We start from the raw sequence: 144,179 nt of genomic DNA on the forward strand, positions 1-144,179 counted from the left end.
CCATAATTGTATATACCACCTAACCGTGGTTTTTTTTTCTTTCTTTATACATACATACTAGTTACGAGTATACTATCTCTTTATCAACCAGTCTATATATTAGCAGCAGACACAGTACAGTGCGGTAGTTCACGGCTGTGGCTACCTCTGTGTCGGCACTCGGCAGCCCGTCCATAATTGTATATACCACCTAACCGTGGTTTTTTTTTCTTTCTTTATACATACATACTAGTTACGAGTATACTATCTCTTTATCAACCAGTCTATATATTAGCAGCAGACACAGTACAGTGCGGTAGTTCACGGCTGTGGCTACCTCTGTGTCGGCACTCGGCAGCCCGTCCATAATTGTATATACCACCTAACCGTGGTTTTTTTTTCTTTCTTTATACATACATACTAGTTACGAGTATACTATCTCTTTATCAACCAGTCTATATATTAGCAGCAGACACAGTACAGTGCGGTAGTTCACGGCTGTGGCTACCTCTGTGTCGGCACTCGGCAGCCCGTCCATAATTGTATATACCACCTAACCGTGGTTTTTTTTTCTTTCTTTATACATACATACTAGTTACGAGTATACTATCTCTTTATCAACCAGTCTATATATTAGCAGCAGACACAGTACAGTGCGGTAGTTCACGGCTGTGGCTACCTCTGTGTCGGCACTCGGCAGCCCGTCCATAATTGTATATACCACCTAACCGTGGTTTTTTTTTCTTTCTTTATACATACATACTAGTTACGAGTATACTATCTCTTTATCAACCAGTCTATATATTAGCAGCAGACACAGTACAGTGCGGTAGTTCACGGCTGTGGCTACCTCTGTGTCGGCACTCGGCAGCCCGTCCATAATTGTATATACCACCTAACCGTGGTTTTTTTTTCTTTCTTTATACATACATACTAGTTACGAGTATACTATCTCTTTATCAACCAGTCTATATATTAGCAGCAGACACAGTACAGTGCGGTAGTTCACGGCTGTGGCTACCTCTGTGTCGGCACTCGGCAGCCCGTCCATAATTGTATACTAGTATCCAATCCATCCATCTCCATTGTTTACCAGAGGTGCCTTTTAGTTGTGCCTATTAAAATATGGAGAACAAAAATGTTGAGGTTCCAAAATTAGGGAAAGATCAAGATCCACTTCCACCTCGTGCTGAAGCTGCTGCCACTAGTCATGGCCGAGACGATGAAATGCCAGCAACGTCGTCTGCCAAGGCCGATGCCCAATGGCATAGTACAGAGCATGTCAAAACCAAAACACCAAATATCAGTAAAAAAAGGACTCCAAAACCTAAAATAAAATTGTCGGAGGAGAAGCGTAAACTTGCCAATATGCCATTTACCACACGGAGTGGCAAGGAACGGCTGAGGCCCTGGCCTATGTTCATGGCTAGTGGTTCAGCTTCACATGAGGATGGAAGCACTCAGCCTCTCGCTAGAAAACTGAAAAGACTCAAGCTGGCAAAAGCACCGCAAAGAACTGTGCGTTCTTTGAAATCCCAAATCCACAAGGAGAGTCCAATTGTGTCGGTTGCGATGCCTGACCTTCCCAACACTGGACGTGAAGAGCATGCGCCTTCCACCATTTGCACGCCCCCTGCAAGTGCTGGAAGGAGCACCCGCAGTCCAGTTCCTGATAGTCAGATTGAAGATGTCAGTGTTGAAGTACACCAGGATGAGGAGGATATGGGTGTTGCTGGCGCTGGGGAGGAAATTGACCAGGAGGATTCTGATGGTGAGGTGGTTTGTTTAAGTCAGGCACCCGGGGAGACACCTGTTGTCCGTGGGAGGAATATGGCCGTTGACATGCCAGGTGAAAATACCAAAAAAATCAGCTCTTCGGTGTGGAGGTATTTCACCAGAAATGCGGACAACAGGTGTCAAGACGTGTGTTCCCTTTGTCAAGCTGTAATAAGTAGGGGTAAGGACGTTAACCACCTCGGAACATCCTCCCTTATACGTCACCTGCAGCGCATTCATAATAAGTCAGTGACAAGTTCAAAAACTTTGGGTGACAGCGGAAGCAGTCCACTGACCAGTAAATCCCTTCCTCTTGTAACCAAGCTCACGCAAACCACCCCACCAGCTCCCTCAGTGTCAATTTCCTCCTTCCCCAGGAATGCCAATAGTCCTGCAGGCCATGTCACTGGCAATTCTGACGAGTCCTCTCCTGCCTGGGATTCCTCCGATGCATCCTTGCGTGTAACGCCTACTGCTGCTGGCGCTGCTGTTGTTGCCGCTGGGAGTCGATGGTCATCCCAGAGGGGAAGTCGTAAGCCCACTTGTACTACTTCCAGTAAGCAATTGACTGTTCAACAGTCCTTTGCGAGGAAGATGAAATATCACAGCAGTCATCCTACTGCAAAGCGGATAACTGAGTCCTTGACAACTATGTTGGTGTTAGACGTGCGTCCGGTATCCGCCGTTAGTTCACAGGGAACTAGACAATTTATTGAGGCAGTGTGCCCCCGTTACCAAATACCATCTAGGTTCCACTTCTCTAGGCAGGCGATACCGAGAATGTACACGGACGTCAGAAAAAGACTCACCAGTGTCCTAAAAAATGCAGTTGTACCCAATGTCCACTTAACCACGGACATGTGGACAAGTGGAGCAGGGCAGGGTCAGGACTATATGACTGTGACAGCCCACTGGGTAGATGTATGGACTCCCGCCGCAAGAACAGCAGCGGCGGCACCAGTAGCAGCATCTCGCAAACGCCAACTCTTTCCTAGGCAGGCTACGCTTTGTATCACCGCTTTCCAGAATACGCACACAGCTGAAAACCTCTTACGGCAACTGAGGAAGATCATCGCGGAATGGCTTACCCCAATTGGACTCTCCTGTGGATTTGTGGCATCGGACAACGCCAGCAATATTGTGTGTGCATTAAATATGGGCAAATTCCAGCACGTCCCATGTTTTGCACATACCTTGAATTTGGTGGTGCAGAATTTTTTAAAAAACAACAGGGGCGTGCAAGAGATGCTGTCGGTGGCCAGAAAAATTGCGGGACACTTTCGGCGTACAGGCACCACGTACAGAAGACTGGAGCACCACCAAAAACTACTGAACCTGCCCTGCCATCATCTGAAGCAAGAAGTGGTAACGAGGTGGAATTCAACCCTCTATATGCTTCAGAGGTTGGAGGAGCAGCAAAAGGCCATTCAAGCCTATACAATTGAGCACGATATAGTAGGTGGAATGCACCTGTCTCAAGTGCAGTGGAGAATGATTTCAACGTTGTGCAAGGTTCTGATGCCCTTTGAACTTGCCACACGTGAAGTCAGTTCAGACACTGCCAGCCTGAGTCAGGTCATTCCCCTCATCAGGCTTTTGCAGAAGAAGCTGGAGGCATTGAAGAAGGAGCTAAAAGGGAGCGATTCCGCTAGGCATGTGGGACTTGTGGATGCAGCCCTTAATTCGCTTAACAAGGATTCACGGGTGGTCAATCTGTTGAAATCAGAGCACTACATTTTGGCCACCGTGCTCGATCCCAGATTTAAAGCCTACCTTGGATCTCTCTTTCCGGCAGACACAGGTCTGCTGGGGTTGAAAGACCTGCTGGTGACAGAATTGTCAAGTCAAGCGGAACGCGACCTGTCAACATCTCCTCCTTCACATTCTCCCGCAACTGGGGGTGCGAGGAAAAGGCTCAGAATTCCGAGCCCACCCGCTGGCGGTGATGCAGGGCAGTCTGGAGCGACTGCTGATGCTGACATCTGGTCCGGACTGAAGGACCTGACAACGATTACGGACATGTCGTCTACTGTCACTGCATATGATTCTCTCAACATTGATAGAATGGTGGAGGATTATATGAGTGACCGCATCCAAGTAGGCACGTCACACAGTCCGTACTTATACTGGCAGGAAAAAGAGGCAATTTGGAGGCCCTTGCACAAACTGGCTTTATTCTACCTAAGTTGCCCTCCCACAAGTGTGTACTCCGAAAGAGTGTTTAGTGCCGCCGCTCACCTTGTCAGCAATCGGCGTACGAGGTTACATCCAGAAAATGTGGAGAAGATGATGTTCATTAAAATGAATTATAATCAATTCCTCCGCGGAGACATTGACCAGCAGCAATTGCCTCCACAAAGTACACAGGGAGCTGAGATGGTGGATTCCAGTGGGGACGAATTGATAATCTGTGAGGAGGGGGATGTACACGGTGATATATCGGAGGGTGAAGATGAGGTGGACATCTTGCCTCTGTAGAGCCAGTTTGTGCAAGGAGAGATTAATTGCTTCTTTTTTGGGGGGGGTCCAAACCAACCCGTCATATCAGTCACAGTCGTGTGGCAGACCCTGTCACTGAAATGATGGGTTGGTTAAAGTGTGCATGTCCTGTTTTGTTTATACAACATAAGGGTGGGTGGGAGGGCCCAAGGACAATTCCATCTTGCACCTCTTTTTTCTTTTCTTTATCTTTGCATCATGTGCTGATTGGGGAGGGTTTTTTGGAAGGGACATCCTGCGTGACACTGCAGTGCCACTCCTAGATGGGCCCGGTGTTTGTGTCGGCCACTAGGGTCGCTAATCTTACTCACACAGTCAGCTACCTCATTGCGCCTCTTTTTTTCTTTGCGTCATGTGCTGTTTGGGGAGGGTTTTTTGGAAGGGACATCCTGCGTGACACTGCAGTGCCACTCCTAGATGGGCCCGGTGTTTGTGTCGGCCACTAGGGTCGCTAATCTTACTCACACAGCTACCTCATTGCGCCTCTTTTTTTCTTTGCGTCATGTGCTGTTTGGGGAGGGTTTTTTGGAAGGGACATCCTGCGTGACACTGCAGTGCCACTCCTAGATGGGCCCGGTGTTTGTGTCGGCCACTAGGGTCGCTAATCTTACTCACACAGCTACCTCATTGCGCCTCTTTTTTTCTTTGCGTCATGTGCTGTTTGGGGAGGGTTTTTTGGAAGGGACATCCTGCGTGACACTGCAGTGCCACTCCTAGATGGGCCCGGTGTTTGTGTCGGCCACTAGGGTCGCTTATCTTACTCACACAGCGTCCTCGGTGCAAATTTTAGGACTAAAAATAATATTGTGAGGTGTGAGGTATTCAGAATAGACTGAAAATGAGTGTAAATTATGGTTTTTGAGGTTAATAATACTTTGGGATCAAAATGACCCCCAAATTCTATGATTTAAGCTGTTTTTTAGTGTTTTTTGAAAAAAACACCCGAATCCAAAACACACCCGAATCCGACAAAAAAAATTCGGTGAGGTTTTGCCAAAACGCGTTCGAACCCAAAACACGGCCGCGGAACCGAACCCAAAACCAAAACACAAAACCCGAAAAATTTCAGGCGCTCATCTCTACTAGTTACGAGTATACTATCTCTTTATCAACCAGTCTATATTAGCAGCAGACACAGTACAGTGCGGTAGTTCACGGCTGTGGCTACCTCTGTGTCGGCACTCGGCAGCCCGTCCATAATTGTATATACCACCTAACCGTGGTTTTTTTTTCTTTCTTTATACATACATACTAGTTACGAGTATACTATCTCTTTATCAACCAGTCTATATATTAGCAGCAGACACAGTACAGTGCGGTAGTTCACGGCTGTGGCTACCTCTGTGTCGGCACTCGGCAGCCCGTCCATAATTGTATATACCACCTAACCGTGGTTTTTTTTTCTTTCTTTATACATACATACTAGTTACGAGTATACTATCTCTTTATCAACCAGTCTATATATTAGCAGCAGACACAGTACAGTGCGGTAGTTCACGGCTGTGGCTACCTCTGTGTCGGCACTCGGCAGCCCGTCCATAATTGTATACTAGTATCCAATCCATCCATCTCCATTGTTTACCTGAGGTGCCTTTTAGTTGTGCCTATTAAAATATGGAGAACAAAAATGTTGAGGTTCCAAAATTAGGGAAAGATCAAGATCCACTTCCACCTCGTGCTGAAGCTGCTGCCACTAGTCATGGCCGAGACGATGAAATGCCAGCAACGTCGTCTGCCAAGGCCGATGCCCAATGTCATAGTACAGAGCATGTCAAATCCAAAACACCAAATATCAGTAAAAAAAGGACTCCAAAACCTAAAATAAAATTGTCGGAGGAGAAGCGTAAACTTGCCAATATGCCATTTACCACACGGAGTGGCAAGGAACGGCTGAGGCCCTGGCCTATGTTCATGGCTAGTGGTTCAGCTTCACATGAGGATGGAAGCACTCAGCCTCTCGCTAGAAAAATGAAAAGACTCAAGCTGGCAAAAGCAGCACAGCAAAGAACTGTGCATTCTTCGAAATCCCAAATCCACAAGGAGAGTCCAATTGTGTCGGTTGCGATGCCTGACCTTCCCAACACTGGACGTGAAGAGCATGCGCCTTCCACCATTTGCACGCCCCCTGCAAGTGCTGGAAGGAGCACCCGCAGTCCAGTTCCTGATAGTCAGATTGAAGATGTCAGTGTTGAAGTACACCAGGATGAGGAGGATATGGGTGTTGCTGGCGCTGGGGAGGAAATTGACCAGGAGGATTCTGATGGTGAGGTGGTTTGTTTAAGTCAGGCACCCGGGGAGACACCTGTTGTCCGTGGGAGGAATATGGCCGTTGACATGCCAGGTGAAAATACCAAAAAAATCAGCTCTTCGGTGTGGAGGTATTTCACCAGAAATGCGGACAACAGGTGTCAAGCCGTGTGTTCCCTTTGTCAAGCTGTAATAAGTAGGGGTAAGGACGTTAACCACCTCGGAACATCCTCCCTTATACGTCACCAGCAGCGCATTCATAATAAGTCAGTGACAAGTTCAAAAACTTTGGGTGACAGCGGAAGCAGTCCACTGACCAGTAAATCCCTTCCTCTTGTAACCAAGCTCACGCAAACCACCCCACCAACTCCCTCAGTGTCAATTTCCTCCTTCCCCAGGAATGCCAATAGTCCTGCAGGCCATGTCACTGGCAATTCTGACGAGTCCTCTCCTGCCTGGGATTCCTCCGATGCATCCTTGCGTGTAACGCCTACTGCTGCTGGCGCTGCTGTTGTTGCCGCTGGGAGTCGATGGTCATCCCAGAGGGGAAGTCGTAAGCCCACTTGTACTACTTCCAGTAAGCAATTGACTGTTCAACAGTCCTTTGCGAGGAAGATGAAATATCACAGCAGTCATCCTACTGCAAAGCGGATAACTGAGGCCTTGACAACTATGTTGGTGTTAGACGTGCGTCCGGTATCCGCCGTTAGTTCACAGGGAACTAGACAATTTATTGAGGCAGTGTGCCCCCGTTACCAAATACCATCTAGGTTCCACTTCTCTAGGCAGGCGATACCGAGAATGTACACGGACGTCAGAAAAAGACTCACCAGTGTCCTAAAAAATGCAGTTGTACCCAATGTCCACTTAACCACGGACATGTGGACAAGTGGAGCAGGGCAGGGTCAGGACTATATGACTGTGACAGCCCACTGGGTAGATGTATGGACTCCCGCCGCAAGAACAGCAGCGGCGGCACCAGTAGCAGCATCTCGCAAACGCCAACTCTTTCCTAGGCAGGCTACGCTTTGTATCACCGCTTTCCAGAATACGCACACAGCTGAAAACCTCTTACGGCAACTGAGGAAGATCATCGCGGAATGGCTTACCCCAATTGGACTCTCCTGTGGATTTGTGGCATCGGACAACGCCAGCAATATTGTGTGTGCATTAAATATGGGCAAATTCCAGCACGTCCCATGTTTTGCACATACCTTGAATTTGGTGGTGCAGAATTTTTTAAAAAACGACAGGGGCGTGCAAGAGATGCTGTCGGTGGCCAGAAAAATTGCGGGACACTTTCGGCGTACAGGCACCACGTACAGAAGACTGGAGCACCACCAAAAACTACTGAACCTGCCCTGCCATCATCTGAAGCAAGAAGTGGTAACGAGGTGGAATTCAACCCTCTATATGCTTCAGAGGTTGGAGGAGCAGCAAAAGGCCATTCAAGCCTATACAATTGAGCACGATATAGGAGGTGGAATGCACCTGTCTCAAGTGCAGTGGAGAATGATTTCAACGTTGTGCAAGGTTCTGATGCCCTTTGAACTTGCCACACGTGAAGTCAGTTCAGACACTGCCAGCCTGAGTCAGGTCATTCCCCTCATCAGGCTTTTGCAGAAGAAGCTGGAGGCATTGAAGAAGGAGCTAAAAGGGAGCGATTCCGCTAGGCATGTGGGACTTGTGGATGCAGCCCTTAATTCGCTTAACAAGGATTCACGGGTGGTCAATCTGTTGAAATCAGAGCACTACATTTTGGCCACCGTGCTCGATCCTAGATTTAAAGCCTACCTTGGATCTCTCTTTCCGGCAGACACAGGTCTGCTGGGGTTGAAAGACCTGCTGGTGACAAAATTGTCAAGTCAAGCGGAACGCGACCTGTCAACATCTCCTCCTTCACATTCTCCCGCAACTGGGGGTGCGAGGAAAAGGCTCAGAATTCCGAGCCCACCCGCTGGCGGTGATGCAGGGCAGTCTGGAGCGACTGCTGATGCTGACATCTGGTCCGGACTGAAGGACCTGACAACGATTACGGACATGTCGTCTACTGTCACTGCATATGATTCTCTCAACATTGATAGAATGGTGGAGGATTATATGAGTGACCGCATCCAAGTAGGCACGTCACACAGTCCGTACTTATACTGGCAGGAAAAAGAGGCAATTTGGAGGCCCTTGCACAAACTGGCTTTATTCTACCTAAGTTGCCCTCCCACAAGTGTGTACTCCGAAAGAGTGTTTAGTGCCGCCGCTCACCTTGTCAGCAATCGGCGTACGAGGTTACATCCAGAAAATGTGGAGAAGATGATGTTCATTAAAATGAATTATAATCAATTCCTCCGCGGAGACATTGACCAGCAGCAATTGCCTCCACAAAGTACACAGGGAGCTGAGATGGTGGATTCCAGTGGGGACGAATTGATAATCTGTGAGGAGGGGGATGTACACGGTGATATATCGGAGGGTGAAGATGAGGTGGACATCTTGCCTCTGTAGAGCCAGTTTGTGCAAGGAGAGATTAATTGCTTCTTTTTTGGGGGGGGTCCAAACCAACCCGTCATATCAGTCACAGTCGTGTGGCAGACCCTGTCACTGAAATGATGGGTTGGTTAAAGTGTGCATGTCCTGTTTTGTTTATACAACATAAGGGTGGGTGGGAGGGCCCAAGGACAATTCCATCTTGCACCTCTTTTTTCTTTTCTTTATCTTTGCATCATGTGCTGATTGGGGAGGGTTTTTTGGAAGGGACATCCTGCGTGACACTGCAGTGCCACTCCTAGATGGGCCCGGTGTTTGTGTCGGCCACTAGGGTCGCTAATCTTACTCACACAGTCAGCTACCTCATTGCGCCTCTTTTTTTCTTTGCGTCATGTGCTGTTTGGGGAGGGTTTTTTGGAAGGGACATCCTGCGTGACACTGCAGTGCCACTCCTAGATGGGCCCGGTGTTTGTGTCGGCCACTAGGGTCGCTAATCTTACTCACACAGCTACCTCATTGCGCCTCTTTTTTTCTTTGCGTCATGTGCTGTTTGGGGAGGGTTTTTTGGAAGGGACATCCTGCGTGACACTGCAGTGCCACTCCTAGATGGGCCCGGTGTTTGTGTCGGCCACTAGGGTCGCTAATCTTACTCACACAGCTACCTCATTGCGCCTCTTTTTTTCTTTGCGTCATGTGCTGTTTGGGGAGGGTTTTTTGGAAGGGACATCCTGCGTGACACTGCAGTGCCACTCCTAGATGGGCCCGGTGTTTGTGTCGGCCACTAGGGTCGCTTATCTTACTCACACAGCGACCTCGGTGCAAATTTTAGGACTAAAAATAATATTGTGAGGTGTGAGGTATTCAGAATAGACTGAAAATGAGTGTAAATTATGGTTTTTGAGGTTAATAATACTTTGGGATCAAAATGACCCCCAAATTCTATGATTTAAGCTGTTTTTTAGTGTTTTTTGAAAAAAACACCCGAATCCAAAACACACCCGAATCCGACAAAAAAAATTCGGTGAGGTTTTGCCAAAATGCGTTCGAACCCAAAACACGGCCGCGGAACCGAACCCAAAACCAAAACACAAAACCCGAAAAATTTCAGGCGCTCATCTCTAGCCACCAGTAGCAGCAATAGAAATCGTCATCAATGATTCCAAATCTTCAATACTTTACGGCAGATGGTGAATACTTTTGTCATCAATGGGGGAGAACCAGGATAGTTTCCCGCCAACACTGGTACAGGACCACTTGAGGGTTCTGGGGGGTTTTCTACAAGGTGCCAGGACACAGAGCATAGCTCAGCCCTCAAAGCCCTGCCTCCAGGTTCTGATTGGCTCACGGTCCATTCAGTGAAAAAACAAGGATGGCCATTGGTTGGTGAAACTATCGACGGTCATTCATTGCTATCCCTAGGCGGCAATGGGGGCAGTGGTGAGCCCTACAACCATATTACAAGGCTGATTTGTTTGTGAATTAAAGCCATTGTAGATACCACTTTATATAATTTAATATGTGGATTAAGGAGAACATATAATATTATTATATATATTATATATAATAGGAACAGCAAGCAAATACTATCTCTGCATGCAGTGGTAAGGAAAGGCTCAAGCCGCAGCCTTTATTTACGAGTGTTGGTTCTGCTACTGTCAGTAAGGTCTTTTTCTTCTGGCTCTCATAATGATACAAGACCTTTTCACTCAGTCAGCAGAACAAACTGTGTGTTCAGAAACAGACATGTCACAAATCTCTGAGGAAAGTCCAAGTGTGTTCATGAGTGCTATGAGTGATCCTGACCTTTCTGATACTGTACTAGTAGAGAAGCTTCCTTCCACCATGTCTGCACTCTCTGCAAATGTGGTGATGAGCAGCATAAGATAACATGCTGACATAGAAATTGAGAATGCTACCGTGGAAGTGCAAGAAAATGAGGAAAAAATTTGTGTAGCTGACGTCGGGGAAGGGCCCTCATTCCGAGTTGTTCGCTCGCTAGCTGCTTTTAGCAGCATTGCACACGCTAGGCTGCCGCCCTCTGGGAGTGTATCTTAGCTTAGCAGAATTGCGAACGAAAGAGTAGCAGAATTGCGAATAAATAATTCTTAGCAGTTTCTGAGTAGCTCTGGACTTACTCCTACACTGTGATCAGCTCAGCCCGTTTTGTTGCTGGTTTGACATCACAAACACGCCCTGCGTTCGGCCAGCCACGACCCCGTTTCTCCAGACACTCCCGCGTTTTATCCTGGCACGCCTGCGTTTTTCCGCACACTCCCAGAAAACGGTCAGTTTCCGCCCAGAAACACCCACTTCCTGTCAATCACACTCCGATCACTTCAACGATGAAAATTCTTCGTTCGGCCGTGAGTAAATCTACTACGTTTTGTGCTAAAATACTTAGCGCATGCGCATTTTTGCCTTAATCGCTCCGTTGCGAAAATCAGCAATGACCAAACAACTCGGAATGACCCCCAAAGAGGGATATTGAGGATGAGGATGTTCGTGTAATTTAGGCAGGCACTAGTGGAAGCAGTTTTTGACCATGATAAAAAGAAAGCCGTTGTCATGCCTCGGCATGAAATAAAAATGCCACCTATTGGGTGTGGGATTATTTTTACCCAAACCCTGACAATGTTTATGAAGGCATATGCTCCATTTGTGAGGCCAAAGATAGTAGAGACAGGGATGTAAATCATCTAGACACCTCACCATGTTATGTCATTTGCGTCGAGTTCATGAAATTTATTTAACAAAATTGTAATTATTTGCTGTAATTAACACCCTCATCATCAACCTTCTAATTAGTGCGGAGGTAGTCCTTCTAAAATATTGTTTTGTAGTGGCTAAAACAAACCAAGCACTTCAGCCACAAAAGTGGCACGCCCTGTCGTTGAAGTGCTTGGATTGTTAAACTGTGCATGCCCTTTTTCATATTCAACATAAGTGTGGGTAGGAAAGCACAAGGACAATTCCATCTTACACCAGTTTTCTTTTCTGTCACTGCTGTGTGGCAAGATTTCATAGATGTGCTATAAACTGTTGTGTGTTTGTGATGCTGTTCTGTTGCCTAGTTTCCAGCCTTTGGCCTAAACTAGATGAAAACAATAATGTGAGCTGTGAGGTGGTTATTGTGAGCTGTGAGGTGGTTAAAATTGACTGGAAAAGAATGTTGATGAGGTTAAGATACTGTAGGAACAAAAAAAACCAGCCCAAATTCTTTGATTTTCAAGGGTGGGGTTTTACATTTTTGAAAAAAATCAAAACAAAATGAGTGAGGCAGTTTTGGCAAAACCAAAATCCAACAGCGAATTAGAACCAAACCAATACCAGCAAAAATGGGTCTGTACACATCTTTAGTATAAGCTGGTTATCATTCGTGACAAGCGATAACAAAAATATCACTCATTGTTAAAACTGCCCCATTTATTTTAAAACTTAATAATTGTTGCCTGTTTGGTTAGAGTTTAATATCCACTGGCAGGATCATCAGGCTCCTTCGGATACTAAGATTAGCACCGACAAAGGAAGTTATAAGGATGGGAATCCTGAAGACATCTATTTTTTTATCAAAGACTGGAAAATATTAAAGAGACATTGTTTCTAGTGAGTCCCGTGACCACAGAGATCTGGTCCTCAGCTGTTGTGCTTCCCTTGGCCAGAAGATTCTCACTGCATCTGCTGCCTGAGGCTATAAATCTCTGGGCCTTACTGAGGGTCAATTGCCCCCTGTTGGAGGGAACTTGCCCTGTTTCTTGACCAAGCTGGGTACCAGCCTATGATCTCCAAAGTTCAAAAATTTTCAACAAATTCTCTGTTGAGGCTAAAAAACTATAAAACTGTTTAAAACTAGTCACGTGGGATGCGACTGCAGCCAGCTTGGCTTTTAAAGACGAAATGTGTTCTGCGCATGTGCAGAACTGATTTCCTCCTGCTCATCTACAGTATTCCCCCTGTAGTGATGTAGCAATCTGTGACTGCGGGTATCACTGCCAGAATTGCACCCCAAAATGCTGTGCAAACAGCATTCTTGAGTGCATGCAAGAGGGACAAAAGTGTGAGGACCCCTCACACCTCCCGTATTGTTTGGCTGATCAGCTGTAGCAGGGATAGGGGGTAAAACCTAATGGGGGTGGGGTAATACAAATGGGGTTTTTTTTTGGCACTGGGGGTGTAACGTCCCATGTAAAAAAATTTACACTGTAGCATGTAAGGATTTCAAAATACTTCCAAAATTACACTGGTCGCTGTGGTGGGGCGTGTGCACTGAGGGAACTTGTCCAAAATCAAGGATCTATTACATTAGGGGTAGGGGTTTGCACAAATGGGGATCTGTAACCACTGGAGGGGGTGGGTGTAATGCTATTGAAGAACAATTGCCGCTGGGGGGTCTCTTGCCAACGTAGGAGGTCTTTTTAAAAGAAGGTCCAATGGACATGGGGTGGAGCAAGACACCCTCTAATAAAATGTATTTCTCAATAAAATATTTTCATGTTTAAAATATATCAGTTAATTGGTTAAATAGCCGCACATTTCCCCCCCCCCCCCCACAATTTATAGTTTATCTTTTAACTAAAGATGTGCGCGGACCCCCGTGTTTTGGTTTTGATTTTGCCAAAAACGCCTCAGTGGTTTGTTTTCTGGTTCTGGCAAAACCACCCTCACATGTTTTGGTTTTGGATCTGGATTTTTTTTTAACTGATAAAAACAGCTAAACTCATGTAATTTGGGCATTTTTTTTGTTCCTGTAGTATTATTAACGTCAATAACACTCCTTTTTAGTCATTTCCAGTCAATTTTGACCACCTCACAGCTCACAGTATTTTTAACCAATATAGGCCAAAGGCTGGCCGGCTAAATGAAATGACAGAGCAGCAGCACAAACACACGGCAGTTACTTTGAGAATACAGCACATCTATGAAACATTGTTACACAGCAGTGGCAGACAGGATGGCAGTTTAATAAACTATACGACCCCATAGAAACCAAGAATGTTTTCATTAGTCAAGAATTAGATCAGAAGCCTGAGGCCAGTACATGGAAATGGAGGTGGAGTATGTAGTGGTAGGCAGGTCTGGCTCTAGCCATAGGCAAACTGGTCATATGCCTAGGGCATTTGGAATGCATAGGGTCCTGCATTCCAAGCCTTGGGCTGACTTAGCTCGACAGCGCCATTTTGCGGGGCACCTAACGGGTGGACAGTGCCGGTGGTTTGGGTGGCCCCTTCCTGCCTACCAGTGGACCTGCTCAGTGCCCTCTCTGGCTGTCCTGGTTTTAGTTACTCGCCGTGGCTGTCAGCAGAGGGTCCTGATGCCTCCAGCTATGAGTCTTCTTCTGCAATCTGCAACTTCCTGTGTGGCCTCGCCCCCAGCTCCCTGTTAACTCTGTGGATCCTGCCTGCGCTCTACCTGGCTGCCCGTCCTCTGCAGGGTCCCACTAAGTGTTCCTAGTATTATGGCTGGTGAGTGTGGCAGCGGCTGATGGCTTTCATATCTTATTTAGGAATGGCCATAGGTGGGTTATCCATCAATGATTACCATTGATTGATAACATCGATGGTGGGAATAGTCTGCAAGCAAACCATCAATGTTTTGCCCATCAATGGTCACCCTTACTTTAATACTGAGTGAGTTGTGGGCCAATCAGGGCCTGGGGGTGTGCCTTCCTGGGTGTCAGGGGGCAGAGCTATGATCCGTGTCCCTGACACCCTGGAGAAAAAACAAATATTTGATAGCTCTTATCATCACTGGTGGGAAAACATCTGGTTCTCCCCCATCGGTGTTAAAAAATAGTTACCATTGGTCATAGACCATCGATGGTTTTGAAATATTGATGGTCGATGGCCATCCCTAATCTTCTTCGTCTGTTATTCCCAGTGGACCCCGTATGCAGCAGTTCTTCTGGTCTGTGTGGGCGCCGGTTTCTGCTATTCTCTTCTGTGTGGGCTGCCCCAACCCCAAAGCAAATACGCCCTCTCCTCTTCTGACCTCTCCAGCAGCAGGGGCACCTGCACTTTCCCAGTGGCCGCAGACAGGGGTCTCTGCACAGGGGCATACCCCACCCATGCGACCAACGACTGACTGCAGCACTTTACTACCAGTGGCCGAACCCCCCCCCCTCTCCCTATGATCAACCGTCCCCCTCCACGCGATCAGCCCCCCCTTCTGCAATAGCACACCGGTATAGCAACTGAATATTCCCTTTTCCCCACCTCACCACCTATCCCTCCCCCGCAATCACCTTGGAAGAGGTATCTGCACATGGTGTCCCCTACTGCACACGGAGAGTGCTGGCTCTATGAGCTGGGGGTGACCACTGATGTATTTTGCTGCTGCACCATCAGCCCTGTAAAAATAAGATTTTAAACCTACCGGTAAATCTTTTTCTCCTAGTCCGTAGAGGATGCTGGGGACTCAGTAAGGACCATTGGGTATAGACGGGCTCCGCAGGAGACATGGGCACTCTAAAGACTTTAGAATGGGTGTGCACTGGCTCCTCCCTCTATGCCCCTCCTCCAGACCTCAGTTAGAGAAACTGTGCCCAGAGGAGACGGACAGTACGAGGAAAGGATTTTTGTTAATCTAAGGGCGAGATACATACCAGCCCACACCATCCACACCGTACAACATGGAATATACGAACCAGTTAACAGTATGAACAAAACAGTATCAGCCCGAGACTGATCAAAACTGTAACATAACCCTTATGTAAGCAAAAACTATATACAAGTCTTGCAGAATTTAGTCCGCACTGGGACGGGCGCCCAGCATCCTCTATGGACTAGGAGAAAAAGATTTACCGGTAGGTTTAAAATCTTATTTTCTCATACGTCCTAAAGGATGCTGGGGACTCTGTAAGGACCATGGGGATTATACCAAAGCTCCAGACCGGGCGGGAGAGTGCGGATGACTCTGCAGCACCGATTGAGCAAACATGAGGTCCTCCTCAGCCAAGGTATCAAACTTGTAGAATTTAGCAAAAGTGTTTGAACCCGACCAAGTAGCTGCTCGGCAAAGTTGTAATGCCGAGACACCTCGGGCAGCCGCCCAAGAAGAGCCCACCTTCCTAGTGGAATGGGCCTTTACCGAATTTGGTACCGGCAATCCAGCCGTAGAATGAGCCTGCTGAATCGTGTTACAGATCCAGCGGGCTATAGTCTGCTTAGAAGCAGGGGCGCCAACCTTGTTGGCTGCATAAAGGACAAACAGTGCCTCTGTTTTCCTAACCCGAGCCGTCCTGGCTACATAAACTTTTAAGGCCCTGACTACATCAAGAGACTTGGAATCATACTTGCCTACCCTCCCGCATTTCGCGGGAGACTCCCGGTTGTATGCTGAGTCTCCCGCTGCCCCGGGAAGTTACATAAACCTCCCGGATTCCCCACTGCCCAGAACTAAAGTTGTGACAACAAGACACAAGGGGCCGGCCACTGCGAAGCGCGGATGTATGGGTAGCAGTGGGCGGAAGTTGTAACTCGGCGGCTCCAGCACTGTGATGATCCTCCTCCCGGCATCTGCGCTGCAGCAACATTGAGTGGAAGCCAGCTGGAGCTGCAGCAGCTGATTATCGGGGTCATGATGCTGCGGCTGGAGTGACAGGGCTGCACAGGGGTGTCTGGCACACCAGTAGTGGAGCAGAGCTGTGACCGACCAAGAACGTCAGCAAGGAGGAAGCACACAGACAGACGACCAGGAAGGAGAAGGTAAGAGGTGCAGGTACTCGGGCTGGGAACTCAGCAGAGCTACGGACTTTCCCCCTCTTCTCCTACCTCACACTGATTAATGCTGCTGCTGTCAGCCTGAGTTTCACTTTCAACTCCTCCTGTCCTGCAGGGTTCCGGTATGAATGGTCGACCATGTTATGGTCGACAGTCATTAGGTAGACCACTATTGGTCGACATTGACATGGTCGACATGGACACATGGTCGACACATGAAAATTGTCGACACATGGAAGGTCGACACATGAAAAGGTCGACATGAGTTTTTTAACTTTTTTTGGTGTCGTTTTTTGCGTAAAGTGACTGGGAACCCCAATTAGTGCACCGCGTCCCCTCGCATGGCTCGCTTTGCTCGCCATGCTTCGGGCATGGTGCCTTCGCTTCGCACGGCACAGATTACCGTTCCAATCGTAGTCCACTTGGATCGTAAAGTATGGAAAAGTTCCCCAAAAGAAAAAAAAGTTAAAAAACTCATGTCGACCTTTTCATGTGTCGACCTTTCATGTGTCGACCATTTTCATGTGTCGACCATGTGTCCATGTCGACCATGTCAATGTCGACCAATAGTGGTCGACCTAATGACTGTCGACCATAACATGGTCGACCATGTGAACGGACACCGTCCTGCAGTACTCTCAGAGTCCCAGTCCTCCGAGCCCTTGGTGATCTCACTGGGCCCATTGGAAGCACCTCCTCCCCTCACAGTTTAACATCACAGGTAGGCTAAAACACTTAATTTAATAGACAGAGCAGGCTTGGTAAGGGGACCTCATGGGCATGTGCCACGGAACCCCTGTCTGAAAGGCTTCCCACCTGTTGCTGCTACTTAACTAGCTGATGGCAGTTTAGAAAAATTTAACATGGGCAGAATCCTCATAAGTAAACTCCCTGGTTATTGGTGTGTGCAATATCATTGACAGCCTAGTCCCTTCCAGGGATGTAGACATCTTACTGCATACAGCAGCTGTTTCCATTCCTCCCTACCCACCTCTGTGAGTCTGTGTCCCTGCCCCCTAACAGCAACACACTCTCCCCCTCCCTTCCCCCCACTCTCCCCCTCCCTTCCCCCCCCCCTCTCCCCCTCTCCCCCCCCCCCCCCCCTCTCCCCCCCTCTCCCTCTCCCCTCTCCCCTCCCATCCCACCTTCTCCCCCCTCTCTCCTCTCCTCCCTTCCCACCTTCTCCCCCCTCTCTCCTATCCCCCGTTCCCACCTTTTCCCTCCTCTTCTTTCCCATCTCACTCTCTCTCACACTTGTGTGGGAACTTGCACAAAAAGAATTGCACTGGGACGGTGAAAGGTTGACAGAATGGAGCCTAATCAAATCAAATTTAACAAATTGACCTTTTAAATAATAAATGAATAAAACACTACAACCTGCCATGCAGCGTCCTATATCTCAAAACCATCCCCACATGTAATTTATGGAACAGGTGTCTCATTAGTGATAAACCTGCAACCCAGTAATATTAAGCAACCTACACATTTAGAGTAAATACAATATTTGGAAAGTCAATTGAAGATATGTTTGCGTCTTTTTGGTTATATGCAGTACGTTCAAATAGAATGGTTGTGTAGGATGTTTGGTTATCATCTGTGTGGAGTTTGTATGTTCTCCACATATTCTAGGGGTTTCTTCCAGGTACTTCAGTTTCCTCACACACTCCAAAAACATACTGCAACATGTCCTCTCAATGTATTGGACAGAGAAGAGTCATTCCTCATTAGACAGAAACTACTCCATTTAACCAAAAAAGTAAGTTCTTTTTTATATACACAGATATTGCACACTGCCAATATAGTTAAAATCCCAATGGTGTCTGAGAATGAAAACTGGGCACCTATGGAATCACTCCTGCATTGCACATAGAGCCTAATTCTTACTTGATCGTAAAAGCAAAATCTTCCTCTAATGGGGAAAACCATGTGCACTGCAGGTGGGGGAGATGTAACATGTGCAGAGAGAGTTAGATTTGGGTGGGTTATATTGTTTCTGTGCAGGGTAAATACTGGTTGCTTTATTGTTACACTGCAATTACATTTCAGTTTGAACACACCCCACCCAAATCTAACTGTCTCTGCACATGTTACATCTCCCCCACCTACAGTGCACATGGTTTTCCCCATTAGAGGAAGATTTTGCTTTTGCGATCAACCTTGAATTAGGCCCTTGTGTGTTACCATTATGATGGCCACTGCAAGCTGCCTGTGGTATTGCTTCCACTGGGTCCATGTTTTCACACGGCACCTGCCGTAAATAGACACTACAGTGTGCTGCTGCTAGTGGACTGTCTAGAACCACTGGGTGGGGTGACAGCAGGCAGGGGCACAGAAAGTGGCCATCACAGGGCTTGCACATTGAGACAAACACTAGTACACAAGGGGTAGGGTGATACTAGCATTTTCATATCATCGCACCAGCAATTCCAGCAACAGGTACTTGAATGAATGTAGCAACGTCCATCAATAGGTCAAGCACAGAATGTTACTGAGCTCAGCCACAGCTATTTCCGGATAAATCACAGATTTTCTGATGTGGATGAGTTGTGGAATCTCATGTCTGGAGAGACACCCTTACACAAACCCCCTCTGGCAGCATGCTGCACATGAGGGTCTATTCATGAAGCAGTGGAGAAGTGAGCTAGTGGAGAAGTTGCCCATGGCAACCAATCAGCTGCTCTCTATAGTTTTATAGTATGCAAATTATAAATGTTACTTCAGTGCTGATTGGTTGCCATGGGCAACTTCTCCACTGGCTCACTTCTCCGCTCTTATCACTGCTTCACGATTAGATCTCTTAGTACTTTAGTTATTACTTGCCACTGCAGGACACACCCCTTAGGAATGATAGATACGCCCATAGGTGGAGTTAGACATGCCCTTTGGGCGGACCATGACGCGCCCACTCAGCAGCGCTGCACATTTTACTACCAGCTAAAATCTCCCTGAAACTAGTTTTCAAAAGTAGGCAAGTATGCTTGGAATCCTCCACGTCCCCCGTAGCTACAGGCACCACAATAGGTTGGTTCATATAAAACGATGAAACCACTTTTGGCAGAAATTGAGGATGAGTCCTCAACTCTGCTCTATCCACATGGAAAATGAGATAGGGGCTTTTGTGAGACAAAGTCGCCAATTCGGACACCCGCCTCGCAGATGCCAAGGCTAACAACCTGACCACTTTCCAAGTGAGAAATATCAACTCAACTGTTTGAAGAGGTTCAAACCAGTGTGACTTAAGGAACTGTAACACCACGTTAAGGTCCCATGGTGCCACTGGGGGCACAAAAGGAGGCTGGATGTGTAGCACTCCCTTTACAAAAGTCTGGACTTCTGGGAGAGAAGCCAATTCCTTCTGAAAGAATATAGATAGGGCTGAAATCTGTACCTTAATGGAGCCTAACTTCAGGCCCATATCCACTCCTGTCTGTAGAAAGTGGAGAAAACGGCCCAGGTGGAAATCTTCCGTAGGAGCATTCTTGGCTTCACACCAAGAAACATACTTCCTCCAGATACGGTGATAATGTTTCGCCGTCACCTCCTTCCTTGCCCTTATCAGAGTAGGGATGACTTCCTCCAGAATACCTTTCCCAGCTAGGATTCGATGTTCAACCGCCATGCCGTCAAACGTAACCACGGTAAGTCTCGGAACACGCAGGGCCCCTGCTGCAACAGGTCCTCACTGAGAGGAAGAGGCCATGGATCTTCTGTGAGCATCTCCTGAAGATCTGAATACCAGGCCCTTCGAGGCCAATCTGGAACAATGAGTATTGTCTGCACTCTTTTTCTTCTTATGATTCTCAATATTTTGGAGATGAGAGGAAGAGGAGGGAATACATAGACCGACTGAAACACCCATGGTGTCACCAGGGCGTCTTCCACTACTGCCTGAGGGTCCCTTGACCTGGCACAATACCTCCGAAGCTTCTTGTTGAGGCGTGACGCCATCATGTCTATTTGAGGAAGTCCCCAAAGACTTATCTCTGCAAAAACTACTTGATGAAGTCCCCACTCTCCTGGATGGAGATCGTGTCTGCTGAGGAAGTTTACTTCCCAGTTGTCCACTCCCGGAATGAAGACCGCTGACAGAGCGCTTACGTGATTTTCCGCCCAGCGCAGAATCCTTGTGGCTTCCGCCATTGCCACTCTGCTCCTTGTCCCGCCTTGGTGGTTTACATGAGCCATGGCTGTGACGTTGTCTGATTGAATCAGAACCGGTAGGTCGCGAAGAAGATTCTCCGCTTGTCGTAGGCCGTTGTATATGGCCCTTAATTCCAGTATGTTGATGTGTAGACAAGCCTCCTGGCTTGACTATGTTCCCTGAAAATTTCTTCCTTGTGTGACTGCTCCCCATCCTCGGAGGCTCGCGTCCGTGGTCACCAGAACCCAGTCTTGAATGCCGAACCTGCGACCCTCTATAAGGTGAGCACTCTGCAGCCACCACAGGAGAGACACCCTGGCCCTGGGGGACAGGCTTATTTTCTGATGAATTTGAAGATGGGACCCGGACCACTTGTCCAGAAGGTCCCACTGAAATGTCCTCACATGAAACCTGCCGAAGGGGATGGCCTCGGAGGTCGCCACCATTTTTCCCAGTACTCGAGTGCATTGATGGACTGACACTATTTTCGGTGTTAACAGGTCTCTGACCATGTTCTGGAGTTCCTGGGCTTTTTCCATCGGGAGAAAAACCCTCTTTTGTTCCGTGTCCAGAATCATGACTAAGAAAGATAGTTGAGTCGTTGGAACCAACTGTGACTTTGGTAGATTTAGAATCCAGCCATGTTGCTGCAGCACCCACAGGTAGCAGAGCCGCTTATACACACAATACCCACAGGTAGCAAGGCAGTTTATACACACAATGACCACAGGTAGTAGTGGTGCTTATACACACAATGGCCCCCGGCAGCAGTGCCACTTCTACACACAATTCCCATAGGTAACAGAGGCGCTTATACACACAGTGGCCACAGGTAGCTGAGACGCTTATACACACAATGGCCACAGGTAGCAGCACCACTTATACACACAATGGCCACTTTTAGCAGTGGCGCTTATACACACAATGGTCACAGCTAGCAGCACCACTTATAAACACAATGGCCACAGGTAGCAGTGGCGCTTATGCACACAATGGCCATAGGTAGCAGTGTCACTTATACACACAATGGCCACTGGTAGCAGAGCCGCGTATACACACAGTGCCCACAGGTAGCAGTGCCACTTATACACAATGGCCACAGGTAGCAGTGTCGCTTAGACACATAATGGCCACAGTGGGGTGCTGCAGGAGTGGGTGCTGCGGGTGGGGGAGGGGGCGGGAGTGATGTGGGTGGGGGAGGGGCGTGTGCCGCGGGTGGGGGAGGGGTGGGAGTGCCGCAGGTGGGGGAGGGGCGGTGGGTGCTGCAGGTGTGGGTGCAACGGGTGGGAGAGGGGGCAGGAGTGCGCGGGTGGGGGAGTGGCATCTGCCGCGGGTGGGGGAGGGGCGGGAGTGCTGCGGGTGGGGGAGGGGTCGGGGGTGCTGCAGATGTGGGTGCTATGGGTGGGGGATGGGGCGGGAGTCCCGCGGGTGGGGGAGGGGCGGGAGTGCCGCGGGTGGGGAAGAGGCGGTGGATGCTGCAGGTGTGGGTTCAACGGATGCGGGAGGGGGCGGGAATGCCGCGGGTGGGGGAGGCGTTTGCCGCGGGTGGGGGAGCGGCGGGAGTGCCGCGGGTGGGGGAGGGGTGCGGGGTGCTGCAGATGTGGGTGCTATGGGTGGGGGAGGGGGCGGGAGTGCCGCGGGTGGGGGAGGGGCGGTGGGTGCTGCAGGTGTGTGTGCAACGGGTGGGAGAGGGGGCAGGAGTGCGCGGGTGGGGGAGGGGCGGGAGTGCCGCGGGTGGGGGAGGGGTCGGGGGTGCTGCAGATGTGGGTGCTATGGGTGGGGGAGGGGGCGGGAGTGCCACGGGTGGGGGAGGGGCGGGAGTGCCGCGGGTGGGGAAGAGGCGGTGGGTGCTGCAGGTGTGGGTTCAACGGATGCGGGAGGGGGCGGGAATGCCGCAGGTGGGGGAGGGGCGTCTGTCGCGGGTGGGGGAGGGGCGGGAGTGCCGCGGGTGGGGGAGGGGTGGGTAGTGCTGCAGATGTGGGTGCTATGGATGGGGGAGGGGCGGGAGTGCCGCGGGTGGGGGAGGGGCGGGGGGGTGCTGCAGGTGTGAGGGCCGCGGGTGGGAAGGTGCGGGGAGGAGGGAGGCGTGTGCTGCGGGTGGGGGGGCGGATGTTGTGAAGGCTGTGGGTGCCGCGGGTGGGAGGGGGGCGGCAGTCAGTGGTCATCCATGGCATTCTCTTCCGGAGTGTACGGCAGCCGCAAGACTCACCGGCTGCAGTGTCACCAGGGTGCAGGGAGTGTACGGGGAGGGGGGAGAGAGGGGACTGGGCGGAGATGGGGAGGGGACTGGGTGGGGATGGGCGGACCGAGGGAGGGGACTGTTCCTGGCCTGCATGCAGCCACCCAGATCTGTGCCTGTGACTCCGCCCAGCGTTAGAGGGCCAGGCACAGAATCACAAGGCTAATATATAGGAGATATATATATATATATATATATATTATATATATATATATATATATACTAGGTGATTCATCGCGCCCAACGGGCGCTCTTCACACCGTAGTAAGGGGCTACGCCCCTGTGGGCTGAGGGATGGTGGAGGGGGCAAGAGGTGTTGGGCTTGTTGGAGTTGTGGGTGTGTGTGGCAGGGGGATTGGGGAGGGTATGTCCGAGGCTGCCATAGGTGGTGGAGTTCCACATGGGGTGTGTGGGTGGATGGTGAAGGGTATGGGAGGCTTTGTAGTGTTCATGGGAGGGGTGGGGAGTGGGGTAGGGGGAGGTTTATGGTTTTGTTGAGGTTTCGTGTGAGTTGCAGGGGTGGTGTATTTGCATAAGCTACAGTATGTGTCAAGTATTGTGCTACAGTGTTTGGTGGATGTTATTGTGAGGTGTTGGGCAGGTGTGTGTTGTGTGGATGTGGGGTAAAAGTGTACATGGTGTGTAGTTTGTATGTGAAAGGGGGTGGGTGTAGTGAGGTGGAGGCTTGTGTGTGTTGGCGTTGCCCTGTGATTGAGGTATTGACTGTTTGTGGGGAGGGTTGTTGTAGGTGGTGCGTGTGGTGGATGGTTGATTGTAAATAGGCTTGTGGATGGGGATGTTGGTGCAGAGGTGGTGGTGTAAATGGGGTATGTGGATGTGAGTGGTGGAGGGTTGGCAGTGGGGGGTATGGAATTTTTCAAGGGGGAACGGATGTGCTGTGTGTGAGGGAGGAACATGTGGTGTGTAGGTGGGTTGAGAGGGAGTGTTGCGTTTGGCAGGGTGTGCATAGGTGCTTGGGGGGGTTTTGTGGGTGTGGTGGGGAGGTTAGATGGGTTAGGGATTGAGGATGTATGTGTTAGGGAGTGTGAGGGTTGGCTTTGGATTGTTGATGGTGGTGAAGGTAATGTGTTTGGTGTGGTGGTGTGTGTGAGTGTTAGTAGGTTTGGCCTGTGGCCCTGTAAGATGCTGGGGAGGGTGAATGAGTGTGTATGGGCTGAACCGTGGATGGTGGCTGGTGACTGCATATGCAGGGGCAAGGGGTAAGGGATGGTGTAGGTGGTAGGAGGTGTAGTACTTGTTGGATTTGTGTTTGTGGGGTACACGGGGACAGGGGTTGGTGGGGGAGTTGCACATGGGGAGTTGCACATGGGGAGTGTGGTGGGATGATGGAGGGTATTTGGGGTGGGGTGCTGTAAGGAAGGGGGGGTGGGGAGTGGGTTAGGGGGATGGTGCATGGGGTAATGGTTGGCCGGTGGATGTGAGGAGGGTGGATGTTAGGTGTGGGGTTAGCTTGTTTGGGGGGATGTGCTTGTGAGGTGCAGCTGATGTGGTGGAGGTGGGTGAGGTGGAGTTGCGGGTGGGGTTGTGTTGAGGGGTAGGGGTTTTCGGGTGGTGGTTGTGTTTTATGATGTAGTAGCGATAGCATGCAGAGAGGGATGGTGTTGTGTGCGGTGCATGTGGAAGATGGTTTTATGTGAAAGGGTCGTGTGGATGGGGGTGATGTTTTAGAGTGGTGGGTGGAAATGTGGTGTGTACATGATGTGAGTGGTGGGGGGTTTGCTATGGGGGGGAGGGCAATCAGGGTGGGTGAAGACAAAGTGTGTGTATGAGGGAGGAAGGGCTGGTGGACAGGTAGGTTGAGAGGGGGTGCAGGGTGTGGCAAAGCCATGTGCAAGGTGGTGTTGGTGCGGGGGAGGGTGTAGGTGGTGGTGTATGTGGGTTAAGGTTAGGGGTAAAGTTTGTATATGATAGGTTTTGGGTGGCTTTGGGGTGCATTGTGGAGGGGGCTGAAGGGACTGTGGTTGGTGGAGTGTTTTGCGTTAAGGGGTACATGGATTGGGTGGGCTGTTCCGAAGAAACTGTAGTTGGTGGCTGAGCAGAGTAAGGCTGGATGGTGGATGTGGTCCAGTGACTGTATACTTAGGGGTGGGGGTTTGGGGAGGGGGCGTGCGATGTTGCATTTGGTGGAGTTGTAGGTGTGGGGATAAGGGGTACGGTGGCAGAGGGATGTCTGCATAGGGCGATTTGTGTAGGGTTGTGTGGTATGTTCATGGGAGGGTGGGTGGTGAGTAGGTTAGGGGGATGTGGAAGGGTGTGTTGAGGTGTAAGGTGCAGGGTTTTTCTGAAAGGTGGTTGTTCGCTATTGTGCTTGGGTGGTAGATGGATGTGTTTGTGAGGCGTTGTGGTGTAATTGTAGTGGCGGGTTTGTTGTCGTTGTGGGTGTGGGAGGGTTGTGTTCATAGCTGTGAGGGTTACTGTTTGCAAAGTTGTTGTTGGTGGGTGGGGGTTTAGGGAGTATGCTGAACTGTTGTTGTGGGATCTGGGGTGTGTTTGGAGGGTGCGTCTATTGTGTTTTTGTGGGAGTGGTGGGTGGATTGTTTATGTGTGTGGCAAGGTGAAGTGGATGTGGTGTTAGGGTGTTTGTTGGGGGTAGAGGTGTGTTGTGTTAGCAGATGTTGGAGTTGGAATTGGGGTATTAGTGGCTTTAGGCTATGGGGGTAGTGTTGTGGGGTAGCTGGTGTTTTGATGGTTTGACCAAATTAGTTGGGTGCAGAGGGAGGGTTGTGGGTGTGCGATAGGGTTATGGTGTTGTGTGGCTGGATTGTGGAGGGTGTTGAAGGAATGTGTGTGGTGGAGTGTTTTTTGTGAGGGGTACGTAGTTTTGCGTGTGGTTTTCTGAAATGCTGTGGATAATGATTTATGGTCCTTGGGCAAGTGTATGGAGAAGGGTCACTGCCTGTATATGTGTTTGCGTAGGGGGGAGGGATGGGGGTGGTGATAGGAGGTGTAGTGTGGGATGGAGTTGGGTGGCAGGGGGATGGCTGAGGGGGTTTGAAGTTGGCATGGGTGGAGGAGGTCCACATAGGATGGGTGGCTGGATGGTGGAGGGTTTTTGTGGGGTTTGTGGTGTGTGAATGGGAGGGGAGGGGAGGGGGTGGCAGGATTAGTCAGATGGGTAAGGTTGTGCTGTGGTTGTGGTGGTGTTGGATGGGTGTTGTATTTGTGGTGGCTGGGTGGGCGGTATGGGTGTATTTCGGTTGTGGGATGGGCTTGCGGTGTGCGCGATGGTGTTGGGCAGCTGTTTGCGTAGGTGTGGGTTTGTTTGTTAAATGTAGTGTTGTGTGTGTTAGGTTTGTTTTCCCTAGTGGTGTGAGGGTGATGGGGGCAGGGGTGGTTGTTGTTGGGTGGGGGTGTAGCAAAGATGGGTAAGGTGTTTTGTGTGTGTGTTGGGGGGAGGGGAAAGGGAAGTGGAGGGTGCGTGCATGTTGTTAGGAGTGTGGATGGTGAGTGTGTGTGTGTGTGGAGGGGGGTGTGAAAAAGGGGGGGGGGGGGAGGGGAAGAGGAGGGGAAGGGGAAAGGGCAGTGGAGGGTGCGTGCGTGTTGTTAGGAGTGTGGAGGGTGAGTGTGTGTGTGTGTGTGTGTGTGTGTGTGTGTGTGTGTGTGTAGGGGGGGAGGGGAAAGGGAAGTGGAGGGTGCGTGCGTGTTGTTAGGAGTGTGGAAGGTGTGTGTGTGGAAGGTAGAAGTGGTCGCAGTGTATGTGGTGATAGGTGATGGTATATGTGGGGACATGAGGCTGCTACTTGTTTCCCCCCTTGTGATGGGCGGGGTGCGAGTGGGGCTTGGTGCACCTGGTGGGATGGGTGATATGAGGGGCACGCCGTATGTGTGAGTGGGTGGGTAAGAGCGCTGTCTGCACAATACGGAGTAACAGTAACACTGGCCATAGCTGTACATGCGGCATCACCCTGACAGCACGCCGCACCTGACCTTGTACCAGCGTTATCTCTTTTGCTGCTGCTGCCTCGGACCCGACGACCCCGCTGGATGTTTGGAAACAGACAGATTCATCGGGTCAGTGGCTGCATGTGGGAACAGGCGACGGGCTGGTGCGGAGGGAGGGGAGTGGGGTGCAGGTGTCAGTGGGCTCCCTGGTAGTGTGTGCCGTCGGTGGCTGGATGTGGGTGCAGGGGCCCTGATTCCCGGGTCACAAAGCCGCAACCTGCTGTGCTCCCCCCACCGTCGGCCCTGATCCCCGGGGCACACATCCTCAGCGGGCTCTGCTCCCCCCACCACCGGCCCCGATTCCCGGGTCACACAGCCGCAGCGGGCTCTCCTCCCCCCACCGCCGGCCCCGGGTCACACAGCCGCAGCGGCCTCTGCTCCCCCCAGCGCCAGCCCTGTTCCCCGGGTCACACAGCCGCAGCAGGCTCTGCTCCCCCCCATAATATAAGGCATCCCCCTCCCCCCCACAATATCAGCCTTCCTCCCAAGGTGAGGAAGGGGGGATGTGGGTGCGCTGCTGCTGGCTCGTATATAAGCCACAGATATTATTGTGTGGCTGATGGTGGTGAGGGCTGCGGGTGGTTGGGGGGGTGTTGGTTGAAGGTTGCGCTGGGTGATGCGGGAGTGGCGAGAGCCCTGTCGCCCGCAGCCAGACAGGTGCGGGTGACGGGGCTGGTGAAGTGCAGAGGGAGCTGGCGTTGTCATGAGGGAGGCTGGCGGTCTGGTGTGAGGCGGCTCCTGCAGGCAGTGGGAAGCGGTCTGTGCGGCCCTGTCGCCCACCGGAAGACAGGTGCGGGTGACGAGCTGGCGAAGTGCAGAGGGAGCTGTCGTTGTCGTGAGGGAGGCTGGCGGGTCAGTGTCGGACGGCTGCTGCAGACAGTGTGAGCAGCGGTGTTGGGGAGCGCTGTGTGCGGGCGGGGTGTGGAGGGCGTTTAGCCGTGACTGTGTGTCCGCGGCGCGCCTGCACTCTTACAGATGGTAGGGGGGGCTAGCGGCGGCCTCGGTTGCGGCTGTGTGTGGCGCCGTGGTGGGGAAGGTGGGTCTGGTAGGTGGTGGTGGGTGTTTGCGGGGAGGGGTGGTGTGGGGTGAGGGTTTGCGGGTCTCCATGCTTACCTGACAGTCTGGGGCATCACTGCACTGGTGGCTTGTGGCTGGGAATGGTGTGTCTGGCTGGTGCTCCCTTCTGCTAGTGGTGTGCTGACAGTGGGACAGGCCAGGAGCTGCTAAGTACGCCCACGTCTGTGACTCCACCCAGCGTTAGAAATGCAGGCACAGAGTCACAGGGCTAATATATAGGAGAGATATATATATATATATATATATACATACATATATATATATATATATATATATATACAGTATTTGTATTCGGCACTCATGAAATAAACATCACAGTCAGCTTGCCCGGTGCCCTCTAAATCAACTTTGCAGGTTGAAGATATAAGCACAATGAAGCGGCACTCCAGGACTTAATTCAAATAAACGGGTCCAGTCTCCCGATTTTGATGTGCACATCAAAATCGGGAGACTGGACCCGTTTATTTGAAGTAAGTCCTGGGCCAGTATTTACTAAAAATCCGAGTTTTCCCGATTTGTGTTTTTTTTTTCTAAATCCTAATCCGGGAATTCACTAAGCACCAATCTCGGCAGTGTTTGGACTATTCGTAATGGTTTGAATGACAACGTTCACAAATACGAATGAATAGACCATCGGTCAAAGGCGGCTGTTATTTCATAGAATACGGGCATTCACTATTCATTCGTATTTGGGTGTTAGTTTCTGAGTGCTCAAGTGCGGGTCTGTTTTTTTCGATTCGTTAAAAAAAGCAGCAATAAAATAGACCTGCTTTTTCCAGTCGAGTTTGGATAACCATGCACGGATCAGTGAGATCTGTGCATGGTTATCTATGGGAAAGGGTCTGTTTAGTGTAAAGACGGGAAAAAAAATTGCGTGGGGTCCCCCCTCCTAAGCACAACCAGCCTCGGGCTCTTTGAGCCGGTCCTGGTTGAAAAAATAATAAGATTTTACTCACCAGTAAATCTATTTCTCGTAGTCCGTAGTGGATGCTGGGAACTCCGTAAGGACCATGGGGAATAGCGGCTCCGCAGGAGACTGGGCCCAACTAAAGAAAGCTTTAGGACTACCTGGTGTGCACTGGCTCCTCCCACTATGACCCTCCTCCAGACCTCAGTTAGGATACTGTGCCCGGAAGAGCTGACACAATAAGGAAGGATTTTGAATCCCGGGTAAGACTCATAACAGCCACACCAATCACACCGTATAACTCGTGATATTATACCCAGTTAACAGTATGAAATATAAATGAGCCTCACTAACAGATGGCTCTTAACAATAACCCTTTAGTTAGGCAATAACTATATACAAGTATTGCAGACAATCCGCACTTGGGATGGGCGCCCAGCATCCACTACGGACTACGAGAAATAGATTTACCGGTGAGTAAAATAATCTTATTTTCTCTGACGTCCTAGTGGATGCTGGGAACTCCGTAAGGACCATGGGGATTATACCAAAGCTCCCAAACGGGCGGGAGAGTGCGGATGACTCTGCAGCACCGAATGAGCAAACTCAAGGTCCTCCTCAGCCAGGGTATCAAACTTGCAGACTTTTTCAAAATTGTTTGAACCTGACCAAGTAACAGCTCGGCAAAGTTGTAAAGCCGAGACCCCTCGGGCAGCCGCCCAAGAAGAGCCCACTTTCCTTGTGGAATGGGCTTTTACAGATTTAGGGTGCGGCAGTCCAGCCGCAGAATGTGCAAGTTGAATCGTGCTACAGATCCAGCGAGCAATAGTTTGCTTGGAAGCAGGAGCACCCAGCTTGCAGGGTGCATACAGGATAAATAGCGAGTCAGTTTTCCTGACTCCAGCCGTCCTGGAAACATCTATTTTCAGGGCCCTGACTACGTCCACTAACTTGGAGTCCTCCAAGTCCCACATAGCCACAGGCACCACAATAGGTTGGTTCACATGAAAAGCTGATACCACCTTAGGAAGGAATTGGGAACGAGTCCTCAATTCCGCCCTATCCATATGAAAATCAGATAAGGGCTTTTGCATGACAAAACCGCCAATTCTGATACACGCCTGGCCGACGCCAAGGCCAATCGCATGACCACTTTCCACGTGAGGTATTTTAGCTCTACGGATTTAAGTGGCTCAACCCAATGCGACTTCAGGAAATCCAACACCACGTTGAGATCCCACGGTGCCACTAGAGGCCCAAACGGGGGCTGAATATGCAGCACTCCCTTAACAAAAGTCTGAACTTCAGGCAGTGAAGCCAGTTCTTTTTGGAAGAAAATGTACAGAGCCGAAATCTGGACCTTAACGTAACCCAATTTTAGGCCCGTAGTCCCTATTAACTGTAGGAAGTGCAGAAATCGACCCAGTTGAAATTCCTCCGTTGGGGCCTTCCTGGCCTCACACCAAGCAACATATTTTTGCCATATGCGGTGATAATCTTTTGCGATCACATCTTTCCTAGCCTTAATTTTTTCAGCGTAGGAATGACCTCCTCCGGAATGCCTTTTTCCTTTAGGATCCGGTGTTCAACCGCCATGCCGTCAAACACAGCCGTGGTAAGTCTTGGAACAGGCAGGGCCCCTGCTGCAGCAGGTCCTGTCTGAGCGGCAGAGGCCATTGGTCCTCTGAGATCATTTCTTGAAGTTCTGGGTACCAAGCTCTCCTTGGCCAATCCGGAACCACGAGTATAGTTCTTACTCCTCTCCTTCTTAGTATTCTCAATACCTTGGGTATGAGAGGCAAAGGAAGGAACACATACACCGACTGGTACACCCACGTTGTTACCAGAGCGTCCACAGCCATCGCCTGAGGGTCCCTTGACCTGGCGCAATATCTTTTTAGCTTTTTGTTGAGGCGTGACGCCATCACGTCACCTGTGGCCTTTCCCAACGGTGTACAATCATTTTGAAGACTTCTGGATGAAGTCCCCACTCTCCCGGGTGGAGGTCGTGCCTGCTGAGAAAGTCTGCTTCCCAGTTGTCCACTCCGGGAATGAACACTGCTGACAGTGCTAACACATGATTTTCCGCCCATCGGAAAATCCTTGTGGCTTCTGCCATCACCATCCTGCTTCTTGTGCCGCCCTGCTGGTTTACATGGGCGACCGCCGTGATGTTGTCTGACTGGATCAGCACCAGCTGGTGTTGAAGCAGGGGTCTAGCCTGACTTAGGGCATTGTGAATGGCCCTTAGTCCCAGAATATTTATGTGTAGGGAAGTCTCCTGACTTGACCATAGTCCTTGGAAGTTTCTTCCCTGTGTGACTGCCCCCCAGCCTCAAAGGCTGGCATCTGTGGTCACCAGGACCCAGTCCTGTATGCCGAATCTGCGGCCCTCTAGAAGATGAGCACTCTGCAGCCACCACAACAGCGACACCCTGGCCCTTGGAGACAGGGTTATCAGCCGATGCATCTGAAGATGCGACCCGGACCTCTTGTCCAACAGATCCCATTGCATGGAACCTACCGAATGGAATTTCTTCGTAAGAAGCTACCATCTTTCCCAGGACTCACGTGCATTGATGCACCGACCCTGTATTTGTATTAGGAGGTCTCTGACTAGAGATGACAACTCCTTGGCCTTCTCCTCCGGGAGAAACCCTTTTCCTGTTCTGTGTCCAGAACCATACCCAGGAACAGTAGACGCGTCGTAGGAACCAGCTGCGACTTTGGACTATTCAGAATCCAGCCGTGCTGTTGTAGCACTTTCCGATATAGTACTACTCCGACGAACAACTGCTCCCAGGACCTCGCCTTTATAAGGAGATCGTCCAAGTACGGATAATTATAACTCCCTTTTTTCGAAGGAGTATCATCATTTCGGCCATTACCTTGGTAAATACCCTCGGTGCCGGGGACAGACCAACGGCAACGTCTGGAATTGGTAATGACAGTCCTGTACCACAATTTTGAGGTACTCCTGGTGAGGAGGGTAATGGGGACATGCAGGTAAGCATCCTTGATGTCCAGTGATACCATGTAATCCCCTTCGTCCAGGCTTGCAATAACCGCCCCGAGCGATTCCATTTTGAACTTGAACCTTCGTATATAAGTGTTCAAGGATCTCAATTTTAGAATTGGTCTCACCGAACCGTCTGGTTTCGGTACCACAAACATTGTGGAATAGTAACCCCGGCCTTGTTGAAGGAGGGGTACCGTGATTATCACCTGCTGGAAGTACAGCTTGTGAATTGCCGCCAGTACTACCTCTCCTCGAGGGCAGTAGGTAAGACTGATTTGAGGTAACGGCGAGGGGGAGTCGCCCCGAAACTACAGCTTGTATCCCTGTGATACTACTTGCAGAACCAAGGGAACCACCTGTGAGCGAGCCCACTGGTCGCTGAAGTTCCCAAGACTCACCCCCACCGCACCTGGCTCCACCTGTGGAGCCCCAGCGTCATGCGGTGGACTCAGAGGAAGCGGGGGAAGATTTTTGATCCTGGGAACTGGCTGTCTGGTGCAGCTTTTTCCCTCTTCCCTTGTCTCTGTGCAGAAAGGAAGCGCCTTTGACCCGCTCGCTTTTCTGAAGCCGAAAGGACTGTACCTGATAATACGGTGCTTTCTTAGGCTGTGAGGAACCTTGTCACAACTGAGGGTTTAGGCTGACGGGAGGAAGCCTCAGTTGTAGGGGGTGAAATGAAATCAAACTTAGATGGTTTAATCAGACCCCTGGACATGTAAGTGTGGAAGGAAATCCGAAGGTGTGACCATGACAAGCAGGTTAAAAGTCAAATGAAAGTTTATTAAACAGACTCCGTATAATCACAACAGCGTTCACAGTCAGAATTAGCAGTGGCAGATAATACAGTTCCTGGATCACTAAACCATAAAAGGTATAACAGGGCACTGGTAGGTTGCAGAACGGATGTTATAGTCCTTGGGTAGAATAACCTTACCAGGCCAGGCTGTAGTAGTGGAGACAACCAAGGAACACGCCAGTAGGTGTATGAGATGATGCTGGTAACTGGAATGCACTGTAGGAGTCACTGGACGGAACCAGCCAGATGGTGGAGACACGGAGTTAAAACTGAAAGATGCTAGGGTGCGTGGAAACAGATGAAATGAAGAGTGGTTACCGGTGGTAGTGGATACTGCTGGTAAGTAGAAATCCGCTGGGAGAACACCGGCTCTTTAAGGAAGCTGAATTCTGTTGGAAGCAGGTTGCTGGAAACAGATGGGTTAATAGCTGTAAGCTTGGAAGCTGGAAGCAAACGAGGTAATAGCTGAAAGCTGGATCAGTCATAGAGGATTGCAAAGTCAGGCTGCACCGCAGGATGGAAAGCAGGTGCGGGTCTCTTTGTGGATGCTGGAGACAGGAGCTGGAACCTGGAGAAACAAGCCACAGGAGAGAGAGACTGGAACAAGGTATGACATTCAAAGCACTGACATCTATCTGGCCCAGACACAGGATACTTATACCTGCTGCTATGCAGGCATTGGCTGGGCAATTATGCAGATTCCAGAGATGGTGGATTGGAGGAATTGGAGCATGTGATCAAATCCAACATGGCTGCGCCCATGCTGGAACCTGGAGGGAAAACCTGGTTTGGAATGAAATGTGCAAACATAATGATAATGGCGGCGCCGGCCGCGGAGGACAGGAGACGCCAGATGACAGTTATATGCTGAGACACTTGGAGGGCAGCAGAGGCTGCAGCAGGCATGATACATGATTCTGAGAACCTGCAGCAATAACACAGTAACGGCGGCGGAGGCCGCGGAGGACGGGAGACGCCATGTTGGATTCAAACATGGCGCCGCTGTGGTAGTGTCTCAGAATGACAGAAGGGATGTGGAGAGTGTTGATACAGATGAGATCCGGATTTGGAACGCTGGGCCAGTCTCAGAAGACACCTAAACGGCAGTAATGGCGTCCAGATACCCAGATCGTGACAGCACCCCCCCCTTTAGGAGTGGCCCCAGGACACTTCTTAGGCTTTAAAGGAAACTTTGAGTGGAAATTTCGGACCAAGGCAGGAGCATGGACGTCTGAGGCATTGGTCCAAGAGCGTTCTTCAGGACCATAGCCTTTCCAGTCAATGAGATACTGTAGCTGACCGTAACGGAAACGTGAGTCCAAAATCTTGGCCACCTCGTACTCGACTCCCCGTTGAGTCTAAACTTTGGGAGCTGGAGGAAGTGCGGAATGAAACCGATTTAGGATCAGCGGTTTCAACAAGGAAACATGAAATGTCCTGGGTATTTTCAAGAAGGGTGGTAACTGTAATCTGTAGGCAACAGGATTGATGACTTGTTCAATCTAGAAGGGACCGATGTAGCGAGGTGCAAATTTCATGCTGGGAACTCTCAACCTCAAATTCTTCGTGGACAACCACACACGATCACCCACCTTGAGAGCAGGAACCGCTCTACGCTTCCTATCGGCAAACTTCTTATACCTGGATGAGGCTTTAAGCAGGGCTGCGTGGACGTTCCTCCAGTTATTTGAAAACTGACGCAAGGTGACATCCACTGCTGGAACAGAAGTTGCGGGAAGCGGTTGGAATTCTGGGACTTTAGGGTGGAATCCATAATTAATGAAGAATGGTGTAGAAGAAGATGAGGAATGGTATTGATTGTTGTGGCTGAACTCGGCCCAAGGAAGGAGTTGAACCCAGTCATCTTGAGAGGAAGACACATATATACGGAGGAAGGCCTCCAAGTCCTGATTCACCCTCTCGGTTTGACCATTGGTCTGAGGATGGTAAGCCGTGGAAAACTTTAACTTGACTTGGAGGGCTTGACACAAACTTCGCCAAAATTTGGCTACAAATTGTACTCCACGATCCGAGATGATCTCTTCAGGAAGACCGTGAAGTCGGAAGATCTCTTGTATAAATACTTGAGCCAACTTGGAAGCTGACGGAAGACCGGTGAGAGGGATGAAATGTGCCATCTTGGAGAACCGGTCAACTACCACCCAGATGGTATTAAACTTGTTGCAGATAGGTAGATCGGAAACAAAGTCCATCGACAAATGGGTCCATGGTCGACGGGGAACAGATAATGGAACCAGTTGCCCCGCAGGCGACTGGCGGGAGACTTTGTGTTGGGCACACTTTGGGCAGGAGGCAATAAATTCCATAACGTCCTTCTTCAGAGTTGGCCACCAGTAGGACCTAGAAATAAATTCAAGGGTTTTCTGAATGCCTGTATGTCCAGCAAAACGGGAAGCATGAGCCCAATGCATGAGCTTCTTCCTTAGAACTGGCTTAACAAAACTTTTCCCTGGTGGAGGCGTAGAGTCCATCCCTACCGTGGAGAATGCCAACGGATTAATAATAGGATGCATGTCTGCAGACTCGGACTCATTTTCTTGCTCCCATGAGCGGGAAAGGGCATCGGCCTTACGATTCTGAGAACCCGGACAGAACTGGAGTTTAAAGTCAAACCTAGAGAAGAAAAGGGCCCATCTGGCCTGACGAGGATTCAGACATTGGAGGTCATTCCGAGTTGTTCGCTCGCAAGGCGATTTTAGCAGAGTTGCTCACGCTAAGCCTACGCCTACTGGGAGTGAATCTTAGCATCTTTAAATTGCGAACGATGTATTCGCAATATTGCGATTACACACCTCGTAACAGTTTCTGAGTAGCTTCAGACTTACTCGGCATCTGCGATCAGTTCAGTGCTTGTCGTTCCTGGTTTGACGTCACAAACACTCCCAGCGTTCGCCCAGACACTCCTCCGTTTCTCCGGCCACTCCTGCGTTTTTTCCGGAAACGGTAGCGTTTTTTCCCACACGCCCATAAAACGGCCTGTTTCCGCCCAGTAACACCCATTTCCTGTCAATCACATTACGATCGCCAGACCGATGAAAAAGCCGTGAGTAAAATTACTAAGTGCATAGCAAATTTACTTGGCGCAGTCTCAGTGCGGACATTGCGCATGCGCATTAAGCGGAAAATCGCTGCGATGCGAAGATTTTTACAGAGCGATCAACTCGGAATGAGGGCCATTGTGCGCCTTTGAGATATAAAAGATTTTTGTGGTCGGTAAGTATGGTGATTGAGTGGGAAGCTCCCTCCAACAGGTATCTCCACTCCTCCAGAGCGAGCTTGATGGCCAGCAACTCCTGATCTCCAATGGCATAGTTGCGCTCAGCTGGGGAGAACTTCCGGGAGAAGAAACTGCAAGGATGTAGATGTCCATCTTTGGCCCTCTGGGATAACACTGCTCCTACTCCAACGGAGGAGGCATCTACCTCTAAGATAAAAGGAGAGTCGGTGTCGGGCTGTTTCAGAACTGGTGCAGAGATGAACCGTTGCTTCAGAAGGTGGAAGGCCTGCGTAGCTTCCTCGGACCACTTGGACGGATTAGCACCTTTCTTGGTTAATGCAGTGATAGGCGCCACAATGGTGGAAAAGTCTCGTATAAATTTTCTATAATAATTGGCGAACCCTAAGAACCTCTGGACCCCTTTGAGGGTTAAGGGTATAGGCCAATTCTGGATTGCTTGGAGTTTCTCAGGATCCATCTCTAGTCCGGAACCGGACACAATGTAACCTAGAAACGGAATGGTTTTAACTTCAAACATACACTTCTCCAATTTACAATAGAGGTGGTTGACACGGAGACGGGAAAGAACCTCCTTTACCCAGAAACGATGATCTTCTAGATTATTAGCAAAGATGAGGATGTCATCTAGATAAACCACGACATGGCGGTACAAGATGTCCCTGAAGATCTCATTCACGAAGTGCTGGAAGACTGCTGGAGCGTTGCTCAATCCGAAGGGCATGACGAGGTACTCATAATGTCCGTCACGGGTGTTAAAGGCGGTCTTCCACTCGTCACCCTCACGGATTCGGATGAGATTGTAGGCACCCCTCAAGTCCAGCTTAGTGAAAATGGTTGCACCACTAACTCTATCAAAGAGCTCGGTAATCAGGGGTAAAGGGTATCGGTTCTTGACGGTAATGTCGTTCAGACCTCTGTAGTCGATGCACGGACGCAGACCACCGTCTTTCTTCTTAACGAAGAAGAAGCCTGCGCCGGCTGGAGAAGAAGATGGTCGGATGAAACCCTTCGCCAGGTTCTCTTTGATGTACTCTTCCATGGAGTGTGTCTCAGGCAGAGACAACGGATAAGTTCGGCCTCGCGGTGGAACCTTCCCTGGAATGAGGTCGATTGGGCAGTCCCATTCTCTATGAGGAGGAAGGATATCAGCAGAGGCTTTACTGAACACGTCCGTGAAGTCTTGATATGGAGGAGGCGGAACATCAGATGACCTGGGGAAGGAAGAACAAACAGGAAGAACTTTGGCTAAACAAGTCTCAGCACAGGAGGGACCCCATGCCAGTATTTGCGTAGTCGTCCAGTCAATCGATGGGTTGTGGAGACGGAGCCATGGAAGGCCTAAAACCACTGGATGTGTGGCTCTTGGAATCACTAGAAAAGAAATATACTCAGAATGAAGAACTCCCACTCTCAGACGAACTGGAAGAGTCCTTAAGGAAATGACTGCGTCAAAAATCTTGCTGCCATCCACGGCAGTCAAAGAGATGGACGAGGACAGTCTCTCGGTGGGTAGGGACCACCGTTTAACATAAGCTTCGGTTATGAAATTCCCAGCTGCTCCGGAATCAAGGAGGGCAATGACTTTCCCGTAACGTTGAGCAATTTGGAGCGACACTGAGAGGTTACAATCATGAGGAGATGGAGAGGAGATCATTACTCCTAGCCGGCCCTCTCCTTGGCGAGCTAGGATCTGGAGTTTCCCGAACGTTTGGGACAGGCGTTGATAGTGTGCGACGGAGCTGCACAGTAGAGACATAGAGACTCGGAGAGGCGTCTTCGGCGCTCAGCGGGAGATAGACGGGAACGACCAAATTGCATAGGCTCATCCTTGGATGGAGATGGTTGACGAGGAGGAGAAGCAGAAGATTTAGGAACGGATGATCTTCCTCGCTCGGTTGCTCTCTCTCTGAACCGTAGATCAACCTTCGTGCATAATGAAATTAGCTCATCCAACTTAGAAGGCAAGTCTCTGGTAGCTAACTCATCTTTAATGCGTTCTGACAAGCCATGCCAGAATGCAGCATACAGGGCCTCGTCATTCCAGGCCAGTTCAGATGCCAGGATTTTGAACTGTATAAGATACTGTCCCACAGTACGTGTTCCCTGGCGTAGACGGAGAATCTCAGATGAAGCAGAGGAAACCCAGCCCGGCTCGTCGAAGATGCGCCTGAATGATGCTACAAAGTCAGTATAGGAGGACAGCAGGGGATCAGACTTCTCCCATAACGGTGATGCCCAATCAAGGGCTGAGCCACTGAGGAGAGAAATAATATAAGCAACTTTGGTACGGTCACTGGGGAAGTTGCCAGATTGAAGCTCAAAATATATTTCGCATTGGTTGAGAAATCCCCTGCAGAACCTTGGAGATCCGTCAAATTTTGCTGGCGTTGGAAGATGAAGACGTGGTATGGAAATGGGCAAGGTGGGTGGGGTTACAGCTGGAGTCACTGTGGTGGACGCACCAGACGTGCCAGGTCCACGGAGGGTCGTCTGAATCCCATCCAGCCGAGTAGAGAGATCCTGGAGACAGCGGATGATGTGACCTTGTGCAGCCTCCTGATGTTCGAGTCTGGCTGCCAGTTCTTGCATAGGTCTAGCCGCTTGATCCTGGTCTCCGGCTGGATTCATATGGTCAGTGCTTACTGTCACAACTGAGGGTTTAGGCTGACGGGAGGAAGCCTCAGTTGTAGGGGGTGAAATGAAATCAAACTTAGATGGTTTAATCAGACCCCTGGACATGTAAGTGTGGAAGGAAATCCGAAGGTGTGACCATGACAAGCAGGTTAAAAGTCAAATGAAAGTTTATTAAACAGACTCCGTATAATCACAACAGCGTTCACAGTCAGAATTAGCAGTGGCAGATAATACAGTTCCTGGATCACTAAACCATAAAAGGTATAACAGGGCACTGGTAGGTTGCAGAACGGATGTTATAGTCCTTGGGTAGAATAACCTTACCAGGCCAGGCTGTAGTAGTGGAGACAACCAAGGAACACGCCAGTAGGTGTATGAAATGATGCTGGTAACTGGAATGCACTGTAGGAGTCACTGGACGGAACCAGCCAGATGGTGGAGACACGGAGTTAAAACTGAAAGATGCTAGGGTGCGTGGAAACAGATGAAATGAAGAGTGGTTACCGGTGGTAGTGGATACTGCTGGTAAGTAGAAATCCGCTGGGAGAACACCGGCTCTTTAAGGAAGCTGAATTCTGTTGGAAGCAGGTTGCTGGAAACAGATGGGTTAATAGCTGCAAGCTTGGAAGCTGGAAGCAAACGAGGTAATAGCTGAAAGCTGGATCAGTCATAGAGGATTGCAAAGTCAGGCTGCACCGCAGGATGGAAAGCAGGTGCGGGTCTCTTTGTGGATGCTGGAAACACGAGCTGGAACCTGGAGAAACAAGCCACAGGAGAGAGAGACTGGAACAAGGTATGACATTCAAAGCACTGACATCTATCTGGCCCAGACACAGGATACTTATACCTGCTGCTATGCAGGCATTGGCTGGGCAATTATGCAGATTCCAGAGATGGTGGATTGGAGGAATTGGAGCATGTGATCAAATCCAACATGGCTGCGCCCATGCTGGAACCTGGAGGGAAAACCTGGTTTGGAATGAAATGTGCAAACATAATGATAATGGCGGCGCCGGCCGCGGAGGACAGGAGACGCCAGATGACAGTTATATGCTGAGACACTTGGAGGGCAGCAGAGGCCGCGGCAGGCATGATACATGATTCTGAGAACCTGCAGCAATAACACAGTAACGGCGGCGGAGGCCGCGGAGGACGGGAGACGCCATGTTGGATTCAAACATGGCGCCGCTGTGGTAGTGTCTCAGAATGACAGAAGGGATGTGCAGAGTGTTGACACAGATGAGATCCGGATTTGGAACGCTGGGCCAGTCTCAGAAGACACCTAAACGGCAGGTAATGGCGTCCAGATACCCGGATCGTGACAAACCTGAGGTAAAATATATTCTTCCCAGCTGTTGCTGTGGATACGAGGTCCCAGAGACCATCCCCAAACAATTCCTCACCTTCATAAGGCAGAATCTCCATGTGCCTTTTAAAGTCAGCATCACCTGTCCACTGCCGGGTCCCTAATACCCTCCTGGCAGAATGGACATTGCATTAACTTTGAATGCCAGCCGGCAAATATCCCTCTGTGCATCCCTCATATATAAGACGACGTCTTTAATATGCTCTATAGTTAGCAAAATAGTATCCCTGTCTAGGGTATCAGACCACGCTGCAGCAGCACTATCCATGCTGAGGCAATTGCAGGTCTCAGTATAGTACCTGAGTGTGTATATACAGACTTCAGGATAGCATCCTGCTTTTTATCAGCAGGTTCCTTCAAAGTGTCCGTATCCTAAGACGGCAGTGCCACCTTTTTTGACAAACGTGTGAGCACCTTATCCACCCTAGGGGATATCTCCCAACGTGACCTATCCTCTGGCGGGAAAGGGTACGCCATCAGTAACTTTTTAGAAATCACCAGTTTCTTATCGGGGGAACCCACGCTTCATTCACTCATCTGATGGGGGAGCAAAACACTGGCTGCTTTTTCTCCCCAAACATAAAACCCCTTTTTTTTTTTTTTTTTTGTGGTACTTGGGTTAATGTCAGAAATGTGTAACACATTTTTCATTGCCGAGTGCAACGGATGTTCCTGGTGGATTGTGTATATGTCTCAACCTCGTCGACACTGGAGACTCCGTGTCGACATCTGTATCTGCCATCTGAGGTAGCGGGCGTTTTTGAGCCCCTGATGGCCTTTGAGACGCCTGGGCAGGCGCGGGCTGAGAAGCCGGCTGTCCCATAGCTGTTACGTCCTCCAGCCCTTTACATAAGGAGTTGACACTGTCGGTTAATACCTTCCACTTATCCATCCACTCTGGTGTCGGCCCCACAGGGGGAGACATCACATTTATCGGCATCTGCTCCGCCTCCACGTAACCTTCCTCCTCAAACATGTCGACACAGCCGTACCGACACACCGCACACACACAGGGAATGCTCTGACTGAGGACAGGATCCCACAAAGTCCTTTGGGGAGACAGAGAGAGAGTATGCCAGCACACACCAGAGCGCTATATAATGCAGGGATTAACACTATAACTGAGTGATTTTTCCCCCCAATAGCTGCTTGTATACACAATATTGCGCCTAAATTTAGTGCCCCCCCCCCCCTCTCTTTTTAACCCTTTGAGCCTGAAAACTACAGGGGAGAGCCTGGGGAGCTGTCTTCCAGCTGCACTGTGAAGAAAAAATGGCGCCAGTGTGCTGAGGGAGATAGCCCCGCCCCTTTTTCGGCTGACTTTTCTCCCGGTTTTTTTATGGATTCTGGCAGGGGTATTTATCACATATATAGCCTCTGGGACTATATATTGTGATTTTTTGCCAGCCAAGGTATTCATATTGCTGCTCAGGGCGCCCCCCCCCCCCAGCGACCTGCACCCATCAGTGACCGGAGTGTGAGGTGTGCATGAGGAGCAATGGCGCACAGCTGCAGTGCTGTGCGCTACCTTGTTGAAGACCGAAGTCTTCTGCCGCCGATTTCCAGGACCATCTTCATGCTTCTGGCTCTGTAAGGGGGACGGCGGCGCGGCTCCGGGACCGAACGATCGAGGTCGGGTCCTGTGTTCGATCCCTCTGGAGCTAATGGTGTCCAGTAGCCTAAGAAGCCCAAACTATCTCCAGTCAGGTAGGTTCGCTTCTTCTCCCCTTAGTCCCTCGTAGCAGTGAGTCTGTTGCCAGCAGATCTCACTGAAAATAAAAAACCTAAAATATACTTTCTTTTCTAGGAGCTCAGGAGAGCCCCTAGTGTGCATCCAGCTCAGCCGGGCACAAGATTCTAACTGAGGTCTGGAGGAGGGTCATAGTGGGAGGAGCCAGTGCACACCAGGTAGTCCTAAAGCTTTCTTTAGTTGTGCCCAGTCTCCTGCGGAGCCGCTATTCCCCATGGTCCTTACGGAGTTCCCAGCATCCACTAGGACGTCAGAGAAATGGGGATAAAAATGACAGGGGTCCCCCCATATTTAATCAACCAGCACCGGGCTCTGCGCCTGGTCCTGGTTCCAAAAATATGGGGGACAAAGAGCGTAGGGGTCCCCCGTATTTCTGAAACCAGCACCGGGCTCCACTAGCTGGGGAGATAATGCCACAGCCGGGGGACACTTTGATATCGGTCCCTGCGGCCGTGCCATTAAAACCCCAACTAGTCACCCCTGGCCGGGGTACCCTGGAGGAGTGGGGACCCCTTCAATCAAGGGGTCCCCCCCCCTCCACCCCTCCAGCCACCCAAGGGCCAGGGATGAAGCCCGAGGCTGTCCCCCCATCCAAGGGCGGCGGATGGGAGCTGATAGCCAAGTGTGAAATTGTGAATATTGTTTTTAGTAGCAGTACTACAAGTCCCAGCAAGCCTCCCCCGCAAGCTGGTACTTGGAGAACCACAAGTACCAGCATGCGGTGGAAAACCGGGCCCGTTGGTACCTGTAGTACTACTACTAAAAAAATACCCCAATAAAAACAGGACACACACACCGTGACAGTACAACTTTATTACATACATGCACACCAACATACACACATACTTACCTATGTTCCCACGAGGCTCGGTCCTCTTCTCCATGTAGAATCCTAGGGGTACCTGTGAAAAAAATTATACTCACATAATCCAGTGAAGAATCCGGCCTTTGAATAATCCACGTACTTGGCAAAAAAAAAAAAAACGCAAACCCGACCACGCACTGAAAGGGGTCCCATGTTTACACATGGGACCCCTTTCCCCGACTGCCAGGACCCCCCCTGACTCCTGTCAAAGAGGGTCCCTTCAGCCAATCAGGGAGCGCCACGTCGTGGCACCCTCCTGATTGGCTGTGTGCTCCTGTAGTGTCTGTCAGGCAGCACACGGCAGTGATACAATGTAGCGCCTATGCGCTCCATTGTAGCCAATGGTGGGAACTTTGCGGTCAGCGGTGAGGTTACTTTCGGTCAACCGCTGACCGCAAAGTTCCCACCATTGGCTACAATGGAGCGCATAGGCGCTACATTGTATCACTGCCGTATGCTGCCTGACAGACACTACAGGAGCACACAGCCAATCAGGAGGGTGCCACGACGTGGCGCTCCCTGATTGGCTGAAGGGACCCTCTTTGACAGGAGTCAGGGGGGGGGTCCTGGCAGTCGGGGAAAGGGGTCCCATGTGTAAACATGGGACCCCTTTCAGTGCGTGGTCGGGTTTGCATTTTTTTTTTTTTGCCAAGTACGTGGATTATTCAAAGGCCGGATTCTTCACTGGATTATGTGAGTATAATTTTTTTCACAGGTACCCCTAGGATTCTACATGGAGAAGAGGACAGTGCCTCGTGGGAACATAGGTAAGTATGTGTGTATGTTGGTGTGCATGTATGTAATAAAGTTGTACTGTCACGGTGTGTGTGTCCTGTTTTTATTGGGGTATTTTTTTAGTAGTAGTACTACAGGTACCAGCGGGCCCGGTTTTCCACCGCATGCTGGTACTTGTGGTTCTCCAAGTACCAGCTTGCGGGGAGGCTTGCTGGGACTTGTCGTACTGCTACTAAAAACAATATTCACAATTTCACACTTGGCTATCAGCCCCCCATCTGCCGCCCTTGGATGGGGGGGACAGCCTCGGGCTTCACCCCTGGCCCTTGGGTGGCTGGAGGGGGGGGACCCCTTGATTGAAGGGGTCCGCACTCCTCCAGGGTACCCCGGCCAGGGGTGACTAGTTGGGTTTTTAATGGCACGGCCGCAGGGACCGATATCAAAGTGTCCCCCGGCTGTGGCATTATCTCCCCAGCTAGTGGAGCCCGGTGCTGGTTTCAGAAATACGGTGGACCCCTACGCTTTTTGTCCCCCGTATTTTTGGAATCAGGACCAGGCGCAGAGCCCGGTGCTGGTTGATTAAATATGGGGGGACCCCTGTCATTTTTATCCTCATATTTTTTCAACCAGGACCGGCTCAAAGAGCCCCAGGCTGGTTGTGCTTAGGAGGGGGGACCCCACGCAATTTTTTTCAGAATTTTAAAGACTTTAATCAACTTTTTAAGGTACACAATGAAGCCCTGCACGGATCTCACAGATCCGGCCGGGATTCCTTGTGTTTTGTCAGGCAGTGTTTTACTCATTACTCCCGTAAAACACTGCCTTATATTACGAATCACATTGACATCGGAAAAAACGATTGTGCAAAACTCGGCAGCTTAGTGAATGATCGTATCAGGATTCAAAAAGTTGCAGTAAAATGCACCCGATACCATTCGAGTTCAAACACCCTTCAAAACGGCCAAAACACGAATATTAGTAAATATTGCCCCTGGAGTGCCGCTTCATTGTGCTTATATATATATATATATATATATATAGTTAACTCAACTACTAACGACCAAAAACATTTGTACCCCACAAGCCCCCAAACACAGTTCATATTATACTCAGCAGTTGACTGTTAATGAAAATTTCCTCCACTTCATCTGTGTGTTTGGGGACGGAGGGGACCATGCATCTTATAGAATGGGGTATGGGCCGCCGAGTCAACAGTGTCTAGGTCAACAGACATTAGGTCAACACCAGAAATAGGTCGACCTGGCCATCAGGTCGACATGAACAAGGTCGACATTGAAAAAGGTCAACATGAGTTTTTAATGGGGGTTTTGGCGTCGTTTTCTTCGAAAAGTAACCGAGAACCCCAATTAGTGTCCGTCTCAGTACTGTGTTGTCTGGCAGGGAGTGGGTGCTCTGTCTGGTGTATGAGTCCAGGGGTGCCCTGTCTGTTGTATCAGTCCAGGGGTGCCCTGTCTGCTGTATCTGAAAGGAATGCTCTGTCTGCTGTATCTGAAAGGGGTGCTCTGTCTGCTGTATCAGTCCAGGGGTGCCCTGTCTGCTTTATCTGAAAGGGGTGATCCAGGGGCTTCACCCCAGTGTAAAGTGAAAATAATAAAAGCTAAAAACAAAAAGCCTAAAAATATAATTATAAACTATACATATATATATATACTATACAATTTTTATATTATTTTCATAAGTACTGTGACACTGCCGGTCAGACCACAGTATATTATTATTTCGTATTCATACACGTATTGTGCGACACTGTTGCTTATGGTCAACCTCAGTGTTCGATTACTATTTCTGATGCACATACGTATTGTGTGTCGCTGTGGGTGAAGGTTGTACCACAGTAATATATTTTATTTCCTACTCATACACATATTGTGCGACACTGTTGGTGAAGGTCAACCACAGTGTTCGATTACTATTTCTGACTTATACTTGTATTGTGTGTGACACTGAATGTGTACATTTTTTATACAAATTGTGGTGTGTGCTGTTCTCCACTTCATTTATGTTTGCGGATAGATATGGAGGACCAACAATTGAGAGGAGAACAGGATGCACATACTAGTGGTGCAGGTGCTGCCATTAGTCATGACAATACAAGTTCGTCATTTACTAAGGCAGACACCCAGGGGCATAGAGGGCTTAAGTCAGGACATGTAAAATAATTCAATTTTACAGTGGAAAAGAAAAAAAAACATCAAAAGGAAAGTTAGCTGCAGAGGCAGTAAGACAAACTGTGCATTCAGAATCAGAACCATCAGATATTCTTGAGGAGTGTCCACGTCAGCTATGTGTGAGTCTGAAATTTCTCACACTGTCTTCATAGAGAAGCCTCTTTCAAGCAGTTCAAGTAAAGATGGTGATGATAAGGAGGACATAATAGAAATTGAGGATTTGTGTGTGGAAGTGCAACAGGATGAGAGGAATACAGTATGTGTGTACTACTACTATCTGACACTGAGGATGTTGATGATGTTGTTTGTGTAAGTCAGCCACCGGTGGCTGCAGTTGTTGACCCTAATAAAAAGAAAGCCATTGAGATGATGGGCATAACACCAAAAAACCACCTCTTGGGTGTGGGATTATTTTTACCCCAATCCTGACAATGTTTGTGAAAGCATCTGCTCCATTTTTGAAGCCAAAGTTAGTAGTGGTAGGAAAGTTAGCCATCTAGGCATCTCCTCCATGTTACATCATTTGCTGCGAAGATATGACATTTATTGTCCAAGATTAAAATGTAATTAAGACCTCATTACTTACTTATCCAAGGTAATCCTTCTAAAAAAAATTGTTTTGTGGGGTAGCTGGTCCCTGTCACTGAAGTGATTGGTTTGTTAAACTATGCATGTCCTGTTTAATATATACAACATAAAGGTAGGTGGGGGGCCCAAGGACAATTCCATCTTGCACATCTTTTCTTTGAATTATGTGCTCTTTGGAGCATTGCTGACCGTGACGACAAACATTTGTATCGTTTATTGAACTGCCACTCTGTCTGCCACTGCAGTGCCATTCTGTTCCTAGATGTGCCATGTTGGAAGTTTATGTGCCACATGTTTGTGCCGCCCACTTCTGTCACTTAGTTTAGTCATCCAGCTACCTCAGTGCAACCTTTTGACCTAAACTGGATGAAAATAATATTGTGAGCTGTGAGGTGGTCAAAAGTTACTGTAAATTAGTGAATTAATGTTATTGAGGTTAATAATACTGTAGGAACAAAAACACCCCCAAATTCTGTGATTTTAGCTTTTTTATGGTTTAAAAAAAAAAACAGATCCACAACAAATACAGATCCAACACTCGCAAGGGAGTTTTTTCGGCAATCAAATACAGGTCGAAAACACAAAGGAGATATAGATCCAAAACAAGAACCCAAAACCCGAGATTTGGGCCGGCGCACATACCTACTCGTAATGTGTGGGGTTTTTTTTTCCATGGAACCCGAACTGCACATATTATATTTTTTTTACTTAAAAATGTAAACTCAATCCACAATTTTGAGGCTTGTTGTTTGAGGGCAGAGCAACTACGGCAGTGGGATTGGTTCAAAAATCACTAGAACTAGTAAAGTTTAATTTAGTAATTCAAGAATCTCTGGTGTGGGTCCAGATCAAAAAGGGAAATAGTGTTACCTAAACCGAAGCCTTTTGCGATCCTTCACAAAGCAAGGCTCCACCCCATGTAAAGCCACATCATAATTGTTTTTCATTTTTGACTACCCCCCCCCCAACCCCCCCCACACACACACACACACACACACACACACACACACACACACACACACACACACACACACACACACACACACACACACACACACACACACACACTTCTAAATGTATTATTTTTATTGATTGGTTATAAGCCCTCATTTGATGATAGCCAGTTCAAAAGAATAATAAATAAGCCATTAACTAAGAATTTTGTGGGGGGGGGGTTTACATTATGGCCCTCATTCCGAGTTGTTCGCTCGGTATTTTTCATCGCATCGCAGTGAAAATCCGCTTAGTACGCATGCGCAAAGTTCGCACTGCGACTGCGCCAAGTAACTTTACTATGAAGAAAGTATTTTTACTCACGGCTTTTTCTTCGCTCCGGCGATCGTAATGTGATTGACAGGAAATGGGTGTTACTGGGCGGAAACACGGCGTTTCAGGGGCGTGTGGCTGAAAACGCTACCGTTTCCGGAAAAAACGCAGGAGTGGCCGGAGAAACGGTGGGAGTGCCTGGGCGAACGCTGGGTGTGTTTGTGACGTCAACCAGGAACGACAAGCACTGAACTGATCGCACAGGCAGAGTAAGTCTGAAGCTACTCTGAAACTGCTAAGTAGTTAGTAATCGCAATATTGCGAATACATCGGTCGCAATTTTAAGAAGCTAAGATTCACTCCCAGTAGGCGGCGGCTTAGCGTGTGTAACTCTGCTAAATTCGCCTTGCGACCGATCAACTCGGAATGAGGGCCCATGTATACATTTTTACTAAGTAGGACAGTTAACAGGGGCAGTCTGTGCACGTCCTACACATTTACACTCAATTCAAGATGGCATATGAATCAGAATCAGCTTTATTGGCCAGGTATATTTGCATATATTAGGTATTTGATTAGATAAGCAGGTGGGGGGGAAGTAAAGTCACACAGATAGGTATACCGTAGGGACACAAGTTAGTTACATGCACGTCTAGTCAGTCAATGTTCAGGAGTTCAGCAGGTGGACCGCTTGGGCAAATAAACTTTTGAGGCTTCTGGTGGACCTGGCGGGGACGGCCCTGTAATGCCTGCCTGAAGGAAGCAAGTTAAACATGCTGTGGCAGGGGTGTAGCTGGTCCTTTACTATCTTAGTTGCCCGCGTTTTAGTTCTGGACAGGTACAGGTCCTGGACAGAAGGAAGGTCGGCCCTGATGATCTTCTCTGTGGTTCTGACCACCTTTTTGAGCATGCATCTGTCGCTCGCGCTGGCGGAGCTGTACCATACCAGTATCGAGGAGCACAGTACCGACTCCTGAATCGCAGAGTAGAAGAGGAGCAGAAGCTTCTGTGGGATGTTGAACTTCCTTAATTGCCTGAGGAAGAAACAACCTCTGCTGTGCTTTCCTGACAGTGGCAACAGTGTTGGACCCCCATTTAAGGTCTCGGGAGATTGTGGTCCCTAGAAACTTGAAGGCGTCTACTAGCGATACCACACTGTCAGCAATCATTAGTGGAGGTGCACTAGCTGACTTCTTCCTGAAGTCCACTATCATCTCGACAGTTTTGAGGGGGTTAAGCTCAAGGTTGTTGTGGATGCACCACTGGGCCAACCGGTCTACTTCCAGTCTATAGGCCGATTCGTCCCCATCCTTGATGAGGCCGATGACGGTGGTGTCATCAGCGAATTTGATGAGCTTTACCAATTGCGCCTCTGAGGTGCAGTCATTTGTGTACAGGGAAAAGAGCAGGGGTGAGAGGACACAGCCCTGAGGGGCCCCTGTACTAATGGACCGCACTTGAGAGGTGAATTCCCCCGCTTTCACCACCTGTGTCCTATCTGTCATGAAGTCTACTATCCAGGAACAGGTAGCGTCTGGGACAGTACAGTGGAAATATTTTGCAGTTACTGGTACATTTCGGCATTACAGTACCAACACAAGCATCCAAGTGCCGCCCCCACACAGGTCCCGCCCCTAGGCACGTGCCTCATGTGCCTAATGGGAAATTCGCCACTGGCGGTCTGAAGACTGACTGCGGCATCCCGATGTTTACAGGGGCTAGGTAACAATACCTGCCCACAATGCTCACCTGACCCTAACCCTCCCTTTCCACAGCCTAAACCTAACCCCCTGCAGCCTAACCCTAACCCTCCCCGGTGGTGGCTAAACCTAAATCCCCCTTTCGACAGCCTAGACCTATCCCTCCCTCTCCCAGAGCCTAACCTTAACCCTCCTCGGGGGTGCCTAAACCTAAATCCCCCTCCCTGCAGCCTAACCCTAACCCTCCCTTACCTGGAGCCTAACCCTAACCTTCCCCCCCACAGCCTAAACCTAACCCCTCGCACGGCTTACCTCATTTGGGATCCCGCGGGTCGGGATTCTGGCGCATCGATTGTGATGCCTATCGGGATGCCGTCACCGGCATTCCGATCAGTTTCAGGAATTCCGGCGTTGGTATTTCAACTACCGGGATCCCGACTGATCGGATACCAATTTACACAGTTGAGCACATACTGTGCACACTCAGAGATAGATAGATAGATAGATAGATAGATAGATAGATAGATAGATAGATAGATAGATAGATAGATAGATAGATAGATAGATAGATAATGTGTGTGGGTGCAGATGCTCTTAGATTTAGATTATAACATATATTCCTACATTATTTTAACTACTGAACGGGGATATTGTATTGTCAAAATTTCCATTCAGCAATCACTTGTAATCCCCCTGTAATTTGTCTAATATAAAATACAGATTCTTGTATTGGGCAGATGGTAGAATTATCTATAGTGCTTTGTATTTTATGGTAATTATAAAGTTGTTTTATTTACACAAAAGATAAAAATAAAAATAACCAAGTTAACGAAAATCCAACTTTTTTTTTCTATTAAATTCTATACTGATCACATTCCCCACACATAATTACAGCTGTGCAAGATCATATACTCTGTACAGAGGTTGCCAATGAAACTACGGGGGACCTTGCCAGAATCATTAATTGCTACTATTAAATCCTTCTCTCTGCGGTATTGTGTATCAGTACAGCAGCAATAAGGACTTACTGTACATTTTTTAGACTCTACTGTTACAGTCTGAATCACGGGGCTTGTAACTGTATGACCCATACTTTACAGGATCTTTGGATGTAACTCATTTCGGTTTAAATAAATGGTTGCATTCTATGTAAAATGCCATTCAAATATGTTAAGTGTACACTTCATGTATCCAGAAAGCTGCAATGCTGTCATTAGTCAAATCAAATTTAATGTCAATTAAATAATTTTTAGTGAATAAAATCAATTATCTAAAAATATACCTTATGTGCAGTTGTGCTAAAAAGTGCACTAAACGAGATGGGCCAAATGTTTTTTATCTACAATCAAATTCTATGTTTCTTTGTTACATGAGTTGATTATTATTATTATTATTATTATTATTATTATTTATTTTTATTTGTAGTAGTAGTAGTGGGGGTAATTCAGGCATGGTTGCACCTGCGCCTATCGTTGCACAAACAGGTTCTGCAGCATAGCATGCAGACCAGCATCAGACCATCATTAATTAACAGTCTGATGCCGTTTCATGGGGGGGGCAAAGGACTCGGTTTGGAAATACGGAGGCGTGGTACTACTGTTTATGGGGTGGCCTCTGCAACGGTCAGCGCGATAGTGGGTGCTTTGATCCGATGCTGTGTTCTAGGTCACAGCTCGGATCACTACTGCAGCAGGAGGCGTCTGTTTGTAATGGTCACCTCCTTCTGCATTACCATACAGTGCTATCACTGCTGTTCCAAGGAAGCAGCAGTGGTGGCACCTCCAATCGCACTTTGAGGTAAATTTAATTAACCTTTTAAAACAGATAATTGGTCATGTTGCCCATAGCAACCAATCAGATGTGTCTATCATTTTCTAAAAGACAATAGAGAAATGATAGACAGCATCTGATTGGTTGCTATGGGCAAAATCACCAATTCTCTGTTTTAGAAGCTTTAGGAAATGTACCCCTTTGTGTCCAGTAGACCACCTTTAGTAGATTTTGAAGTTTTATCAGGACTGGCAGCAGCTGCAGCACTAGTACTGGGTTGCTGCTTCTGCTCTTCTATGGACAAACCATATCGACTCACATCACTCCTAGTAATGGTACCCTAATGAAGTTATTTTTTTAACACAGTGCCTGAGCAACACACAACAGTTTCATTATTATTTGTTTATTTTTTTTACATGGTAGTATAAACTAATTATTTTTGGATAAAAACTTTAAAGTATATCTAATTTGGGGGTGGCATTAAAGGGGTAGGAGGCTTGATTTGGATGTTACTTTTGCATTATGAACCACAGTGGCGTAAATAGGGGCCTGCAGCCCCTGCGAGCGCTTGGGGGCGTGCAGTGCTGCAGGGCACCCTAGCCGCTACTTATTTTTGCTGGGAAGGAGGGACACGGAGGGAACAGCGCGCGCCTCTCCTGTGTGTCCCTCCTGGGTCTCTGGCGGCAGCGGCGTGTCTGTTAAATGAAGTGCCCAGCATTGGAGGAGCATATTTAGCACTGTGGGGAGTGTACCTGGCACTGGGGTAGCATATTTAGCACTGGGGGGGGGGTACCTGGCACTGGGGGGGCATATTTAGCACTGGGGATGGGCATATTTGGAACTGGGGGGGCATGTTTGGTACTGGGGGGTATATGTGTACCTGGCACTGGGGGGAGGGGCATATTTGGCACTGGGGGTATATGTATACCTGGCACTGGGGGGGCATATTTGGCACTGGGGGCATATGTGTACCTGGCACTGTGGGGGAATAGCTGGCACTGGGGGCATATGTGGCACTGGGAGCACAGCCCTAGCATTAAGCATTACCTCCTGGTTACAAGCACAACACCCAGCTCATGAAATCCCTGGCAACAAGCGTTACCCCCCTAGAAACGAGCATGACACCCAGTGCATGAAACCCCTGGCTACGAATATTACCACCTGGCAACAAGCTTGAAACCCAGCACATGATACCTCTGGCAACAAGCATAACACCTACCGCATGAAACCCCTGGCAACAAGCATGACACCCTGGGCATGAAAACCCCTGGCACCGTGCATGGAACCAAGAGCATGAAACCCCTGGCAACGAGCAGGTAATTTAAAAGTAATTAGAAGCCTTACTGTAGGACTTAATGTGTCACAGGCATTACGGTGTGTGGCATACTATATCACGGGCATTGTGGTATGTGGTATAATGTCTCAGGGGCATTGCAGTGTGTGGCATAATGTATAACGGGCATTGCGGTGTGTGGCATAGGGTATAACGGGCATTGCGGTATGTGTCACAGGCATTACGGTGTGTGGTATACTATATCACGGGCAATGTGGTATGTGGTATAATGTCTCAGGGTCATTGCAGTGTGTGGCATAATGTATCACGGACATTGCAGTGTGTGGCATAATGTATCACGAACATTGCGGTGTGTGTCATAATGTGTCACAGGCATTGTATGTGCTATAATGTATCAGGGGCATTGCAGTGTGTAGCATAATGTATGACGGGCATTGCGATTCCTGTCATAATGTGTCACAGGCATTACGGTGTGTGGCATAATGTGTCACAGGCATTATGGTGTGTGGCATAATGTCTAAGGGCCACTGCATTATGTCATTATGTGGCATAATGTATACTGGGCATTACTATAAGGAGGAAAAATTACAAATAATGTAAGGGGCATGAATCAGGATAATTTTTTTTCCTGTGGTGGTCAACGTCTGGGTGTGCAGGATGCAAAACTGGGGTATAAGGTAGTCTTTTCCTGCAATGCCACGCCCCTATATGCAAAGCCACGCCCATTTCAGCAAGGCCACACCCCTTTGTTGTGGCGCGCGCAGATACATTGCTTGCTAGTGTCAATTATGGGGGGGGGGGGGGGGAGAATTTTTTGGCTTGTGGGAGAAAAAATAAGAATTTACTCACCGGTAATTCTATTTCTCGTAGTCCGTAGTGGATGCTGGGACTCCGTAAGGACCATGGGGAATAGCGGCTCCGCAGGAGACTGGGCACAACTAAAAGAAAGCTTTAGACTACTGGTGTGCACTGGCTCCTCCCACTATGACCCTCCTCCAGACTTCAGTTGGGATACTGTGCCAGGAAGAGCTGACACAATAAGGAAGGATTTTGAATCCCGGGTAAGACTCATACCAGCCACACCAATCACACCGTATAACTCGTGATACAATACCCAGTTAACAGCATGATAACAACTGAGCCTCTCAACAGATGGCTCAACAATAACCCTTTAGTTAAACAATAACTATATACAAGTATTGCAGACAATCCGCACTTGGGATGGGCGCCCAGCATCCACTACGGACTACGAGAAATAGAATTACCGGTGAGTAAATTCTTATTTTCTCTGACGTCCTAAGTGGATGCTGGGACTCCGTAAGGACCATGGGGATTATACCAAAGCTCCCAAACGGGCGGGAGAGTGCGGATGACTCTGCAGCACCGAATGGGCAAACTCTAGGTCCTCCTCAGCCAGGGTGTCAAACTTATAGAATTTTGCAAACGTGTTTGACCCCGACCAAGTAGCTGCTCTGCAAAGTTGAAGAGCCGAGACCCCTCAGGCAGCCGCCCAAGAAGAACCCACCTTCCTCGTGGAATGGGCTTTCACTGATTTAGGATGCGGCAGTCCAGCCGCAGAATGTGCAAGCTGAATCGTACTACAGATCCAGCGAGCAATAGTCTGCTTTGAAGCAGGTGCACCCAACTTGTTGGGCGCATACAGGATAAATAGCGAGTCAGTTTTTCTGACTCCAGCTGTCCTGGAAACATAAATTTTCAGGGCCCTGACTACATCCAACGACTTGGAAGCCTCCAAGTCTTTAGTAGCCGCAGGCACCACAATAGGTTGGTTCAGATGAAAAGCTGATACCACCTTAGGGAGAAATTGGGGACGAGTCCTCAATTCTGCCCTATCCATATGGAAAATCAGATAAGGGCTTTTACATGACAAAGCCGCCAATTCTGATACACGCCTGGCCGACGCCAAGGCCAACAACATGACCACTTTCCACGTGAGATATTTCAATTCCACGGTCTTAAGTGGCTCAAACCAATGCGACTTTAGGAAATCCAACACCACGTTGAGATCCCAAGGTGCCACAGGAGGCACAAAAGGGGGCTGAATATGCAGCACTCCCTTAACAAAAGTTTGAACTTCAGGTAGTGAAGCCAGTTCTCTCTGGAAGAAAATCAATAGAGCCGAAATCTGGACCTTAATGGAACCCAATTTTAGGCCCATAGTCACCCCTGACTGTAGAAAGTGCAGGAAACGGCCCAGCTGAAATTCTTCCGTTGGGGCCTTCCTGGCCTCACACCACGCAACATATTTTCGCCATATGCGGTGATAATGGTTTGCCGTTACTTCTTTCCTAGCTTTAATCAGCGTAGGTATGACTTCCTCCGGAATGCCCTTTTCCTTCAGGATCCGGTGTTCAACCGCCATGCCGTCAAACGTAGCCGCGGTAAGTCTTGGAACAGACAGGGCCCCTGCAGCAGCAGGTCCTGTCTGAGCGGCAGAGGCCATGGGTCCTCTGAGATCATTTCTTGAAGTTCCGGGTACCAAGCTCTTCTTGGCCAATCCGGAACAATGAGTATAGTTCTTACTCCTCTTCTCCTTATTATCCTCAGTACCTTTGGTATGAGAGGAAGAGGAGGGAACACATAAACCGACCGGTACACCCACGGTGTCACTAGAGCGTCCACAGCTATCGCCTGCGGGTCTCTTGACCTGGCGCAATACTTTTATAGCTTTTTGTTTAGGCGGGACGCCATCATGTCCACCTGTGGCCTTTCCCAACGGTTTACAATCAGTTGGAAGACTTCTGGATGAAGTCCCCACTCTCCCGGGTGGAGGTTGTGCCTGCTGAGGAAGTCTGCTTCCCAGTTGTCCACTCCCGGAATGAACACTGCTGACAGTGCTATCACGTGATTTTCCGCCCATCGGAGAATCCTTGTGGCTTCTGCCATCGCCGTCCTGCTTCTCGTGCCGCCCTGTCGGTTTACATGGGCGACCGCCGTGATGTTGTCTGACTGGATCAGTACCGGCTGGTTTTGAAGCAGGGGTTTTGCCTGACTTAGGGCATTGTAAATGGCCCTCAGTTCCAGAATATTTATGTGCAGGGAAGTCTCCTGACTTGACCATAGTCCTTGGAAATTTCTTCCCTGTGTGACTGCCCCCCCAGCCTCGAAGGCTGGCATCCGTGGTCACCAGGACCCAGTCCTGTATGCCGAATCTGCGGCCCTCTTGAAGATGAGCACTCTGCAGCCACCACAGCAGAGACACCCTGGTCCTTGGAGACAGGGTTATCAGCCGATGCATCTGAAGATGCGATCCGGACCACTTGTCCAACAGGTCCCACTGAAAGGTTCTTGCATGGAACCTGCCGAATGGAATTGCTTCGTAGGAAGCTACCATCTTTCCCAGGATCCGCGTGCAGTGATGCACCGACACCTGTTTTGGTTTTAGGAGGCCTCTGACTAGAGATGACAGCTCCTTGGCCTTCTCCTCCGGGAGAAACACTTTTTTCTGTTCTGTGTCCAGAACCATCCCCAGGAACAGTAGACGTGTCGTAGGGACCAGCTGTGACTTTGGAATATTTAGAATCCAGCCGTGCTGTTGTAGCACCTCCCGAGATAGTGCTACCCCGACCAACAACTGCTCCCTGGACCTCGCCTTTATCAGGAGATCGTCCAAGTACGGGATAATTAAAACTCCCTTCTTTCGAAGGAGTATCATCATTTCGGCCATTACCTTGGTAAACACCCTCGGAGCCGTGGATAGACCGAACGGCAACGTCTGGAATTGGTAATGACAATCCTGTACCACAAATCTGAGGTACTCCTGGTGAGGATGGTAAATGGGGACATGCAGGTAAGCATCCTTGATGTCCAGTGATACCATGTAATCCCCCTCGTCCAGGCTTGCAATAACCGCCCTGAGCGATTCCATCTTGAACTTGAATTTTTTTATATATGTGTTCAAGGATTTCAAATTTAAAATGGGTCTCACCGAACCGTCCGGTTTCGGTACCACAAACATTGTGGAATAGTAACCCCGTCCTTGTTGAAGTAGGGGCACCTTTACTATCACCTGTTGTAAATACAGCTTGTGAATTGCCTGTAACACTGCCTCCCTGCCTGAGGGAGTGGTTGGTAAGGCAGATTTGAAGAAACGGCGGGGGGGGGGGGGGGAGACGTCTCGAATTCCAGCTTGTACCCCTGAGTTATTACTTGAAAGATCCAGGGATCCACCCGTGAGCGAGCCCACTGATTGCTGAAATATTTGAGACGGGCCCCCACCGTACCTGGCTCCGCCTGTGGAGCCCCAGCGTCATGCTGTGGACTTAGAGGAAGCGGGGGAGGACTTTTGCTCCTGGGAACTGGCTGTATGCTGCAGCTTTTTCCCTCTACCTCTGCCTCTGGGCAGAAAGGACGCGCCCTTAACCCGCTTGCCCCTATTGGGCCGAAAGGACTGTACCTGATAATACGGTGCTTTCTTTGGCTGTGAGGGAACATGGGGTAAAAATGTAGACTTCCCAGCTGTTGCTGTGGAAATGAGGTCCGAGAGACCATCCCCGAACAACTCCTCACCCTTATAAGGCAGAACTTCCATGTGCCTTTTAGAATCTGCATCTCCTGTCCACTGCCGAGTCCATAACCCTCTCCTGGCAGAAATGGACATTGCACTTATTTTAGATGCCAGCCGGCAAATATCCCTCTGTGCATCCCTCATGTATAAAAGTGCGTCTTTAATATGCTCTACGGTTAGCAATATAGTGTCCCTGTCTAGGGTATCAATATTTTCCGACAGGGAATCTGACCACGCAGCTGCAGCACTGCACATCCATGCTGAAGCAATAGCTGGTCTCAGTATAACACCTGTGTGTGTATATATAGACTTCAGGATAGCCTCCTGCTTTCTATCAGCAGATTCCTTCAGGGCGGCCGTATCCGGAGACGGTAGTGCCACCTTCTTTGACAAGCGTGTGAGCGCTTTATCCACCCTAGGGGATGTTTCCCAACGTGACCTATCCTCTGGCGGGAAAGGGTACGCCATTAGTAACCTCTTAGAAATTACCAGTTTCTTATCAGGGGAAGCCCACGCTTCTTCACACACTTCATTTAACTCTTCAGATGGAGGAAAAGCTACTGGTAGTTTTTTCTCTCCAAACATAATACCCTTTTTTGTGGTACCGGGGGTAACATCAGAAATGTGTAAAACATTTTTCATTGCCTCAATCATGTAACGTGTGGCCCTACTGGAAGTTACATTAGTCTCATCGTCGTCGACACTGGAGTCAGTATCCGTGTCGACATCTGTGTCTGCCATCTGAGGTAGCGGGCGTTTTAGAGCCCCTGATGGCTTTTGAGACGCCTGGGCAGGCACAGGCTGAGAAGCCGGCTGTCCCACATTTGGTATGTCGTCAAACCTTTTATGCAAGGAGTCGACACTGTCGCGTAATTCCTTCCACAGCACCATCCACTCAGGTGTCGATCCCGCAGGGGGTGACATTACATTTATCGGCATCTGCTCCGCCTCCACATAAGCCTCCTCATCAAACATGTCGACACAGTCGTACCGACACACCGCTTACACACAGGGAATGCTCTGACAGAGGACAGGACCCCACAAAGCCCTTTGGGGAGACAGAGAGAGAGTATGCCAGCACACACCAGAGCGCTATATAACACAGGGATAGTATAAATGAGTGTTTTTCCCTTATAGCTGCTTATATTATATATACTGCGCCTAAATTTAGTGCCCCCCTCTCTTTTTTACCCTTATGTAGCTTGACACTGCAGGGGAGAGCCAGGGAGCGTCCTTCCAGCGGAGCTGTGAGGGAAAAATGGCACCAGTGTGCTGAGGGAGATGGCCCCGCCCCTTTTCCGGCGGACTTCTCCCGCTTTTTCTGGAATTCTGGCAGGGGTATTTTTACACCTATATAGCCTTCCTGACTATATATGGTGTAGATTTGCCAGCCAAGGTGTCTTATATTGCCCTCAGGCCGCGCCCCCCCCCCAGCGCCCTGCACCCATCAGTGACAGGAGTGTGAGGTGTGCATGAGGAGCAATGGCACACAGCTGCAGTGCTGTGCGCTACCTTGTTGAAGACAGAAGTCTTCTGCCGCCGATTTTCAGGAACACTTCTTGCTTCTGGCTCTGTAAGGGGGCCGGCGGCGCGGCTCCGGGACCGAACAGCGAGGTCGGGTCCTGTGGTCGATCCCTCTGGAGCTAATGGTGTCCAGTAGCCTAAGAAGCCCAAGCTACCACCAGTTAGGTAGGTTCGCTTCTTCTCCCCTTAGTCCCTCGTTGCAGTGAGTCTGTTGCCAGCAGATCTCACTGTAAAATAAAAAAACCTAAAATATACTTTCTTTCTAGGAGCTCAGGAGAGCCCCTAGTGTGCATCCAGCTCAGCCGGGCACAAGATTCTAACTGAAGTCTGGAGGAGGGTCATAGTGGGAGGAGCCAGTGCACACCAGTAGTCTAAAGCTTTCTTTTAGTTGTGCCCAGTCTCCTGCGGAGCCGCTATTCCCCATGGTCCTTACGGAGTCCCAGCATCCACTTAGGACGTCAGAGAAATTTCTAGTTACGCCACTGATGAACAAACATGTTAACTGGATGGACTATTAAGCAGCAACAGTGCAAAACCAAAGTAGGTGAGCTTCGGAATTTATTTCCAACCTGTGTTCAGATAATGAGTATTTATTATATATTTAAAGTAACAATCCCATAAAAATGCTAATATAAAACATCCTTAGTTTGCTAACATCCTTGTTTTTTTTTCCACATTTCTTCAGGCTGCAATTAATGATATATAAGTCGGCACAGTGTTCTACACTACTGACTTTTTACAGACTTCAGCCATTAATCAGATGTCTGGGCAGGATCTTCATATATACGTATATATATACCCTGTACAAGTACACCACCAATAATCCGGCACCCTCGGTTCCGTCACTGTGCAAGATTATCCGTTTTGCCAGATTATTGATGGTATCGGCAAAAGTGGTGTCGGTGACTGAAACAAAAAAAAGTGGTGTAAGTGCTGAAACACACTACCCGGCTTTTGCCGGCCGGGAAAAAGCCGGACGGCTTTTTCCCGTGCCGGCATTGTAGTTAACAGTGTGAGGGCTAGGGTCCCTTCACACTGCACGGCCTCGGCCCGGCTGCTGGGTTGCAGCCGGGTCTCACCACTGGAAGGTCCGGCGGTCTTTGGAGCCAGTAAACCATGTGTGTGAAGGGGAGCTTTCACACACAACGGTTTTTTCTGAAGCCGTGTCTGATGCTGCGCATGCGCACAGCATCACACACGGCTCAAAGCCGTCCTGTGTGACAGACACTGCCGGTTACTCCCGGATGATAAAAAAGCCGGACAAAGTTTGTCCGGCTTTTTGCCATCCGGGAAAAACCGGAGTGTGTGTTACAGCCCTTCCCCCCTTCAAGCCTAACTTCCCCCGGCAACTGATATATAAGGATTAAAATAGGTGCCGGACCATCAGGTGCCGGATAATCAATGGTGTACCTGTATTATCTGAAAGTACCAGTGATACATGAAGCAAGCCACTGTCTCTCTGAATTGCTCTGGTGGGTTGAAATTGAAGATCAGAGACATTGAGAATCACTGTATCTAAACTGGGAGCAATTGCCAACTTTTTATTCAACTTCAACCCTCACCATGTTAAAAGTATGGAGCTCATCCCCCTAAAGAAACTTTATTTCCCCTATAAGCCATTCCACAAGCTGCACAAACAAAATCTGTTTGGCTCTAAATGCGCAGCGAGATATCAAGAACGTGCACCAAGTGTTCTGCAGATGTGTGATCATCAAGTCAATATGGGCTGCAGATTACACATGTAATTTAATTATACGGTGTAGAGTTACGCATTCAATACCAATACTTCTATTTCATTAGCAGCATCCCATTTATAGATGCACTAATAAAATCCCTGCTACTTGTTGCTCCTCTTCCAACAAAGCGTTAATTACAAATTATGCTCACTGAAAGAAACAAAGACATAGCCGTCTCTCCAAAAAAAGCCATTTCCATAGCAAATTACCGCCCCGCCAGATAATAGGCAGACAGTTGGTACATATTTCTTTCCAGAAAGAGGTTCCAACTGGCAGGGCGCAGAATGGACAACATGTTGTGCATATAAGTGGTCAAATCAAAGGCCGGAATTAATAAAGAAGTGCAATAATGCTGCCTGTAGTATATTACTGTATGAATGCAATCCGAATACACAGTAACATCAAATGTATACATTTTATAGTGCTCCTATCATACATTTTCCTTTTTTTTTTTTTTTACATATTACTTAGGTGTGTCCTCATACACTATTTCTGTAGTCACGCCAAACAACCTCTGTTTGCGTGCCAGGTCTGTGCCACACTGCTTGTGCCAAGCGCTTTCTCATACACAAATGCATCTTAGGGGAACATGTACTAAGTAGAGATGAGCGGGTTCGGTTTCTCGGAAACCGAACCCCCCCGAACTTCAGCCTTTTTACACGGGTCCGAGGCAGACTCGGATCTTCCCGCCTTGCTCGGCTAACCCGAGCGCGCCCGAACGTCATCATCCCGCTGTCGGATTCTCGCGAGGCTCGTATTCTATCGCGTGACTCGGATTCTATATAAGGAGCCGCGCGTCGCCGCCATTTTCACACGTGCATTGAGATTGATAGGGAGAGGACGTGGCTGGCGTCCTCTCCGTTTAGAGTAGAGTAGAGAGTAGAGAGTCTAGAGACACTTGATTTACTAATTTTGGGGAGCATATTAGGACGGAGTACTACTTGCTGATAGTGTGACCAGTGACCACCAGTTTAATTAATCCGTTCTCTGGTTGAAAAAAAATTATACACAGTGTGACACAGTCACATACCATATCTGTGCTCAGCCTCAGTGTGCCCTCAGTGTGCTGCATCATCTATGTAATACTGTATATCTGACTGTGCTGACTGCTCACTGCTCACACAGCTTAATTGTGGGGGAGACTGGGGAGCAGTTATAGCAGGAGTACATATTTTAACAGTGCACACTTTTGCTGCCAGAGTGCCAGTGCCAGTGTGACTGACCAGTGACCACTGACCACCAGTATATTGTGATTGTCTGCCTGAAAAAGTTAAACACTCGTCGTGTGGTGTTTTTATTCTATAAACGCATTCTGCTGACAGTGTCCAGCAGGTCCGTCATTATATAATATATACCTGTCCGGCTGCAGTAGTGATATATATATATATTTTTTATATCATTATCATCCAGTCTATATTAGCAGCAGACGCAGTACGGTAGTCCACGGCTGTAGCTACCTCTGTGTCGGCAGTCGCTCGTCCATCCATAATTGTATACCACCTACCCGTGGTGTTTTTTTTTTTTTTCTATCTTCTTGATACTAGTAGCTTACTTTAGGAGTCTGCAGTGCTGAGCTGACAGTGTCCAGCAGGTCCGTCATTATATAATATATACCTGTCCGGCTGCAGTAGTGATATATATATATATTTTTTATATCATTATCATCCAGTCTATATTAGCAGCAGACGCAGTATGGTAGTCCACGGCTGTAGCTACCTCTGTGTCGGCAGTCGCTAGTCCATCCATAATTGTATACCACCTACCCGTGGTGTTTTTTTTTTTTCTATCTTCTTGATACTACTAGTAGCTTACTTTAGGAGTCTGCAGTGCTGAGCTGACAGTGTCCAGCAGGTCCGTCATTATATAATATATACCTGTCCGGCTGCAGTAGTGATATATATATATATTTTTTATATCATTATCAGCCAGTCTATATTAGCAGCAGACGCAGTACGGTAGTCCACGGCTGTAGCTACCTCTGTGTCGGCAGTCGCTCGTCCATCCATAATTGTATACCACCTACCTGTGGTGTTTTTTTTTTTTTCTAACTTCTTGATACTACTAGTAGCTTACTTTAGGAGTCTGCAGTGCTGAGCTGACAGTGTCCAGCTGGTCCGTCATTATATAATATATACCTGTCCGGCTGCAGTAGTGATATATATATATATATATTTTATATCATTATCATCCAGTCTATATTAGCAGCAGACGCAGTACGGTAGTCCACGGCTGTAGCTACCTCTGTGTCGGCAGTCGCTCGTCAATCCATAAGTATACTAGTATCCATCCATCTCCATTGTTTACCTGAGGTGCCTTTTAGTTGTGCCTATTAAAATATGGAGAACAAAAATGTTGAGGTTCCAAAAATAGGGAAAGATCAAGATCGACTTCCACCTCGTGCTGAAGCTGCTGCCACTAGTCATGGCCGAGACGATGAAATGCCAGCAACGTCGTCTGCCAAGGCCGATGCCCAATGTCATAGTACAGAGCATGTAAAATCCAAAACACCAAATATCAGTAAAAAAAGGACTCAAAAATCTAAAATAAAATTGTCGGAGGAGAAGCGTAAACTTGCCAATATGCCATTTACCACACGGAGTGGCAAGGAACGGCTGAGGCCTTGGCCTATGTTCATGGCTAGTGGTTCAGCTTCACATGAGGATGGAAGCACTCAGCCTCTCGCTAGAAAAATGAAAAGACTCAAGCTGGCAAAAGCACAGCAAAGAACTGTGCGTTCTTCGAAATCACAAATCCACAAGGAGAGTCCAATTGTGTCGTTTGCGATGCCTGACCTTCCCAACACTGGACGTGAAGAGCATGCGCCTTCCACCATTTGCACGCCCCCTGCAAGTGCTGGAAGGAGCACCCGCAGTCCAGTTCCTGATAGTCAGATTGAAGATGTCAGTGTTGAAGTACACCAGGATGAGGAGGATATGGGTGTTGCTGGCGCTGGGGAGGAAATTGACCAGGAGGATTCTGATGGTGAGGTGGTTTGTTTAAGTCAGGCACCCGGGGAGACACCTGTTGTCCGTGGGAGGAATAGGGCCATTGACATGCCTGGTGAAAATAACAAAAAAATCAGCTCTTCGGTGTGGAAGTATTTCAACAGAAATGCGGACAACATTTGTCAAGCCGTTTGTTGCCTTTGTCAAGCTGTAATAAGTAGGGGTAAGGACGTTAACCACATCCTCCCTTATACGTCACCTGCAGCGCATTCATCATAAGTCAGTGACAAGTTCAAAAACTTTGGGCGACAGCGGAAGCAGTCCACTGACCAGTAAATCCCTTCCTCTTGTAACCAAGCTCACGCAAACCACCCCACCAACTCCCTCAGTGTCAATTTCCTCCTTCCCCAGGAATGCCAATAGTCCTGCAGGCCATGTCACTGGCAATTATGACGAGTCCTCTCCTGCCTGGGATTCCTCCGATGCATCCTTGCGTGTAACGCCTACTGCTGCTGGCGCTGCTGTTGTTGCTGCTGGGAGTCGATGGTCATCCCAGAGGGGAAGTCGTAAGACCACTTTTACTACTTCCACCAAGCAATTGACTGTCCAACAGTCCTTTGCGAGGAAGATGAAATATCACAGCAGTCATCCTGCTGCAAAGCGGATAACTGAGGCCTTGGCATCCTGGGCGGTGAGAAACGTGGTTCCGGTATCCATCATTACTGCAGAGGCAACTAGAGACTTGTTGGAGGTACTGTGTCCCCGGTACCAAATACCATCTAGGTTCCATTTCTCTAGGCAGGCGATACCGAAAATGTACACAGACCTCAGAAAAAGACTCATCAGTGTCCTAAAAAATGCAGTTGTACCCAATGTCCACTTAACCACGGACATGTGGACAAGTGGAGCAGGGAAGGCTCAGGACTATATGACTGTGACAGCCCACTGGGTAGATGTATGGACTCCCGCCGCAAGAACAGCAGCGGCGGCACCAGTAGCAGCATCTCGCAAACGCCAACTCTTTCCTAGGCAGGCTACGCTTTGTATCACCGCTTTCCAGAATACGCACACAGCTAAAAACCTCTTACGGCAACTGAGGAAGATCATCGCAGAATGGCTTACCCCAATTGGACTCTCCTGTGGATTTGTGGCATCGGACAACGCCAGCAATATTGTGTGTGCATTAAATATGGGCAAATTCCAGCACGTCCCATGTTTTGCACATACCTTGAATTTGGTGGTGCAGAATTATTTAAAAAACGAGAGGGGCGTGCAAGAGATGCTGTCGGTGGCCAGAAGAATTGCGGGACACTTTCGGCGTACAGGCACCACGTACAGAAGACTGGAGCACCACCAAAAACGCCTGAACCTGCCCTGCCATCATCTGAAGCAAGAAGTGGTAACGAGGTGGAATTCAACCCTCTATATGCTTCAGAGGTTGGAGGAGCAGCAAAAGGCCATTCAAGCCTATACAACTGAGCACGATATAGGAGGTGGAATGCACCTGTCTCAAGCGCAGTGGAGAATGATTTCAACATTGTGCAAGGTTCTGCAACCTTTTGAACTTGCCACACGTGAAGTCAGTTCAGACACTGCCAGCCTGAGTCAGGTCATTCCCCTCATCAGGCTTTTGCAGAAGAAGCTGGAGACATTGAAGGAGGAGCTAACACAGAGCGATTCCGCTAGGCATGTGGGACTTGTGGATGGAGCCCTTAATTCGCTTAACAAGGATTCACGGGTGGTCAATCTGTTGAAATCAGAGCACTACATTTTGGCCACCGTGCTCGATCCTAGATTTAAAACCTACCTTGGATCTCTCTTTCCGGCAGACACAAGTCTGCTGGGGTTCAAAGAACTGCTGGTGACAAAATTGTCAAGTCAAGCGGAACGCGACCTGTCAACATCTCCTCCTTCACATTCTCCCGCAACTGGGGGTGCGAGGAAAAGGCTCAGAATTCCGAGCCCACCTGCTGGCGGTGATGCAGGGCAGTCTGGAGCGACTGCTGATGCTGACATCTGCTCCGGACTGAAGGACCTGACAACGATTACGGACATGTCGTCTACTCTCACTGCATATGATTCTCTCCCCATTGAAAGAATGGTGGAGGATTATATGAGTGACCGCATCCAAGTAGGCACGTCAGACAGTCCGTACTTATACTGGCAGGAAAAAGAGGCAATTTGGAGGCCCTTGCACAAACTGGCTTTATTCTACCTAAGTTGCCCTCCCACAAGTGTGTACTTCGAAAGAGTGTTTAGTGCCGCCGCTCACCTTGTCAGCAATCGGCGTACGAGGTTACATCCAGAAAATGTGGAGAAGATGATGTTCATTAAAATGAATTATAATCAATTCCTCCGTGGAGACATTGACCAGCAGCAATTGCCTCCACAAAGTAGTACACAGGGAGCTGAGATGGTGGATTCCAGTGGGGACGAATTGATAATCTGTGAGGAGGAGGATTTACACGGTGATATATCGGAGGATGATGATGAGGTGGACATCTTGCCTCTGTAGAGCCAGTTTGTGCAAGGAGAGATTAATTGCTTCTTTTTTGGTTGGGGTCCAAACCAACCCGTCATTTCAGTCACAGTCGTGTGGCAGACCCTGTCACTGAAATGATGGGTTGGTTAAAGTGTGCATGTCCTGTTTATACAACATAAGGGTGGGTGGGAGGGCCCAAGGACAATTCCATATTGTACCTCTTTTTTCTTTCATTTTTCTTTGCATCATGTGCTGTTTGGGGGGTGTTTTTTGGAAGGGCCATCCTGCGTGACACTGCAGTGCCACTCCTAGATGGGCCAGGTGTTTGTGTCGGCCACTAGGGTCGCTTAGCTTCCTCACACAGCTACCTCATTGCGCCTCTTTTTTTCTTTGCGTCATGTGCTGTTTGGGGAGTGTTTTTTGGAAGGGCCATCCTGCGTGACACTGCAGTGACACTCCTAGATGGGCCAGGTGTTTGTGTCGGCCACTAGGGTCGCTTAGCTTACTCACACAGCTACCTCATTGCGCCTCTTTTTTTCTTTGCGTCATGTGCTGTTTGGGGGGTGTTTTTTGGAAGGGCCATCCTGCGTGACACTGCAGTGCCACTCCTAGATGGGCCAGGTGTTTGTGTCGGCCACTAGGGTCGCTTAGCTTCCTCACACAGCTACCTCATTGCGCCTCTTTTTTTCTTTGCGTCATGTGCTGTTTGGGGAGTGTTTTTTGGAAGGGCCATCCTGCGTGACACTGCAGTGCCACTCCTAGATGGGCCAGGTGTTTGTGTCGGCCACTTGGGTCGCTTAGCTTAGCCATCCAGCGACCTCGGTGCAAATTTTAGGACTAAAAATAATATTGTGAGGTGTGAGGTGTTCAGAATAGACTGAAAATGAGTGGAAATTATGGTTATTGAGGTTAATAATACTTTGGGATCAAAATGACCCCCAAATTCTATGATTTAAGCTGTTTTTTAGGGTTTTTTGAAAAAAACACCCGAATCCAAAACACACCCGAATCCGACAAAAAAAATTCGGTGAGGTTTTGCCAAAACGCGTTCGAACCCAAAACACGGCCGCGGAACCGAACCCAAAACCAAAACACAAAACCCGAAAAATTTCCGGTGCTCATCACTAGTACTAAGCAGTGATAAGAGCGGAGAAGTGAGCCAGTGGAGAAATTGCCCCATCAACCAATCAGCAGCTCTGTGTCATTTTATAGTATGCAAATTATAGATGTGACTTTAGTGCTGATTGGTTGCCATGGATAACTTCTCCACTGGCTCACTTCTCCAATCTTATCACTGCTTAGTAAATGTTCCCCTTAGTCTTAATGTGATATGACTTAGACGCACCTGGAGACTGCACTGTTTAATTTCATATGTGACACTTGTATATCTGTGTGTGACTGAGTCTGAATCTGTATATGAAGTGCTACAATGCAGCAGCCATGGCTTTTTTCAAAGCCACGTTCCATTGTACTGCATATGCAGTTCACTCGCACCAAGTGAGTCGCACCACATGGCGTATTGGGGATAGGTGTCAGTGGTGCACCCAAGGGGGGGTTCCGAGCACCCAGAAACCCCCCTCCACCTAAAAAGGGGTATTATTAATGGCTGTCTAGAGTCCTCTGCAGCCTGCTGTCTTCCTGGTGGCACTTGTAAGTGCTTAATAAAAGTTTACTTTATTTTAATTATAGTACATATATATTCATGTGCATACATATATACACACACACACACACACACACACATATGATATATATATATATATATATATATATATATATATATACGTGTACTGTATGTATGTATATCTCCTATATAATAGCCCAGATCTGTGACTTTGTGATTCATTTGCTAACGCTGGGCGGAGTCACAACACTGGGCGGAGTTAGTCAAATGAGTCACAGATCTGGCCAAATCTACAGGAGACTAGGAGCAGAAACAGATAGTATGGGCATAGCACAGGCAGGGGTGCATACCTCCCAGCTTTCTTCAGGAGCTTTCTTCAGGCAGAAGGAGGGACATACATTTGGCGAAAAGGGGGCGTGGCTTCACGGGAGGGTCCCCGTTTTCGTCAGTGAGGGGGCATGCCCAGCACTCTGTGAGCTGCTGGCATGCCCCCAGGTGCTGATTATGAGTCCGGGGGGCCCAGGGCACTTGAGACAGGGGAGCCCTGTCTCATTGCTGTGCCTGCTGTGGGGTTGGGGGCGTGGCCTAATCGCGAGATGCGCAGCCACGCCCCCTTATGCAAATTCCGGTTTTCATTTTTATTTTTTTAATGGGATCTTGGCCCCTCAGCTAGGGCTAAATCCAGAGGAGGTGGTCGCTCCCCCCTACACACCCGCACAGGCAGAAGAAAGCAGGGAGACTGCTGCCTCCCTGTAACACCACAGACCTGCCAATACGCAGCAGCGTGTGCTGACTGTAGCACAATGCTGCCGTTGTTGCTGGCAGGACGGGGGGGTGGGGGGAGCTTCTGAGCTGGGACAGAGCTACTCCAGCCGTGGGGCCCCCTAAAACTGTGGGGCCAACGGTACGTACCCCCTGCCCCCCCCCTTAATCCGGCTCTGCTGCTGGAACCCCCCCTTAATCCATACCCCCTGATGCCCCCTCTCCCTCTGTCTCCACTATTCACCGCTGCTCTGCTAAGCAGAACAGCGAGTACAGGAGCTTTCCAACTGCCCCCCCCCACCGCGGGACACTGCGACCCGCGGGTGAGACAGCGGGACAGACCCCAAAAAATGGGACTGTCCCGCGAAAATCGGGACATTTGGGAGGTATGGGGGTGTGTGAGAGGTATGTCATACAGACAGACGGGCACCGGCTCACTGTGTGCTTGACCCCCCACATCGGCATACTCAGCAGGGTCTCTCTGGCGCGGAGGAGCGTCACTTTCTGGCACACTCCACGCTTCTTAGCTGCAGTTTTGTGGGGCACCTGCCGCTGTGCAGGTTCCGTACTGCCTCTGTTATCTCCAGCCCCGGCAACCCCACCGCTAGCTGCAGCGCTGCCACCCACAGTGAGGTGTGCCCAGCTCATTCACACACTTTAGCTGGCGGGTAGCGCTGCAGAAATCCGAGCTGCTTGCAGGCTCCGACCCACTCCTCCCTCCAGCCGCAGCGTCTCCTGGGAGCTAACCAGTCACTCCCAGTCTCCCCTTACCATAGTGCCCGGCAGCCGCGAGCTCCGCGCCACATGCATGCTATGACCCCCTCCTCCCTCCAGCTGTATCATCTCCTGGGGGCTAACCAGTCATTTCCAGTCTCACCTTACCACAGTGCCCGGCAGCTGCGCGAGGTCTGCGGTGTGTGACTGAGAAGGGGGGGAGGGATGCGGACGGGCAGAGGAAGCAGGACTCCAGCCTGAGAGAGTCAGCCATGCCAAGTCTCCAGCAGCAGCAGATCCCAACAGGTTGGAGTGGAACAGCAGCAGCCAGCAGCAGTGACTCCGGTAAGACACATCTGTCTGTCACCACTGTTTTGTCCCTAATACCAATCTCTCCTGTGCCCTGTGTTCTGTCATGTCCCTGTGACCCCTGGCCTTGCCCTTTCACCCTTATCCTGGCCCTTTCACCCTTATCCTGGCCCTGTCACCCTTATGCTGGCCCTGTTACCCCTATCCTGGCCCTGTCACCCCTGTGCTTGCCCTGTCAACCCTATACTGGCCCCGTCACCCCTGTCCTGGTCCTGCCACCCCTACCCTGGCCCTGTCACCCCTATCCTGTCCCTGTCATTTCTGTCCTGGCCCCGTCGCCCCTTTCCTGGCCCCGTCACCCCTGTCCTGGCACCGTCACCCCTGTTCTGACCCTGTCACCCCTGTCCTGGCCCCGTCAACCCTGTTCTGACCCTGTCACCCCTGTCCTGGCCCTGTTACTGCATACCCTCCAACAACCTTTTATGACATGTACAGTACCCGCAGCGCCTCCAGACCTCTCCCCAATGCACCACACCTCCGCACCTTACCCTCCACCACATGCGGCACTCCACCCCTCCCCCACATGCTGTGCCTCCAGACCCCCTACACCACCCGCGGCTCCCACTCCTCCGCCCCTTCACCACCCACAGCACCTCCAGGCCCCCTCCACCATTCACCCCCTTATATGTCTCCCCCCACACCTGCCCCCTTCCACCCGCAGCATCTGCAGACACCCTCCTCCATCCGCGGTCCCCCCCTCACCCACCCCTCCCCCACCAATGACACCCCCGCACCTGCCCCTCCACCACCTGCAGCACCTCCGGACCTCCTTTCCCATCCGCCGCCCCACCCGTACCTGCCCCTACACTACCCATGGTGCCTGCGGTCCCCTACCCCACCCCCGACACTCCCGTCCCTTCCCATCCCACAGCACCTCCGGAACCCTTCACCCATCCACAACATCCCCACACCTGCCCCTCTCCCACCCGTGGAACCCCTGCCCCTCCCCCACCTGCAGTGCCTCCGAACCCCTCCCCCATCTGCATCCCCCACTCCTCTGCCCCTCCCGAACCTTCCCCATCCGGGCCCCACCCCCACTTCTGCCAGCCCTCCACCCGCAGCATCTACAGACACCATCCGCAGTCCCCCCCGCACCCGCTACATTCTGTACATCGTGCCCTGCAGGTGCTGTTCACGCCGTCGCAAGGGGCTGCGCCTCCTTCACCATCGCACACCCTTTCATTGTGCAATATTTAACCACTAACAAAGGAATGCAGGTAATACTCCATATAATACAAATATTAAACCCCAGAAAGGCATGCAAGGGTTAAGGGGGCGTAGCCCCTTGCGACGGTGTGAAGAGCGCCCGTAGGGCGCGATGAAGCACCTAGTATATATATATATTAGTGATGAGCACCGGAAATTTTTCGGGTTTTGTGTTTTGGTTTTGGGTTCGGTTCCGCGGCCGTGTTTTGGGTTCGAACGCGTTTTGGCAAAACCTCACCGAATTTTTTTTGTCGGATTCGGGTGTGTTTTGGATTCGGGTGTTTTTTTCAAAAAACCCTAAAAAACAGCTTAAATCATAGAATTTGGGGTTCATTTTGATCCCAAAGTATTATTAACCTCAATAACCATAATTTCCACTCATTTTCAGTCTATTCTGAACACCTCACACCTCACAATATTATTTTTAGTCCTAAAATTTGCACCGAGGTCGCTGGATGGCTAAGCTAAGCGACCCAAGTGGCAGACACAAACACCTGGCCCATCTAGGAGTGGCACTGCAGTGTCACGCAGGATGGCCCTTCCAAAAAACACTCCCCAAACAGCACATGACGCAAAGAAAAAAAGAGGCGCAATGAGGTAGCTGTGTGAGTAAGCTAAGCGACCCTAGTGGCCGACACAAACACCTGGCCCATCTAGGAGTGGCACTGCAGTGTCACGCAGGATGGCCCTTCCAAAAAACACTCCCAAAACAGCACATGACCCAAAGAAAAAAAGAGGCGCAATGAGGTAGCTGTGTGAGTAAGCTAAGCGACCCTAGTGGCCGACACAAACACCTGGCCCATCTAGGAGTGGCACTGCAGTGTCACGCAGGATGGCCCTTCCAAAAAACACTCCCCAAACAGCACATGACGCAAAGAAAAAAGAGGCGCAATGAGGTAGCTGTGTGAGTAAGCTAAGCGACCCTAGTGGCCGACACAAACACCTGGCCCATCTAGGAGTGGCACTGCAGTGTCACGCAGGATGGCCCTTCCAAAAAACACTCCCAAAACAGCACATGACGCAAAGAAAAAAAGAGGCGCAATGAGGTAGCTGTGTGAGTAAGCTAAGCGACCCTAGTGGCCGACACAAACACCTGGCCCATCTAGGAGTGGCACTGCAGTGTCACGCAGGATGGCCCTTCCAAAAAACACTCCCCAAACAGCAGCACATGACGCAAAGAAGAAAAAAAAGAGGCGCAATGAGGTAGCTGTGTGAGTAAGCGAAGCGACCCTAGTGGCCGACACAAACACCTGGCCCATCTAGGAGTGGCACTGCAGTGTCACGCAGGATGGCCCTTCCAAAAAACACCCCCCAAACAGCACATGACGCAAAGAAAAATGAAAGAAAAAAGAGGTGCAAGATGGAATTGTCCTTGGGCCCTCCCACCCACCCTTATGTTGTATAAACAGGACATGCACACTTTAACCAACCCATCATTTCAGTGACAGGGTCTGCCACACGACTGTGACTGAAATGACAGGTTGGTTTGGACCCCCACCAAAAAAGAAGCAATTAATCTCTCCTTGCACAAACTGGCTCTACAGAGGCAAGATGTCCACCTCATCATCATCCTCCGATATATCACCGTGTACATCCCCCTCCTCACAGATTATCAATTCGTCCCCACTGGAATCCACCATCTCAGCTCCCTGTGTACTTTGTGGAGGCAATTGCTGCTGGTCAATGTCTCCGCGGAGTAATTGATTATAATTCATTTTAATGAACATCATCTTCTCCACATTTTCTGGATGTAACCTCGTACGCCGATTGCTGACAAGGTGAGCGGCGGCACTAAACACTCTTTCGGAGTACACACTTGTGGGAGGGCAACTTAGGTAGAATAAAGCCAGTTTGTGCAAGGGCCTCCAAATTGCCTCTTTTTCCTGCCAGTATACGTACGGACTGTCTGACGTGCCTACTTGGATGCGGTCACTCATATAATCCTCCACCATTCTTTCAATGGGGAGAGAATCATATGCAGTGACAGTAGACGACATGTCCGTAATCATTGTCAGGTCCTTCAGTCCGGACCAGATGTCAGCATCAGCAGTCGCTCCAGACTGCCCTGCATCACCGCCAGCGGGTGGGCTCGGAATTCTGAGCCTTTTCCTCGCACCCACAGTTGCGGGAGAATGTGAAGGAGGAGATGTTGACAGGTCGCGTTCCGCTTGACTTGACAATTTTGTCACCAGCAGTTCTTTGAACCCCAGCAGACTTGTGTCTGCCGGAAAGAGAGATCCAAGGTAGGTTTTAAATCTAGGATCGAGCACGGTGGCCAAAATGTAGTGCTCTGATTTCAACAGATTGACCACCCGTGAATCCTTGTTAAGCGAATTAAGGGCTCCATCCACAAGTCCCACATGCCTAGCGGAATCGCTCTGTGTTAGCTCCTCCTTCAATGTCTCCAGCTTCTTCTGCAAAAGCCTGATGAGGAGAATGACCTGACTCAGGCTGGCAGTGTCTGAACTGACTTCACGTGTGGCAAGTTCAAAAGGTTGCAGAACCTTGCACAACGTTGAAATCATTCTCCACTGCGCTTGAGACAGGTGCATTCCACCTCCTATATCGTGCTCAGTTGTATAGGCTTGAATGGCCTTTTGCTGCTCCTCCAACCTCTGAAGCATATAGAGGGTTGAATTCCACCTCGTTACCACTTCTTGCTTCAGATGATGGCAGGGCAGGTTCAGGCGTTTTTGGTGGTGCTCCAGTCTTCTGTACGTGGTGCCTGTACGCCGAAAGTGTCCCGCAATTCTTCTGGCCACCGACAGCATCTCTTGCACGCCCCTCTCGTTTTTTAAATAATTCTGCACCACCAAATTCAAGGTATGTGCAAAACATGGGACGTGCTGGAATTTGCCCATATTTAATGCACACACAATATTGCTGGCGTTGTCCGATGCCACAAATCCACAGGAGAGTCCAATTGGGGTAAGCCATTCTGCGATGATCTTCCTCAGTTGCCGTAAGAGGTTTTTAGCTGTGTGCGTATTCTGGAAAGCGGTGATACAAAGCGTAGCCTGTCTAGGAAAGAGTTGGCGTTTGCGAGATGCTGCTACTGGTGCCGCCGCCGCTGCTGTTCTTGCGGCGGGAGTCCATACATCTACCCAGTGGGCTGTCACAGTCATATAGTCCTGAGCCTGCCCTGCTCCACTTGTCCACATGTCCGTGGTTAAGTGGACATTGGGTACAACTGCATTTTTTAGGACACTGGTGAGTCTTTTTCTGAGGTCTGTGTACATTTTCGGTATCGCCTGCCTAGAGAAATGGAACCTAGATGGTATTTGGTACCGGGGACACAGTACCTCCAACAAGTCACTAGTTGCCTCTGCAGTAATGATGAATACCGGAACCACGTTTCTCACCGCCCAGGATGCCAAGGCCTCAGTTATCCGCTTTGCAGCAGGATGACTGCTGTGATATTTCATCTTCCTCGCAAAGGACTGTTGGACAGTCAATCGCTTGGTGGAAGTAGTAAAAGTGGTCTTACGAGTACGACTTCCCCTCTGGGATGACCATCGACTCCCAGCAGTAACAACAGCAGCGCCAGCAGCAGTAGGCGTTACACGCAAGGATGCATCGGAGGAATCCCAGGCAGGAGAGGACTCGTCAGAATTGCCAGTGACATGGCCTGCAGGATTATTGGCATTCCTGGGGAAGGAGGAAATTGACACTGAGGGAGTTGGTGGGGTGGTTTGCGTGAGCTTGGTTACAAGAGGAAGGGATTTACTGGTCAGTGGACTGCTTCCGCTGTCGCCCAAAGTTTTTGAACTTGTCACTGACTTATGATGAATGCGCTGCAGGTGACGTATAAGGGAGGATGTTCCGAGGTGGTTAACGTCCTTACCCCTACTTATTACAGCTTGACAAAGGCAACACACGGCTTGACAAATGTTGTCCGCATTTCTGTTGAAATACTTCCACACCGAAGAGCTGATTTTTTTGTTATTTTCACCAGGCATGTCAATGGCCCTATTCCTCCCACGGACAACAGGTGTCTCCCCGGGTGCCTGACTTAAACAAACCACCTCACCATCAGAATCCTCCTGGTCAATTTCCTCCCCAGCGCCAGCAACACCCATATCCTCCTCATCCTGGTGTACTTCAACACTGACATCTTCAATCTGACTATCAGGAACTGGACTGCGGGTGCTCCTTCCAGCACTTGCAGGGGGCGTGCAAATGGGGGAAGGCGCATGCTCTTCACGTCCAGTGTTGGGAAGGTCAGGCATCGCAAACGACACAATTGGACTCTCCTTGTGGATTTGTGATTTCGAAGAACGCACAGTTCTTTGCTGTGCTTTTGCCAGCTTGAGTCTTTTCATTTTTCTAGCGAGAGGCTGAGTGCTTCCATCCTCATGTGAAGCTGAACCACTAGCCATGAACATAGGCCAGGGCCTCAGCCGTTCCTTGCCACTCCGTGTGGTAAATGGCATATTGGCAAGTTTACGCTTCTCCTCTGACAATTTTATTTTAGATTTTTGAGTCCTTTTTTTACTGATATTTGGTGTTTTGGATTTTACATGCTCTGTACTATGACATTGGGCATCGGCCTTGGCAGACGACGTTGCTGGCATTTCATCGTCTCGGCCATGACTATTGGCAGCAGCTTCAGCACGAGGTGGAAGTCGATCTTGATCTTTCCCTATTTTTGGAACCTCAACATTTTTGTTCTCCATATTTTAATAGGCATAACTAAAAGGCACCTCAGGTAAACAATGGAGATGGATGGATACTAGTATACTTATGGATGGACGAGCGACTGCCGACACAGAGGTAGCTACAGCCGTGGACTACCGTACTGCGTCTGCTGCTAATATAGACTGGATGATAATGATATAAAATATATATATATATATCACTACTGCAGCCGGACAGGTATATATTATATAATGACGGACCTGCTGGACACTGTCAGCAGCACTGCAGACTCCTAAAGTAAGCTACTAGTAGTATCAAGAAGATAGAAAAAAAAAACACCACAGGTAGGTGGTATACAATTATGGATGGACGAGCGACTGCCGACACAGAGGTAGCTACAGCCGTGGACTACCGTACTGCATCTGCTGCTAATATAGACTGGATGATAATGATATAAAAAATATATATATATATCACTACTGCAGCCGGACAGGTATATATTATATAATGACGGACCTGCTGGACACTGTCAGCAGCACTGCAGACTCCTAAAGTAAGCTACTAGTAGTATCAAGAAGATAGAAAAAAAAAAAACACCACAGGTAGGTGGTATACAATTATGGATGGACGAGCGACTGCCGACACAGAGGTAGCTACAGCCGTGTACTACCGTACTGCGTCTGCTGCTAATATAGACTGGATAATAATGATATAAAAAATATATATATATATCACTACTGCAGCCGGACAGGTATATATTATATAATGACGGACCTGCTGGACACTGTCAGCAGCACTGCAGACTCCTAAAGTAAGCTACTAGTAGTATCAAGAAGATAGAAAAAAAAAAAACACCACAGGTAGGTGGTATACAATTATGGATGGACGAGCGACTGCCGACACAGAGGTAGCTACAGCCGTGGACTACCGTACTGCGTCTGCTGCTAATATAGACTGGATGATAATGATATAAAATATATATATATATATCACTACTGCAGCCGGACAGGTATATATTATATAATGACGGACCTGCTGGACACTGTCAGCAGCACTGCAGACTCCTAAAGTAAGCTACTAGTAGTATCAAGAAGATAGAAAAAAAAAAAAACACCACAGGTAGGTGGTATACAATTATGGATGGACGAGCGACTGCCGACACAGAGGTAGCTACAGCCGTGGACTACCGTACTGCGTCTGCTGCTAATATAGACTGGATGATAATGATATAAAATATATATATATATATCACTACTGCAGCCGGACAGGTATATATTATATAATGACGGACCTGCTGGACACTGTCAGCAGCACTGCAGACTCCTAAAGTAAGCTACTAGTAGTATCAAGAAGATAGAAAAAAAAAAAAACACCACAGGTAGGTGGTATACAATTATGGATGGACGAGCGACTGCCGACACAGAGGTAGCTACAGCCGTGGACTACCATACTGCGTCTGCTGCTAATATAGACTGGATGATAATGATATAAAAAATATATATATATCACTACTGCAGCCGGACAGGTATATATTATATAATGACGGACCTGCTGGACACTGTCAGCAGCACTGCAGACTCCTAAAGTAAGCTACTAGTAGTATCAAGAAGATAGAAAAAAAAAAAACACCACAGGTAGGTGGTATACAATTATGGATGGACGAGCGACTGCCGACACAAAGGTAGCTACAGCCGTGGACTACCGCACTGCGTCTGCTGCTAATATAGACTGGATGATAATGATATAAAAAATATATATATATATCACTACTGCAGCCGGACAGGTATATATTATATAATTAATGACGGACCTGCTGGACACTGTCAGCAGAATGCGTTTATAGAATAAAAACACCACACGACGAGTGTTTAACTTTTTCAGGCAGACAATCACAATATACTGGTGGTCAGACAGTGGTCACTGGTCAGTCACACTGGCAGTGGCACTCTGGCAGCAAAAGTGTGCACTGTTAAATAATATGTACTCCTGCTACTGCTCCCCAGTCTCCCCCACAATTAAGCTGTGTGAGCACTGAGCACTCAGCACAGTCAGATATACATAGATGATGCAGCACACTGAGGCTGAGCACAGATATGGTGTACTGTTACTGTGTCACTGTGTATCGTTTTTTTTCAGGCAGAGAACGGATTATATTAAATAATAATATAATAAAACTGCACTGGTGGTCACTGGTCAGTCACTAGTAAACTCTGCACTCTCTGAGTACTCCTAAGCTCCAGTAAATCAAGTGTCTCACTCTCACTCTCTCTCTTCTAATCTAAATGGAGAGGACGCCAGCCACGTCCTCTCCCTATGAATCTCAATGCACGTGTGAAAATGGCGGTGACGCGCGGCTCCTTATATAGAATCCGAGTCTCGCGATAGAATACGAGCCTCGCGAGAATCCGACAGCGGGATGAAGACGTTCGGGCGCGCTCGGGTTAGCCGAGCAAGGCGGGAAGATCCGAGTCTGCCTCGGATCCGTGTAAAAAGGCTGAAGTTCGGGGGGGTTCGGATTCCGAGGAACCGAACCCGCTCATCACTAATATATATATGCATGTTTAATATGCTATGTGTATATGTACAGTATATGTGTATATGTGTGTGTGTATATATCTCCTATATAATAGCCCAGATCTGTGACTTTGTGATTCATTTGCTAACGCTGGGCGGAGTCACAACACTGGGCGGAGTTAGTCAAATGAGTCACAGATCTGGCCAAATCTACAGGAGACTAGGAGCAGAAACAGATAGTATGGGCATAGCACAGGCAGGGGTGCATACCTCCCAGCTTTCTTCAGGAGCTTTCTTCAGGCAGAAGGAGGGACATACACTTGGCGAAAAGGGGGCGTGGCTTCACGGGAGGGTCCCCGTTTTCGTCAGTGAGGGGGCATGCCCAGCGCTCTGTGAGCTGCTGGCATGCCCCCAGGGGCTGATTATGAGTCCGGGGGGCCCAGGGCACTTGAGACAGGGGAGCCCTGTCTCATTGCTGTGCCTGCTGTGGGGTTGGGGGCGTGGCCTAATCGCGAGATGCGCAGCCACGCCCCCTTATGCAAATTCCGATTTTCATTTTTATTTTTTTAATGGGATATTGGCCCCTCAGCTAGGGCTAAATCCAGAGGAGGTGGTCGCTCCCCCCTACACACCCGCACAGGCAGAAGAAAGCAGGGAGACTGCTGCCTCCCTGTAACACCACAGACCTGCCAATACGCAGCAGCGTGTGCTGACTGTAGCACAATGCTGCCGTTGTTGCTGGCAGGACGGGGGGGGGGAGCTTCTGAGCTGGGACAGAGCTACTCCAGCCGGGGGGCCCCCTAAAACTGTGGGGCCAACGGTATGTACCCCCTGCCCCCCCCCTTAATCCGGCTCTGCTGCTGGAACCCCCCCTTAATCCATACCCCCTGATGCCCCCTCTCCCTCTGTCTCCACTATTCACCGCTGCTCTGCTAAGCAGAACAGCGAGTACAGGAGCTTTCCAACTGACCCCCCCCCCACCGCGGGACACTGCGACCCGCGGGTGAGACAGCGGGACAGACCCCAAAAAATGGGACTGTCCCGCGAAAATCGGGACATTTGGGAGGTATGGGGGTGTGTGAGAGGTATGTCATACAGACAGACGGGCACCGGCTCACTGTGTGCTTGACCCCCCACATCAGCATACTCAGCAGGGTCTCTCTGGCGCGGAGGAGCGTCACTTTCTGGCACACTCCACGCTTCTTAGCTGCAGTTTTGTGGGGCACCTGCCGCTGTGCAGGTTCCGTAATGCCTCTGTTATCTCCAGCCCCGGCAACCCCACCGCTAGCTGCAGCGCTGCCACCCGCAGTGAGGTACGCCCAGCTCCTTCACACACTTTAGCTGGCGGGTAGCGCTGCAGAAGTCCGAGCTGCTTGCAGGCTCCGACCCACTCCTCCCTCCAGCCACAGCGTCTCCTGGGAGCTAACCAGTCACTCCCAGTCTCCCCTTACCATAGTGCCCGGCAGCCGCGAGGTCCGCGCCACGTGCATGCTATGACCCCCTCCTCCCTCCAGCCGTATCATCTCCTGGGGGCTAACCAGTCATTTCCAGTCTCACCTTACCACAGTGCCCGGCAGCTGCGCGAGGTCTGCGGTGTGTGACTGAGAAGGGGGGAGGGATGCGGACGGGCAGAGGAAGCAGGACTCCAGCCTGAGAGAGTCAGCCATGCCAAGTCTCCAGCAGCAGCAGATCCCAACAGGTTGGAGTGGAACAGCAGCAGCCAGCAGCAGTGACTCCGGTAAGACACATCTGTCTGTCACCACTGTTTTGTCCCTAATACCAATCTCTCCCGTGCCCTGTGTTCTGTCATGTCCCTGTGACCCCTGGCCTTGCCCTTTCACCCTTATCCTGGCCCTTTCACCCTTATCCTGGCCCTGTCACCCTTATGCTGGCCCTGTTACCCCTATCCTGGCCCTGTCACCCCTGTGCTTGCCCTGTCAACCCTATACTGGCCCCGTCACCCCTGTCCTGGTCCTGCCGCCCCTACCCTGGCCCTGTCACCCCTATCCTGTCCCTGTCATTTCTGTCCTGGCCCCGTCGCCCCTGTCCTGGCCCCGTCACCCCTGTCCTGGCAGCGTCACCCCTGTTCTGACCCTGTCACCCCTGTCCTGGCCCCGTCAACCCTGTTCTGACCCTGTCACCCCTGTCCTGGCCCTGTTACTGCATACCCTCCAACTACCTTTTATGACATGTACAGTACCCGCAGCGCCTCCAGACCTCTCCCCAATGCACCACACCTCCGCACCTTACCCTCCACCACATGCGGCACTCCACCCCTCCCCCACATGCTGTGCCTCCAGACCCCCTACACCACCCGCGGCTCCCACTCCTCCGCCCCTTCACCACCCACAGCACCTCCAGGCCCCCTCCACCATTCACCCCCCTTATATGTCTCCCCCCACACCTGCCCCCCTCCACCCGCAGCATCTGCAGACACCCTCCTCCATCCGCGGTCCCCCCCTCACCCACCCCTCCCCCACCAATGGCACCCCCGCACCTGCCCCTCCACCACCTGCAGCACCTCCGGACCTCCTTTCCCATCCGCCGCACCACCCGTACCTGCCCCTACCCTACCCATGGTGCCTGCGGTCCCCTACCCCACCCCCGGCACTCCCGTCCCTTCCCATCCCACAGCACCTCCGGAACCCTTCACCCATCCACAACATCCCCACACCTGCCCCTCTCCCACCCGTGGAACCCCTGCCCCTCCCCCACCTGCAGTGCCTCCGAACCCCTCCCCCATCTGCATCCCCCACTCCTCTGCCCCTCCCGAACCTTCCCCATCCGGGCCCCACCCCCACTTCTGCCAGCCCTTAACCCGCAGCATCTACAGACACCATCCGCAGTCCCCCCCGCACCCGCTACATTCTGTACATCGTGCCCTGCAGGTGCTGTTCACGCCGTCGCAAGGGGCTGCGCCTCCTTCACCATCGCACACCCTTTCATTGTGCAATATTTAACCACTAACAAAGGAATGCAGGTAATATTCCATATAATACAAATATTAAACCCCAGAAAGGCATGCAAGGGTTAAGGGGGCGTAGCCCCTTGCGACGGTGTGAAGAGCGCCCGTAGGGCGCGATGAAGCACCTAGTATATATATATATATATATATATATATATATGGTATATATATGTGTGTAGATATATATATATATATATATATATATACATACACACACACACACACACACACACTAGTTTTACAGACCCAGCATATACTGGGTCACCTCAGTCCCCACCCCCGTGCTTGGCTCCACCCAGTTCTGGAAACCCCCCCATGCAAATCCTGCGTTTGCCACTGGGTGTGTGAGAGCATAACTGTAGAAAAAGCTACAGTATATTTTCACATGCCTGAGGCAGGAGAGGATTTAGCTTTTTAAGTGGAGCCTTAGGACCGTGATGACTAGAGTGGGTTCATATTCGCCCAAATTTGGGCAAACACTTGACGCCCCTGAAGAATCCAGCCAATCACAATGCATGGAATGTAAGGAATCTGGGCCTGTTTCTGATTTGGAAGTAAAGCAAAAAAAGCAAGTAAGGCATACTTGCCTACCCTCCCGGAATGGCCGGGAGGCTCCCGAAAAACGGGTGACCCTCCCTGCACCCCGGAAAAGCAGGCAAGTCTCCCGATTTACGAGGGTCACCCCCTGCCCGCCGCCCACTTTACGAGTAAAGTGGGCGGTCCGGGCAGGCGATGACGCGATTATTGTTGAATCGCGTCATCGTAACCACGCCCCCTGCTGTATAATGCCGGTAATCGCGGCATTACACAGCGGGGGGCGTGGATTAAATGACGCGATCCAGAAGCCACGCCCCGTTCCGCCTCCGGCCCGCCCCCGTTCCGCCCCTTTTGCGCGTCACCTGACTGCCAGCCCCCCCTGCTGAGCCGACGGGCTGCTCTCTCCCGGAGAGAGCAGCCCAGAAGTCGGTAAGTATGAAGTAAGGGTGCATACACACTAGGCGATATCACATACGATCCGGCCAATATCGGCCAGTTCAGAACGATATCATCTAGTGTGTACAGACGATATATCGCACAATGCGCACTCCTGCAGGTCATCTGTGACGTTGCCCGTCAGACCTGCATGCAGGTCCGATGGGCGATATCGCAGATGAGGGCCATGCTTTTGAATGCGGCAAGGCCGCCCCCGACGCATTGGACTTCGGAAGACATTGCATCAATTGTGATATTGTCCTACACCTTAACTGTGCACCTGGGCAAAATCATGTTGCACTGCTGGTGGGGCAGATGTAACATGTGCAGAGAGATTTAGATTTAGGTGGGATGTGTCCAAACTGAGGGGGTAATTCAGATCTGATCACAGCAGCAAATTTGTTAGCAGTTGGGCAAAACCATGGCCCTCATTCCGAGTTGTTCGCTCGGTAAATTTCATCGCATCGCAGCGATTTTCCGCTTAGTGCGCATGCGCAATGTCCGCACTGCGACTGCGCCAAGTAAATTTGCTATGAAGATAGGATTTTTACTCACGGCTTTTTCTTCGCTCCGGCGATCGTAGTGTGATTGACAGGAAATGGGTGTTACTGGGCGGAAACACGGCGTTTTATGGGCGTGTGGATAAAAACGCTACCGTTTCCGGAAAAAACGCGGGAGTGGCTGGAGAAACGGAGGAGTGTCTGGGCGAACGCTGGGTGTGTTTGTGACGTCAAACCAGGAACGACAAGCACTGAACTGATCGCAGATGCCGAGTAAGTCTGAAGCTACTCTGAAACTGCTACGAGGTGTGTAATCGCAATATTGCGAATACATCGTTCGCAATTTTAAGAAGCTAAGATTCACTCCCAGTAGGCGGCGGCTTAGCGTGTGCAATACTGCTAAAATCGCCTTGCGAGCGAACAACTCGGAATGAGGGCCCATGTGCACTGCAGGGGGGGCAGATATAACATTTGCAGAGAGAGTTAGATTTGGGTGGGTTATTTTGTTTCTGTGCAGGGTAAATACTGGCTGCTTTATTTTTACACTGCAATTTAGATTTCAGATTGAACACACCACACCCAAATCTAACTCTTTCTGCCATGTTATATCTGACCCCCCCACCCCCCACACCCCCGCAGTGCACATGGGGGGGTCACTCCGACCCGTTCGCACACAGCAGTTTGTCGCTGCGGTGCGAACGGGTCCGGAATGCGCATGTGCGGCGGCCGCAATGTGCGTGTGAGACGTTGCCTGGCGGCAGGGGTCGCCGGGTTACGTCCAGGAGAACGAAGAAAGCGTTTGCAGAGCCGACCGCAAGAAGATTGGCAGAAAGAAGGCGTACCTGGGCGTCACCGGACCGTTGAAGACCGTTTTCGGGGAGTGGAGAAGAAAACGCAGGCGTGTCCAGGAGAACGGAGGGCGGATGTCTGACATCAAAGCCGGCCCCAGCATCGCAGAGATCGTCGCACGGGGTAAGTATGTCCAGGGCTAGTCTTGTTTTGCTTGAAATTTTTTTAGCTTAGTAGGACTGCACAAGCGATCGCAGCCCTGCTAAGCTAAAATACACTCCCCCATAGGTGTGGACTAGTTGATTGTAGCAGCAGCAAAAAGTTGCTGGCTGTGATCAACTCGGAATGACCACCCTGGTTTTGCCCAACTGCTAACAAATTTGCTGCTGCGATCAGATCTGAATTAGGCCCTGAAGCATATCAAAGGCTGCTTTTGTAGTGCACAGGGGACGATTCTTTTTGCCAGTGGTGTATCTATAACTACTAGTGATGAGCGGGTTCGGTTTCTCGGAAACCGACCCACCCGAACTTCAGCCTTTTTACACGGGTCCGAGCCGTGCTCGGATTCTCCCGGGTGGCTCGGGTAAACCGAGCGCGCCCGAACGTCATCATCCCGCTGTCGGATTCTCGCGAGATTCGGATTCTATATAAGCAGCCGCGCGTCGCCGCCATTTTCACACGTGCATTGAGATTGATAGGGAGAGGACGTGGCTGGCGTCCTCTCCGTTATAGTAGAACACAGAGTGACTTAGTTAGTTATAATTGTGGGGAGGATTGGGGACGGGGAGCAGCTGTTAGGGAGTACAGTGCAGGGTTTTGATTATACCACCAGTGAGTTTAATCCTTTGTTTCTCTGCCTGAAAAAAAACGCTCCGACCACCATATCTGTGCTCACTCAGTGTGCTGCACTGCTGCATGATATATCTGTGCTGAGTGCACTGCTCACACTGCCTAATTGTGGGGACTGGGGAGCAGTTATAGCAGGAGTACAGTGCAAAGTTTTGCTGACAGTGACCACCAGTCCAGTATACGTCTGCCTGAAAAACACTCCTGTGGTGGCTTTTTTTTTCTTCATACTAGTTTAGCAGTCTGCTGACAGTGTCCACCAGGTCCGTTATACAGTATATTATATATATAAGCAGCAGTACGGTAGGCCACGGCTGTACCTACCTCTGTGTCGTCAGTGCACTCGTCGTCCATAAGTAATATAATACTATACTATCCATCCATCTACATTGTATACCTGTGGTGGCTTTTTTTTCCTTCATACTAGTTTAGCAGTCTGCTGACAGTGTCCACCAGGTCCGTTATTATTATACAGTATATTATATATATATATATATATAGCAGTACAGTAGGCCACGGCTGTACCTACCTCTGTGTCGTCAGTGCACTCGTCCTCCATAAGTAATATAATACTATACTATCCATCCATCTACATTGCATACCTGTGGTAGCTTTTTTTTTCTTCATACTAGTTTAGCAGTCTGCTGACAGTGTCCACCAGGTCCGTTATTATTATACAGTATATTATATATATATAGCAGTACGGTAGGCCACGGCTGTACCTACCTCTGTGTCGTCAGTGCACTCGTCCTCCATAAGTAATATAATACTATACTATCCATCCATCTACATTGTATACCTGTGGTGGCTTTTTTTTTCTTCATACTAGTTTAGCAGTCTGCTGACAGTGTCCACCAGGTCCGTTATTATTATACAGTATATTATATATATATAGCAGTACGGTAGGCCATGGCTGTACCTACCTCTGTGTCGTCAGTGCACTCGTCCTCCATAAGTAATATAATACTATACTATCCATCCATCTACATTGTATACCTGTGTTGGCTTTTTTTTTCTTCATACTAGTTTAGCAGTCTGCTGACAGTGTCCACCAGGTCCGTTATTATTATACAGTATATTATATATAGCAGTACGGTAGGCCACGGCTGTACCTACCTCTGTGTCGTCAGTGCACTCGTCGTCCATAAGTAATATAATACTATACTATCCATCCATCTACATTGTATACCTGTGGTGGCTTTTTTTTTCTTCATACTAGTTTAGCAGTCTGCTGACAGTGTCCACCAGGTCCGTTATTATTATACAGTATATATATATATATAGCAGTACGGTAGGCCACGGCTGTACCTACCTCTGTGTCGTCAGTGCACTCGTCGTCCATAAGTAATATAATACTATACTATCCATCCATCTACATTGTATACCTGTGGTGGCTTTTTTTTTCTTCATACTAGTTTAGCAGTCTGCTGACAGTGTCCACCAGGTCCATTATTATTATACAGTATATTATATATATATATATAGCAGTACGGTAGGCTACGGCTGTTCCTACCTCTGTGTTGTCAGTGCACTCGTCGTCCATAAGTAATATAATACTATACTATCCATCCATCTACATTGTATACCTGTGGTGGGTTTTTTTTTCTTCATACTAGTTTAGCAGTCTGCTGACAGTGTCCACCAGGTCCGTTATTATTATACAGTATATTATATATATATATATAGCAGTACGGTAGGCCACGGCTGTACCTACCTCTGTGTCGTCAGTGCACTCGTCCTCCATAAGTAATATAATACTATACTATCCATCCATCTACATTGTATACCAGTGGTGGCTTTTTTTTTCTTCATACTAGTTTAGCAGTCTGCTGACAGTGTCCACCAGGTCCGTTATTATTATACAGTATATTATATATATATAGCAGTACGGTAGGCCACGGCTGTACCTACCTCTGTGTTGTCAGTGCACTCGTCGTCCATAAGTAATATAATACTATACTATCCATCCATCTACATTGTATACCTGTGGTGGCTTTTAGTTGTGCGCATTAAAATATGGAGAACAAAAATGTGGAGGTTAAAAAAATAGGGAAAGATCAAGATCCACTTCCACCTCGTGCTGAAGCTGCTGCCACTAGTCATGGCCGAGACGATGAAATGCCATCAACGTCGTCTGCCAAGGCCGATGCCCAATGTCATAGTACAGATCATCTAAAATCCAAAACACAAAAGTTCAGTAAAATGACCCAAAAATCAAAATTAAAAGCGTCTGAGGAGAAGCGTAAACTTGCCAATATGCCATTTACGACACGGAGTGGCAAGGAACGGCTGAGGCCCTGGCCTATGTTCATGACTAGTGGTTCAGCTTCACATGAGGATGGAAGCACTCATCCTCTCGCTAGAAAAAAGAAAAGACTTAAGCTGGCAAAAGCACAGCAAAGAACTGTGCGTTCTTCGAAATCACGAGTCCAATTGTGTCAGTTGCGATGCCTGACCTTCCCAACACTGGACGGGAAGAGCTTGCGCCTTCCACCATTTGCACGCCCCCTGCAAGTGCTGGAAGGAGCACCCTCAGTCCAGTTCCTGATAGTCAAATTGAAGATGTCAGTGTTGAAGTACACCAGGATGAGGATATGGGTGTTGCTGGCGCTGGGGAGGAAATTGACAAGGAGGATTCTGATGGTGATGTGGTTTGTTTAAGTCAGGCACCCGGGGAGACACCTGTTGTCCGTGGGAGGAATATGGCCATTGACATGCCTGGTCAAAATACAAAAAAAATCAGCTCTTCAGTGTGGAATTATTTCAACAGAAATGCGGACAACAGGTGTCAAGCCGTGTGTTGCCTTTGTCAAGCTGTAATAAGTAGGGGTAAGGACGTTAACCACCTCAGAACATCCTCCCTTATACGTCACCTGCAGCGCATTCATAATAGGTCAGTGACAAGTTCAAAAACTTTGGGCGACAGCGGAAGCAGTCCACTGACCAGTAAATCCCTTCCTCTTGTAACCAAGCTCCCGCAAACCACACCACCAACTCCCTCAGTGTCAATTTCCTCCTTACTCAGGAAAGCCAATAGTCCTGCAGGCCATGTCACTGGCAAGTCTGACGAGTCCTCTCCTGCCTGGGATTCCTCCGATGCATCCTTGAGTGTAACGCCTACTGCTGCTGGCGCTGCTGTTGTTGCTGCTGGGAGTCGATCGTCATCCCAGAGGGGAAGTCGGAAGACCACTTGTACTACTTCCAGTAAGCAATTGACTGTCCAACAGTCCTTTGCGAGGAAGATGAAATATCACAGCAGTCATCCTGTTGCAAAGCGGATAACTCAGGCCTTGACAACTATGTTGGTGTTAGACGTGCGTCCAGTATCCGCCGTTAGTTCACGGGGAACTAGAGAATTGCTTGAGGTAGTGTGCCCCCGTTACCAAATACCATCTAGGTTCCACTTCTCTAGGCAGGCTATACCGAGAATGTACACGGACGTCAGAAAAAGACTCACCAGTGTCCTAAAAAATGCAGTTGTACCCAATGTCCACTTAACCACGGACATGTGGACAAGTGGAGCAGGGCAGACTCAGGACTATATGACTGTGACAGCCCACTGGGTAGATGTATTGCCTCCCGCTGCAAGAACAGCAACGGCAACACCAGTAGCAGCATCTCGCAAACGCCAACTCATTCCTAGGCAGGCTACGCTTTGTATCACCGCTTTCCAGAATACGCACACAGCTGAAAACCTCTTACGGCAACTGAGGAAGATCATCACAGAATGGCTTACCCCAATTGGACTCTCCTGGGGATTTGTGGCATCGGACAACGCCAGCAATATTGTGCGTGCATTACATCTGGGCAAATTCCAGCACGTCCCATGTTTTGCACATACCTTGAATTTGGTGGTGCAGAATAATTTAAAAAACGTCAGGGGCGTGCAAAAGATGCTGTCGGTGGCCAGAAGAATTGCGGGCCACTTTCGGCGTACAGGCACTGCGTACAGAAGACTGGAGCACCACCAAAAACACCTGAACCTGCCCTGCCATCATCTGAAGCAAGAGGTGGTAACGAGGTGGAATTCAACCCTCTATATGCTTCAGAGGATGGAGGAGCAGCAAAAGGCCATTCAAGCCTATACATCTGCCCACGATATAGGCAAAGGAGATGGAATGCACCTGTCTCAAGCGCAGTGGAGAATGATTTCAACGTTGTGCAAGGTTCTGCAACCTTTTGAACTTGCCACACGTGAAGTCAATTCAGACACTGCCAGCCTGAGTCAGGTCATTCCCCTCATCAGGCTTTTGCAGAAGAAGCTGGAGGCATTGAAGGAGGAGCTAAAACAGAGCGATTCCGCTAGGCATGTGGGACTTGTGGATGGAGCCCTTCATTCGCTTAACCAGGATTCACGGGTGGTCAATCTGTTGAAATCAGAGCACTACATTTTGGCCACCGTGCTCGATCCTAGATTTAAAACCTACGTTGGATCTCTCTTTCCGGCAGACACAAGTCTGCAGAGGTTCAAAGACCTGCTGGTGAGAAAATTGTCAAGTCAAGCGGAACGCGACCCGTCAACATCTCCTCCTTCACATTCTCCCGCAACTGGGGGTGAGAGGAAAAGGCTACGAATTCCGAGCCCACCCGCTGGCGGTGATGCAGGGCAGTCTGGAGCGACTGCTGATGCTGACATCTGGTCCGGACTGAAGGACCTGCCAACGATTACTGACATGTCGTCTACTGTCACTGCATATGATTCTCTCACCATTGAAAGAATGGTGGAGGATTATATGAGTGACCGCATCCAAGTAGGCACGTCAGACAGTCCGTACGTATACTGGCAGGAAAAAGAGGCAATTTGGAGGCCCTTGCACAAACTGGCTTTATTCTACCTAAGTTGCCCTCCCTCCAGTGTGTACTCCGAAAGAGTGTTTAGTGCCGCCGCTCACCTTGTCAGCAATCGGCGTACGAGGTTACTTCCAGAAAATGTGGAGAAGATGATGTTCATTAAAATGAATTATAATCAATTCCTCCATGGAGACATTCACCAGCAGCAATTGCCTCCAGAAAGTACACGGGGACCTGAGATGGTGGATTCCAGTGGGGACGAATTAATAATCTGTGAGGAGGGGGATGTACACAGTGAAAGGGGTGAGGAATCGGACGATGAGGAGGAGGTGGACATCTTGCCTCTGTAGAGCCAGTTTGTGCAAGGAGAGATTGATTGCTTCTTTTTTGGTGGGGGCCCAAACCAACCAGTCATTTGAGTCACAGTCGTGTGGCAGACCCTGTCGCTGAAATGATGGGTTCGTTAAAGTGTGCATGTCCTGTTTATACAACATAAGGGTGGGTGGGAGGGCCCAAGGACAATTCCATCTTGCACCTCTTTTTTCTTTCATTTTTCTTTGCGTCATGTGCTGTTTGGGGAGTATTTTTTTGAAGGGCCATCCTGCGTGACACTGCAGTGCCACTCCTAGATGGGCCAGGTGTTTGTGTCGGCCACTTGTGTCGCTTAGCTTAGTCACACAGCGACCTTGGTGCGCCTCTTTTTTTCTTTGCGTCATGTGCTGTTTGGGAAATATTTTTTTCAAGGGCCATCCTGTCTGACACTGCAGTGCCACTCCTAGATGGGCCAGGTGTTTGTGTCGGCCACTTGGGTCGCTTAGCTTAGTCACACAGCTACCTCGGTGCAAATTTTAGGACTAAAAATAATATTGTGAGGTGTGAGGTGTTCAGAATAGACTGAAAATGAGTGGAAATTATGGTTATTGAGGTTAATAATACTATGGGATCAAAATGACCCCCAAATTCTATGATTTAAGCTGTTTTTTAGGGTTTTTTGAAAAAAACACCCGAATCCGACAAAAAAAATTCAGTGAGGTTTTGCCAAAACGCGTTCGAACCCAAAACACGGCCACGGAACCGAACACAAAACCAAAACACAAAACCCGAAAAGTGTCCGGTGCACATCACTAATAACTACACTGCACACGATGCACCTATTTCTTCAGTACTTACCTCTCCATCATCCTACGTCCATTGCAGCAGCGCTGTAAAATCACCAAAAAGTAGTGTGGCGGCCTTTTTACCGGGGGTTTTGCGCATGTGTAAAATCACCAGGTAAATGGCCATCGCACTGTTCCTGCCATGTGCAATATTTTCTAGCACAGTGCTCAAGTCTACTAGCGCTTACAGCCTCACACAGACTACGTTGCCGGCTAAAGAGGAGGGGGCCCGGATGGAAACTGCACACGGGCCCCCTCCTCTCTTAATATGACCCCAGCTCTTTGCGCTCTACAGGCATACTAAATTGACAGTAATTAATTTCCTCATTAGAGGGTATATTTACTAAAGTGCGGGTTTACAGAAACAGAAATGTTGCCCATAGCAACCAGATTCTATTTATCATATACTGCACTTTCTAGAAGATAATAGCTAGACTGTGATTGTTTGCTATAGGCAATATCTCCACTTTTATAAACCACATACACATCAGTCCTGATAACATGAGCCACACAGTGTAGACTTATCACCCAGGGCCCCAGGGAGATGTCTGAGGATGAGGCTCAGCTGGCAGGTGCAGGGGACATGGGGCTGTGAATCTTGCAATCAAGGCCTGTTCTGCACCCATGCTTACAATGGCACAAATTGCAGCACTTTGCAGCGATGACCCGACTCGCAGCAGGCTTGGTTATGCACTTGTGGGTCCAGGAGAACTCTACTAAATTCAGGAGGTAAGTAAGTATGACATATTCACCAACTGTTTTAATATTATGACTTTTCCAGTTACAGTAATCTATCTGAGTTTAATGTATCAAGATCAATTTTATATATATTTTTTGCAATTAAAACAATTCCGTCCCCTAGTTACTAAAATTGGAAAATAAGTTGGAAAAATAAGAGCAGAAATGTATCACTCCATGAAAATTAACTATGTTGGCAGAAGTGACGAATGCTGAAATATTTTTGTGTGTGTGCATGTTTTTATTCATATAATTTACTATATATATATATATATATATATATATATATATATATATATATATATATAGGGAAATCACAAAAAAGGCGGCACTCAGGAGACCATAACGATGTGAAACAACGTTTAGTTCACGTAATTTGTTTACATTTTAATGTGATGTCTCTTTTGTTGTCAGGCGTATCCTGGCAACACTCCCCCACGCCCCCTTGTGACGGCCTGGTGAGCGGGCATCCGGTCAGCTGAGTGCTTCGGAGACCGGAAGCCTGGATCCCGGAAGCTGACCGGAGGCGCGCCGAGGACGGCCAGAGATGCGCCGAGGTAAGGTATTTAATCTGTTTTATTTGCACATTTTCACTGTGTGTGTCCTGAAGACGGGGTTTAGAGCCCCGAAACGTTGATAAAGCACCCGCTTGTTTCACATCGTTATGGTCTCCTGAGTGCCGCCTTTTTTGTGATTTCCCTGCATGTACGGACTTTCAGCCCGGAGGGAGGGCACCGGAGCATTTTTACATTCAGCTACACATATGTGAGTGCCGGACCAGTTCCTCGTATATATATATATATATATTAGTGATGAGCGGGTTCGGTTTCTCGGAAACCGAACCCCCCCCGAACTTCACCCATTTTACACGGGTCCGAGGCAGGTTCGAACCTTCCCGCCTTGCTCGGCTAACCCGAGCGCGCCCGAACGTCATCATCCCGCTGTCGGATTCTCGCGAGATTCGGATTCTATATAAGCAGCCGCGCGTCGCCGCCATTTTCACTCGTGCATTGGAGATGATAGGGAGAGGACGTGGCTGGCGTCCTCTCCGTTCATTGTTGAACTTGATTGCTTTATTGCTTAATTGTGGGGAGGACTGGGGAGTAGCTGTTAGGAGGAGTACAGTGCAGAGTTTTGCTGATAAGTGACCACCAGTTTTATCCGTTCTCTGCCTGAAAAAAACGCTCCATGCCATATCTGTGCTCAGTGTGCTGCATAATATATCTGTGCTCACACTGCTTAATTGTGGGGACTGGGGAGCAGCTGTAATATATAGCAGGAGTACAGTGCAGAGTTTTGCTGACAGTGACCACCAGTATACGTTGTCTGCCTGAAAAACACTCCATATCTGTGCTCAGTGTGCTGCTTTATTGTGGGGACTGGGGACCACCAGTATAATTAATATTATATAGGAGGAGTACAGTGCAGAGTTTTGCTGACACAGTGACCACCAGTATACTATATATAGCAGTACGGTAGGCCACTGCTGTACCTACCTCTGTGTCGTCATTCATGAAGTATACTATCCATCTACATTCTATACCTGTGGTGCATTTTAGTTTTGCAGTTTGCTGACACAGTGACCACCAGTATACTATATATAGCAGTACAGTAGGCCACTGCTGTACCTACCTCTGTGTCGTCATTCATTAAGTATACTATCCATCTACATTCTATACCTGTGGTGCATTTTAGTTTTGCAGTTTGCTGACACAGTGACCACCAGTATACTATATATAGCAGTACGGTAGGCCACTGCTGTACCTACCTCTGTGTCGTCATTTATTAAGTATACTATCCATCTACATTCTATACCTGTGGTGCATTTTAGTTTTGCAGTTTGCTGACACAGTGACCACCAGTATACTATATATAGCAGTACGGTAGGCCACTGCTGTACCTACCTCTGTGTCGTCATTCATTAAGTATACTATCCATCTACATTCTATACCTGTGGTGCATTTTAGTTTTGCAGTTTGCTGACACAGTGACCACCAGTATACTATATATAGCAGTACGGTAGGCCACTGCTGTACCTACCTCTGTGTCGTCATTCATTAAGTATACTATCCATCTACATTCTATACCTGTGGTGCATTTTAGTTTTGCAGTTTGCTGACACAGTGACCACCAGTATACTATATATAGCAGTACGGTAGGCCACTGCTGTACCTACCTCTGTGTCGTCATTCATTAAGTATACTATCCATCTACATTCTATACCTGTGGTGCATTTTAGTTTTGCAGTTTGCTGACACAGTGACCACCAGTATACTATATATAGCAGTACGGTAGGCCACTGCTGTACCTACCTCTGTGTCGTCATTCATTAAGTATACTATCCATCTACATTCTCTACCTGTGGTGCATTTTAGATTTGCAGTTTGCTGACACAGTGACCACCAGTATACTATATATAGCAGTACGGTAGGCCACTGCTGTACCTACCTCTGTGTCGTCATTCATTAAGTATACTATCCATCTACATTCTATACCTGTGGTGCATTTTAGTTTTGCAGTTTGCTGACACAGTGACCACCAGTATACTATATATAGCAGTACGGTAGGCCACTGCTGTACCTACCTCTGTGTCGTCATTCATTAAGTATACTATCCATCTACATTCTATACCTGTGGTGCATTTTAGTTTTGCAGTTTGCTGACACAGTGACCACCAGTATACTATATATAGCAGTACGGTAGGCCACTGCTGTACCTACCTCTGTGTCGTCATTCATTAAGTATACTATCCATCTACATTCTATACCTGTGGTGCATTTTAGTTTTGCAGTTTGCTGACACAGTGACCACCAGTATACTATATATAGCAGTACGGTAGGCCACTGCTGTACCTACCTCTGTGTCGTCATTCATTAAGTATACTATCCATCTACATTCTATACCTGTGGTGCATTTTAGTTTTGCAGTTTGCTGACACAGTGACCACCAGTATACTATATATAGCAGTACGGTAGGCCACTGCTGTACCTACCTCTGTGTCGTCATTCATTAAGTATACTATCCATCTACATTCTATACCTGTGGTGCGCCTCTTTTTTTCTTTGCATCATGTGCTGTTTGGGGACAATTTTTTTGAAGAGCCATCCTGTCTTGACACTGCAGTGCCACTCCTAGATGGGCCAGGTGTTTGTGTCGGCCACTTGTGTCGCTTAGCTTAGTCACACAGCGACCTTGGTGCACCTCTTTTTTTCTTTGCATCATGTGCTGTTTGGGGACAATTTTTTTGAAGTACCATCCTGTCTTGACACTGCAGTGCCACTCCTAGATGGGCCAGGTGTTTGTGTCGGCCACTTGTGTCGCTTAGCTTAGTCACACAGCGACCTTGGTGCGCCTCTTTTTTTCTTTGCATCATGTGCTGTTTGGGGACAATTTTTTTGAAGTGCCATCCTGTATTGACACTGCAGTGCCACTCCTAGATGGGCCAGGTGTTTGTGTCGGCCACTTGTGACGCTTAGCTTAGCCATCCAGCGACCTCGGTGCAAATTGTAGGACTAAAAATAATATTGTGAGTTGTGAGGTGTTCAGAATAGACTGGAAATGAGTGGAAATTATGGTAATTGAGGTTAATAATACTATGGGATCAAAATGACCCCCAAATTCTATGATTTAAGCTGTTTTTTAGGGTTTTTTGGAAAAAACACCCGAATCCAAAACACACCCGAATCCGACAAAAAAATTTCGGTGAGGTTTTGCCAAAACGCGTCCGAATCCAAAACACGGCCGCGGAACCGAATCCAAAACCAAAACACAAAACCCGAAAAATGTCCGGTGCACATCACTATATATATATATATATATATATATATATATATATAATACTTTTGTGGGATTGAGCATGTGTTTCAAGTAAAGTGGACTCATTATCAAGAAAAATATTCTGCATTTTTATTTGCATTTAAACCATTAAATCATGGCACAGTAACTTGGCAAACTGCTATGTAACAATTTATCATATAAAAGGTTAAAACGATGTTAAAGCAAAGTTATCGCCAGGGGAACATCATATACGTGCAGGGAGACACTAAATCCTGCTTTCATGTGCAGCACCTGGCAGCTGAACTCAGGCCAACAATCTGCTTAGAATCAGCTTCCCGCATGACATCATCTCTTCTCCCCCCCAGAGTCCTGGTGGTTCCGAACTTCTTCCATTTACGGATGATGGAGGCCACTGTGCTCATTGGGACCTTCAAAGCAGCAGATATTTTTCTGTACCCTTTCCCAGATTTGTGCTTCGAGACAATCCTGTCCCGGAAGTCTGCAGACAATTCCTTTCATTTCATGCTTAGTTTGTGCTCAGACGCGCACTGTCAAGTGTGGGATCGTATATAGACAGGTGTGTGCTTTCCAAATCATGTCCAATCAACTGAATTTACTACAGGTGGACTCCATTTAAGCTGTAGGAACATCTCAAGGATGATCAGTGGAAACAGGATGTACCTAAACTCAATTTTGAGCTTCATGGCAAAGGCTGGGAATACTTATGTACATGTGATTTCTCTAGTCGTCCTAGTGCAGGCATTCCCAACCACGGTCCTCAAGGCACACCAACAGTGCAGGTTTTAGTGATATCCAGGCTGCAGCACAGATGGTTAAATCAAAATAACTGAGCTACTAATTAAGTCACCTGTGCTGAAGCATGGATATCACTAATACCTGCACTGTTAGTGTGCCTTGAGGACCGTGGTTGGGAATGCCTGTCCTAGTGGATAATGGGGTCTTGTACTTTAGTACGATGGGGTATAGATCGGGTCCACTGGAGCCTGGCACTTTCAAATTTTAGTGTGTGTATGTGTGTGCTGGCTCCTCCCCTCTATGCCCCTCCTGCCAGACTCAGTTTAGAAAAATGTGCCCAAGGAGCCGGGTGCACTTCTCTGGAGCTCCAGAGATTTTTTTCTTTCTTGTTATTTTAGCTATTATTTTCATGTAGCTCTGGTTGGCAATCAGTCTACCTGCTTCGTGGGACTTAGAGGGGGGACCGAACCAACCTCCTGAGGGTTAATGGTTCGTAATCCCAACTGACAGGACACTGAGCTCCTGAGGTACTGATCACACATCGTTAGTATGTGTGCCCACGCCAGCAGCTAGTCGCCACCCTCTAACAGATGCTGAAAACCCAGGTGCAGTGAGTGTTACACCGGGGTCCCGGTTAGCGGGTACTCAGTGCTGTTTGGCGGCAAGTCATGCGGCGGTCATGGGCCCGGAGCTGCGGTGCCCGCTGCGGACATACTGGCTCAAGGCTGTTACCCCACAGTGCTCACTGTCTTAAAAGGCTTTGTGTGTACTGTAACAATGCATGTTTTACTGTTTTGTATGTGGCCAGTATAATCTGTATTGGGGACCGCGCCCTTACAAGGGTTGGGGCTTCCCGAACCGGGACCAGTGGCAGGAAGGCGTAATTTTCTGCTTTTGCGGATCTTAATGGCTGCAGGCACACTGCTCCTCCAGGACCCACGCTGCTACGGATTGTAAACTGGTACCAGGGGGTCATAACAAAGGGGGGAGCAAGCGCCGCTGCACTAGTATCAGGTCATACACATAATTGAACACATTGTGCTGCTGTGTTCTGTGTGCTGCTGTCCGCTCCTCAGTGTCACTCCAGGGGCTCTCTAGGGTCTGTGTGGGGTGTTGGTCAGTGAGCTATTGGTGTGTTCTTCTGGGTATGATGTCTGTTGACATGGTTATGTGCGCTGCTTGTAACTCTACCCCATCCTCAGCGGGGTCACTCATGTGTGAGCAATGTTCCTTGGCTCCACAGGGACCCAGCTCACAGACACCTGACTGGTTAGATAGCTTTAAAAGCATGATTAAAAATGTAAATTTGGAATTAGCTGCAGCTAAAAGAGAGACAGGTATTAAAACACTCTGTTGATTGTGTGGCTAAAGCAGCAGATGCCAAGAAGGCTACTCAGCCCCCTCTAGTGGTGTCACATAAACGCTCACTGCCACAGGTGCTCCAGTCCGCTTCTGATTCTGATCAGCCTGACGTGGATGATGATGATGATGATGATATGGATGAGGACAGCTCTCTGTCCCCTGGGATGGAGGCTCTCATTTTTGCTGTAAGAGAGGTTCTCCACATACCGGATCAGGAGGTGGAACCAGATGAGGAGTTATACTTTAATGTTAGACCCAAGAGCTCAGCAACTTTTCCGGTGTCCAAAGAAATAAACTCCCTGGCCAGGGAGGCTTGGTTAAACCCTAATAAACAATTTCAAATTCCTCAGAGGTTTTTATCTACTTTTCCCCTCCCGGCTGAGGACAGGCAGGTATACGAAAAAACCCCGTCAGTCGATACGTCTGTATCCAGACTGTCAAAAAATTGGTATTGCCGGTACCTGGAGCTATATCCCTAAAAGAGCCAGCTGACCATAAGATTGAGACCACGCTCAAGGCAATAAATACAGCAGCAGGTGCCGCACAACGCCCCACAATTGTTTGTGGGTGGATTTCCAGGGCAATAGTCAAGTGGTTTGATAACGTTATTGATGGTTTGGACAATTTCCCCCCGAGATGAGGTAGTTACTCTGCTGCAACATATACAGGATGCTGCAAATTTTCTGAGCGAGGCTATTAAGGAGTTGTGTAAGATTAATGGCCGCACTACTGCTATGGATGTTTTGGAGCGCATAGCTCTGTGGTTGCGTCAGTGGTCAGCAGTCGCTAATTCCAAAAAGAGTGTAGAAAATCTTCCCTTTACAGGTGATGCTTTGTTTGGAGATGAACTAAATAAATGGATCTACCAAGCAAAGGCGGGTAAGTCTACCTATCTGCCATTGGCTGCGCCACCTGCTAGACGTTCTTACACTGGACCCTCCTTGCAGTCCTTTCAGGTGGCAAGGTTCAGAGGCAGGGGCCAAGGGGTCTCCACCACTCCCAGAGGATCTCGTGGTAAGTCCCGTAAACCTGCAGCTGCTGCCTCCCTAGACCAGACCACTGGATCCCCTGCCGCTAAGCCTTCCGCATGACGGTTGGTCCCAGCAGCAAGGCGAATTTCAGGTAGGTGCTTGCCTTCAACACTTCGCCACACTTCCTGCCACGATCCTTGTGTGAGGGACCTCATTTCCCAAGGATACCGGCTGGAATTTCAAACACTCCCTCCTCACAGATTTTTCAAGTCGGGCTTACCAGCATTACCTGCAGCAAAAGTTTCCTTGCAAGAGGCTATTCAAAAACTTTTGCAGACAGGGGTGGTGATTCCTGTACCTCCTCCATTATGCAACAGTCTTTTTGTCATTCCCAAACCCGACGGTTCGGTCCGCCCCATCTTGAACCTGAAGTCTCTAAACCCATATCTGCGGGTGTTCAAGTTCAAGATGGAATCTCTGCGGGCGGTGGTGTCCAGTCTGGAAGAGGGGGAGTTCCTGGTGTCTCTGGATGTCAAGGATGCTTACCTACACATTCCGATGTGGCCTCCTCATCGGGCTTACCTCAGGTTAGCCATATTGGACGACCATTTCCAGTTTCAGGCCTTACCCTTTGGATTATCCACAGCTCCGAGAGTCTTCACCAAGGTCATGGCGGTGATGATGTTGCAACTGCCCATGATGGGAGTCAACATAGTCCCCTACTTGGATGATCGCCTCATAAAGTCTGTGTCCAGGGAGCGTCTGCTGCATTGCATCAATCTGACAACTCGGCTTCTTATGGATCATGGGTGGATCCTAAATTTTCAGAAATCTCACCTGGAACCGACCCAACGTCTTCAGTTCCTGAGAATGATTCTGGATACAGTGTCTCAAAAGGTGTTTCTTCCGATGGACAAGGCCTTGGCTATCCAGGTTATGGTCCGCTCGGTCCTCAGTCCTCGCAAGGTGTCCATACATCTTTGCATCTGCTTACTGGGAAAGATGGTGGCTGCTTATGAGGCAATCCAATACAGCAGATTCCATGCCCGGCCATTTCAACTGGATCTACTGGACAAATGGTCGGGTTCTCACCTTCACATGCATCGGGAAGTGACCTTGTCTCCGAAAGCCCGGATTTCTCTATTATGGTGGCTACAAGTGCCTCACCTGGTAGAGGGCAGGAGTTTCAATATACACTCGTGGATTCTACTGACTATGCATGCCAGCCTCCAGGGTTGGGGGATTGTGACCCAAGGGGTCCAGTTGCAGGGGATATGGCCACAGAGGTGTAGCAAGGTGTCATGGTGCCTGGAGCACGGTATGTTTTGGCGCCTCCCTCCCCTGTACTGAATTGGGGGCGTGGCCACTTGGGCCGGTTCTAGACCTTGTGGCACACAGGGCAAAAGTTTCCTTTGGTGCCCCCCCCCCCCACCACCACCACACACACACACTCCCCTAGGTCAAACATAGTGCGTGCCGAAGGCGCGCGGCAAAAAAAAGGAGCGTGGCTTCATGGCCACAGTTATGCCCCCTGTAGTTATGGACCCAGTAGTTGTGCCCCCTGTAGCTATGCCAGCTGTAGATTTGCCCCCTGTAGTTGTGCCCTCAGTAGATTTGCCCCCTGTAGATTTGCCCCCAGTAGTTGTGCCCCTGTAGCTGAGCCCCCAGTAGATTTGCTCCCTGTAGATTTGCCCCCAGTAGTTGTGCCCCCTGTAGCTGTGCCCCCAGTAGTTGTGCCCCCCGTAGCTGTGCCCCCCTGTAGATTTGCCCCCTGTAGTTGTGCCCCCTGTAGTTGTGCCCCTGTAGCTGTGCCCTCAGTAGCTGTGCCCCTGGTGCTGTGCCACCCTGTAGATATGCCCCCTGTAGTTGTGCCCCTGTAGCTGTGCCCTCAGTAGATTTGCCACCAGTAGTTGTGCCCCCTGTAGTTGTGCCTCTGTAGCTGTGCCCTCTGTAGATCTGACCTCAGTAGTTGTGCCCCCTTTAGCTGTGCCCCCAGTAGTTGTGCCCCTGTAGCTATGCCCTCAGTAGATTTGCCCCGGTAGTTGTGACCCCTGTAGCCGTGCCCCCTGTAGAATTGCCCCCAGTAGTTGTGCCCTATGTAACTGTGCCCCCTATAGATTTGCCCCCAGTAGTTGTGCCCCCTGTAGTTGTGTCCCTGTAGCTGTGCCCTCAGTAGATTTGCCCCCAGTAGTTGTGCAACCCTGTAGATTTGCCCCCAGTAGTTGTGCCCCCTGTAGCCGTGCCCCCGTAGCTGTGCCCCCTGTAGCTTTGCCCCCAGTAGTTGTGCCCCCTGTAGCTGTGCCCCCTCTAGATTTGCCCCCAATAGTTGTGCCCCCTGTAGCTGTGCCTCCAGTAGTTGTGCCCCCTGTAGCTGTACCCTCAGTAGATTTGCCCCCAGTAGTTGTGCCCCTGTAGATTTGCCCCTAGTAGTTGTGCCCCCTGTAGTTGTGCCCTCAGTAAATTTGCCCCCAGTAGTTGTGCCCCCTGGTTTGTGCCCCCTGGTAGCGCCGCTTACACACACTAAAGAAAAACAACAACAAAACAATACTCACCTGCCCCGCTCCTGCTTGCCGTTGCTGCTGCTCCGTATCCGCAGTCCTGTGGAGTCTGGCTGCGTCTCCACCCGTCTGACGTCATGACATCAGACGCCCGTGCATCACGGAGCACGGAGGGGTGGAGGGGAGGAGGGAGGGAGGGAGAGAGCTGACGCTGCTATGGCTCGCAGCTGTCAGTGACTGACAGCTGTGAGCTCCGTACGGCCAGGCGGAGGTTCCGGCGGAGTCGAGCTGCGACGCCCTGCACTGTCTTGGGCGCCTGGAGCTCGAGCTCAACCGGAACCGCCCTCCCTACGCCCCTGTATGGCCAAGATAGGAATCGACTCTGCCGATAAATATCCTGGAACTCAGGGCAATTACAATGCCCTTCTGTAGGCTTCTCATCTCCTGAAGGATCAGGCGATCCAGGTTCAGTCGGACAACGCCACGGCAGTGGCGTACATAAACCGACAAGGGGGAACAAGAAGCAGGGCGGCGATGCGAGAGGTGTCAAGAATCCTCCTCTGGGTGGTTTTACTCGGTTCTCAAAACCGAATCTTATTGGCTCACTGATGTCACGTGTTTTGGATAGCCAATAAGATTCGGTTTTGAGAACCGAGTAAAACCGAGTAAAACCGAATCCGCTCATCTTTACGCAAGGGCCATTTCCGCAATATTCATTCCAGGAGTGGACAACTGGGAAGTGGACTTCCTCAGCAGACAAGACCTCCATCCAGGAGAATGGGGCCTACAACCCCAGGTGTTTCAACGGATATTTCATCAGTGGGGCTGTCCACAGATAGATCTAATGGCTTCTCATCTCAACAATAGCTATGCCGTTACTGTTCCAGAACAAGGGATCCGCAGGCTGTAGCAGTGGACGCGCTAACGACACCGTGGATGTACCAGTTTGTATGCATGTTCCCTCCTCTGACGCTGATCCCAAGGGTGCTAAAAAGGTTAAGAAGGGAAGGAGTTCAGGCAATTCTAATTGCTCCGGATTGGCCTTGACAGGCATGGTACTCGGACCTCCTGACCATGTCTCTGGAGGATCCCTGGCCTCTGCTGCTCCTGCATTTTGGACAAATAGGGCGGGATGTATTAACAACCATCGCCTCCCATCGCAGCGATGTTGATCGCATATGTACTAACATATGCGATCAACATCGCAATGCGGTGACGGAGGCCCCCCGCAATACTTGTGAGGTGGTCTGCGGGGGTCTCCGTCACCTCCCAGGGGTCTCCACACTGCCCGCACGCTGGGAAGCAGCAGCAGGCTGTTCCCAGCGCCTCCTCCTCCCCCCTGCAGCCGGGGAGGAGGAGATTACCTTCCGGGTCCAGGCTGCCTGGAGGAAGGTATGCAGGGGGGGAGGCATCTGCGGCGGGGGGCGGCGGAGGCGGCGGGTTGCGACAGCCGGCGATAAGAAGCCATAGGCTGTAGACTCCGGCACTGTGCTGGTCTCCGAAAACATGGCGCCCGCCATGATCTGAAGACCAATTTGGCTACCGCGCATGCACGGTTGCCATTTTGGCTGCGATTTCCAGCGTGGTGACAGCTCCCTGCGCTGGACTCTGGAAAGGTAAGTATTAAAATGGGTGCGATGTGTGCCACACCTGGACCCAGGGGCCCGTGTGCACCACACCCATTGCACCCATTATAGAAACGCCAATGGGGCAAAGCAAATGAGGGAGCATATGTTATTTCTCTGGTGGCCCGGTGCTTCTCCCCTCCCTCCTTTCAATGATTTTGTTATGTGCATACGGTATCTGGACTATAGATCTACACTAAAGAGGTCTACGGTCAATAGGTCTACCACTGATGGTGGACATGTATAAGGTCGACAGGGTCAAAAGGTCAACATGATAACGATCGACACACACATGGTAGATACAATTTTTGAAAACAAAATTGTACTTTTTTTTACAGCTTTTTCATACTTTACCATCCACGTGGACTACAATTGGGAATATTAACCTTGGCGAAAGCGCCATGTGAGGGGACACAGTACACTAATGAGGATTGTTTGTGGCAGAAAAGTGACACAACGCCCAAAAACACCCAAAACATTTTTGTCTACCTTTTTTGTGTCAACCTTTTCCATTTTGACCTTTTGACCCTGTCGACCTAATGCATGTCTACCGTTAGTGGTAGACCTATTGACTGTAGACCTTTTTAGTGTAGCTCTAATATTCCACACCCGCATACACTGCCTGATGGTAGCACAAGCCAAGTGGTGTAGCTTGGAGGTCAGAACCTGGCAGGATAGTGACAGCAGATATTCCATTCACGCCTTCCGTCGGGATAGCATCCTTTCAGAAGTGATGTCTCCGCTGAGGGCACTTGGTCAATTGCCCAGAAGCTTCATCACTATCCGGGGCGATAACAGATGATCTTTAAATATGCCACTTAATAACAGTGCAGGTAGCAGAGGTGAGCTGTAGTCCGTCGGAACTAATTAGACATTTGCTTTTAATATTATATTGTTGAAAGCCAGCACCTGGTTGCTGCATTATTGTAGAGGACATTTAAGCCCTTGGCACCACTTTATAATATCAACTGAACCAGTCACTTCTTACTCTTGTGTCACCCTACTTGGCTGACTATCAGAAGAATGTGCCGTATGTTATAATATATTCATAATAGCTCATGATTATGGTTTAGTTTATTACAAAATGTAAGACTGCAATCAGAGCCAGCCCTAACCAACATGATGTCCTAGGCAAGATTTTGACTGGTGTCCCCTAGCACCACCGCTAGTTCCGCCTCTGACCCTGCACCCCTTTCCCAGCACCATCACCCCTCACTCATAGCAGTCCTCATTTTGGTGCTCCCATCCCCTATATTTTAAATAGGAACAGTGTGCACATTCGGCGCACAGCCAAAAAGGGGCATGTTCTTGCTGGGAAAGGGCATGGCCACACAATAGTACCCCCAGTTCAAATTACGCCACACAGTAGTGCAACTTTTTCCACATTTTATCATGCGATAGTGTGCCTTATTCACGTTACATCACACAGTAGTACCACTGTACCTTATATATGTTACTACTCACAGTAGTGCCCCTTATTCACATTACATCACACTGAATTGCTCCTTATTCCCATTACACTACACCATATTGCTCAGTATTCACAATAGACCACACAGCAGTGCCCTATCTAAATGTTACGCTACACAGTAGTGCACCTTATACACATAATGCCACATATTAGTAATGCCTTTATACACTTTATACCGCACAGTAATGCCCCTTACACATATGACACGCATTATTAATGTCCTTATAAACTAGTGATGTGCACCGGACACTTTTCGGGTTTTGTGTTTTGGTTTTTGATTCGGTTCCGCGGCCGTGTTTTGGATTCGGACGCGTTTTGGCAAAACCTCCCTGAAAATTTTTTGTCGGATTCGGGTGTTTTTTGGATTTGGTTTTTTTTTACAAAAAACCCTCAAAAACAGCTTAAATCATAGAATTTGGGGGTCATTTTGATCCCATAGTATTATTAACCTCAATAACCATAATTTCCACTCATTTTCAGTCTATTCTGAACACCTCACAATATTATTTTTAGTCCTAAAATTTGCACCGAGGTCGCTGGATGGCTAAGCTAAGCGGCCCATGTGGCCGACACAAACACCTGGCCCATCTAGGAGTGGCACTGCAGTGTCAGGCAGGATGGCACTACAAAAATATTGTCCCCAAACAGCACATGATGCAAAGAAAAAAAGAGGCGCACCAAGGTCGCTGTGTGACTAAGCTAAGCGACACAAGTGGCCGACAAAAACACCTGGCCCATCTAGGAGTGGCACTGCAGTGTCAGGCAGGATGGCACTTCAAAAGAATTGTCCCCAAACAGCACATGATGCAAAGAAAAATGAAAGAGGCGCACCAAGGTCGCTGTGTGACTAAGCTAAGCGACACAAGTGGCCGACACAAACACCTGGCCCATCTAGGAGTGGCACTGCAGTGTCAGGCAGGATGGCACTTCAAAAAAATTGTCCCCAAACAGCACATGATGCAAAGAAAAATGAAAGAAAAAAGAGGTGCAAGATGGAATTGTCCTTGGGCCCTCCCACCCACCCTTATGTTGTATAAACAGGACATGCACACTTTAACGAACCCATCATTTCAGCGACAGGGTCTGCCACATGACTGTGACTGAAATGACTGGTTGGTTTGGGCCCCCACCAAAAAAAGAAGCAATCAATCTCTCCTTGCACAAACTGGCTCTACAGAGGCAAGATGTCCACCTCATCATCATCCTCCGATATATCACAGTGTAAATCCTCCTCCTCACAGATTATCAATTCGTCCCCACTGGAATCCACCATCTCAGCTCCCTGTGTACTACTTTGTGGAGGCAATTGCTGCTGGTCAATGTCTCCACGGAGGAATTGATTATAATTCATTTTAATGAACATCATCTTCTCCACATTTTCTGGATGTAACCTCGTACGCCGATTGCTGACAAGGTGAGCGGCGGCACTAAACACTCTTTCGGAGTACACACTTGTGGGAGGGCAACTTAGGTAGAATAAAGCCAGTTTGTGCAAGGGCCTCCAAATTGCCTCTTTCCTGCCAGTATACGTACGGACTATCTGACGTGCCTACTTGAATGCGGTCACTCATATAATCCTCCACCATTCTTTCAATGGTGAGAGAATCATATGCAGTGACAGTAGACGACATGTCAGTAATCGTTGTCAGGTCCTTCAGTCTGGACCAGATGTCAGCACTCGCTCCAGACTGCCCTGCATCACCGCCAGCGGGTGGTCTCGGAATTCTTAGCCTTTTCCTCGCCCCCCAGTTGCGGGAGAATGTGAAGGAGGAGATATTGACGGGTCACGTTCCGCTTGACTTGACAATTTTCTCACCAGCAGGTCTTTGAACCTCTGCCGGAAAGAGAGATACAACGTAGGTTTTAAATCTAGGATCGAGCACGGTGGCCAAAATGTAGTGCTCTGATTTCAACAGATTGACCACCCGTGAATCCTGGTTAAGCGAATTAAGGGCTCCATCCACAAGTCTCACATGCCTAGCGGAATCGCTCTGTTTTAGCTCCTCCTTCAATGTCTCCAGCTTCTCCTGCAAAAGCCTGATGAGCGGAATGACCTGACTCAGGCTGGCAGTGTCTGAACTGACTTCACGTGTGGCAAGTTCAAAGGGTTGCAGAACCTTGCACAACGTTGAAATCATTCTCCACTGTGCTTGAGTCAGGTGCATTCCCCCTCCTTTGCCTATATCGTGGGCAGATGTATAGGCTTGAATGGCCTTTTGCTGCTCCTCCAACCTCTGAAGCATATAGAGGGTTGAATTCCACCTCGTTACCACCTCTTGCTTCAGATGATGGCAGGGCAGGTTCAGGAATGTTTGATGGTGCTCCAGTCTTCGGGACGCGGTGGCTGAATGCCGAAAGTGGCCCGCAATTCTTCGGGCCACCGACAGCATCTCTTGCACGCCCCTGTCGTTTTTTAAATAATTCTGCACCACCAAATTCAATGTATGTGCAAAACATGGGACGTGCTGGAATTTGCCCAGATGTAATGCACGCACAATATTGCTGGCGTTGTCCGATGTCACAAATCCCCAGGAGAGTCCAATTGGGGTAAGCCATTCTGCGATGATCTTCCTCAGTTTCCGTAAGAGGTTGTCAGCTGTGTGCCTCTTCTGGAAAGCGGTGATACAAAGCGTAGTCTGCCTAGGAACGAGTTGGCGTTTGCGAGATGCTGCTACTGGTGCCGCCGCTGCTGTTCTTGCTGTGGGAGGCAATACATCTACCCAGTGAGCTGTCACAGTCATATAGTCCTGAGCCTGCCCTGCTCCACTTGTCCACATGTCCGTGGTTAAGTGGACATTGGGTACAACTGCATTTTTTAGGACACTGGTGAGTCTTTTTCTGAGGTCTGTGTACATTTTCGGTATCGCCTGCCTAGAGAAATGGAACCTAGATGGTATTTGGTACCGGGGACACAGTACCTCAATCAAGTCTCTAGTTGCCTCTGAATTAACGGTGGATACCGGGACCACGTTTCTCACCGCCCAGGCTGCCACGGCCTGAGTTATCTGCTTTGCAGCAGGATGACTGCTGTGATATTTCATCTTCCTCGCAAAGGACTGTTGGACAGTCAATTGCTTACTGGAAGTAGTACAAGTGGTCTTCCGACTTCCCCTCTGGGATGACGATCGACTCCCAGCAGCAACAATAGCAGCGCCAGCAGCAGTAGGCGTTACACTCAAGGATGCATCGGAGGAATCCCAGGCAGGAGAGGACTCGTCAGACTTGACAGTGACATGGCCTGCAGGACTATTGGCTTTCCTGGGTAAGGAGGAAATTGACACTGAGGGAGTTGGTGGTGTGGTTTGCAGGTGCTTGGTTACAAGAGGAAGGGATTTAGTTGTCAGTGGACTCCTTCCGCTGTCACCCAAAGTTTTTGAACTTGTCACTGACTTCTGATGAATGTGGTCCAGGTGACGTATAAGGGAGGATGTTCCTGGGTGGTTAACGTCCTTACCCCTACTTATTACAGCTTGACAAAGGCAACACACGGCTTGACACCTGTTGTCCGCATTTGTGTTGAAATAATTCCACACCGAAGAGCTGATTTTTTTTTGTATTTTGACCAGGCATGTCAATGGCCATATTCGTCCAACGGACAACAGGTGTCTCCCCGGGTGCCTGACTTAAACAAACCACCTCACCATCAGAATCCTCCTTGTCAATTTCCTCCCCAGCGCCAGCAACACCCATATCCTCATCCTAGTGTACTTCAACAGTGACATCTTCATTTTAACTATCAGGAACTGGACTGCGGGTGCTCCTTCCAGCACTTGCAGGGGGCGTGCAAATGGTGGAAGGCGCAAGCTCTTCCCGTCCAGTGTTGGGAAGGTCAGGCATCGCAACCGACACAATTGGACTCTCCTTGGGGATTTGTGATTTAGAAGAACGCACAGTTCTTTGCTGTGCTTTTGCCAGCTTAAGTCTTTTCATTTTTCTAGCGAGAGGATGAGTGCTTCCATCCTCATGGGAATCTGAACCACTAGCCATGAACATAGGCCAGGGCCTCAGCCGTTCCTTGCCACTCCGTGTCGTAAATGGCATATTGGCAAGTTTACGCTTCTCATCAGACACTTTCAATTTTGATTTTTGGGTCATTTTACTGAACTTTTGTTTTTTGGATTTTACATGCTCTCTACTATGACATTGGCCATCGGCCTTGGCAGACGACGTTGATGGCATTTCATCGTCTCGGCCATGACTAGTGGCAGCAGCTTCAGCACGAGGTGGAAGTGGATCTTGATCTTTCCCTATTTTAACCTCCACATTTTTGATCTCCATTTTTTAATGTGTGGAATTATATGCCAGTATCAATAGCTATGGCCTACTACTATAAATACTACGCACAACTGAAATGCACCACAGGTATGGATGGATAGTATACTTGACGACACAGAGGTAGGTACAGCAGTGGCCTACTGTACCGTACTGCTATATATATTATATACTGGTGGTCAGCAAACTGTGCAAAACTGAAATGCACCTCAGGTATGGATGGATAGTATACTTGACGACACAGAGGTAGGTAGAGCAGTGGCCTACTGTACCGCACTGCTATATATATTATATACTGGTGGTCAGCAAACTGTGCAAAACTGAAATGCACCACAGGTATGGATGGATAGTATACTTGACGACACAGAGGTAGGTACAGCAGTGGCCTACTGTACCGTACTGCTATATATATTATATATTGGTGGTCAGCAAACTGTGCAAAACTTAAATGCACCAAAGGTATGGATGGATAGTATACTTGACGACACAGAGGTAGGTACAGCAGTGGCCTACTGTACCGTACTGCTATATATATTATATACTGGTGGTCAGCAAACTGTGCAAAACTGAAATGCACCACAGGTATGGATGGATAGTATACTTGACGGCACAGAGGTAGGTACAGCAATGGCCTACTGTACCGTACTGCTATATATATTATATACTGGTGGTCAGCAAACTGTGGAAAACTGAAATGCACCACAGGTATGGATGGATAGTATACTTGACGACACAGAGGTAGGTAGAGCAGTGGCCTACTGTACCGTACTGCTATATATATTATATACTGGTGGTCAGCAAACTGTGCAAAACTGAAATGCACCACAGGTATGGATGGATAGTATACTTGACGACACAGAGGTAGGTACAGCAGTGGCCTACTGTACCGTACTGCTATATATATTATATACTGGTGGTCAGCAAACTGTGCAAAACTGCAATGCACCACAGGTATGGATGGATAGTATACTTGACGACACAGACTTAGGTACAGCAGTGGCCTACTGTACCGTACTGCTATATATATTATATACTGGTGGTCAGCAAACTGTGCAAAACTGAAATGCACCACAGGTATGGATGGATAGTATACTTGACGACACAGAGGTAGGTACAGCAGTGGCCTACTGTACCGTACTGCTATATATATTATATACTGGTGGTCAGCAAACTGTGCAAAACTGAAATGCACCACAGGCAGGTATAGATGGATAGTATACTTGACGACACAGAGGTAGGTACAGCAGTGGCCTACTGTACCGTACTGCTATATATATTATATACTGGTGGTCAGCAAACTGTGCAAAACTGAAATGCACCACAGGTATGGATGGATAGTATACTTGACGACACAGAGATAGGTACAGCAATGGCCTACTGTACCGTACTGCTATATATATTATATACTGGTGGTCAGCAAACTGTGCAAAACTGAAATGCACCACAGGTATGGATGGATAGTATACTTGACGACACAGAGGTAGGTACAGCAGTGGCCTACTGTACCGTACTGCTATATATATTATATACTGGTGGTCAGCAAACTGTGCAAAACTGAAATGCACCACAGGTATGGATGGATAGTATACTTGACGACACAGAGTTAGGTACAGCAGTGGCCTTCTGTACCGTACTCCTATATATTATATACTGGTGGTCAGCAAAATTATGCACTGTACTCCTACTATATACTACAATGCAGCACAGATATGGAGTGTTTTTCAGGCAGACAACGTATACTGGTGGTCACTGGTCAGCAAAACTCTGCACTGTACTCCTCCTATATAATATACTGGTGGTCCCCAGTGCCCACAATAAAGCAGAGTAAGCACAGATATATGCAGCACACTGAGCACAGATATGGAGTGTTTTTCAGGCAGACAACGTACACCGGTGGTCACTGTCAGCAAAACTCTGCACTGTACTCCTCCTATATAATACAGCTGCTCCCCAGTCCCCACAATTAAGCAGTGTGAGCACAGATATATGCAGCACACTGAGCACAGATAAGGAGCGTTTTTTTCAGGCAGACAACGTATACTGGTGGTCACTGTCAGCAAAACTCTGCACTGTACTCCTCCTATATAATACAGCTGCTCCCCAGTCCCCACAATTAAGCAGTGTGAGCACAGATATATGCAGCACACTGAGCACAGATAAGGAGCGTTTTTTTCTGGCAGAGAACGGATAAAACTGGTGGTCACTGATCAGCAAAACTCTGCACTGTACTCCTCCTATATTATACAGCTGCTCCCCAGTCCTCCCCACAATTAAGCAATAAAGCACAATTAAGTTCAACAATAAACGGAGAGGACGCCAGCCACGTCCTCTCCCTAACATTTCCAATGCACGAGTGAAAATGGCGGCGACGCGCGGCTGCTTATATAGAATCCGAATCTCGCGAGAATCCGACAGCGGGATGATAACGTTCGGGCGCGCTCGGGTTAACCGAGCCATACGGGAGAATCCGAGTATGCCTCGGACCCGTGTAAAATGGGTGAAGTTCGGGGGGGTTCGGTTTCCGAGGAACCGAACCCGCTCATCACTATTATAAACATAATGCCTCTTACACATTATGCCAACCTTTATTAATGCCCTTACACACATGACACACATAATGCCCCTTACACATATGCCACACATTATTAATGCATTTATACACATAATGATACACATAATGCCCATTACACATATCCCGAACAGTGACACTACTGCACAACCAACCCACCCGCACACAGCACTCACATGGCTGCTAACACTGTGACCTCTGCCTCTGCTTGTATACAGATGTGTCCTCGTACATCTTTCCTCAATACGCCATGCAGCAGAAGATGGCTGTCTTGAGTCAGCTGGCACCTCTGCTAATGTCAGGCACCTCTTTTCCCAAAAATGCGTCTTATTTGCATTGCCATTTAGCTAGAATGCACAAGGAGCTTCTGCTGATTAAAATAATATGTGGTATGCCTATATTCTGTGTGCGACTGTGGCTGTATCTGCATACGAAATGCTACATTACGGTGATTTCCAGGATCACACTGTAATGTAGCATTTCCTATGCAGATACAGCCGCAGTCACACACAGAATATAGGCATGCTGCATATCATTTTAATCAGCATAAGCTGCTTGTGCCCCTAGGCATTCCAAATGCCCTAGGCATTTGCCTAGTTTGCCTATGCCTAGGACCAGCTCTGACTGCAATGTCACCGTTCTATTTTTATGTCACAACCTCAGAAATATACTAAAATAAACATTATTTGATCAGCCTAAAATTGACCATCTCTGAACAACTTAATTTACCTGTACTGTGTATCAGTTTTGCATTTAAATCTCGATCTATAATTGAACATTTTATTATCATCTTGTCTCAGTGTTTGTAAACACAACGTCTGCAAATCATTTACTTGTTGTATATGTAATGATAAATACAGCTTTTACCACAATTGTGCCGCACTCAGACACATGCATACACATCAGTGCCATGCATGTGAGTCTCTGATTTGCTTTGAGCTACCTCAGAGAAAAAGAAGACACAAATGGGCAGATATACTAAGCCTTAAGAAGTGATAAAGTTGAGAGTGATAAAGCAGTAGCCAATTAGCTCCTGTCATTTTTCAAACACAGCCTGTAATATGTCAGTTAGGAGCTGATTGGCTGGTACTTTGGGGGACATTTACTAAGCAGTGATAAGAGCGGAGAAGTGAGCCAGTGGAGAAGTTGCCCATGGCAACCAATCAGCACTGAAGTAACATCTATAATTTGCATACTATAAAATAATACAGAGCAGCTGATTGGTTGATGGGGCAACTTCTCCACTGGCTCACTTCTCCGCTCTTATCACTGCTTAGTAAATGTCCCCCTTTATCACTTTCCACTTTATCACTTTTCAAGGCTTAGTACATTTCCCTTTTAGGCTACATGCACTTTGGCGATAAAACTCTACATTCTGCATTTAAGAAGTGCAATGTATTGTAAACATGTGTAAATGGCTGTGAATATATAAATGAATTGTAACATATAAGACAGTACATATTTGCATTTTAGTGCCTATTTAACGGTCTTGGTGCAGCAGTGCATTTTTGAAACTGCATCATTTAAGAACAACTGAAGCACATCCGCTTAAATTTATCTACAAGTTAGAGAGAAGCAGTTAAGAAGAATTTCAGCTTGCACTTTGAAATCATAGTTTCTGTCATTTTAAAAAGCAATCTGTGAGATAACGGAGGGCAGACGCACATAGGAGATGCCGTGATTTGCTGCATAGGACAGAAAGGGGTGTGGCCATGATGATGCAGTTCACAGTGAAAAGCGCCATCAAGCCCCTGGACCACCGATATCACTAGAATATTCAGCAGATCTGGGATGCTTCTCTCTCAGGAGCCCTTGAGAGGGCCTGAATTTCGTGAATCTCCCAGACATTTACAGAATAGGCAAGTCTGTGTGAAATGCAGTTCACCTGAACAAGATCACCACTTGCTGTTTAATCACAGATGCATTAGAGACTGAGTGCACTCTTGAATGAATAAATGCAAAGTGGTTTATATACATATTTACATATACGTAGGCCATACTTACCTGCGTTTAAATTGTTCTCCCCAAGAGCACCAGACAGGCAGGTAGAGATGAAAGATGTGGAGAATCAGTTTATTTTGTGGAAGGCCACAATTTGCAGCATTGGGAGGAAGAACAGGGGCAATTTAATTGTCAGGCCACCCCTTGGCACATTATTGCCACCTTCATCATGTCATCGCCCCCCTTAATTTTGGGGCTACTCAGGATGCCTCGAGACCACCAAAGCAGCCGCAAACTCTACCCACTACCACCTTTGCTGTCCACTGTTCTACTCCTATCAGTTGCAAAATAAAATATTTTCTTTTAAAAATCGTAACGCCAAAAAAATTGAAAAACCTGGCCTCATCAGCCTGGTGTGCCGTCCCCCACTAAATGCCACCCCTAGACATGTGCCTTATGTACATAGTGGGAAATCGGCCATTGGGAAAGAGCCATGATGATGCAATTGGTTCCCTGAAGTCTACCAGATCAAAACTCCGAAAAGCTTGATTCTTATATAGTTGGTGGGGTGTGGGGAAGGCAGGAACAAGTTCTAAACAACTAAGAATTGAGGATTCAATCCATTAGAGACTTACAGTCCATTGATTGAAAACAGGATTGTCCAAGACAACCTTTTAAACAGGTAAGCCTTTTAAACAGAATGGAGGAAGACTCTATGGGCAGATAATTATCTTGATGCTGCTTATTGTGGCAATAAGAAATTAAAGTTCGACAGAATTTATTAATTATCACATGCCGGGGCTGGGGATCTGATAGGAGCCAGTCTGTGTGATGTATTAAAAGTGAAGTGATTGCTAATGCGATCACTTCACTTCTCCTTCTGGACCTTGTTGTACTACTGTGCATGGGCAGTCTACTGACCACACATGCGCAAGCACCCATTGCCAGAATCCTACAGATCCCTTTCCCTGTAACTATTGTCATGTGTAGCCTATACTGTAATATGTCCTGATGGTACTCTTCTTCTTTGTTCTTATATTTTAGAAGATTGTCCCTCTTCATACTACTGTATACAGCTCTTCTTTGTTCCTGGTAAGATCCTCTAGTTTATATTTCTTTTATTGAAATTGTCTGATGAGATTTTGGAACTGTTCGTCATAGTCTTCTTTTCTTGAGCAGTTCCGTTTGATTCGCCTCATTTGACGTTTTGGTATATTGGACAGCCAGTTCAGATGGCGATTGCTTCTCGAGTCTAAATAGCTGTTACAGTCGACTGATTTTACATAAGTTTTTGTTTCAATATTCCCATCTTGGAAAAAATTGGTTAGGTCCAGAAAATGTATTGTTTTTTTGCTAATTTCCTTAGTGAACTCCAGGTTCAGTGTGTTGAGGTTGATTTGTTGGATGAATCTTTTAAAGTCTTTTTCTGCACCATCCCAGACAATGAGGATATTGTCTATATAGCTTGCCCAAACAATCAGGTTCGGGAGGTACTCATTATTTGACCATACTGTATGTTCTCATTTTCCCACTGTGACAGGAATAGGTTAGATTATGATGGTGCGAAGTTCATTCCCATCGCTGTGCCCTGTTTTTGTATGTAGAACTTCTCTCCATACCAAAAGTAGTTATGTGGAAGTGTGAGTTTTATACCTTCCAGAATGAATTCAATTTGTTGCTTCTTCATCCCTGATTCTTTGTTCATATTTTATACAGGTATAAAAAGATTTGATGTTGCATGTAGCTATTATGTAGGAATACTGCCAAGTTGTTTCCTGCAGGAGGCTCAAAACCTGTATACTGTCTCTTATGTAGCTGTGTTGTGTTATGACCAGGAGTTTTAGATATTTATCAATGCAACATGACAATCTTGATGTTAATGAGTCAATTCCTACCACAATTGGTTTCCCCGGGGGATTCTCTTGATTTTTTTGACTCAGTGGTAGATGATAAAATACAGCAATTTTCTGCTGTTTTGGGTATAGAGAGTTGTATTCTTCCTTTGTTAATATTTTGTCTTCTTCTGCCGTCTTCATAATTAGGTTCAATTCTTCTCTGAAATCTCCAGTTGGGTCTTCTTTCAATGGTTGATATGTGTCCTTGTCCTCCAAAAGGATTGCAGACTCCTGTTCATATCTTCCTTTATCCATAATAACGATAGCTCCCCCTTGTCCTCATGCTTGATTACTATATTGTCGTAAATCCTTTAGAACTTTGTTCCCTTTTTTGGATAGGTTCCATTTCTTTGGTTCAAGCTTGTACGGAATTTTAATTTCTCTAACGTCCTAGTGGATGCTGGGAACTCCGTAAGGACCATGGGGAATAGCGGGCTCCGAAGGAGGCTGGGCACTCTAGAAAGATTTATGACTACCTGGTGTGCACTGGCTCCTCCCACTATGACCCTCCTCCAAGCCTCAGTTAGATTTCGTGCCCGGCCGAGGTTGGATGCACACTAGGGGCTCTCCTGAGCCCTTAGAAAGAAAGTATAGTTTAGATTTTTTATTTTCAGTGAGACCTGCTGGCAACAGGCTCACTGCAGCGAGGGACTAAGGGGAGAAGAAGCGAACTCGCCTGCTTGCAGCCGGATTGGGCTTCTTAGGCTACTGGACACCATTAGCTCCAGAGGGATCGACCGCAGGCCCAGTCCTTGGTGTTCGGTCCCGGAGCCGCGCCGCCGTCCCCCTTACAGAGCCAGAAGCAAGAAGAGGTCCGGAAAAACGGCGGCAGAAGACATCAGTCTTCACCAAGGTAGCGCACAGCACTGCAGCTGTGCGCCATTGCTCCTCATGCACACTTCACACTCCGGTCACTGAGGGTGAGGGGCGCTTGGGGGGGGCGCCCTGAGCAGCAATAAAAACACCTTGGCTGGCAAAAATACCACAATATATAGCCCCAGAGGTTATATATGTGGTAAATACCCCTGCCAGAATCCAGAAAAAACCGGGAGAATAGGCCGCGGAAAAGGGGCGGAGCTATCTCCCTCAGACACACTGGCGCCATTTCTCCTTCACAGATCCGCTGGAAGGAAGCTCCCTGGCTCTCCCCTGCAGTCTACACTTCAGAACAGGGTAAAAAACAGAGAGGGGGCACTAAATTTAGGCGCAATATATATATATAATATAAAAAGCAGCTATAGGGGACATAACTCTGTTAGTCCCTGCATTATATAGCGCTCTGGTGTGTGCTGGCATACTCTCACTCTGTCCCCCCAAAGGGCTTTTGTGGGTCCTGTCCTCATTCGGAGCATTCCTTGTGTGTGTGTGGTGTGTCGGTACGGCTGTGTCGACATGTTTGATGAGGATAATGATGTGGAGGCGGAGCAGATGCCTTTAGAAGGGATGTCACCCCCTGCGGGGCAGACACCTGAGTGGATGGGCTTATGGAAAGTAATGAGTGCACGTATAGACTCCTTATATAAGAAAATCGACGACATGCCAAATGTGGGACAGCCGACTTTTCAGCTCGTGCCTGCCCAGGCGTCGCAGGGGTCGTCAGGGGCTCTAAAACGCCCGCTACCTCAAGCAGACCCAGATGTCGACACTGATACTGACACCAGTGTCGACGACGATGAGTCTAACCTGATGCCCACTAAGGCCATTCACTGCATGATTGAGGCAATGAAAGAGGTGTTACACATTTCTGATATAACTACAGGTACCACTAAAAAGGGTATTATGTTTGGAGAGAAAAAACTACCCGTAGTTTTTCCCCCATCAGATGAATTAAATGAAGTGTGTGAAGAAGCGTGGGCTTTCCCTGATAAAAAATTGGTAATTCCTAAGAAGGTACTAATGGCGTTCCCTTTCCCGCCAGAGGATAGGTCACGTTGGGAAACACCCCCTAGAGTGGATAAAGCGCTCACACGTTTGTCTAAAAAGGTGGCACTACCGTCTCCGGATACGGCCGCCCTCAAGGAACCTGCTGATAGAAAGCAGGAGGCGATCCTGAAGTCTGTATATACACACACAGGCATTATACTTAGGCCAGCTATTGCGTCAGCTTGGATGTGCAGTGCTGCCGCTGCGTGGTCAGATAAACTGTCAGAAAATATTGACACATTAGACAGAGACACGATCCTGTTGACCATAGACCATATAAAAGACTCAGTCTTATATATGAGAGATGCACAAAGGGAAATCTGCCGACTGGCATCTAAAGTAAGTGCATTGTCCATTTCTGCTAGGAGAGGCTTATGGACTCGCCAGTGGACAGGAGATGCAGATTCAAAAAAGCACATGGAAGTGTTACCATATAAGGGTGAGGAATTATTTGGGGATGGTCTCTCGGACCTAGTTTCCACAGCAACGTCTGGGAAGTCAGCATTTTTACCCCATGTCCCCTCACAGCCTAAGAAGGCGCCGTTTTATCAGGTTCAGTCCTTTCGGACCCAGAAAAACAGGCGTGGAAAAGGCGGGTCCTTTCTGTCCAGAGGCAGAGGTAGGGGAAAAAGGCTGCAACAAACTGCAGGTTCCCAGGAGCAAAAGTCCTCCCCCGCTTCTTCTTCCAAGTCCGCCGCATGACGGTGGGGCTCCACAGGCGGAGCCAGGTACGGTGGGGGGTCGCCTCAAAAATTTCAGCGATCAGTGGGTTCGCTCACAGGTGGATCCCTGGATCCTGCAAATAGTATCTCAGGGGTACAAGCTGGAATTCGAGGCGTCCCCACCCCACCGGTTCCTAAAATCTGCCTTGCCGATTGCTCCCTCAGACAGGGAGGCGGTGCTAGCGGCAATTCACAAGCTGTATTCCCAGCAGGTGATAATCAAGGTACCCCTACTTCAACAAGGCCGGGGTTATTATTCCACACTATTTGTGGTACCGAAACCGGACGGTTCGGTGAGACCCATTCTAAATTTGAAATCCTTGAACACGTACATAAAGAAATTCAAGTTCAAGATGGAATCGCTCAGGGCGGTTATTGCAAGCCTGGACGAGGGGGATTACATGGTATCCCTGGACATCAAGGATGCTTACTTGCATGTCCCCATTTACCATCCTCACCAGGAGTACCTCAGATTTGTGGTACAGGATTGCCATTACCAATTCCAGACGCTGCCGTTTGGACTGTCCACGGCACCGAGGGTATTTACCAAGATTATGGCGGAAATGATGATACTCCTTCGAAGAAAGGGAGTTTTAATTATCCCGTACTTGGACGATCTCCTAATAAAAGCGAGGTCCAAGGAACAGTTGTTGGTGGGAGTAGCACTATCTCTGGAGGTGCTGCACCAGCACGGCTGGATTCTGAATATCCCAAAGTCACAGCTGGCTCCGACGACACGGCTACTGTTCCTGGGTATGATTCTGGATACAGTCCAGAAGAAAGTGTTTCTCCCGGAGGAGAAAGCCAGGGAGTTGTCATCTCTAGTCAGAGACCTCCTGAAACCAAAACAGGTATCAGTGCATCGCTGCACACGGGTCCTGGGAAAGATGGTGGCTTCTTACGAAGCAATTCCCTTCGGCAGGTTCCATGCCAGAATCTTTCAGTGGGACCTGTTTAACCAGTGGTCCGGATCGCATCTTCAGATGCATCGCTTAATAACCCTGTCTCCAAGAACCAGGGTGTCTCTACTGTGGTGGCTGCAGAGTGCCCATCTTCTAGAGGGCCGCAGGTTCGGAATACAGGACTGGGTCCTGGTGACCACGGATGCCAGCCTTCGAGGCTGGGGAGCAGTCATACAGGGAAGAAACTTCCAAGGACTATGGTCGAGTCAGGAGACTTCCCTTCACATAAATATTCTGGAACTAAGGGCCATCTACAATGCCCTAAGTCGAGCAAAAGCCCTGCTCCTACACCAGCCGGTGCTGATCCAGTCAGACAACATCACGGCAGTCGCCCATGTAAATCGACAGGGCGGCACAAGAAGCAGGATGGCGATGGCAGAAGCCACAAGAATTCTCAGATGGGCGGAGAATCATGTACTATCACTGTCAGCAGTGTTCATTCCGGGAGTGGACAACTGGGAAGCAGACTTCCTCAGCAGACACGACCTCCACCCGGGAGAGTGGGGACTTCACCCAGAAGTCTTCCAGATGCTGGTAAACCGTTGGGAAAAACCACAGGTGGACATGATGGCGTCCCGTCTCAACAAAAAGTTAAAAAGATATTGCGCCAGGTCAAGGGACCCTCAGGCGATAGCTGTGGACGCTCTAGTGACACCGTGGGTGTACCAGTCGGTTTATGTGTTCCCTCCTCTGCCTCTCATTCCAAAGGTATTGAGAATAATAAGAAAGCGAGGAGTAAACACAATTCTCGTGGTTCCGGATTGGCCAAGACAAGCGTGGTACCCGGAACTTCAAGAGATGCTCTCAGAGGACCCGTGGCCTCTACCGCTCAGACAGGACCTGATACAGCAGGGGCCCTGTCTGTTCCAAGACTTACTGCGGCTGCGTTTGACGGCATGGCGGTTGAACACCGGATCCTAAAGGAAAAGGGTATTCCGGAAGAAGTCATTCCTACGCTTAATAAGGCCAGGAAAGATGTTACGGCAACGCATTATCACCGCATATGGCGAAAATATGTTGCATGGTGCGAGGCCAATAAGGCCCCAACAGAGGAATTTCAACTAGGTCGATTTCTGCATTTCCTGCAAGCAGGAGTGGATATGGGCCTAAAACTAGGCTCCATTAAAGTACAGATCTCGGCTCTGTCGATTTTCTTTCAAAAAGAACTAGCTTCAGTACCTGAAGTTCAGACTTTTGTAAAAGGAGTGCTGCATATTCAGCCCCCGTTTGTGCCTCCAGTGGCACCTTGGGACCTCAACGTGATGTTGAGTTTCTTAAAATCACATTGGTTTGAGCCACTAAAAACCGTGGATCTGAAATATCTCACGTGGAAAGTGGTCATGTTATTAGCCTTGGCTTCAGCCAGGCGAGTGTCAGAATTGGCGGCTTTATCATGTAAAAGCCCTTATCTGATTTTCCATATGGATAGGGCAGAGTTGAGGACTCGTCCCCAATTTCTCCCTAAGGTGGTGTCAGCGTTTCACCTGAACCAGCCTATTGTGGTGCCGGCGGCTACTAGTGAATTGGAGGATTCCAAGTTGCTAGACGTTGTCAGGGCCCTGAAAATATATGTTTCCAGGACGGCTGGAGTCAGAAAATCTGACTCGCTGTTTATCCTGTATGCACCCAACAAGCTGGGTGCTCCTGCTTCTAAGCAGTCTATTGCTCGCTGGATTTGTAGTACAATTAAGCTTGCACATTCTGTGGCAGGCATACCACAGCCAAAATCTGTAAATGCCCATTCCACAAGGAAGGTGGGCTCATCTTGGGCGGCTGCCCGAGGGGTCTCGGCTTTACAACTTTGCCGAGCAGCTACTTGGTCAGGGGCAAACACGTTTGCAATATTCTACAAATTTGATACCCTGGCTGAGGAGGACCTGGAGTTCTCTCATTCGGTGCTACAGAGTCATCCGCACTCTCCCGCCCGTTTGGGAGCTTTGGTATAATCCCCATGGTCCTTACGGAGTTCCCAGCATCCACTAGGACGTTAGAGAAAATAAGAATTTACTCACCGGTAATTCTATTTCTCGTAGTCCGTAGTAGATGCTGGGCGCCCATCCCAAGTGCGGATTGTCTGCAATACTTGTAAATAGTTATTGTTAACTAAAGGGTTATTGTTGAGCCATCTGTTGAGAGGCTCAGTTGTTTTCATACTGTCAAACTGGATATAGTATCACGAGTTGTACGGTGTGATTGGTGTGGCTGGTAAGAGTCTTACCCGGGATTCTAAATCCTTCCTTATTATGTCTGCTCGTCCGGGCACGGTGTCCTAACTGAGGCTTGGAGGAGGGTCATAGTGGGAGGAGCCAGTGCACACCAGGTAGTCATAAATCTTTCTAGAGTGCCCAGCCTCCTTCGGAGCCCGCTATTCCCCATGGTCCTTACGGAGTTCCCAGCATCCACTACGGACTACGAGAAATAGAATTACCGGTGAGTAAATTCTTATTTTTGTCTTCTTCTACTAGTTTTTGGAAGGTACTAAGATGGTGACCTTTTAAGGAGTAAAAAGTAGACTTTTCTTTTAAATCTGTGTGTTCAAAGGAGTCAGTGGCTTCATCTTTGTCGGTTTTTCCTTTATTGGCTGTCCTTTAAATTCATTTTTTTAAAGTTATCTTTCATATAAATTTTTGTAGGTCAATGTATGTGTTGAATTTGTTAAGGCAATTCATGGGGGAAAATGTATTCCTTTTCTTAGGACATACTTTGTACTGAAGGCAGTACGGTGTGGCATTCTATGTATTGGGAGCACTGTGGTGTGGCATACTATGTACTGGAGGCAGTACAGTATGGCAAACTATGTATTGGGGGCAGTATGGTGTGGCATACTATGTACTGGAGGCAGTATGGTGGGGCATACTATGTATTGGGAGCACTGTGGTGTGCATATTATATACTGGAGGCAGTACAGTGTGGCATACTATGTATTGGGGGCAGTTTGGTGTGGCATACTATGTACTGGAGGCAGTATGGTGGGGCATATTATGTATTGGGAGCACTGTGGTGTGGCATACTATGTACTGGAGGCAGTACAGTGTGGCATACTATGTATTGGGAGCACTGTGATGTGGCAAACTATGTACTGGAGACAGTATGGTGTGGCATACTATGTACTAAAGGCAGTACGGTGTTGCGAACTATGTACTGGAGACAGTATGCTGTGGCATACTATGTATTGGAGGCAGTACGGTATGGCATACTATTTACCGGAGGCAGTATGGTGGTGGCATACTATGTATTGGGAGCACTGTGGTGTGGCATACTATGTACTGAAAGCAGTAAAATGTGGTATAGTATGTATTGGGGGCACTGTTGAGTGTCATAGTATGTATTGGAGGCACTGTGGGTACTGGGGGCAGTATGGTGTGGCATGCTATGTGCTGGGGACACTATGGTGTGTTATACTATGTACTGGGAGCACTGTGGTATGTCTATATATAGAGGGCACTGTAGTGTGGAATTCTATGAATTTGGCATTCTATGAATTGGGCACCGAAGATGAGCATTTATCAAGGTCTGATGGCATATGGGGAAACCTAAGGGGCATTGTAGTAGCATAAGTGGTGTTCTCTAGAAGACATCATATATTTTGGTTACAGGCATTAGTTTGGTTCCTAAACTTTCAAGCTACTGTACAGTAGCTCCTATATTTTCCAAAAATTTGTCAAGCATTGATTTACACATTATTTTGTATCTTTCTATACAGTATAATGAACTTGAATTCCACCTACTGTATATGGTTGTTTCAGCCCAAATTTTTTAGCCAATATTTTAGGATCCTTAGAACACTGTAATAAAGTAGATAACGTAAGGGTTAATTGTCATTCTGTGACAACTAGGCATATCTGCATAGACAATCAAGATAAGAGCAACCAAGCCTCCAAGTATGTAGGTTTCCTTTGTCTACTCATATTAACTCACGTTTTGCTAGAAACCTTTTTGGCTACAGTAGCTCTGGATTAGTAAAATTATGACAATATTAAAAATAGAAGAATTCAGGAAGGGGGTAAATACTTTTTCACGCCACTGTAAATAGGACAAGCAACAGAATACACATACAAAATTTTGTACACTGGCCACTAATGAAAATCTGAGTTGCATTGATCTCTGCAAATGCACCCCCCAAGCCCTCTGTTTGTTAGAGCAAGCGTCATCACTATTATCAGCATTTACAACTACCCCATGCATCTGAAATAAGCGTCCTCTCGGCATACGCACGACTCTGAATATGGTCAACTCTGGCTACACGCCTACAACATGCCCAGGAGATTGTTCTCTTACATACAGTATGTCCCATTGCTAGTCAGTAATGCCCATATGATAAAACAACCAAGATGTGTCCGAATCAGAATCTGCACACGTAGTATGCCAAAAATCGCTTGGGGCGGCCACATTCGATCTTGCACACATCTCAGAATCCAGCTTCAATGAAAGGTTGCAGCCTTTTGACAACACTCAAGATATATCACAAAGATCCTGAAGAGCCAAATATATAATGTATATGGTGTTGAAGGATGGCACTACCCATAGTGTCGCCATTGAGAATTGGGGGTATAAAGAAAATAGCTTTTCCATAAAAAGCAAACATTATTCCTTCCAAGATAAAATTATACATTCCATATAGGTATATGGAATACTCAGCCAGGATTTGTTGTGATCTCTATTCATTGTCAATGGGGTTCCCTCTCAATGGATTTCATTGTCACGGATACATGTAATGATAGAAGGATCCACAATGTGTGGTATATTTAGACTGAAAGTGTTATAAAATATTCCTCTGTGATTAAATCGATTAAACCGTCACCAGGTGTTATTTCTCAAATAGAAATAAAAATGAGATGCATACCCCAACTCACTTATACAGAATGAGTTTACCCCTTTTAGATGTAACTAAACATTGCAGATTGTATGTACCTGTACAATCAGCAAGATGGCATACCCCACTTACAACTACAAAGCTGTAATAAAGCAGAAAGCTGCAACATTGACGAAGCAAAGTAAAAAAAAAAAAGAATGAATGCAATAGTGGGATCTGGCTGTCTAGTGCTGCAAACAAACACAGTGGTAGCTGCTCAATCACTCTGGAGATACTTATCAGCTGCTTGAAAAGGAAGGGTTCACAGCAAACAGAAAGGGGGTGCTCTCTGCTCCCTGGTATCTCCCCAGCGCACTAACTAATACCTGTAATAATACTTGAAACTATCTGGTAATAGAATTTCAGGGATATTGGTTACATATATTTGCAAATACATGGGAAGCTGCTGAGCCCCTTCACGGCTTCACTGATATCGGCAGTCCTACACTACATGATAGCAGTGCCCGCAAACACTGTGACAGCTGCTCAATCACTCTGGAGATACTTATCAAGTGCTTGAAAAGGGAGGGGTCACAGAAAGGGGGGTACTTTTTCTCTAGTGCTGTCTAGTGCTCCAGTAAGAGCTGGATTTAGGGGGGGAAGCCACAGGGGGAAAGTGTCCCTGGGTCCCCTGGCCAGAGCAGCTTCCGAGTCAGAGTGACAGTATTAGCACTGCTGCATGAGAGTGCTCTCCTCACCGTGCTGACTGAATTCTGACTAGTTGATGCTCCTCACACAGTTACTTATAAAGGGGCGGGCAGCTCCGCTTCTACCTGCTGGAGTCTTGATCCTGCTCGGACTTCCCCGGATCCCTGCCCTTATTTCCAATACTGCCCTCCTGCTCAGAACACTGTTCCACCTATGGAGCTTGAGGATAGCCTGACTGCTAAGACTGTGTTGATTTCCCCTGCTGGGAATGGGAGGCTCCGTGGCTCTGCCACCGGGTGGCATGTCCACTGATGGATCACCCTCTGAACTTTTCGTCACCCTGCTGTTCCATCTGCCGGGGTACCCATGGACTTAGCTGATGAGCCGGACCCCACCTGTGACTTTCCACTGCCCCCGCGCTGGACCTGTCTCCAGAGCCGGCCATAGCTATAGGCAAACTAGGCAATTGCCTAGGGCATTTGATATGCCCAGGGGCATCAGCAGCTTCTGCTGATTAAAATGATATGCCTATATTCTGTGTGTAGCATTTCATATGCAGATACAGCCACTGTCTCACACAGTATAAAGGCATGCTGTATATCATTTTAATCAGCAGAAGCTGCTTGTGCATCCTAGCCACATAGTAACCCAAATAAGATGCATTTTCATTAAAAAATTTGCCCGATGTTAGCACTGAGGCAATATTTATGAGGACACATCTGTATCCAAGCAGAGGCAGAGGTCACAGTGTTAGTGGAAGTGTGAGTGCTGTGTGCATGTAAGTGGGTTGGTTGTGCAGTAGTGTTCGGAATATGTGTAAGGAGCATTATGTGTGTCATGTAAAAATGCATTAATAATGTGCAACATATGTATAAGGGGCACTATGTGTGTCATTATGTGTTTAAGGGCATTAATAATGTGTGGCATACTGTATGTGTAACAGGGTACTACTGTATGTGTCATTATGTGTATAGGGGCACTAACAATGTGCAGCAAATGTGTAGGGGGCACTATGTGTGTCATTATGTGTATTAGGGCATTAATAATATGCGGCATATGTGTAAGGGACATGTGTAAAAGGGCATTAATAAAGGTTGTCATAATGTGTAAGCACATTATGTTTAGAAGGACATTAATAATGTGTCTCATATGTGTTAGGGGCATTACTGTGTGGAATTATGTGTTTAAGGTGCTCTTCTATGTGGTGTTGCGTATAGAAAGGGCACTACTGTGTCATCTAATGTGAATAAAGAGCAATATGGTGTGGCGTAATGTGAATAAGGAGCAATTCAGTGTGATGTAATGTGAATAAGGGGCTCTACTGTGAGGAGTACCGTTTATAAGGTATAGTGATACTACTGTGGGATGTAATATGAATTATGGAAACTATCGCATGATCAAATGTGAATAAAGTGCAGTAAGTGTGGTGTAATTGGAATTGGGGTTACTATTGTGTGGCCATGCCCCTTGCCAGCAAAAACACACCCCTTTTTGGGCTGTGCGCCAAATGTGCGAACTGTTCCTATTTAAAATATAGGGAGTACAAACACCAAAATAAGGACTGCTATGGGTGAGGGGTGATGGTGCTGGGAAAGAGGTGCAAGGTCAGAGGCGGAACCAGCGGTGGTGCTAGGGGGCACCAGCCAAAATCTTGCCTAGGGCATCATATTGGTTAGGGCCGGCTCTGCCTGTCTCCATGATCACCACTAGGCTCTTTGATCCCCTCCATGGAGGTACACGCCGGACCCTGCTGCTCTCTCTTTGTGCATTTTGAACTTGTAGTAGATGATCTTACATGAGACTTCCTCACTCTTCTTACTCCTCAGCTTCTCCAATCTAGTATTGGGCCTCGGACTGCTCCTTCCTTAACTCATGGTTTGACAATGCCTCTGCAGCATGAACTATTGTGATTGTCCCTCTCCCCCTCACCCTTTCTTGACCTACATATCTACCTACATTTTCCCAGCGTGTTGCCCCTCTTCCACTACTTTAGTTTTACCCCCTTTCTTTGTCCCTTGTTCTACCTCCTTCTCCTCTTTAGGCCCCATTGCATTATACATGTGGACATTGTTTAACCCAGAACCTCCAGTGCAGTTGCTTTTACCACTACTAGCTTGTTCTGCTCTGTCTGGACTCTCTGACCCATGTACTGTTGGGTAGCCATTATTTGTGCTGTTGGGTGGTCACTGTATTATTTGTGTAGGCTTTACTCTCGCTGTGCTACATTGGTTCTCATCTGTTTCACCCTGCGGTTTACATTTGCTGCTATGTTTGTTTCCTCAGCCTGTTACCCTCATCTGGTACACAGTGGGGGTCATTCAGACCAGCTGCTATTGCGGCCTGTATCGCAGTTTGTCAAAATCGCATTGTGGCTGCACGGGCATACACATTGCGGTAGCATCCCCTCAAGGGTGCGACCGCATTGTGTTTGACAGTGGCTGGTGTTTTCAGAATGGCAATGCGACATTGGGGGGGTGGAGGGAGGTGAATAGGGGCAGGCAGGGACCGTTTTTTGGAGTGGCTTCTTGACATCACACTCAGCCGCTACAATAAAAAGATGGCCGCAGGCGGTCTGGCAGCGCCCCAGGGTCAAACTTAGTTCCGATGCTTCCGCAATTAGATTGCAGATGCATCGGGAGTCGGCCTTACACATGCTGGGAGGCTCTCAGCATCTGCAGAGATGAATGCAGATCCAGCTGCATACGCAGGAATCTGCGTTAATCTCTGAACAACCCCCAGCGTTTTTTAGAGATGCGTGGGTTTAGATTTACTTGGTTCTTAACACCAAATTAGTGCAAGTTTGGATTTATCCAGATTTTTCTTATTGGTTATCCAAAACAACTGGATATCCAAAAAGATGCTGTCTTGAGATAGGAGTAAATCCAGGTAAATCCGAACTCGCACATCTCTAAAAATATATAATTGTTTTCTATTTTTTTGCAAGGGGGGCATGGCCTCACATCCTGGATTGCAGGTAGGGCCTGCGCTGCTGCCTCATAGAGGTGCAGGGTTAGAAGGCACATACATAGTGGGGACAGCCAGGGAGATAGTGATGATAAGAATGGGAGGACCCCCATGTCTTAAGTGACCCGGGACCCCCCAGAATGCTTAATCTGGCCCTGGCTGCAATCATAGGTAGATAAGGGAGGAGGTGTAAGCTGTAATGCTTTGGGACATTCATACTGTAGCATAATACCCTGGTCCCACACATCCTCCTATCCTCTGTCATGGCATGACCACCAAGGAGCTTCCTGAATGACTAGCTCACAAGATGTACCCCTTATTTGCAGTGGCAGCCTCAATAAACTCCCTGATGGAGAGATTCAGCAAAGGGAAACCTGACTTATAGCTTCAGCTTCATGTTAAAAATGGTTATGAAAAGAGAATAAAAATGTGTGCTGTAAAAATTCAGGAGTGCTGTGGCCCTGTCCTGTATGCTGTAAAAATACAGGGGTGCTGTAAAAATACAGAGGTGCTGTAAAAATAAAGAAACACTGGCCCTGTTTTGTATGCTGTAAAAATACAGAGGTGTTGTAAAAATAAAAATGCACTGGCCCTGTCCTGTATGCTGTACAAATGCAGGGGTATTCTAAAAATACAGGGGGGGGGGGGGGGCTGTTAAAATAAAGGAACACTGGCCCTGTCCTGTATGCTGTAAAAATTCAGGGGGGCTGTGGAAAATAAAGGGGTGCTTTGGCCCTGTCCTGTATGTTGTAAAAAAATACAGGGAGTGCTGTGGCCCTGTCCTGTATGCTGTAAAAATACAGGGGTGTTGTAAAAATACAAGGGTGCTCTTAAAATAAAGGAACACTGGCCCTGTCCTGTATGCTGTAAAAATACAGAGGTGTTGTAAAAATACAGGTAAACTGGCCCTGTCCTGTATGCTGTAAAAATACAGGGGAGTTATAAAAATACAGGGGTCCTCTTTAAATAAAGGAACACTGGCCCTGTCCTGTATGCTGTAAAAATACAGGGGTGCTGTGGCCCTGTCCGGTATGCTTTAAAAATACAGGGGTGATGTAAAAATACAGGAACACTGGCCCTGTCCTGTATGCTGTAAAAATACAGGGGGGTTGTAAAAATACAGGGGTGCTGGACCTGTACTCTATGCTGTAAAAATACAAGGGTGTTTTAAAAATACAGGGGTGCTGGACCTGTACTCTATGCTGTAAAAATACAAGGGTGTTTTAAAAATACAGGGGTGCTGTTAAAATAAGTGTACACTGGCCCTGTCCTGTATGCTGTAAAAATACAGAAATGCTGTGAAAATACAGGAACACTGGCCCTGTCCTGTATGCTGTAAAAATACAGGGGTGTTGTAAAAATAAAGGTACACTGGCCCTGTCCTGTATGCTGTAAATGTACAGGGGTGCTGTGAAAATACAGGGGTGCTATGGAAATAAAGGTACACTGGCCCTCTTCTGTATTCTGTAAAAATACAGGGGAGCTATGAAAATAAAGGAACACTGGCCCTGTCCTGTATGCTGTAAAAATACAGGGATGTTGTAAAAATACAGGAACACTGGCCCTGTCTTGTATGTTGTAAAAATACAGGGGTGTTTTTAAAAATACAGGGGTGCTGGCCCTGTCCTGCATGCAGTAAAAATATAGGGGTGTTGTAAAAATACAGGGGTGCTGGCCCTGTCCTGTACGTTGTAAAAATACAGCGGTGTAGTAAAAAATACAGGGGCGCTGGCCCTGTCCCATATGCTGTAAAAATACAGGGGTGTTGTAAAAATACAGTGGTGCTGTTAAAATAAAGGAACACTGGCCTTGTCCTGTATGCTGTAAAAATACAGGGGTGTTGTAAAAATACAGGAACAATGGCCCTGTCCTTTATGCTGTAAAAATACAGGGGTGTTGTAAAAATACAGGGGTGCTGGCCCTGTCCTGTATGCAGTAAAAATACAGTGGCACTGTTAAAAAAAAGGAACGCTGGCCCTGTCCTGTATACTGTAGAAAATACAGGGATGCTGTGAAAATACAGGGGTGCTGTGGCCCTGTCCTGTATGCTGTAAAAATACAGGGGTGTTGTAAAAATACAGGAACACTGGCCCTATCCTGTATGCTGTAAAAATACAGGGATGTTGTATAAATACAGAAACACTGGCCCTGTTCTGTATGCTGTAAAAATACAGGGGTGTGGTAAAAATACAGGAACACAGGCCCTGTCTTGTATGCTGTAAAAATGCAGTGGCACTGTTAAAATAAAGGAACACTGGCCCTGTCCTGTATGCTGTAGAAAATACAGGGGTGCTGTGAAAATACAGGGGTGCTGTGGTCCTGTCCTTTATGCTGTAAAAATACAGGGGTGTTGTAAAAATAAAGGAACACTGGCCCTGTCCTGTATGCTGTAAAAATACAGTGGCACTGTTAAAATAAAGGAACACTGGCCCTGTCCTGTATGCTGTAGAAAATACAGGGGTGCTGTGAAAATACAGGGGTGCTGTGGTCCTGTCCTTTATGCTGTAAAAAATAAGAATTTACTCACCGGTAATTCTATTTCTCATAGTCCGTAGTGGATGCTGGGGACTCCGTAAGGACCATGGGGATTAGCGGCTCCGCAGGCGACTGGGCACAACTATAAAAGAAAGCTTTAAGACTACTGGTGTGCACTGGCTCCTCCCACTAAGACCCTCCTCCAGACTTCAGTTAGGATACTGTGCCCGGAAGAGCTGACACAATAAGGAAGGATTTTGAATCCCGGGTAAGACTCATACCAGCCACACCAATCACACCGTATAACTCGTGATACAATACCCAGTTAACAGTATGATAACAACTGAGCCTCTCAACAGATGCTCAACAATAACCCTTTAGTTAAGCAATAACTATATACAAGTATTGCAGACAATCCGCACTTGGGATGGGCGCCCAGCATCCACTACGGACTATGAGAAATAGAATTACCGGTGAGTAAATTCTTATTTTCTCTAACGTCCTAAGTGGATGCTGGGGACTCCGTAAGGACCATGGGGATTATACCAAAGCTCCCAAACGGGCGGGAGAGTGCGGATGACTCTGCAGCACCGAATGAGCAAACTCAAGGTCCTCCTCAGCCAGGGTGTCAAACTTGTAGAATTTTGCAAACGTGTTTGACCCCGACCAAGTAGTTGCTCGGCAAAGTTGAAGAGCCGAGACCCCTCGGGCAGCCGCCCAAGAAGAGCCCACCTTCCTCGTGGAATGGGCTTTTACTGATTTAGGATGCGGCAGTCCAGCCGCAGAATGTGCAAGCTGAATCGTACTACAGATCCAGCGAGCAATAGTCTGCTTTGAAGCAGGTGCACCCAACTTGTTGGGCGCATACAGGATAAAGAGCGAGTCAGTCTTTCTGACTCCAGCTGTCCTGGAAACATAGATTTTTAGGGCCCTGACTACATCCAACAACTTGGAAGCCTCCAAGTCATTTGTAGCCGCAGGCACCACGATAGGTTGGTTCAGATGAAAAGCTGATACCACTTTGGGGAGAAACTGGGGACGAGTCCTCAATTCTGCCCTATCTATATGGAAAATCAGATAAGGGCTTTTACATGACAAAGCCGCCAATTCTGATACACGCCTGGCCGAAGCCAAGGCCAACAACATGACCACTTTCCACGTGAGATATTTCAAATCCACGGTTTTCAGTGGCTCAAACCAATGTGACTTTAGGAAATCCAACACCACGTTGAGATCCCAAGGTGCCACTGGAGGCACAAAAGGGGGCTGAATATGCAGCACTCCCTTAACAAAAGTCTGAACTTCAGGTAGTGAAGCCAGTTCTCTCTGGAAGAAAATCGATAGAGCCGAAATCTGGACCTTAATGGAACCCAATTTAAGGCCCATAGTCACCCCTGACTGTAGGAAGTGCAGGAAACGACCCAGCTGAAATTCCTCCGTTGGGGCCTTCCTGGCCTCACACCACGCAACATATTTTCGCCATATGCGGTGATAATGGTTTGCAGTTACTTCTTTCCTAGCTTTAATCAGCGTAGGAATGACTTCCTCCGGAATGCCCTTTTCCTTCAGGATCCGGTGTTCAACCGCCATGCCGTCAAACGCAGCCGCGGTAAGTCTTGGAACAGACAGGGTCCCTGCTGCAGCAGGTCTTGTCTGAGCGGTAGAGGCCATGGGTCCTCTGACATCATTTCTTGAAGTTCCGGGTACCAAGCTCTTCTTGGCCAATCTGGAACCATGAGTATAGTTCTTACTCCTCTTCTCCTTATTATCCTCAGTACCTTTGGTATGAGAGGAAGAGGAGGGAACACATAAACCGATCGGTACACCCACGGTGTTACTAGAGCGTCCACAGCTATCGCCTGCGGGTCTCTCGACCTGGCGCAATATTTTTCTAGCTTTTTGTTTAGGCGGGACGCCATCATGTCCACCTGTGGCTTTTTCCACCGGTTTACAATCATAAGCATATCCTTTCATTGTGTTGCATACAAGGTTTACAGTGTGTCATCCTGTGAGCGTCTGCGCCGCTCGTGTTCCTTTTTGTGGGCACGGCGTCTGCTACGCTAGTAGCGTAACATTACGGTACTCGGACCGCCTATAGCGTGCTCGATACCCAGCGTAAGCCGTGAGCGAACGTGCCGCTCGTGCGTCTCGACCACGGCCTAGCGTCTGCTACGCTAAGTGCGTACCCTTACGGTACCCCGTACGCCCATTGCGTACTGAGTCTCTTACCAATATATAGTGAATGTTATAAGATAAATATTTAGCTTTATCAATTTTTGTTGAGGCGGGACGCCATCATGTCCACCTGTGGCCGTTCCCAACGGTTCACAATCTGCGTGAAGACTTCTGGATGAAGTCCCCACTCTTCCGGGTGGAGGTCGTGCCTGCTGAGGAAGTCTGCTTCCCAGTTGTCCACTCCCGGAATGAACACTGCTGACAGTGCTAACACGTGATTTTCCGCCCACCGGAGAATCCTTGTGGCTTCTGCCATTGCTGTCCTGCTTCTCGTGCCGCCCTGTCGATTTACATGGGCGATTGCCGTGATGTTGTCTGACTGGATCAGTACCGGCTGGTTTTGAAGCAGGGGTTTTGCCTGACTTAGGGCATTGTAAATGGCCCTCAGTTCCAGAATATTTATGTGCAGGGAAGTCTCCTGACTTGACCATAGTCCTTGGAAGTTTCTTCCCTGTGTGACTGCTCCCCAGCCTCGAAGGCTGGCATCCGTGGTCACCAGGACCCAGTCCTGTATGCCGAATCTGCGGCCCTCTTGAAAATGAGCACTCTGCAGCCACCACAGCAGAGACACCCTTGTCCTCGGAGACAGGGTTATCAGACGATGCATCTGAAGATGCGATCCGGACCACTTGTCCAACAGGTCCCACTGAAAGGTTCTTGCATGAAACCTGCCGAATGGAATCGCTTCGTAGGAAGCTACCATTTTTCCAAGGATCCACGTGCAGTGATGCACCGACACCTGTTTTGGCTTTAGGAGGCCTCTGACTAGAGATGACAGCTCCTTGGCCTTCTCCTCCGGGAGAAACACTTTTCTCTGTTCTGTGTCCAGAACCATCCCTAGGAACAGCAGACGTGTCGTAGGGACCAGCTGTGACTTTGGAATGTTTAGAATCCAGCCGTGCTGTTGTAGCACTTCCCGAGATAGTGCTACCCCTACCAGCAACTGCTCTCTGGACCTCGCCTTTATCAGGAGATCGTCCAAGTACGGGATAATTAAAACTCCCTTCTTTCAAAGGAGTATCATCATTTCGGCCATTACCTTGGTAAAGACCCTCGGAGCCGTGGATAGGCCGAACGGCAACGTCTGGAATTGGTAATGACAATCTTGTACCACAAATCTGAGGTATTCCTGGTGAGGATGGTAAATGGGGACATGTAGGTAAGCATCCTTGATGTCCAGTGATACCATGTAATCCCCTTCGTCCAGGCTTGCAATAACTGCCCTGAGCGATTCCATCTTGAACTTTAATTTTTTTATATATGTGTTCAAGGATTTCAAATTTAAAATGGGTCTCACCGAACCGTCCGGTTTCGGTACCACAAACATTGTGGAATAGTAGCCCCTTCCTTGTTGAAGTAGGGGCACCTTTACTATCACTTGTTGTGAATACAGCTTGTGAATTGCCTGTAACACTGCCTCCCTGCCTGAGGGAGTGGTTGGCAAGGCAGATTTGAGGAAACGGCGGGGGGGAGACGTCTCGAATTCCAGCTTGTACCCCTGAGATACTACTTGAAGGATCCAGGGATCCACCCGTGAGCGAGCCCACCGATTGCTGAAGTTTTTGAGACGGGCCCCCACCGTACCTGGCTCCGCCTGTGAAGCCCCAGCGTCATGCTGTGGACTTAGAGGAAGCGGGGGAGGACTTTTGCTCCTGGGAACCGGCTGTATGCTGCAGCTTCTTTCCCCTACCTCTGCCTCTGGGCAGAAAGGAGGCGCCTTTAACCCGCTTGCCCCTATTGGGCCGAAAGGACTGTACCTGATAATACGGTGCTTTCTTTGGTTGTGAGGGAACATGGGGTAAAAATGTAGACTTCCCAGCTGTTGCTGTGGAAACGAGGTCCGAGAGACCATCCCCGAACAACTCCTCACCCTTATAAGGCAGAACTTCCATGTGTCGTTTGGAATCTGCATCTCCTGTCCACTGCCGAGTCCATAACCCTCTCCTGGCAGAAATGGACATTGCACTAATTTTGGATGCCAGCCGGCAAATATCCCTCTGTGCATCTCTCATGTATAAAAGTGCGTCTTTTATATGCTCTACGTTTAGCAATATAGTGTCCCTGTCTAGGGTATCTATATTTTCTGACAGGGAATCTGACCACGCAGCAGCAGCACTGCACATCCAGGCTGAAGCAATAGCCGGTCTCAGTATAACACCTGTGTGTGTATATATAGATTTCAGGATAGCCTCCTGCTTTCTATCAGCAGATTCCTTCAGGGCGGCCGTATCCGAAAACTGTAGTGCCACCTTCTTTGACAAGCGTGTGAGCGCTTTATCCACCCTAGGGGATGTTTCCCAGCGTGACCTATCCTCTGGCGGGAAAGGGTACGCCATTAGTAACCTCTTAGAAATTACCAGCTTTTTATCAGGGAAAGCCCACGCTTCTTCACACACTTCATTTAACTCTTCAGATGGAGGAAAAGCTACTGGTAGTTTTTTCTCTCCAAACATTATACCCTTTTTTGTGGTACCGGGGGTAACATCAGAAATGTGCAACACATTTTTCATTGCCTCAATCATGTAACGTGTGGCCCTACTGGAAGTTACATTAGTCTCATCGTCGTCGACACTGGAGTCAGTATCCGTGTCGACATCTGTGTCAGCCATCTGAGGTAGCGGGCGTTTTAGAGCCCCTGATGGCTTTTGAGACGCCTGGGCAGGCACAGGCTGAGAAGCCGGCTGTCCCACAATAGGTATGTCGTCAAACCTTTTATGCAAGGAGTCGACACTGTCGCGTAAGTCCTTCCACAGCACCATCCACTCAGGTGTCGACCCCGCAGGGGTGACATCACGTTTACAGGCATTTGCTCCGCCTCCACATAAGCCACCTCATCAAACATGTCGACACAGCCGTACCGACACACCGCAAACACACAGGGAATGCTCTGACAGAGGACAGGACCCCACAAAGCCCTTTGGGGAGACAGAGAGAGAGTATGCCAGCACACACCAGAGCGCTATATAACACAGGGATCCCACTATCAATGAGTGTTTTCCCTTATAGCTGCCTTTTTATATATATATATATATCGGCGGACTTTCTCCCGCTTTTTCTGGAATACTGGCAGGGGTAATTTTACATCTATATAGCCTCTAGGACTATATATGATGTATATTTGCCAGCCAAGGTGTCATATATTGCCCTCAGGGCGCCCCCCCCAGCGCCCTGCACCCATCAGTGACCGGAGTGTGAGGTGTACATGAGGAGCAATGGCGCACAGCTGCAGTGCTGTGCGCTACCTTGGTGAAGACCGAAGTCTTCTGCCGCCGATTTTCCGGACCTCTTCGTTGCTTCTGGCTCTGTAAGGGGGACGGCGGCCGGCTCCGGGAACGAACACCAAGGTCGGGTCCTGCGGTCGATCCCTCTGGAGCTAATGGTGTCCAGTAGCCTAAGAAGCCCAAACTACCACCTGTTAGGTAGGTTCGCTTCTTCTCCCCTTAGTCCCTCGCTGCAGTGAGTCTGTTGCCAGCAGATCTCACTGTAAAATAAAAAACCTAAATATACTGTCTTTCTAGGTGCTCAGGAGAGCCCCTAGTGTGCATCCAGCTCAGCCGGGCACAAGAATCTAACTGAAGTCTGGAGGAGGGTATTAGTGGGAGGAGCCAGTGCACACCAGTAGTCTAAAAGCTTTCTTTTATAGTTGTGCCCAGTCGCCTGCGGAGCCGCTAATCCCCATAGTCCTTACGGAGTCCCCAGCATCCACTTAGGACGTTAGAGAAATACAGGGGTGTTGTAAAAATAAAGGAACACTGGCCCTGTCCTGTATGCTGTAAAAAAAAATACAGGAGTGTTGTAAAAATACAGGAACACTGGCCCTGTCCTCTATGCTGTAAAAATACAAGGCTGTTGTAAAATTAAAGGGGCACTGTTCTGTTTGCTGTAAAAATAAAGGGGCACTGTTTTGTGTGCTGTAATAATAACGGGGCACTGTCCTGTGAAATGGAGAACAAAAATTTGGAGGAAAAATAGTGAAAGATCTGGAACCACTTCCAGTTCCTAACTTCCTAGTACTAGTTCTGAAGCTGCTGCTAACTCCAGTCATGACATTGATGATGCAATTCAATCAACGTCGTCTGCTAAGGCCGATGCCCAATGTCATAGAGGGCATGTAAAATCCAAGAAGCAAAAATTAATAACAAAAAAAAAGAAATTATCTGATGAGAAACTTAAAATTGGTAATATGCAATTCACAACACGAAGTGGCAAGGAAAGCCTAAGGCTTTGACCTATGTTCATGACTGGTGGTTCAGCTTCTCATGAAGATGGAAGTCCTCCTCCCTCTTGAAAAATAAAAAAAATAAAGCTTGTTAAAGCACAGGAAAAAACAACTATGTGTTCAGACTCAGAGATATCACAAATCCCCAAGGAGAGTCCAAGTGTGTCCGCGGTTGCGATGCCTAGGCCTGACCTTCCCAAGACTGTATGGGAAGAGGAGGCTCCTACCACCATATGCACGCCGTCTGCAAGTGTTGGGAGGAGCACCGCCAGTCCAGTTGCTAATATTGAGATTGAGGATGTCACTGTAGAAGTATACCAGGATGAGAAGGATTTTGGTGTAGCTGGCGCTGAGGAGGAAGTTGACGATGAGGATTCTGATGGTGATGTGGTTTATTTGAATAAGACACCAGTGGAGACAGTTGTTGTCCATGGGATGAAAAAGCCTATTGTCATGCCTGGGCAAAATACAAAAAAAGCCACCTCTTCAGTGTGGAATTATTTCTCCACAAATCCAGACAACAGGTGTCAAGACATGTGTTGCCTTTGTCAATCCATAATAAGGAGGGGTTAGGACGTTAACCACCTAAGAACATCCTCTCTTATACAGTACGTCACCTGCAGCGCATGCATCATAACTCATTGTCAAGTTCAGAAACTTTGGGTAATAGCGTAAGCAGTCCACTGACACCTGAATTCTTTTTTCCTGTTGTATCTAAGGTCCTGCAATCCACACCACCAACTCCCTCAATGTCAATTTCCTCCTCAGTCAGGATCGGAAGTAGTCCTGCAGGCCATGTCACTGGCATGATTGACGAGTCCTCTCCTATCCGGGATTCCTCCGGAGGATCCTTGTGTGCTACGCCTACTGCTACTGTTGTTTCTGCTGGGAGTAGATCGTCATCCCAGAGAGGAAGTCAGAAGACCACTTGTACTACTTTAACTAAGCAACTAAGCAACTGACTGTCCAACAGTCCTTTGCTAGGAAGATGAAATATGACAGTAATCACCCTGTTGCAAAGCGGATTACTGAGGACATAACAACTATGCTAGACGTGCATCCGGTTTCCGCCATTAGTGCAGTGGGATTTAGACAGTTGATGGACGTACTGTGTCCACGATACCAAATCCTGTCTAGATTCCACTTCACTAGGCAAACAATTCCCGGACTGTACAGGGACATTAAGAAAAGTGTCCTCAGTGTCCTGAAAAATGCAGTTGTACCTACTGTCCAATTAACCACGGACATGTGGACAAGTGGATCTGGGTAAACTAAAGACTACATGACTGTGACAGCGCACTTGGTAGATGTATTGCCTTCCGAAGCAACAACAGCAGCGGCACCAGCAGAAGCATCTTATAAATGCCCACTTGTTCCTATGTAGGCTACGCTGTGTATCAACGGTTTCCATAAGAGGCACACCACTGAGAACCTCTTACAGAGACTGAGGGACATCATTACACTATCGCTTACCCCACTTAGACTCTCCTGGGGATTTGTGATATCTGACAACGCCACCAATATTGCGTGAGCATTACATCTGGGCAAATTCCAGCATGTCCCATGTTTTGCTCACACAATTAATTTGGTGGTGCAGAAATTTTTGAAAAATGACAGGGGTGTGCAGGAAATGCTGTCGATGGCACGAAAAATTGTTTGCCACTTTCGACATTCAGCGACTGCGTGCCGAAGACTGTATCGCCAGCAAACACTCTTGAACCTGCCCTGCCATCACCTGAAGCAAAAGGTAGGAATTCAACCCTCTATATCAGGGGTGGCCAACCAGTCAGAGACAAAGAGCCAAAAAAAATGTGTTAGGTACGTCAAAGAGCCGACATTGAGCCGAAGGCGCACATGCAAAAATGGGGTGTGACCTTGTGCCTTCTAGGCCACGCCCCTGGTATAAAATACATTGAAAAAGCCAGATCCAACATAAAATACATTTTAAAGCCACTTCCACATAAAATAATTGTAAAAGCCAGATCCACATAAAATATATTGAAAAATCCAGATTCACATAATACACTTCAGCTCCCCCATGTGTCACTCCAACCAGCACCCTCCTGTCACTTCAGCCAGCACCCTCCTGTCACTTCAGCTAGTACCCTCCTGTCACTCCAACCAGCACCCTCCTGTCACTTCAGCCAGCACCCTCAAGTGTCACTTCAGCTTACCCCGTTTCATGCCATTGCAGCAGCCCGTTATGTGTCCTCTGTTTGCTGGTGGGTGTCTCATCTCTAGTATTTGGCTCCCTCAGTTCTAAGTCCCCGTAGTGCTGCTGCGTGTTTTTATGGAGAGCAGGGGTTACCGGATCTGTTGTGGTCATGTGACTTTGTGCGTTAGGAGCCACATTTGAAGAAAGAAAGAGCCACATGTAGCTCAAGAGCCACAGGTTGGCCACCGCTGCTCTATATGCTTCAGATGATGGAGGAGCAGCAAAAGGCCATTCAAGCCTATACATCCACCTATAACATAGGCAAAGGAGGGGGAATGGACCTGACTGAAGCGCATTGGAGAATGATTTCCATCTTGTGGATAGTTCTCCAACCCTTCGAACTCGTCACATGTGAAGTCAGTTCAGACACTGCCAGATTGAGTCAGGTCATTCCCTCATCAGGATTTTGCAGAAGCAGCTGCAGAAATTGAAGGAAGAGCTAATACGGAGCGATTCTGCTAAGTATGTGGGACTCGTGGATTGAGCCCTTCATTCATTTTGCCAGGATACAAGGGTGGTTAATCTGTTGAAATCAGATTACTGCATTTTGGCCACCATGCTCGATCCCAGGTTTAAAGCCTACGTTGTATCTCTCTTTCTGGCGGACACAAGTCTGCAGAGGTGCAAAGACCTGCTGGTGAGTAAATTGTCAGCTTGGGCAGAACGTGACATATCAACTGCTCCTCCTTAATTTTCAAAACAACTGGGGCTGCGAGGAAAAGAATGAAATTTCCTAGCCGACCCGCTGGCGGTGTGCAGGGCAGTCAGGAGCAAGATTTGACATCTGGTCTGGACTGAAGGAGCTGCCAACAATTACTGACATGTTTACTGTCACTGCATATGACAGGATATGGGGGTAATTTAGAGTTGATCACAGCAGTAAATTTGCTATCAGTTGGGCAAAACCATGTGTACTGCAGGTGTGGCAGATATAACATTTGCAGAGAGAGTTAGATGTGGGTGGGTTATTTTGTGTCTGGGCAGGGTAAATACTGGCTGCTTTATTTTTACACTGCAATTTAATTTCAGTTTGAACACACCCCACCCAAATCTAACTCTTTCTGCACGTTACATCTGCATATGGTTTTGCCCAACTGCTAACAAATTTGCTGCTGCAATCACCTCTGAATTAGGCCCTATATCGGTGACAGCATTCAAGTAGGCATGTCAGACAGTCCGTATGTATATTGGCAGGAAAAAGATGCAATTTGGAGTAGAGATGAGCGGGTTCGGTTCCTCGGAATCCGAACCCGCCCGAACTTCAGGTTTTTTTTACACGGGTCCGAGCGACTCGGATCTTCCCGCCTTGCTCGGTTAACCCGAGCGCGCCCGAACGTCATCATCCCGCTGTCGGATTCTCGCGAGGCTCGGATTCTATCGCGAGACTCGGATTCTATATAAGGAGCCGCGCGTCGCCGCCATTTTCACACGTGCATTGAGATTGATAGGGAGAGGACGTGGCTGGCGTCCTCTCCGTTTAGAGTGACTAGAGTACTAGAGAGAGACACAAATTTTGGGGAGCATATAGGAGGAGTACTACTTGCTGCTGATAGTGTGACCAGTGACCAGTGCCACCAGTTTAATTAATCCGTTCTCTGCCTGAAAAAAAACGATACACAGTGTGACACAGTCACACATACCATATCTGTGCTCAGCCCAGTGTGCTGCATCATATACTGTATATCATTATCTGACTGCTGAGTGCTCACTGCTCACACAGCTTAATTGTGGGGGAGACTGGGGAGCAGTTATAGCAGGAGTACATTTAAGTACAGTGCACACTTTTGCTGCCAGAGTGCCACTGCCAGTGTGACTGACCAGTGACCACTGACCACCAGTATTGTGATTGTCTGCTGACCACCAGTATATTGTGATTGTCTGCCTGAAAAAGTTAAACACTCGTCGTGTGGTGTTTTTATAAACGCATTCTGCAGACAGTGTCCAGCAGGTCCGTCATTACATAATATATACCTGTCCGGCTGCAGTACTAGTGTGATATATATATATTTTAATTTTATCTCATTATCATCCAGTCTATATTAGCAGCAGACACAGTATGGTAGTCCACGGCTGTAGCTACCTCTGTGTCGGCAGTCGCTCGTCCATCCATAATTGTATACCACCTACCCGTGGTTTTTTTTTTTTCTATCTCCTTGATACTAGTAGCTTACTTTAGGAGTCTGCAGTGCTGACAGACAGTGTCCAGCAGGTCCGTCATTACATAATATATACCTGTCCGGCTGCAGTACTAGTGTGATATATATATATATATTTTAATTTTATCTCATTATCATCCAGTCTATATTAGCAGCAGACACAGTACGGTAGTCCACGGCTGTAGCTACCTCTGTGTCAGCAGTCGCTCGTCCATCCATAATTGTATACCACCTACCCGTGGTTTTTTTTTTTCTATCTTCTTGATACTAGTAGCTTACTTTAGGAGTCTGCAGTGCTGACAGACAGTGTCCAGCAGGTCCGTCATTACATAATATATACCTGTCCGGCTGCAGTACTAGTGTGATAGATATATATATATATATTTTAATTTTATCTCATTATCATCCAGTCTATATTAGCAGCAGACACAGTACGGTAGTCCACGGCTGTAGCTACCTCTGTGTCGACAGTCGCTCGTCATCCATAAGTATACTAGTATCCATCCATCTCCATTGTTTACCTGAGGTGCCTTTTAGTTGTGCCTATTAAAATATGGAGAACAAAAATGTTGAGGTTCCAAAAATAGGGAAAGATCAAGATCGACTTCCAACTCGTGCTGAAGCTGCTGCCACTAGTCATGGCCGAGCCGATGAAATGCCAGCAACGTCGTCTGCCAAGGCCGATGCCCAATGTCATAGTACAGAGCATGTAAAATCCAAAACACCAAATAGATGGGCCAGGTGTTTGTGTCGGCCACTAGGGTCGCTTATCTTACTCACACAGCTACCTCATTGCGCCTCTTTTTTTCTTTGCGTCATGTGCTGTTTGGGGAGTGTTTTTTTGAAGGGCCATCCTGCGTGACACTGCAGTGCCACTCCTAGATGGGCCAGGTGTTTGTGTCGGCCACTAGGGTCGCTTATCTTACTCACACAGCTACCTCATTGCGCCTCTTTTTTTCTTTGCGTCATGTGCTGTTTGGGGAGTGTTTTTTGGAAGGGCCATCCTGCGTGACACTGCAGTGACACTCCTAGATGGGCCAGGTGTTTGTGTCGGCCACTAGGGTCGCTTACCTTACTCACACAGCTACCTCATTGCGCCTCTTTTTTTCTTTGCGTCATGTGCTGTTTGGGGAGTGTTTTTTGGAAGGGCCATCCTGCGTGACACTGCAGTGCCACTCCTAGATGGGCCAGGTGTTTGTGTCGGCCACTAGGGTCGCTTATCTTACTCACACAGCTACCTCATTGCGCCTCTTTTTTTCTTTGCGTCATGTGCTGTTTGGGGAGTGTTTTTTGGAAGGGCCATCCTGCGTGACACTGCAGTGACACTCCTAGATGGGCCAGGTGTTTGTGTCGGCCACTAGGGTCGCTTACCTTACTCACACAGCTACCTCATTGCGCCTCTTTTTTTCTTTGCGTCATGTGCTGTTTGGGGAGTGTTTTTTGGAAGGGCCATCCTGCGTGACACTGCAGTGCCACTCCTAGATGGGCCAGGTGTTTGTGTCGGCCACTAGGGTCGCTTACCTTACTCACACAGCTACCTCATTGCGCCTCTTTTTTTCTTTGCGTCATGTGCTGTTTGGGGAGGGTTTTTTGGAAGGGCCATCCTGCGTGACACTGCAGTGCCACTCCTAGATGGGCCAGGTGTTTGTGTCGGCCACTAGGGTCGCTTATCTTACTCACACAGCTACCTCATTGCGCCTCTTTTTTTCTTTGCGTCATGTGCTGTTTGGGGAGTGTTTTTTTTTGGAAGGGCCATCCTGCGTGACACTGCAGTGCCACTCATAGATGGGCCAGGTGTTTGTGTCGGCCACTAGGGTCGCTTAGCTTAGTCATCCAGCGACCTCGGTGCAAATTTTAGGACTAAAAATAATATTGTGAGGTGTGAGGTGTTCAGAATAGACTGAAAATGAGTGGAAATTATGGTTTTTGAGGTTAATAATATTTTGGGATCAAAATGACCCCCAAATTCTATGATTTAAGCTGTTTTTTAGAGTTTTTTTAAAAAAACACCCGAATCCAAAACACACCCGAATCCGACAAAAAAAATTCGGTGAGGTTTTGCCAAAACGCGGTCGAACCCAAAACACGGCCGCGGAACCGAACCCGAAACCAAAACACAAAACCCGAAAAATTTCAAGTGCACATCTCTAATTTGGAGGCCCTTGCACAAACTGGCTTTATTTTACCTAAGTTGCCCACCACTACCCTCCAGTGTGTACTCCGAAAGACTGTTTAGTGCAGCCGGTAACCTTGTTAGCAATCCGCGTAGGAGGTTACTTCCACAAAATGTGGAGAAGATTATGTTCATCAAAATGAATTATAAATTCCTCCAGGAAGACCTTTACCAGCAATTGCATCCAGAATGTACACTGGATTCCAGTGGGGATGAATTAATACTCTGTGAGGATGAGGAATGTAAACACTGAAAGGGGTGAGGAATCGGAGGATGAGGATGATTATCTTCCCTCTGTAGAGCCAGTTTGTGCAAGGAGAGATTAATTGCTTCTTTTTTGTGGGTGCCCAAACAAACCAATTTCAGCCACAGTCGCGAGACAGACCCTGTCACTGAAATGACTGGTTTGTTAAAGTGTGCATGTTCTATTTATACAACATGAGGACAAGGACAATTCCATCTTGCACCTCATTTTTTCCTTTGCATTGTGTGCTCTTTGGGGCCTAGTTTTTAAAACTGCCATCCTGTCTGCCACTCGTAGATGGGCCACGTGTTTGTGCCACCCACTTGTGTCGCTTAACTTAGTCATACAGCCACCTCAGTGCAACCTTTTGGCCTAAAAACAATATTGTGAGGTGTGAGGTGTTCAGAATAGACTGGAAATGAGTGTAAATTAATTTTATTGAAGTTAGTAATACTGTAGGAACAAAAAAAAATATCTTTGATTTTAGAGGTTTTCATGATTTTTTTTTTTTTAAATCCAGATCCAAAACCAAAACCTGAAAGGGTGGTTTTGGCAAAACCAATCCAGATCCAAAACACGAACAGAGATCAAGATCCAAAACCCAAAACCCAAAAAGTGTCCGGTGCACATCTCTAATTCATAAACAGAAAGTATGCAATTCATATTAACCAGTGAGTAATATGATGATATGTAAATTTAAATTTTCTGACATACAAATGTGTCCACTTACATCTTTGCTATTTTGCTCAATTTGGCACAACATTCAAAACACGGCTAAGCTGTTTTTCACGAGTAGCGAGTGGATGGATTTTAAAAATTTTGTTTGCCATAATAGAATATGTATAAAGTAACATATTAAAGAAGCAAATTAAGAAAAATCACAAGGCATGGCTAAATCTCTGAGCATATGGCATGCAAAACCATGCCATACATGGCAGGATATAGCAAAGATGTATGTGGACACATCTGCAGATATCAATTGACTTTTCAGCTCATACGACTGTGGTTGCCATAGAAATTATGAGACTTAGCAAACTATAAATTGTTCATATTGGTTTGAAAAAAAAAACCCTAAAGAAAAACTGTACAGCTCCACGTGCTGACTCACAAGTAACCAGAGTGTTAAACAATTCAAAAACATTTTTACGAGGTGGATGCATTTTTCAGTTACAGTTGTTTCATGTGTCATACAGTATTTGTGTCTACCAGAGCCCACACGCCAATGGTTGAGCAATGTAAATCCAGTAGGAACTGTACACACATAAACAGATGGGAGTAACAGACAGTCCACTTTCCTCCCCATTGGCCTTGTGCCCTAATTCACACTGGTTTCCATGGAAATGCTCCCAGTGAGGGCAGATGTGAGGGGAAGCGCCAGCACAGAAGCAGGACCTAGAGTATAAATTAAACATTGGTTCTGGCTTCTAACCTGCACATTTCATTGTACAAAGCATATGTCCGTTTATAAGAACATAATATGGACAAGTTGAAAGTTTGAGAGCAATTATGTTTTAAAGCTCTTGAGAAAGAAAATAAAAAAGTATTTTAGCTTAAGCGGTGTCTAGTTTTTGGCATTCCTCATGAAAATAACCCACGCATTCCATGTAGCAAAGAGGGAGTTGTTTTGCTCCATCTTTTACCTGGATCCGATTCCTACCCACGCTCACGGTGCAGGACTCAGTTGGTTCAGTTCTCTTCAGCAGAGAACCATAGTGATCTTCTTTAGAGAATAAACTGTATTGCAGAGCAAAAGCTTAAACTGCAGGGGAACAAAGAAGATCACAGACTGAGGGGGACATGTATTAAGCAGTGATAAAAGTGGAGAAGTGAGCCAGTGGAGAAGTTGCCCATGACATCCAATTAGCATTGACGTTAACATTTGTAATTTGCATACTATAAAAGTATACAGAGCAGCTGATTGGTTGTCATGGGCAACGTCTCCAGTAGCTCACTTCTCCACTGTTATCACTGCTTAGTACTAGAGTTGTGCACTGGACACTTTTCGGATTTTGTGTTTTGGTTTTGGATCTGGTTCTCCGTTCGTGTTTTGGATCTGGATTGGTTTGCCAAAACCACCCTTTCAGGTTTTGGTTTTGGATCTGGATTTAAAGAAAAAAAACAGCTAAAATCACAGAATTTGTTTTTTGGTTTTTTTTTGTTGTTGTTGTTGTTCCTACAGTATTATTAACCTCAATAAATTTAATTTCCACTCATTTCCAGTCTATTCTGAACACCTCACAGTATTGTTTTAGGCCAAAAGGTTGCACGAGGTAGCTGGATGACTAAGCTAAGCGATACAAGTGGGCGGCACAAACCCGTGGCCCGTCTAGGAGTGGCACTGCAGTGGCAGACAGGATGGCAGTTTTAAAAACTTAGGCCCCAAAGAACACATAATGCAAATTAAAAAAAGAGGCGCAAGATGTTATTGTCTTGGGCCCTCCCATCCACCTTTATGTTGTATAAACAGGACATGCACAGTTTAATGAACCCATCATTTCAGCGACAGGTGGTCCCCCTGGAAAAAGCTCACCAAGTTCTCTGAATCATAGCTAGCTACAAACATACCAGCCCCATATTTGATGACTTCTCACATTATGAGAAGAGGCAAGAGGAAGAGGACAGTGTCAAGAAGGTGATTACACAGGCTTTCACCTCCACTCCTATATTGGTGTGGAACAGAAAGGACTTTAACAAAGCAAATATATAATTACCACATTACTGGACAAACTGAAAAACTAGGGGCGAAAGCCTCCAAATTTGTACCCCCTTCTCCATTTTCAGGGATTATGATTATCTCGGATTTAAAGCTGGGATGCAAATAAACTGGTGTATACCACAGGATCAAGATTGGATAATTTCCCCTCCACGGAGTCTGGACACTTATTTTGTGAAAATCTCGTGGATTTCTTTTTTTTCCATTTTTTAATTGCATTTTTATTTACATATTATGTGTCAGATGACTTATTTTTATTTTCCACAGCTCCCAGTTACACGCATGTGAGTATACCTATGTGTCTTGTTTATTTTATTCATATTTTATTTTTAAATAAAGCAGCCCCTTAGATGTTTTATCAGTCCTTCGTGAGCCCCCACAGCAGCTCTGGATCGGGCAAGTTGAGTTCGGGTGGGTTCGGTACAAGTGAATTTTTTGTTATTCAGCCCCTGCCTGGTTGAGCTTACACAAGTAGGACTGTGGGAT

The sequence above is a fragment of the Pseudophryne corroboree genome, chromosome 3 (assembly GCF_028390025.1).
Source record: "Pseudophryne corroboree isolate aPseCor3 chromosome 3, aPseCor3.hap2, whole genome shotgun sequence".
Taxonomy (NCBI): domain Eukaryota; kingdom Metazoa; phylum Chordata; class Amphibia; order Anura; family Myobatrachidae; genus Pseudophryne; species Pseudophryne corroboree.